Below are 144,179 nucleotides of genomic sequence, written 5' to 3' on the forward strand. Positions count from 1 at the left end.
TGTACATTCTGTGCATTGTACATTCGCGCATATAGACGGGCATCTGCAAGTGCAGCAACAGTCTAGACAATGCACCCAATGAGAGTGAGAGATAAACAGAGCCATCGGCCAATTAGCTGCTATTATGGAAGCTGTGCCATGTTGTGTTGGGGCGCACTCGCACACAAACACACACAACTTCAGGGCGTGTACTCCATCATCTGTATAATTAAGGTGCTTTTCTCCTGAATATTTTAGTTAAATGTCTTTGCAACAGTGCAGCAACAGACCTGACTGTCTTCCCAGTGAGGAATGCTGCCCTCAGAGTAAAACCATTGGAAAGTATACAGACATGTACACAGGCACAATAATAATGCAGTGACTGATAGAACTTTAACCCAGAAAACATGTGTTGACACTTAACATCAAATAATATTTCTGTCACATTTGCGCATTTTATTGTCGATCATTCAAATGTCTTAACTATCTACGTTAGTGTGTGCGCGTGGATGGGGGGTTGCCGGGTCACGACTTCAGTCCTAGAGCAGATGGGGCAGAAATCGTATCCAAGACAATGCTGGCCGAGAGAACAGCAGACGGAGTGAGATGGGAGTTAAGACTCTGTCCTTCAAAGATTGATGAGAGTTGATTTCATGACAGACATGTATTTGTTTTAGGACAGAACTGCCTCCCAAAAAACAAAATTGCTTCCAGTCACTTTAGCTAATTATCTCAGACAGGCCATGACTCTTATGTTGCAACATCATGAAATTAGTTTATTATTACAGCAAAATTAGTGATCAAGTATTCTGCTTCCAACTATTGTTTTTTTTTTTTTTCCCCCTCTATAAAGTAATATTTTTTTAAATTTCAATATCCACATTTACTGCTGATTTCAATTTTAGCTCAGTTGGACACAAGACCCTGTTTTTTTATGTAAAGAATTCAGTAATAAGTGAAAACAGATTAGTTATGGATTCATACTCATAAAACCTAAAGCACATGGACCATGCGGTTTTAATGATTTACAAGCAACTATATGTTTCCAATTTTTACTCTCCACAAACCAGTTGTGTGTGTGTTTGTGTGTGTGCGAGAGAGAGAGAGAGAGAGAGAGAGAAAGAGGGAGAACGGGTGAAAGAGCTTCTGTCAGCTTGTTTGCATTTTTGTGTGTCTCCTTGCGACAAAACCTCAATGCCATCAAGGAGACCAAATGTTGTTTCCTCCCTCTCTAATTACCAGCTCTTATGGTTTAGCCTTGTTTAGTTGTCCTACACTAAATGAACCCTTATGTCAGAATGTTTTGTTTCGGGCAAATCTCAGTTGAAGTTCTTCGCTGGCTAAGTATGTTCCCAGGTAGGATCTGACTTTGTGTTCTTTCTTTTCAGAGGAAACATTATCCCGCTTCACAAGAGCTATCTTGAAGTTGACACATTAAAGTTGACTTGTTTGTATTCACTGTTTGAAACTACTTCATGTTATCAGCTATGGCTAGTTCCCAACAGAAGTGAGTTATTACTATAAAATATTAGGCAGATTACTCTTAAAAGGCAAGCATGTTGGCTCATGGTGTAACACTTTTTTTTTTAAATGATTTCTTGTCATCATCATTCACTTGCAAGATATTTCCTGGTGGAATGCTGCAACTCAATATCATGTTTCAATCTTTTTAAATTTTCTTCCTATCTGCACTGATTATAAAAACTCCTCAAAAGTTTTCATATGGATTTGTTTTGCTTTAGCATTACTGATAGGACCAGTGCAGTACAGCTGCACGGATAAATTCAGTTTTCTTATGGGTTTTCTCTTTAGGTCAGTCTTTCCCAGAGAAGAATCCCCATGGTGTTTGTAATTTTGCTGGCTATATAGTTTAAAGTGGTTGTTTTGCAAGAGCAGCAACCCCGGAAATTACATCTACTGTATATGCAACTAAACAGCCAGTATGCTTTCATGGTAATGTAATTGCAACAAGATAAAAATTCCAAATAACATAATATATTGACAGTTATTTTTGAAGCTGCAAATATGTTTCATTAACATTGTCATTGACAATGTCTTTATTTCCAGAAAAATATCAGATTTCCCAAACAGGACCACAAACAGGACTCTCCATGTGAACCCTGCCTTCTGGGGTCAGAGTTGTGCGCCCGTCACCCGCCCCACCAAGCCTTTTGACAACAATACAGTAAAATTATAGATGTGATGATTCAATCGTTCATTCAAGAAGAAGAAGAAAAAAAGAATGCTAACCAGCCGACAATTATGTTGCAGCCAGCTATAATTCAGAAAACAATAGCTGTAAATGAAAGTAATTTGTAGGCGACAGGGTTGAGTAACTGTGGCCACCCTGAATGAACAGACAAACACTGTAAGAATAATCAGTGTCCAGAGTTTGCTGGTGACTTCTGCATTTGCGACACAAAAACTTTACCGTGATGGATTTACTTTAAGAATGTTGTTTTGGTTTGAGACACAGTATTACATTATTACAGAAGTCTCCAGTAAGATATTAAATAAATAAAAAAATAAAAAGAATACATGGATTGGTACGTGTTCAGCTCATCTGAGCATATAAAAGCTTATCAGAAATGGACAGAAACCAGTTCTTTCTTTCTTTTGCTGTTTTGGCATTTTTATTATGTAACCGAACTAAAATCTGGAAAACCAAAACTAAGCTACTTATTAACAATGGATTCTGCTGGAAACAGTTCACCTTTTCTTTAGCGTTATTTTAAATGTACTGATGAAGTAATATACTGTTGCATTGCTACTTTTATTTGAGAAAGAAAACTCTGTTGGCTTTCCAGCGCTGGGGTTTGCTCTGTTAAGTTGTTATTTTTCTCAGAGAATAACACAATCATCTTCTTATGTTGCTGTCACTCACACAGACACATGAGTGACCATAGATTTGACCAATGTTCATGCCATGGCAGCAGCGAGCCTGTGAAAAATCATTTAGGACCACAAATCACGAGAAACCAAAGATTAACTGAATAGCGTACTGATCGGTGCAGCCACTAAATGTCCAGGTTTTATTGAGAGGGAAAGTCTGTTCCTTAAACAATGGGTAACAATTGTGTTTTTTTTCTATCCTTTCCTTTCCAAATTTATATATGAAAAAAAGCCCATGACAAAAAACCCCAAGAATCTACTGCCAGCATGCTTTATGCTTTTTATCCCTGCCAGCCCCTTCCCACTGAACTGTAACAGTATGATGATGGCTGGCTGCAGACAGAGAGTTTGCTGAAGGAGGCCCAGCTATGTCTCATTCTGTTATGGCTGGCCAGTCATTCCTATCAGAGCCATCTCTCTAAGGGTGAGAGGGAGGATTTGCCACATAAACCATAACCCAATTAATCACTGGTGCAAATACGGGAAATAGAGGGGCACTTGTAAACAGACGCACTCAACTGAACATTCTTTATAAGATAAGAAAGGACGCCGGTTGTGTGCGATGCTGGAGTCACCATCCATTTCCAACACATAGTGGGTCCTCAGCTCGACATCACAGACTTTCCCTGACTGTTTAAAACGTGCAGGAATCACGTCTTTCACTGATTTGGAATTAAGTCATTCTGTCTTTACTTGCTGCTTTCAAAGGACCCAAATATTTATTGCATGCTCATTTGATTGAAGCTAACACATCATTAAATATGATTTGAACTATTAGTACTATTATAAAAATGATTATTATTACTGCAAAAAGATTATTGCAATAATTATCATTATGCAATGATATAATCGTACTTTAAATAAGAAAAAATGACTAATCAATTGCAATTCCCTCCTGTTTGAGAACCCCTTCTAGAGCTTTAAGAAAAGAGAACGATGAGGGAAAGGGTGAAGAACTGTGGCGCTGGCAATGGTAAGAAAGCGTCCGTGGTATGATGTTTGGTGTGGGGGGATAGTGTTACATGCCAGCAGCCCGCTGGCTTCTCCTCCTTCTGTACGCTGTGAGTATGGAGGAATGTGCCGCCTAAGAACCACAGGGAGGAAGAGGGTACTGACAGCAAGCAGTAAACACAGTCAGCCTATCTGTTTGTTTGCGCGTTACCGTGTAAGAAGGCCAGATCTTGGCAGCTTCAAAGCTTTCCCCCCAAACAACATCTGTTCTGTGAGTTCAGGGCTCTATACTAGCCTTGTCAAGGCACACGATGACTTTACAATTGCGGCTCTTAAATCAATATTTTCCTCCGTCTCATACAGGATTGTTCCACTGGCCAGGGTTCAAGATGGACAAGCTCTCATTGAGATGAGAGAAGAAAAAACGTTGGAGTGGATGGATGGGAGGAACCCATCGCATTCTTCCAATTCACCACAATCAGAAACAGATTCTCTGCAATTAGTTTGAACTAACTTCCAGGTTTATTGACTAAAAACATTGTGACAGTGCCTCTCAGACAACCAAATGAAAACAATTACTACTGATCGTGTTTAACTGTCAGCATGAAGTTCCTCCAAATGCCACACTATTATCATTGTCACTCATACTGAAAATGCTTGTGATCTTCATTTTTATAACTATACCTTATAATTTGTTGAATAATAACAATCAAAGTTTGAATGTTTGTCTCAAGTATGTTCATCATTGTGTCCATGCTCATAATTATAACATATGAGAAAATAAAGGAACATTTTCAGTTGGAACTAAACCTTGTAAACGTACGAGCCCGGAACGACCGTCCTTCGAATTGATTGTTAGCTGTGGGGCGTCCCGTATTAATCTCTCTCGGTGTGTAATAAGTGAATTAGTGGGATGTAGAAGATGATGTATGACAAAGGCTGGCATGTCTAAAACCTGCTGTAAATCCACATGCCACAGTCACTTAATAATGTAGCCAGAGACCTCCTGGCATCATTCTTCACCGTATCCATTGACAACCCGAAACCCATAAATCTCTCAGAGTTGGCCGGCTGTTAAGGTATTTGTTCTAAAATATGTGCGTTAAATGCACTGTAAAAAGTCGCCAATTAATTTTAAAGGACCTTTGAACACGCGGCCTGCTACTCAACACACTGGGCATGACGGATGATTTAAAAAATGTCCTGAAAATGCAGTCATGTGTTAAATAGTCATTTTCCGTAATGCTGATTTTCTTCCCATAATGCTTGTACACATATATTTAGGAGTATTTTCCACTGTGTCATCACGGTTTCTTTAAATGTCCATTCGGTGGCAGCTTAACATTAACATTAGTTAAACTGGATGCCTGTCGCTTTGCATCGCTATCTCAGTTATTAAAATCTGCTCTGCGAATTACAGTTTTAAGTTCTTATTTGATTTTAGGTCGATAATTGATTTGGAAGTGTGCCCTGCGAGGAATCTCTCCAATCTCCAAGTGAGACATTGTGCTACGGCTAACATCCAGAAACGGATCATTTAAATTCAGGACCTGCTTCCCCAAATCCGAGAGGAGCTATTGTTGGCCTCGGTGTGTGCTGTCTCCTTTAACTTTTCCCATACATCACATGCCTTCCTAACCTCCCAGCCTCCAACCCCCCACCACAACAGCTGGCGTCTCAGCGAGGGCCCTGACGTTACACTGCCACCCCAGCCTTTCAGTGTACATCAAGTATTGTGGTGTCAGGGGCCCCTAATAGCCTCCGCCGACGAAAAAAAAAAAAAAAAATGCACACAGTAGAAGCAAACACGAGCACGTCATGTGTCCTTCAACACAGTGAGGAATAAAACTTTGTCCTTCAGTGGGTGATTACTGTAACACGGAGAACAGTATAAACAAAGATGTAGATTGTTTTCGTGCAAGTAGACCACTGGATGTGCTAAAGGTAAGTACTTAGATGAACAATATGTTTAAGTGTGCTTCAAAATAAAAAAATAGAAACTGCCACAGTAATATGAAGAAGAAAAAAGAAAATCATGAACGCCTTATTTTTTCCTGTGTGGCTATCAACAAAGGTGTTGCTCTTAAAATCTTCGCTTCCCTTGTGTTTTATCAGAGCCCAGTATGAAAAACATCACAAGATATTGTTAGCTGTTCCAAATTCAAAGCCAGGACTAAGGCACTAATGGTTGGTCTGCCGTTGAAATCAGTTCCAAAAATCCCAAACCCGCACAATCACAGGACTTTCCTCTCTCCTTTGCTAAAAATATCAAGTTCCTATTGGTGATTCAAGGGGTTTGTTTAAACAGAAATCCACACTGGCTTTTAAGTAGCCTTGGTCTGACTTGAAATCAGAACGGTAATTGGGTCAAATAAAACTCCAGAATGGCACTTTGAAAGAAACGGCAGGTATTCTTTAAGTTATCAAACTACATAACTAATATTGTGCTAAGATTTTGAGGGTATAGAAATCTGATGGCATAGAAAAAAAACTGATCTGATGGACGTGACTGGATTTTAACTGTAGCAAGTCATAGAATATGCCCCGAGACACAATTCTAATGCTTCCCTTTGTCACGGCTCTCCATTTCAGAGATTCGCATTGCATTTTTGAATCCACTCAGATTGTGCAATGCATAGCTGAATTTGTCAAGCACGTCAAAAACAAACCGTTCCTGGTACGCAGATTCCAAACTGACCTGTGATGAACTTGAGAACTGTGTATTTCTGCCTGTCAGACTCTGTAGGACCCAGCGGAAAACTGCTCCAACCGGAGGGAGACGGAGCAAGAGAGAGGGAGAAAGCTGAGTGGAGAGAAGACGTTCCCAGATCAGTCAGTGGCTTCATGGAGTTATGTACCTCTGATCCGCCGCCATGGATTGCAATCCGCGATCACTCCTTTTCATTTTACTTCTTTTATTGTCCTGCGCTGTCCCCGCGTTCCCCATCATCTACCCTCCTAACGAAGGTAAGGGAACTCTCAAGCCTCGGACATGTGTGTTTATGCGAGTGCGTGCGCGCTTGTGTGTGCGTGTGTGTGCATGAATGGTGCGCTACGGCACACATCTCGTCCAGTGCTGTGCGCTCGCCACAGACTACTTGCTGTCCAATTTATCTGATAATAACAATAACGAGATGATCCCAAAGCGAGTGAAGGTGACGCCGGGCATCACAGAGAACCCGGATCAGATCACTTACATGCAATAATCCGACCATAAACTTGAAGATAGAGCCAAACAAGCCAGACAGTGTAGCCCAAATTCGGGGATTTTTCGCCAATGGGGGTTGATATTTGTTTTAATGGGGATGAATGAACTGAGCGATGTCGAGACTGCTGCTCCCAAAGCGCCCATGTGGAGTTTATAACGCGGAGAAGAGATTTGAAGAAACTCCGGCGTCTGTGTTTGTGTGAGAGGTTCATGTCTGGCTGTTTTATCCAAGAATCCATTTGGGGTAGACGCCCCAGTTACTGAGTGACTGTAAGCCGAACTCGATTTAAAGGCAATAAATAGAAGATGAGCACATTCGAGTAGTGCGTAAAAACGCGTGCGGCTGTTTTTTTTTTTTTTTATGGTTCTGACCTGAATAAAGTCCTGCAGGCTACTGCGGGCTCTCGTAAACTGACATCTTAAAAACAGGTCCTGTAATGACTGCGTTTAAATGTATATTTAAATTCGATCTCAGATTCAAAGAGCTGCAGAAGCCCGTCGCGTCTTTCCCGTGAAAGTTCCAGTCACTTCGTAAACGACTATAAGCGCGTGGCTTATATTTTAGAACACGACAGACCCGTCCACTTTCTCTTCGAAACATTGAACTCGAGTTGTCGTAAAGAAGAAAAATAAAACAAAACAGGAGCTTGATTAACTTTGTCAAATGTTGAAATACACTGGCACTATAAACACTTGGATTATTTGTTGCGGGGAGGAGAGAAAAGACAAACGCGTGCTAAGATGCGGAGTCCCGGCCGTAACCGTTAACACTCCACAAAAAAAGGGGACGCAAAACACATTTGAGTGTCGGACATGGCAGAGTTCAATGTACATCGCGTCACAAATGGATAAGAAGCAAACTCATTCCCCGTAAATCTACACGAAGGCTAAAATCCACGCTGTGCTCGCACTAATCTATCACTGAGAGGTGATCCGACGCGAACTGTAACCTCGCTCCAACACAGAGGTCTCACTTTAGATCAGGGGTTTAATCCTAATATCGTCAAATGAACTGATTTAGTGTTGATGAGCCTTCATTAGGTGGAATCTGCTGAGTAATTAAATGTCCAGCGTGTGCTCAAAACCACGCTCTTTATCTTCCTGCCGTCCGTTTAGACGACTGCAAGAAAGTGAGACTAAGGATGAGTTTGGAAAGTTTTGGTCAGGGAGTTTATGTGCAGCTCCAAACGATCAGGCCTAACTGGTTGAATAATTCCAACTTTTTATAGATCATGAACTTAATGAATGAAATGATCGATGTCCAGACCACTGGCACCTGCGTTACTCTCGTCTCCTAAATTACACTGGATTTCCTCCTTATCTGATTTTTTTTTTTTTTTCGTTTTTTAGATGTTTCTTTTTCTTCAGTTTTGAATATAAGATGATCATTTCATAAAAGAAAATATAACCTTCTTTGCAGTTTTGTGCTCGTGTGCTCAACTCAAGTCAGACAAATATCTCTGGGTAGCTGTTAATACAGTGCAAGAGGCCAGTAGGTTGAAATTTCTGGTGCTTATAGGAACACGGGTGGAATTCCGTGACCAAACCAGATAAAAAGTAACGGAGTCACAGTCCTTGGGCCTACTGTAAATCGGCGTTTTTCTCCCACTCAACAACTGCTAAGTAATAGCCAAGATTGAAGCAGTTGATAGATATATAACACCGATAGACAGCGTGCGTTGGGCTCGGCGATGAAAAAGAAACAAAACCACAAAAAAATAAACATCAACTTAACAAAAATATACAGTAGTCTACTGTTAAGAGTGTGTTTATGTGTGTGTGAGCGTGAGACTGAAAGAGAGGGAGAGAGAGAGAGAGAGAGACGCGCACACAAACAGAGAGAGAGAGAGAGAGAGTTTAATGGAGAAATGAGAGAGAGAGAGAAAGGGACTCAGTTGGTGTGTGCGGCTCTTAATACGAGCAAAGTCAGATAGATAAATCCACTCGCCGGTTTACAAGTTAGTTGGGACAGGAAAAGTGCCAAGTGTCAATACAAAGAACAAATCAGGTAATTAAATTCACCTTTCCGAGTCATAAATCTGCCAGAGTGTGTCAGTATCGAGCTGCTCCCTCTCTACATGATATAGAAAGTCATGCAGCAAAGATATGGATCAAAAAAGAGGATAAAAGACGCTTTGAATTAGTGGAGCGCTGCTTCTTTCGTCTGGGTTAAACGTTAAACAGAGCCCGAGCGAATGCACAGTGATTGTGTACAGTCGGTGCGGGCTGTAGCCTCCACCTTCTGAAAGAACTTACATGAAAGTCTCAGCTTTTCAGTAGGTTAACACAGCCTGTGTGATCCATGCGTAAAACCAAACAATTTTTTTTATTTTTTATTTTTTTATTTGGTGACTGATAAACTTATTGGTGTGTAAAAGCCACAAGGCAAGTAGTGTAGCCATTTTAAATATATTCATGTCCACACAGACAAACCACAAAACATTGCCCTTAAAGTCAGGGTTCATATGACCAAAGGATAAGTAAAACTACACTGGCTTTTGAGTATTTATTTCTGTATCATTGTTATAATAGTTTTATTATTGTTATTATTATTGGCTGTCAAGCTGCTGGTGACCGAATCTACCATATAACGCGGAGTAACGCGGAGTCGAATATGAGAACAAAGTTTTTTTTCCCCCTTTTTTAAATAAATTAGAAAATCGATGACTATAAAAGGATCGTATGTAAATTCGTTGACCTATTACTATTAAAGCTGACAGTAAATTAGGAAATTAGTCAGTGGCCAACTTACAGATGAACTTTTAACAGTCTTGATGGGAAAAGAAATGAATTAGTTGCATAACTATGGAAGATAAATGACGGAGGAAGTCGGGATTTATTTGTCTTTAGTATTCCACATCGACATGTTGCCCCAAGAAGCTTTTTATTTTTATATTTGCCTTTTTTTTTTAAATTATATTTTCATTAGATCCTAATGACTTTGCTTACAACTTCTAAGGGAAAGTTTGGTGAGAAAGCCTGATGAATAATATTCAAAGTTTCGGATTCAGACGTGAAATATCTGATATTGTCTTTTTTCCTCCAAATTTTATATATGTATAAAAATAAATAAATAAATGAGAAAATTGCTTTGCTGTAGTTCAGCGTGTCCTCTTAGCTGGTGTAACGTTGGCCCGCTGCGGGACGTCAGGAGGCCTCGGGTATTTTTAGCTGGCGGTAGGGAGGCTTGGCCCGGAGAGCCCGGCGCAGCAGTCCCGCCGGGACGCATGAGCGTGTGTGAGCGATGGTACTTTTTTCAGTGGTGTTGGAAATGAGCGGGCGAACAGAATAAACCCATCCTCTCCACATAGCTTGGAGGCCTATATTTACATGCGCGTTGGCCAAAAACGCTGACCTAATCATGGGGATCTGGATCCTCGATTTCACCGGCATGTGTTCTAACGATTCAGGTGAAACGATTTTTATTTCCGTGTCTGTGCGCGAGTAGGGTTTATGTGTGGAGATATATGGTTATAGCCTATGTATGTGTGCAGGAGTGGTGGATGCCTTTATGTGAGGGAATCTGAATGTAAGGGACGTTTAAGGTGTACAGTAGGTGTAAGAGGAAGAAGGAAAGAAAAGGGAAGAAAGAAAGAAAGAAAGAAAGAAAGAAAGAAAGAAAGAAAGGAATGGGGGCAGAGGGGTTGGGCAAGCAGCAGCAACATCAGACAGAGCGACTCTGTTCTTGAATAATTCATAATGGGAGGTGAACACTTCACCCTTTAACACAGACACAAGTCGCCTTGCTTTGCCTGCAGTGCGGCCTGCCAACCTTCACATGCACAGAGCCAGGCTGCAAAGACAAAGCCACATCCACTTTTTTAGATAATTATATCTCTATTCTATTCTATTCTATTCTATTCTAGAGTTTGGATGGACTCTGATCAAGCCCTTGGCCCCAAAATTTTGATTCTATTTGACTCTGAGGATTAACTATCCATGCATATCCGGCTGGGAAGTGGTTGGTGCAAGATGAATTAAAATCTGTGCCGTGCACTCATTACATTGTTAGCTTGGATGTTAAATTCCAAAATCACAGTGGTCATAATAAGTGCTCTGCATATGTAATCTGCCCCAGTTGTCCTCATATGATGTAGTGACACTGGGTCACAGAGAAAAAGAAAAACAGATATCCTCCATTTGTCAGGGTTAGTTTCCGCGCGTGGTGTTTGACGGGTGGTTTAGCTTCACGTATCGACTCACCTGTTTCTACCTCTGTGATGTTTTTGCACCGTCCCGAACAGCCTGGCTGAGTTTGCTTTTAATACTCGTGGTTCCCGTTCAGAGGCGCTCCCCGACGGGGCAGGAGCTATATGCTTGGCTGACGCTAGCTTGCTAACAGAGTGCGAGGGAGTTGGAGTAGGAAAGACGAAGCAAACGTTGGTGTGTGTGCTCTTGTTTTGTGCCTGCTTGGTTGCGCATGTGCGGCAGTAGGTGCACGTTTTGGGGAATCGTCTGAAACAGAGGAGTGCGTGGATACAGTGGAAGGGGGCATGCGCAAATGCGTGTGTGCAGCATTTTGCCACCTCTTTTCTGCGTTCATTCCTCCTGTTTCTTGGATGAGGATGCAAATTTGTGGTGTGATCTTTTCCCTCCCCTGTTCTTTATGACAGTCAGAGTGTTTGTGCATTGTGTTTGCAAGTGTACGTGTGTTTGTGTGCACGTGTGGGTGCTGATTTCTGCAGCCAAGTGCAGCTGGAGGCTTTTTCTTTTTTTTTTTTTTCCTCCTGCGATATGAGAGCTGTCTAATTTTCTGCTCTCAAATTCCCTCGCTCGGCTCAATTTGAGTGGTGGGCTCGGCTCGTTGAGAAATGTAAATTGGAAGCAATGGCCCTGGATCCTGAGCCGCTATTATCTGACATGAACAGATAGCTTCATTAGACTCTAATAGGAATGTGTCTACTGCCACTCAGCTGGCTGAGTGGTTTAGCACGGCTAACGTTCAGGTGAGCCTCAATTTAGTAGTTTGTGAGCCTAGAATTTGATAATAAGTCTCCATGTGCGAGTCTTCCAGTTTTTTTTTTTTCTTTTTTTTGCTGATATTTAACAGACTTGCCTGGAGAAAATGAGGATCCCCATCTGAACCTTTACTCTGGTGTGAAACAACAATTAGCGCGCAGACCCGCAAAATCACTTCCCTCTGCACATTTACTTCATGCTGCTGGTGAGGGGGGCGGAATTGTGTTTGACTTTAAAAGCTCTCACTGTGCCACAGCAGTCCTTTGTGACCCACAAATATTTTCATTGACTTGAGATGTGTACACGCTTGCTTACTGGAGCTTTGAGGAGAACGCAGGGAGAATGTATTCCTCATATTTTCATAGTGAATCGAGTCACAGCTGCAGGGCCTAGCTGCACTGCTGCTTCACTTGTGTGTGTGTGTGTGTGTGTGCGCTCGTGCGGGTAAGCCCGTGCGTGAGTGTACGCTTGATTGTGCGGGTATAGCCGTGGACTGCTTGTGCTTTCGGCAGGACGAGGACAAAGAAGATGAGTCAGTTTTGCTGGAACAGTGGACCTTAATAGCGCTTTATATATCAAACGTTATCGGTCATTTGCTTTTTCGTGCAGGTCACTTAGTGTGCTTCAGTGTAATCATACAATATCACAAGCTAAAGGCTTTGGAATAAAAGCTTTTTGTTAAAAAAAAAAATAAAACTGAAACATATGGCTCAATATGTGTGCGGATAACGGTCACGTGCATCATGGTTGTATCACCATTTATCACACTTCAGCCCACTGGAGTTTTATCTGTTTATTTTCTCTTCACACTACACCAGCTTCTCATTCACAGCTAGGCATCGCATTTTTTCACAGTTTGAGAAACATAATAATAATAATAATAAAAATTCATTTAAAAATGTAATTAATTTAGATAATGAACACTGCCAACTTAGCTCCAGGGATTTTATCGGCGCTATATTTATCATATCTCAGCTCGAAGTCAAGAGCTGTAGTAGCGATCGTCCTGTTCTTGTGTTACGAAACAGAATTTGTGGCGAACGGCGCATTGCAGTTTGACTAACGAAGTGGGGCATTCATTGGGCGTAAAGCTGCCTCCACGTTCCTGACTCTGTGTTTCATGACCCATGAAACACGGAAAACTTTTATCTATTTGTGCGTAAGGAAGATACTGTATGTCAGAGTCAAATTAAAACTAAAATATCCATGTGTGGTTAAGCCACCCGCCCTTTCCATCGTCTATGTTTACGTGGATGACACTTCAACCGGACTGCGTCATAAAAGATTCCAACGTAACCTCTAAATAAAATGATCCGATAAGGTTACTAAGAAGCACCAAAGAATTATTTTACCCCAGCTTTATTGACAACATTGAATTCATTCAATATGACTAAGACCGGCCGATGTTTTCAGCGCCACGGCACATTGATTCTGGCTTAATTTATCTTTGCAAACGCTTGTTTGAACAACCTGGCCGTGCTTCTGCCCCTCCTGGAAACCTGTCTCGTCACCCGATGTTTACCCCACATGGGGCAAACATCCACACAAAGAATGTGTTTGTTCCACTCAGGGAGAAATGAGTGGGTCGAGCGTTTGTGTGCTCAATAGGTGGCTGATATTCTCAGTTGGATGGGTTATTATGAGCTTTAGGCTATCGCTTTCAATCTGATTGTTATTTCCTTCGGATTGGGTCACATCAGACCAGTCTCTTCTTATTCAGATGGTCACATGAGACACTTAAATTTTGATAGGACAAATATTCTGAATGTAAGTGGAATACTAGGGTCCATGTAAACACAGCAACTGTCTTCTTACTGTTGGTTGGTGAAGTTGGGCAATAAATGTGCTATCAACAGCACTCTCTGTGACATAAAAAAATATTTTCTACTGTCCTACTGACGTAGCTACTATGCTGGTACCGTAACGTTTTCTATATGAAACTTGTTTTTTTCAAGCAAAAACCTCATTGCACCATCACGCCAACGGAGCTTCTTGTCTTCTTTGTCCTCTGTCATATTCCCTCTATTAGTCATGGATTTCCCCTCCCGGCTGCTTGATGTCTGTTTGAAAAGAATGGATTCCTGGCAGGACACACACATAAAATTGTATTTCCATTCATTATAAATGGATTTATAGTTTGGTTTCAGTGTGGCCAATTTAATTTCTGACCAACCGCTGAAACTGGTGATTGCATTTGAATTTCGATTCGACGCAGTTTTGCTTTACCTGGGCGCAGTCCGATCTCCACGGGTGTATGTGCGGCAAGGTAGAAACGGGCCTCAGACGGGTCAAAAGCATTAGTCTTCAAACAGAGACATGTCTTGTTGTGGTTTTTGAAATGTCGGCTGCACTCGGGTTCGGTGCCTCTTCGGGATATTTCCGCTGCTTGCCCAGCCAGCTCCTGCTTTGATGCCCTCCAAAGAAAGAAAAGAAAGCCGACTTTCGCTGCAAACATGGAGTATATGGAGTGTGTGTACGTGCATGCGTGTGTGCGTATGTGTGTGTGGCAGCTGAGTAAACAGAGTCGCGATCAGTGCTCGAGGTTGGTGATCCCTCCTGTGGGATTAGATAAAGGCTAATTGGGGCTAACAAGGACTAGACACTCATATGTTGTCTTTGTTTTCCTCTCTCTTTCTCTTCCTCACCACAGTCAACCTGTTAGACTCTAAAGCAAGCCAAGGGGAGCTGGGATGGATTTCCTACCCATCGCATGGGGTGAGTACCTTTAATCTCTATATTTACCCACATCATGCCTGAATATGCTTATATATACATATAGGAGGCAGATCCACTAACATGAATAGAATGTGGGCTTCGGCCATGAAATCAGGATTGTCAAACTCCTGTGGTCCTCACTATGCCATGTTGAACGCCTGAGCCAAGAGCAGATTAACCCACTTTTTTTTTTAAGGCGTTTTTTTTTTTTTTTTTTCATTCTTTGTGTCGCAGGTTAAAGGTTAAGCGTCCGGAGCTTGCCATATGGTCAAGCAAGATGCTTAAGGGGAAATGTCCTGCATGTACTGTATGTGTGGGTGTTTGTGTATTTAAATGTGTGCGTGTGTGTTTAAAGAAAGATTAAGGCATTAAAGGATTTTAGTTTGTGTGCACAAAAGCATCCGCAATCGTGATAAGCTTACGGTCTTTTTTAGCAAATATCACATCAACAACAGAGGCGGTGTTTTCGCTGCTGCTGCATGTAAACTTTGGAACTGCACTGCAGACATTTCACTTGTTAATCCATTTGTTGCACCACTTCATTCCCGTCTGTCGCAGCATTTTAATACAGCAACTAGTGAATGTTCTTCATCATGGCATTTTTAAACGGGAGATGGTTAAGTCTCTGTTCAGAGACTGCAGCCTTTCGGTAATTGCGAAAATCTTTTGCAAATAATTTAAAAGGTGTGTTTTTTGCCTTTTCAATAGATGTGGGAATAGTACAGTAAAAAAAAAAAAAAAAACTAAGACAAAGCAAAAAAAATAAAAACGACGTTGCAGCACTTTTGGAAAAAATCTCTGCAGCCTCATCTATCAGTCTCTCTCTACCCCCTGATCCCTCCAGTGGGCTCTCGCTCAGCGTTTATTTGTCTAACTAGTTAGACTACTGTGCCTCGGGGTTGGCCCTCTGTTTCACACACACACACAGAAAGAGACATACACACACAGACACACACACTTCCTCGTTTTTCCTTTATTAAGTGTTAGAATTACTCCTTGGCAGTGGCTTAAGGTAATCCAGTCATTTGTTCCATGGAGCTGCCAAACCTTGTTTCCCTCGGTCATATACAGCGCTGGCACCGTCAGAACGCTCAAGAGTTTCTTCATGAGGTTGGACCACAATGAAAAAAAAAAAAAATGACCAAAAGGAAAAACTGCAGCCTGCTTAAAATGCATTTAGTCCAAAGACAATTGCAGGCTATGCAACAATTGCGTGACCAATTGAAGGACGAGATTGATGTTGTGCTGATAGAAGTAATTCAAGTGTGAGCAACTTGGAAAAATTTGTGCGCCGATACTGAGCGCTTTATCCAGCAGTGGATGTTGGAATGTGCGACGGGGGTTATGCAGTTTGCGCAGCAATGTCTGTCTTATTTCAAGTCATTTCCTTTGAAGACGTTCAGACGAGAAGCTGTTTATGCAGTTCATGAAAACGCTGCAGGAGTGGGAGCCAATGTCATTCTTAAATGAGAATGACTCCACGGAGAAAGGGGAGGGAACGGGGAAGGATCAAAAAGAGGGAGGGAGATAGAGGCGGGGGGGTGAACACAGAGAGAGGGGAGGACAGGAAAGAATGAGAGAGAGAAAGACACACAGAGAGAGATATTGCTGATGATCAAGTCCTCAAGGTGAATCATCTGTAATTACTCACGTCATCCACTGACTGCGCTCCGATAAGCAGCGTGCCCTGAGAGACTGCTGCTCACAAATGATTTCTCATAATGTGGCAGTGGCACTGAGCCCTCTCTCTCTCTCTCTCTCACACACACACAGACACGCATAGACAAACACTCATTCACATTGATGGAGAGGCCGTGGCTATTGGCCCGCCGAGACACAACGTGCTCCGGTCAGAACAAATTAAGAGCTTAGCCTCCCCTGGATGTTCACTCCGGAGCCTCCGACTGGACTGTTGAGTGTGTGCCTGTGTGTTTGAGTGGGTGTGATCCAGATATACTTTTATCTGTCTGGGAGGCAGACTGATTGCTTAGCAGTGTCCAGGGGGCTTAGCCCATCACTAAAGAGTGTTGAAGATTACATTCTTGCATGCTTTGAAAGCATTCTTCAGCAACAAACCAACACCCCAGACACTGGCTGCGAATACAAAATAGAATTAATGGTTACATACAAACTGAAGCCCATTCTTCATACTAACAGGGAATACGACAGCGCTGCTACTCCAGCCTGGAACTTTGCACTGACTGAAAAGTTTCTGCCTTAATAAAGACAAGTTTAAACCATATTTTGCTGTAAAATAGATGCTTCCCTGTCTTCCCAGTCAACATTAAAACATAAAAATGGGATTTTGTTATTGTTTGTGCAGTAAAATATCTTCTTTTTACATGTTTAGGCTCTATAGTACTTTGGCAGTCAAGGATGGTATTAACTAAACTTTTGTATTACACTGCCAATGCTTGAGATCTTTAGAAAATAGCTTTGGAGAATAGATATGGAATATTTTACTAAAAACACATTCACATTTCAGCTCTCCAGTCTGGAAGAAGGAGAAACAGGGGGTGGCAGACATGACGTTTTTATATTCCACACTTCAGTCAGCCTGCTGTCTTTCTTGCCCTTAAAGTACAGACCCTTGTTTCATCTTCTTTAGTCACCCAAAGGCTTTTAAAGCCCCCTCCTGTGTACTGTGTCCACCCCATCTGCGAAATCAGCCTGACCGGCATAAACCGCTCCCCCTTCTCCCCCAGAAAGAGCGAGAGTACAGGGAAAAGCCCGTCCATAAACAAGGATTAGCAGGGTAAAGCAAGGGACTAGAGATGAGGAAGTGGAGGTATAAAACGTGTTCCAGCTACATTCCTCTCGGTAAGACCAGCTAATGCAAACACGTACGGCTGACAACACGTAGCGGCGTATATTCAAATTTGAATGAAATACAAACTATGAAAAGTGGTCCAAGGAAAAAAAAAACATTAGAATTACAGACCTCACATCCTCCTTCTCCGGTGCGGTTTAAATATACACACAATCAGAAAGCTGAAGAGTTCCCAGCATCTTTTGGAGATTGCTGTCGGTGTGTCCTTGAGCAAACCATAAACAAGGATTAGCCGGGGCAAAGCTCGGAGGAAGGAGGAAGAAGAGGAGGCATGAAGTATGCATTCGGGTTTTCCTTTGGTAACACCGGCCGATGAAATGTCCTCTAACTGATACGCTGCAGTTGTCGAGCCGGTGACCCAGCCGACCTCTGCGGATCCCAAAACGTAAGCTGGCTCTGCATTTGCTGCGGACGCGCCGGCTCTCAAATCCCCTCTCCAGCTGTAGAGATGCAACGGACATTTGGAAATGCACAGCATGTCGGTTTTGTTTTTGTGTTTCCTCTTTTAGCTTTTGTGATCAAATAGCCAGTTTTGGAACATAAAATAATAAATGGAAAATTGAATTAAAAAATGTAAACAGAAAATGATCTCAACTGATTCATACACTCAACATAAAGGAGCATGGATTTTATTAAAATGAAGTAACAACAAAAACAACTTTTGTCATGACTTTGCTTTACTAAATTAAAATTTAATTCTGTTTTTTTCAGCACTATAAAATATAGAGCATGATCGATCTTTCCAAAAACTCAAGTGCTCCAAATGCATTGTTACCCTATCCTGGTCCATATACTGGTCCATTAACTACCATTGACCTGAATGCCTTTGAAGTGGGTGAACTGGTGTGCTGACTCGGTGACTCTGAGACGTGCCTGTTGCCGTAGTTATGTCTTGAGCAGATCGAGTTACCACACTTCATTTTACTGTCCCGTTAGCTGCTTCACCTACAGCACAGATCAGAGAAACCAGGGGCAAGATCACACCAAACTGTGCCCCAGCTGTGACCATCAGGGGTCGTGGTCAGAGGTCACAAGGACTGGTGTAGGGTCCTGGTGTTGTTATATATCAATTAGAGGGCAAAGGGAGGGGAGTTGGGCCCCCCTGGAGAGAAACAAGGGGGTGGCTGCTCAGTTTAGACCTTTATTTATCCTGGTTGACACACAGCTCCACACATTCTCAGGGGGAGCTGCCTCTTCTGGTGGCAGAACTGGTGGATAAACAAAAACAGCATAAAACAAAACCAAAAAAAAAAAAAAAAAGTACATTCGCTACACTGGTATAGTGACTACTCACAGCAAGATATTTCTAGGTTCAGTCATGTGTAGAGTGTGCATGCTCTTCCTTTGCCTGGGTGGGTTTTCTCTCTGTGCTAGACTGTCCAGGGTGCACTTTGCCTTTCGCCGTAGCTGGCATTGGCTCCAGACCACCCGCAGTGGTGCCCACACTTTTTTGGCTTGCGATCTACTTTTACAATGACCAAGTCAAAATGATCTACCTACGTTTAAAAATGATATACAGTGTATATATACAGTATATGTATATACACCAATCAGGCATAACATTATGGTAAATAACACTCCTAAGTAAATAACACTGACCATCTTGTACATACGATGTTCTGCTGAGAACCTTTTGGACCTGGCAATAGTGTGGCTGTTACTTAGACATGTAGCACCCACCTAGACCAGACCAGGGACCTCCACCCCATAGCAATGACACTCCTTGATAACAGCAGCCATCCCCAGCAGGATGCAGCCTGACACAGACACACAGTTTAGGAACAACTCAAAAAAAAACATGAAGAACAGCACAAGGTGTTGACCTGGCCTCCAAATTCACTAGATCCCAAACTGATCAAGTATCTGTGGGATGATCCACAGAGGCCCCTCCCCTCAACCCATAGGACCCAAAGGTCCCCACTAACAGCACTCACAGGACAACTTCAGAAGGCCCATGTCGATTCTCTTGTACGTCAACCAAGTGTCAAATGCCGTTGTGAGGACAGACAATAGACTAACATCTAAAACATTTTTTTATCTTCTGGCACTACCTTGGCGACTTATCAGTCGAACAACGTACTGGGCGCCCAATGTACTATATGTGTTTACTCTACCAAAACCTTAATCGAAATGCATTGTTTTTGACATGTTGCAAAGTGGTTCTGCCCGCCGTGAAGCATCAAATCTGACAGAAATATAGCAGAGGACAATGAGCCCCCACAATTTTTTGACAACACTGAATTCATTCAAGAGAAGAAGATGACCAAGACAGGTTACTTTTAACGTCACTGCACACATCACTTCTGGCGTCGTCCTTCTTCATCATCGACACTACTTTGAACAACTTGTTGTTTTGCTACTGCCTTTTCTGTCCCTCTTGGAAGCTCGCCACATAACCTGATGTACCGTATATTACATGTAGATGAAAGGTGCAGAAAGAAGGTATTTACATCAGCAACAGGGAACCATTGACATCAAGCATTCTCAACATGACTGAAAATTCCTTCCAGTATGGGCATTTTGTTCCAGTTCAGGTAAATAGTTGAGGTAGTTTTTATTCAGATTGAGCTAATATTGAGCAAAATATTATTGGTGGAATACCATGTAAACACGCTATCTCTTTTAGCTAATGTGAGTTTAAAGATGGCTAATGATGCTCCTCACTCTCACTTCCTTCTTGTCTGAAGGACGCAGAAACAAGCTTTAGATGACTAATGAAGGGAAGTGATTCAGGGTTGGAGGAGTTCATATTTATGATGTAATGTTTAGGAATGCTGATGGGGGAGGTTGGGCTTTATCTCTCTCGCTTACTTTGGCTGAAACTTCCTCAAGTTTAGTCACCTTCGTTGTGTTTGCGTTTGCCAAAGATTTCCAAAGACGGCTTACAGCGAAAGCAGACAACCATCACTCACAGTTGCTTTAGATTCAGCCCAGGTTGCATCATGTTGGTGGACGTGAAAGTACATAAAGGAATTAAACCTCAAGCCTCTAGCTCACACGGACATCTGCAGAGTGAGACTAAATAGTGTGCACAGACACATTCGCAAACACAACAAAAAAGCAATAAAGAGTGCTTTCTTTCTTAAATATTGACTGCTCTATGCATTGCTGTTTATTGAGACCAACATATAGAGCCATGTACTAACTTCATGGTTCTATGCGCATATTTAAACCTTTTTTGTTAGTTTTTTTAATCAGCTTTTAGTCACAATGCAAATACGTGTAGTTTTATTTATACATATAGCAGGTAATACGTCTGCAATGATTGCATTTGCATGAAAAGTCTTAAATTCCTGGTTGTACAGCTTTTAAATCTGGCAGAAAGACACTCTTTAACTATGACAGAAACATATACATACTCCCTATATCAAGCTGGGTCCTAGTAGCATGCTTTCATCTCATTATCTTCAAGTACATTGTCTTATCAGACGCAGTGTCAACACGATCACTTATCATTGTGGCAGATCCTGTCCTCCCGTTGCTTTCTGTTGACTCAAAGCCTATCAGCAAACATTTTTGCACGTCATCACATCATTTTTATATACATATTTAAACTCGGGTGGGTGGGTGGGTGAACTCTTATAGTTTAGCTTCACATCACTATATTTAGCCCCGACCCGATTCTGCAGACATTTCCTTGTTATTGTTAGACCAACGGCGAGCTTGAACTACGCCCTGATAAATGAGGTGGCGCCAAAGAAAACATGACGGGGGAGACTAAACACCAATGGAATCACTCCCCTCAGTTTTCCTTTCACTTTATCTCTTCCTTTTACTTTTTTTTTTTATCTCTGTCACTTTTTCTTATCTTTTATTTTCCTCTTCCTCATTCTCTCTCTCTCTCTCTCTCTCTTTGGGGGTTTTCATTAACTTTACTTTGAGATGAAAAGAAAGTGGCCATCCTTCAGCCTGAGAGCTCCTTGAACACCAGACTCTCAAAGATACGCGTCACACCCACATGCCCACACACAAAACCATGAAATAGAGAACCGACACCTTCATAGCTCGCCATTAATTTCTGCGTTCGGGCTGAAGGCACCTGCTGTGTTTGCCCTCTGTTAGACTATAAACACTTCACTTGAGCCTTATGTGAATGTATATGTGTGTGTGTGTGTGTGTGTGTGTGTTTTCCATTGATGGCCGTGTGTTGGGAGGGCTAATTTAGTTTCCAGTTTCAAGAAAGTATTTTCTTTGCATAATTCTGTCTCTGTAGAAAGCACTCATTCAGGCACACGCCCACAGAACAAAAAAACAAAACAAACAAAAAAAACAGACAAAGCATCCATTTGCACATTTGCGCCCATCCGTTCTAATGACTGTCATTTTAACCACTATGAGCCCACTCTTTCAGGTGTTTATCCATTCTTCATCGCTCTGATTCACTGTTGATTTGCCGGGACAGCAACGCCAAAGAGCATGATCAATGAGTCTTCCCGCTGTGTTGAATTCAAAAGGAATGACCCCGCTCTCTTTTTTTCTCCTCTCCCCTCTCTTTGCTTTCTCCCAGTGGAGGGAAAATGTAAGATAGACACGAACGTTCCTGGTATACACTCACATCTGTCTTTACGTCGTAGCTTCTTTCGTTTCATAGTGGATTCAGCACGTTTCCTTTAGTAGCAGTAGTACTGTGATGCAAATAACCAAGACTGCAGCTTGAAAGTCCTCACTTTTAGAGAAAAAAACATGTTAGTGCAAGGGTGGGAAAAAAAACGCTACCAGATTTTTGTTAATATGTAACATCAATTAAGCAGCTTCGCACAAGTTTAGAAAGATTGAAAAGGGGGTAATCGCACTTCATGGTTTTTACTCAGAGATGTTTTCACAGCCTCCTAATCTAGAAAATTTGGCTAAGGCAGCAAGTTTGCTTTTAATTAATTGGAGTCATTTCCAAGAGATCTGGTAGTGTGATTTTTCACCCTTAAGTGTTTATTAGATGCTTAGTTTTCAGCAAGAGTGAATCTGGATCTAAATAATTCATCTGTAAATGCTTACAGGGTGGAGATAACTTTATGTTTTTCTCTGCTATCTTCCCCTCCTCTCCTCTTATTCCTCCTTCCCTGACTCCAAATACCTACTTTCTCACGGCTTCCTCTTCAACTTTCCTGCAATCTTTTCGCTCCCCTTGAACTTTTTACTTAATCTTTTCTATCACTTTCCTTATATCTATGCTTCTCCTGCCATCTCTTTCTTTGCATTCCTCTGTTATTTCTCTCTTTCTTTAATCTTTCCCCTTTCTTCCTGTATTTCCTATGCCTGTTGTCTGTGGCTCTTTCTTGTCTCCCTCTGTTTCTCCTTTCGACCTCTCCTTCTCTCCATCTTTTCCAGTGGGAGGAGATCAGTGGGGTGGATGAGCACTACACCCCCATCAGGACCTTTCAGGTCTGCAATGTGATGGAGTACAGCCAGAACAACTGGCTTCGCACCAACTGGATCCCTCGCCAGTCAGCCCAGAAGATCTATGTGGAGCTGAAGTTCACCCTCAGGGACTGCAACTCCATCCCACTGGTCCTGGGCACCTGCAAAGAGACCTTCAACCTCCTCTACCAGGAGACAGACGACGACCAGGGCACCCACTTCAGAGAGCATCAGTTCTCCAAGATTGACACTATCGCCGCTGATGAGAGTTTTACCCAAACAGACCTTGGTGATCGCATCCTCAAGCTCAATACTGAGGTACGCGAGGTGGGTCCCATGACCAAGAAGGGCTTCTACCTGGCGTTCCAGGATGTGGGTGCCTGCGTAGCTTTAGTTTCAGTGAGGGTGTACTTTAAAAAGTGCCCACACACTGTGAGGAATCTGGCCTCCTTCCCTGACACTGTGCCCATGGACTCCCAGTCGCTGGTGGAGGTCAAAGGCTCGTGCGTCAACCACTCCAAAGAGGAGGAGCCTCCACGAATGTACTGTAGCACAGAAGGAGAGTGGCTTGTGCCTATTGGGAAGTGTCTATGTAACCCAGGATACGAGGAGAGAAGCAGCACCTGTCAAAGTAAGTCTTCTTTATTTCTCAACAGTCCCCTCACAGTTGCTTTATAATACACTGATTGCATGCATCTACTTTTCTTAGTACGTATTTATGTCTTATGTCTCCCCTTCACCTATGCCATTTTGGAACCTGTGGCCCAAACTGATTTCCAAGGCTGCAAAAGGAAACTGATGTGAAGACTCTCACAGTTCATATCTGTCAACCCTGATGCTTTAAAGTCAGATGCCCAGTTTATGTGTGATGTGTTATCCAGGTCTTTGAACTACTGGGTGCAGCTTATAGTGGTAATCTTCTCTGTGACACATCATTAGCTACATGTTGATCTTAACCAGGGTAGCTAGGATGGGACTGATAACACAGAAGAAAGGAGAGGGCTGGAGTGGATGGTGAATAATGGAATAGTTGCGGTGATCGTAGTGGGTGCTGGTGAAGACATGAGCGGGTCATCATTTGAGTTGGTTGCAAAAAGTCATACATTATCTCACCGCAAACTTTGCCTTTCATTTGCCGACTATCGTGACTGCTCTTGCTGTCTGCAGCATTGTCATCACACATGTTTTGCAGGAGACTGGTTTTCATTGTTGGTAATTGGTGATTGGAAAGAATGAAAATGTCAGAATGATTGCAGGCACTAGATGATTTTCTGGCTGCTGGTGTACTGACCTGTGCCAGATTATGTACTGACATACTGCACTCTGAAACATCCCACACCACAGTGTTTTGCCAGAGACGAAGACAGCTTGTGCATTTGTAATTTTCCTTTGATCGTCCTTGTTCCTCCTCACATCATTTAACCTAAATAACTCAGTAAATAAGAACCGTATGGCAGCTTTATATATTCAAAAAAATATTTGCTATTTCACAACAGCATGTGTTTAACATTTTTTTTAACCATGTCTTTCTTAATATTAAGTGCACATAGCATTTGTACACTGAAAAGACATGATTACAACACTTAAAACTGAATTTCCTGTGGTTTATTTCTGCGGCTTCTACGACAGCTTCCATCAATTACATTTCATACGTTTCTTTTGCATCCTTACAGCAGCTCCATTGCAGTGTCCCGACATTATTTGTGAGGAAACAAATATAGACACGTTGAAGTGATGGGTCCCCAAATGACTGAAAATTAAAGGGTCATCCTCTGTGTCTGCGTATGCTGCAAATTGAAGCATACTGCCTGTAGTCTGAGTCAAAGTATTATTTTCAGCTAGATTAGATAAGCGCTACGGCTCTCTAGGGAATCTCCTGACTGGAAGTAGCCCCCCTGGTTGGTGCCCTGGCTCCGGTTGTGGATCAACCTCTGATGGCGAAAAGCTGACCTGACGTCGTCCCTCATTTAAAAAACTGACTGGAATAAAAAGAAAATATAAATATACACCGATCAGGCATATCATGGAGAAGGAAATAATACCGACCCTTTTGTGACAATGCAATGTTCTATTGGGAAACGTTTGGACCTGGCATTCGTGTGGATGTTACTTTGACAGGTTCCACCCACCTAGACAGGACCAGACACCCCCACCCCATATAAATGACACTCCTTGATGGTTTAGGAACAACTCAAAAAAACATGAAAAACAGCACAAAGTGACCTGGCTTCTCAATTCCCTCGATCCCACACTGATCAAGTATCTGTGGGATGATCCACAGAGACCCATCCCCTCAACACATAGCCCCCAAAGCCCCCCACTAACAACATTCTATTGCCAGACACCACATGACCCCCTCAGAAGGCCCATGTCCATTCTCTGATAACTCAGAACTGTTTTGGAGGCACAAGGGAGACCTACACATTATTAGGAAGCAAAACAAGCAAAGAAGAATACTGACTTAAATTAGATGGGAAAGTAGGAGAAAGTATAGGAATTTATTCAAAGGTAAATCAATACAGCAGTTGACAAAAATATCAATTTATATTTCATAAATTAATTAATTCCTACTTTAAAAAAAAATATATATATAGTTTTTAAGCATTTAATGTCATAGAACTTTATTCACTGAAATGTTGATTTATTTATTTATTTAATTTGGTTTTGATTGTGCCCGTCTCTGGTCCTTAATGGGAATATGGCCTGCAACACTGAATGTGAATAGATGTAATACTGTAATATACAGTTCACTCACTGTATGATTTGCTGGTCCCTGTGCAGTTCTGTTTGATCATGCTTAAGAAAGCTGCTGAGTGAAAAATGAGAGCAAAGTTCCAGCTGCATGTGCCATAAAACCTCACTTTCTCTTTGTTGTGGAAAGTTTCCGCGGCCCAAGTCGTTCTATAAGCGTTCTTCAACTCTCGTTTTCAGCTCGCTCCTCTCAGCTCCAAAGAAGCCCGTTGTGTATTTGAAAGCAGTTACCTCTGCACTGCGGCTGTCCCGAAACGACTTTATAGTTAAAACGGTTAAAACTTTCTTTGCCGTCCTCGGTTATTGCACTTTGTGCCAAATGTTCCCATGTTCATCATCAACTTTCTCCTCACCGGAGCCGTGCCCACTGTTAATTAAAGATCAAAGTCAGAGTCCCAGGTCAAGCCCCTGTGGTCAGGGGCAAGGGGAAGCTCTTTTCTTCTGGGGCTGTGGACTCCAGATGAGTCTGTCTCACTGTCCAGATGCGAGCAGAACCATAGTCAGAGCTGTCGGATGGAAACCTTATGTAGAATGAAAACAAAATAACCACAAAAACAAGGAGCAGAATGAGATCAGTCAGCTGATTCAAAACTTATTTCTGGTCCGTGTCATGTGTATTTAAACGTTGTGTTTAGACCTGAAAAGAGGTGTTGAACTCCTTGAAAGTCTCCTTGAATTGCTCTTAGCTTGAATTGACATGCCATTTGACAAACTTTTCCCAAGTGATATTAACAAAATAATGGGAAAGATAATTTTTTTTTTTTTACATTTATGTAATACATTTGGAATGTGTGTGTCTGCCCCTTTGACATTCTCCCCAAACTGGAAAGAACAAAAGGTGTCATTACAAGAATGGGGCATTATGCCGACAAATGGCAGAACCCTGTCTCCCTCTTACCACCCTCCTTTCACTTCCTGCCTCTCTGTGAATTGTGTGAATGTTTGGATGTATTTGACAATCTCTTATTAGTTTCAGAGTGGCCTAATGGACTCTAATAAGGTCTTATGTTACTCCGGAGTGGGACAGCTGCACCAACAGGCCCCCGCAGCCCCCGCGTGCAGCCGTCGGGGGCCCCACCGTACAGCTCGCTCTCCAGGCCCTCTGTGTTAACAGATAGATGGCTGAGCGGGGTTAGGTCACCGTACAGACAGATAGCAAAGAAGATGAAAACATATTTACAGTGCTGCAGCCAGCTAAAACAGGAAGAAACAGATGTCGAAAACATGGGTTCTCACGTATTTACATGTCACAGACCTTCAAACAGACACCCAAAACTTCATACCGTGAGCCTATATAAGGAGTCTGGCTGCTGTTGATTTATTGTGAAATGGGCTGTGGATAGATGAGAAGGAGAGAGAGGGGAAAAAAAGACACATTGTGTGGATATTTTTCAGCGGATTCGACAATATCCACATAAAACTTTTACAAAACTCTCCAGTGACTCCTCGGTGACCTGGGAAATCGCTCACCGTATTGCAGTTTCCGTCAAATAAACAAATATATTATTAGTATGCTATGACAACAGAGGAACAATCAAGTGATTAAACATGCTGACTGGCAGCAGCAGCGAGGCTGATTTAAGAATGTGATGACGTCCATGTTTGGACTGAGGGCCGCTCATTCGGCTGTTAGCTCAGATGAGTCGGATGAGGATGGAACACCGCCTCTGAATATTTCATGCTTTGTTTCTTTTGACAAGATGCCTCGGCGCAACTTCCTCCGCTCACCTAGGTCTCCGTTCTAATTGAGCGAGAGGGGAAGAGTGAGAGAGGAAGCGAGAGCAGTTGCCTTTGTTTATGCAGACTCCGAAGTGTGTTTAAGGGCTTTAAAAGAGTACTCTTGAGTATTAGACTGTCATTATCTTCCTGGGCTGTGTGTGTGTGCGTCTGCATGCGTGTTTGTGCGTAGCCGGCGAGGATGTTTTCTCAGTGGCGCCTTCAGAAGAACACATGAATTCTGTCTGGCTTGGAACGTCCTGTGCGAGTCGGAGTTATGCGAGTGTGTGTGCATGATGTGTGTGACTGACTGCGGCCCGCCATTGCGTCGAACATATTTCTGTGTTTCTGCACCCATATCAGAAGATGTCATCTGATTTTGTCATGGCAAAAGTCGGTGAGCTGACGTGGAGTTTTTTAAAAAATCGCACAAGGGGAATGGCCGTGTCAGTCATCGTCTGGATTACAGTATGTTTTGTGAGCAGCCTTCGGCCTTTCCACGGAGAATGTGAGGCCAGATCTAATCTCGCTAAGTCCGTCTTTCATCTGTCATTAGAACAGACCGGAGCAGGTGAACCAGCTCCTATCTACCATCGGTGTGAAATTCCTGCAACCCTAATTTGATCCTAAAACAGCAAACGGAGGCCGAATGTGCGCGCGTGCTTGTGTGTGTGCGTGAGCTTTGTGCGTGTGCGTTGCAAACGCAAGCAGCTGTTCCGCTCTACGTCGAGACCCAGGTTTACATTCTTGCAGGATTTGCCAAGACACACAACCCCGAAACTTGCCAGCACCCTAATGCTTATTACGATCACACAATCATAAATCTGTATACAAATACGCGGCGTCGCACATGTGCGAGACCTTCAGGCGTCATTTATGATATATTTATATAAGCCATAAGCAGAGGAAGAAATAAAAAAACAGTTTTAGAAAGAAGATAAGTTTTGTCAAGATTTATTGTAGATACATGTTCTGCAGTTATTTGTATTTGATGACTGCGGCAATCTCGGCATTTAAAAAAAAAAAAAAAAGTTTTTTTTCTTTTGTTGACGGACTTCCTTTGCTTCCCTTCTCCCTTGCTGCTCACCCCAGTGGCTGATGGACTTGGCTGCCGGTTCAAAGCCCTCCGTCCATCTCATGTCGAATGTTTTACATCACTCTCCACTCTCTCGCTTAAGTGATTTAGCCGCTGCCCTCATGTGCGCGGCCTGGCTTTCAAGCAGACTCACATGATGCATCTTTCACTGACATTGTCACGCAAGCCTGCATCAGCTCGGCCGATAAATTGCCTAAGCTTAGCTCGAAATGAGTCGGCATTTTATTTTACCGTGTAACCACTCCGATCGGCAATTTTGTACACCATGCAGTGAAGCAAATGTTTCCCTGTAATGTCATTGGGGTTGCTGGTATTGCCGGTCAGCTGAGTCTCTATTACTGAGCAGTCTGGTCAGACCAGAACCAAATGCCAGTAAATGCTGGACTTGTGTTCTGCAAGGAAGGGGATCAGAGTACTCTAATGGAACTCCAGCTGCTCTGTTTGTGACAGATTTGGTTTGTGAACTGTTCAAATATAACCCAGTAATCTAAAGTTTTTAAGCGTATAGCGTAGATTTTTTGCCTAATGCCTCACTTACGAGCGGATCGAATTTCGGCTCTAATCACTTAACAAAAGGAAAATATGTTCAGCATCACCGCCGTACTCTTTCAGGTATGCTTACTATTTTTCTTGTGGTTTTCGTGCCCCATACTGTTTTCCGTACAGTGTTTTTTTGTGTATTTTTTCTGCCAGACTGTTGAGTTGAGCGCTGTGAATTCATGGAACTCTTGGCTCTCCTCTGGTCCCTTGGAAGGGCTGTGTTTGTTTGTGTTGGCCATTATATAACTGCCCGGCTCTCACAAGAGCATGTCAGCTCTACACACACACACACACACACGAACAAACGCTTTGAAATGCACACTCTCATAGCATCACATCTCCCCTCAATTGCGCTGGCTGTAACGACTATTTCTAATCCAGTAACAGGCTAATGTATTGCACATCATTCCCTCTTTTGTGTTGTCCAAAATGTGTTGGCATACTGTACATGTGCTGTGCATCTGTGTGTTTTAGCTCTTATGCATCCAGTTCGCTGAGTCCTCTGACACGCTGCTCCCTCTTCAAGCAGCACCCTGCCGCACATTGTACGCTGTAGCATCATGCGCTCAGAAAGGAAGCAGCACAGCCGAGCACAGTGCAACCAATATCCTGCCATTATTGGGCATTTTGTTCCTCGTTGAAGGGCAACCCCAGCCTCCATGGCTCAGAGTGGAGGTCACTCATATACTCCCAGCTCACACATTTTCAGGACCAATCCGGGGAATCACATCAGTTAAATCTGCCCTGTGTGGAAGTGTGTGTGTGTTTGAGTGAATTGAGCATTATACTATAAGTGGCTCTGTTCTAACACTGGTGTTCCATTGCATCAGCCCTCTCCTCTCTTGTCGGTTTAGCTTAGCGCCGAGCCTTTTTTTTTTTTTTCCTGTTGCAACCTTTTGGCTGTGTGCTGCCTGGCATTTAGCCCTTTTGGAGCTGAAAAGGAGAGGAGAGGCTGGAAGAAAGGACAAGGCTTGGATTGAGTGCTCCAGTGAGAAAGGTCTTGAATCGCGATGTTAACAGCATAACAGCATCGAGCAGAAATTGCTAGATGTAAAACTACACCCGACTTCTTTTCTCCCTGAAATCACAGCCGTATCTGCTAATGCCAATAAAATGGGAGGAAACGCAAAGTATGGCACCGTAGGAGCCGAGCACTCACGCTGGAGAAGGGGATCACATATTTATTTCTTTATTATACATATATTTTTTCATTTCCCATGAACTTTATACAGCATGCTTCAAGTTTTATTGAATCTTGCTCTGTTACTATTTTTTATTGACTTGTAAACAGCTCAGTTGTGGCTGAACTTGGAACAAAAGGGAACGTGCCTCCTCATAAACGTATGCATGCATTCATTTAATAATTACAGTATATACAGTATTTAGAATGGATTACTATGTTTAGAGATGCCTGCTATTTTAAGCTTGTGCGCTTTTCTCCCCTTTCAGTTGTTTCCATTGCTGCCCACACTACTGCTAGACTGTATGATGATCTCCATAACCTTGATGTGCAAAAAACAAAACAAAAAAAAAAGGGCAAATTAAATCATGCCAAGCATCCTGCAGCAACTATACTAACTCTCACTCGACAACAGAGTAGCTAGGAGGAATACGCTATGTGTCTGCAGGGAGGGAGACCGAATGCACAGAATTGCTAACTATGCAAAGAAACAGTGATTGCGTATACTGTAATGTTTATTTACACGTGCATAGAGAGAGATACAAGCACAAGTGGGGAAAGAGTGGGGAAGAGAGAAAGTGCACATTCATATGCTCATCCATTGCTGCACGCGCTTCCCGAAATATCGAATGAACATATGTCTGCGTCTGCATCCCTCTTAAATCACTGTCTACTTCTTCATCTCGGTGTGCACTCATATAGTATATTGATGCTTTGCCTGTCTCTCTGTGTGTGTGTGTGTGCGTGTGTGTGTGTTTCTGGCATGCGAAAGGCAAGGAAGCTGCAGCCAAGGATGCAGGAAAAGGTTTGTTCATTCTGGGTATTATTGCCTGTTTGCTTTTCTTTTTATGGGCCTTCCATTGGAGGCTGGGGGTGACGGGTAAGCCTGTCACCTCGGGGCCCTGGTGCTGCTGGGACTTCAAAGCTGTTGGTAACCACAGGCTCAGGAATTCAACTTAGCACACACGCATACAAATGTACACAAATGCACACGCACGCACGCGCACACTCACACAACTGTGCCTACTACAGAAATGGAGGACTAGATAGATGGGGTGTTTATTTGATGGAGAGGCCCCTGCCAGTCGAGAAAACCCCTTCACAGTGGTAAGTCTTTGTGTGTTCGAATGTGTGTGTGTGCGCATGTATGTATGCCTGCATGTATCAAATGCACACAGGCATGCAGATCTATGTATGCGTGCTATAAAACAAAGAAAAAATAATTGTATCGGTAGGTGTAAATACTTGCGAGCGTACATATAAGTGTACTTCTGTGCGTTTTCACACATACAGCTAACGAGTGTGGCTTAACACTGTCGCGTGATAATTGTGGCATAACTGCCATATTTGTTGTGTGTGTACATTCATGCGAGAATGTGTGTCAGCGCATAGACAAGGACAGAAGGAGGGACACCCCGGGATGTGTCCCGTTCAACAGACAAAGTGAATGTTTGGATACACAAAGGGGTGTGGAACATGGGAGGCACTCCATCATTTCTGATAGATGAGCGAGAGAGGGGCGGTGGGGGGGGGGAGGTGGGTGTACCCCCCCGCTGATATGAGGCGCTATCAGTTCTGCATTCTGTGTTTTTTTGTCTCTTCTAATTGTTTTCCCTTGAATGTATCTTTTAAAATGTTCTGCTGAGTTGGCCAAAAAGAAATATGTTTCACAACTATTTGAAGACACAAAGGTGTGTCACTAGGATAAATACAATAGAGTAGAGCCAGTCATATCCTCTCAATAGGCCTAATCATAACACCATTACTGCCCATACTGGGACTATTCCTATAATCAAAGGATATTTACTGTTAGATTATGTCACATTCTGAATCAAAATCAGCGATAAGGAGCCCTCTTAAGATAAATCTTGTGCAGCGTCTGCTGTCCTTGGTGCTGAAGATATGCTGGCGCCCTCAGCTGTAACCTCAGACACATCTAGGGGCTGCGCCTGTCAAGTGTCTCACTTATCTAAACATGCACCATAGACATGTATTGTACTGTGACACAGTAAGTAGTTGTCAGAAGCATCATCTCATTGTACAGCTGAGATGCGTTTAGTGAAGAGAGGCCTCTCGGTGTCATTCCGGTTAGAAAAGCCCAAGCGTTGCCGCATAAGTGTCTGTCTTCGCGCAGCTGTCTTATCTTTGCTCTGCTGCTGCGTCACAGATGTCACCGTAACCGTAACATTTTAACAAACAGTGCGCTTCTTTAATGACAGCCCAGAACAGCAGCATGAGCTGTAACACTTCTGCGAATAAGGGCACAGCATGGAAGTCTAGTGGTAATTCTGTAGTGTGGTCTCAGGCATTTCAAGTCATGGCAGTTATCATTGATGTAGTGACATGTTAATACTGCTGTTTTTATTTGTCAAAGAACTCTCAAAGCCACTGATGTATTCATTCTCTGCTTTGATGCTCTGTTCTAATGGTAAATTATGTGAAACATCTGCACAACACAATAAGTCACTGGCAAACAGCATGCTGGAGTATCAGCTTGAGTCCAGGAGGAGCATAAGATAACAGCATGTCAACTGGCTGTAGTTTTAAAACAGATTATACTGCATTTGAAGTCTGATGCTTGGTTTATAGTCCTGCAACTTGCCTATGCCACAGCGGGTTAAGCCGTCGAAACCATTTATACCTGTGCACTGATGTGTCTGTATTGTTCTGTTTTTATGCCACTAAAACGCTAGGCAGCGACTGGCCAGCTGTGCTGAGTTTCACACAATGGCGAGTGGAAGTGAGCGGCTCATATTGGAGTTGAATTTAATAAATGTGATTCAACAGTTAGTTTCACTCAAATCTCTGCAGCACAGAAGACAGAGAAGACATTTGAGTAGATGGTTTGTAGAAGAGGAGGCTGAACAAGAGACAAGAGCTTGGTCCTTGTCCGGCTGCTGAGACACCTGAACAGGGAAATGCATTTTACACCACTGACAGCCATTACGTTCTGTAGTGCTGTGCACATCAGGTTAGAGTGTATAGGGCATATTTTCGAGGAGGTGCACATCAGATCACATCAGATTTTGCTCAGGGTCTGTGCTATAGGTACGGTTTGATGGGTTACTACAAACCAAGCTTAACTTGCAGCGCTGGGGCAGTGCACTGGTGTCTGTTTCCACAGCTCTCTATCTACAGAGAGTGCAGATTCAACCAATGAAGAGGCTACGAAGTTGCACTTAGATCACAGTCCTCCATCAAGCCAACAGCAGGTCACCCCTGGGTGATGACACTATGCTGTTTGGTTGAAAGGCTGCCTTTAAGCTGAATGGGAATGACCACAGCAGAAGCGTGAAGCCTGCGTTTCTAAGCAGTGCTTGTGACTGCTGATGCAGCAGGTCTGCCAGTATCAATGCTCTCCGACGTCGATCCATATTAAAACACGGTTTCACTATAAATAAGTTCTTTATCCAGTCTATTCTGCGGCAAGGGCAAAGCCCAAATGCCTCAAACATGACAAATAGTACCCTGCATTTGCACATGTGCCACATATTTTTCGGCGCTGCCAAGTGGCAGCATACAAATACAGCACTTTGTGTCTGCAAGGCTATTCGCAGCACCAGTGCATTATCGTGCCAGAGCCTCAAAGCAGCCCAGAGAGAGGATGAACTTTGTAATATTTGTATTGGTTAAAGACAGTCCATACTTAAATACTATATCAAATAACACTGACTACAAACCTGTAAAAGTCGTATTTATTACTTTGGATTTCCCCGTGGTTTTTGCTCACAAGCTCCATTTTACCCACACAACATTCCCTTCCCTCATTTCTCTTTCTGGCTCTCTCTCTTACACACAGAGGCGCACCAATCAGTTCCTAACTGATCCTTGGTTCGCCCTTGCTTGGTTTGTATTTTTTTTAATCTGTTTATTTCCTTGTAAACTGTGTTTGCTCGTGTTGTTGACCTTGCTAACATAACCTTGGTGTTAACATTGTTTGTGTCTGCCGTCATAATCAGGTGTGCTGGAAGTGAGGCATCAGCGCTCCTCTGGGCTCTATATGTGCTTATGTGTGTGAGGGAGAGTGAGAGAGAGAGAGAGAGAGAGAGAGAAGTAGGGAATGGGAACATGACATGAGTGTGAGTGGCATGCCTGTCAATATATACGGGTCATTAGTAAACCAGAAATGAGCAGAAGAGAGGAGAGGAAGACAAAGCGCTTACCGCAGCTGGAACTGCTTCTTACTGACGCACACACACAAATATGAACACTTCACTAGTGCAGTGATTCTTTTTTTGTCAATCCTTTACTAAATCAACATTTTCAATAATGTTACACATTCAAATTTCCTTCTGTCTACAGACATAGATTAAGACATCCCTTTTCATTCATTTTTCACATTAATTTAAGGTTTTTTAACTAAAACATGCTGAAGTGGATCGAGGGGAATCTGGTTAGGGGTCTGTTTTAAATCCTTTTTGAGAACTGGAATGAAAGACTGTGGAAAGACATATCTTGACTTTCCAGGTCCAAATTCTATTGTACTGCTTCTAATGACTCCGCTAGCAAATGCTGAAGGAAACTTGGTAGAAGGTCTGTTACAAACTATAGCGTTGGCCTTTATACTGTCAGCAAATGTGTAATAAGACATATGTTGACTTTAGGAGTGAGAGATATGTTCTTCCATTCTGATGTCATGTTTTTTCCCAGAATCTGCTACATAGTTTAGATTTATTTAAGTTTTCTATACACATGTGGATGAAATGGATAGTGTGAGGTTCCTTCGGCCATTCATAGCAAAGATAGTCCCAAAAGGTATGTGAGGTACAGCTCATTTTTTGTTTAGACACTCAAATATGGGGGGGGGGGGGCATTTCTTTTAATGATTTCTAGTCTGTCTCATTGTTCAGCGAAAAAAGAAAACTTGCACTAAAAGCAGCTTGTTTGCATGATTGTAAACCAAGTAAAGATGTCACATGCCACAAGGCAGAACTACCAACGTGTGAGGCACCTATGTCAGCTGAAAAGATTTTATTTCTGTCTGTTGGCCGGCAGACATTTGGACATTCCTGAGAACAAAAACGTGGATTTTCCATGAATAGTGCAGAACCTTACCTTCTTTAACTGCCAAGTAAACCAGTAAGTGGACTCCACTGACTCATTGCTAAGACACACACACACTCCTCGTGTGCATGCACACAAAGCAACCAGGGGAAAATGTATTTCTCAGCTTGTGCCCTTGCTCAAGCCACTGATGTCCCAGACAGACCTGTCTTTCTGAAATGATGCATAGACTCAGACTCCATGCATCCTTGATTCTTCCTACTCCAGCAGTTGATCGAGAAGCAGCAAAAGGTCTCTGCACTCATTTATTGCCTACTCCAGCCATCCCCATCCAGCCGCACGAAGCCGAGTGGTGACATTTTACCTTCATCAGTGGCGGTTAACTTAGAAACGGTGTCAGATGGAACGACATGCCCTCTGGTGTGTCAAAATGTGTGTGCGTTTGCGTGTGAATGCGTAGACCTGCGAGAGAGGAGTGGATCATTTGCGTGGGAGAACTGTACCGCTGTTGTGTATGCATATGAGCATGTCGGCCTGTGTGTGCTGATTAAAGGCAGTCAGGCCTCAGCGATCAGGCCTTTAGCTGTCCCTGCACTCCGAATGCCAAACACAAGTGAGCATTCCCAGTGCAGCCAAGCGCGGAGACTGCAACGGTAGACCACACTGGACAGCCTTAAAGGCCCACAGCTGTGTGCATATGTGTGTGCCTTTTGGGAAAATTATTCACATTGAATAGACGATTTAGTTTTTCTTTTATCTTGACGATCGATTTTCAGCATATAAACGAAACCCTACTGACTTTGTGAAAAAAATTGCGTATAACTTCAAGTTTCTTCACTATTATTGTCCAGTTCTTGGGTCCTACTGTCACAAGTAAAGCAATTATTTTGAATGTGGAAAAAACAAAACCTCAGTTTGGACATTCATTCATTCATTCATTCATCTTCTGTAACCGTTTGTCCTGTGATAACCGTGTTATTTAGATACAGCATAGCTCATGAATCCCAGTATTACAGATTACCCACATCTTCTAAGTCCCTTAAGATGTCTTTAATATGTACCAACAAGTGTTTGCACAGCCAAAACTGTTGAATGCTACGTCCCTTATTCTGTGCGTCCTGTGTTATGGAGGCCTGCATTAAGTGTCACTTAGACCACGACAAAGAATCCAACCTTTAAAGGTTGAGGGATACTGTGGAGATGAGCGCTGACCTTTCTCGCAAATTACACACACAGACACACAAATATGCACGGGAGGTTAGGAGCGGCGAGGAGATGAGCGGAGCAAAATGGCAGACAGCAGTGTCCAACAAGATTACTGTACTCATCATCCACATATTCCCCTCCTCCGCCGATTCATTTCCCTCCACCTCTGTCTGTTCAAACGGATGGCACCAGACATTTGTCAAGGTGAAGGTAGCTCGGCCCACGCCTGGCGATACAACCAACCAATTTTTCCATTTCTTCCGCTCGGCTAGTCTCATGCTATTAAGTGTTCAATTTCAGCACCTGGAGGCGATGCCAAAGTGCAAAGCCTGGAGGAATGTTAGAGAAATCTCCCTGATTAATGCAAGCCCCCACCTCCATCACTGACTGTTTCTCCCGGCGTTCTCAGCTGTCTTTGTATTGCTGCTGATGCAAACATCTAAACTGATGTGTGGTTTTGCAATACGCGCGCGTCAGTTTCTGTTCTGCATGCCTGATTTAATGCTTTTCATTGAATCATGACTTCAAGCGGGTTTCTTTAAACTAGATTACAACCGCATAAAGCACAGCACAATGTAAGAAAGATCAAAATTAACTCTGAATTTGTTTAGACTATACAAGAAAACGTCACTTATACAACACTAGATTTTACTTTCATTTGCATGTTTCCAATCAACAGGCCTCATGTGGCACTGATTCCTCTGCGTATCCTGAGATGGGATGGCGACGGCAGCCAAGGGCAAGTGAAGTGTATGGTATTGATGAGACCCCACCTCTAATGAGCTTCAGCCAATTAATCCATCGATTTACATGTAAATGGCTCCTCAAAGGTTACTGGCTGTGGCTGCCATCTGCATGTACTTATCATGCTAATGTTGCGCTGAGTGACACGTACACCCTCAACACGCATGCAGAAATTTAGGGGTTGAGAGACGCAACGCGTGAGAGAGAGAGACGGGACTGCTTGATCGTTGATGGATTGCGCTGCATCCCATTATCAGCCAAATAAGGTGTTAATTACAATGCCATACATCAACCTCGGGTGCAAACACCTTTTAATTATGAGGCAAGCATGTTTCGTCTGTCAATCTCCCCCACGTCTCTGCGCATAAGTGCGTTGGGACATATTTTTTTAATGTGTTTTTCTTCTCACTTTAATACTGTTATCTACTTTCAATCATATGTTCTATCGATTCTAATATAATAAAAAATGGATTTGAAACTACCCTGGACAGGTCTCCAGTCTATCGCAGGGCTAACACAGAGAGACGGACAACCATTCACACTCACACCTCGGGCTAATTTAGATTCAACCAATTACTCTAATGAGCGTGTCCTCGGACAGTGAAAGGAAGCCGGAGTACCTGGAGAGAACCGATTCAGACACAGGGAGAACATGCAAACTCCACACAGAAAGGCCCCAGTCGATTCTAGAAGTCAGTTTACATTAGTCCAGGATGTAGCAATAATGGCGTGATTTGGATCCAATGTGGAGCTGAGCACTCTGTGAATTCCATATACATTTTTAGTTTCTCCTTCTTATGTGAGGATGCTGCAGTACAAAACTGCTAATTCTGGTTTGCAAAAAAGAAAAAGGCTCACTGAAGTCTTTCACCTAAACAATGCGTTATTGCAGAGTTCTGCTATCAGCCAGCTCACTGACTGAGGTTCAGTGTTAATTACCAGTGTGCTCAGCTTAACTGAGATACCCAGTAAATTGTCCCCAGGTGGGGAAAGAATAGGCTCTATCTTCATTTCTCATAACTGCAGTTGAGCTAATTATGATGAGTGTGTGTGTGTGTGTTTTTGTCACCTATGTGTGTTTATGGCCACTTGAGAGCTTTCTATACGTGTTTTGTGCGCGTGTGACTTGCTCATTTTGTCATGTTTGTGTGCATGTTTATGCGTGTGCACATGGGCGTGATGCTTCAAAGAGCTGCCTGTGTGTGCATGTGTGAGTATGTTTGTACGTTCAAGCATGGCGAGACTGCAGTTGGCACGCGCTAAAACATGCAACTTCCAAAGCCAACAGTTCTGTTAAGTGAGATGTGTTGTGCTATAACGATGCCATCTATCACTCCTTTCATCTCTTCATTCCTTTATCCCCCTCACTCCTCCATCACTGTCTCTGTGGCCTCATTAATTTAGCCTGGACTATTTATGGGCCTATGAAAACAATAAGGGAAAAAGGAGAAAGAGTTTTACAGGCACGAAAGATATTTGTAGTGCATGGGAAATATGAGGAAGCAAGCTGAATTAGAGAGAACATACTAAATTACTTTCAGTTAATTGCACTTGACCCATAGCATCTGGTTAACATTGGAGAATGCTTTCAAATACAGTGTGCTGTATGTGTCCTGACATACACTGCCTGGCCAAAAAAAAAGTTGCCACCAAAGAAAAAGGTCACACACTCTAATATTTCGTTGGACCTCCTTTAGCTTTGATCACAGCACGCATTCGCTGTGGCATTGTTTCGATAAGCTTCAGCAATGTCACAAGATTTATTTCCATCCAGTGTTGCATTCATTTTTCACCAAGATCTTGTATTGATGATGGGAGAGTCTGACCACTGCACAAAGTCTTCTCCATCACATCCCAAAGATTCTCAATGGGGTTAAGGTCTGGACTCTGTGGTGGCCAATCCACGTGTGAAAATGATGTCTCCCTGACCAACTGCAGCAACCCCAGATCATAGCACTGCCCCCACAGGCTTGTACAGTAGACACTAGGCATGATGGGTGCATCACTTCATCTACCTCTCTTCTTACCCTGATGCCCCCATCACTCTGAAACAGGGGAAATCTGGACTCATCAGACCACATGAACTTCTTCCATTGTAAATTGAAGCCTTTTTTTTCCAGTTAGCCTCACTGATTAGTGGTTTTCTTAAGGTTACACAGCTGCTCAGTCCCAATCCCTTGAGTTCCCTTCACATTTTACGTGTGGGAATACTCTTACTTTCACTGTTAAACATAGCCCTGAGTACTGCTGTTGTTTTTCTTCGATTTGATTTCACCAAACATTTAAGTGATCATGATCAATCAGGATTTTTTTCCGACCGCTTTTCTTCCTCGAAGACGATGGTTCCCCACTCTCCTTCCAGTTTTTAATAATGCGTTGGACAGTGCTTAATCCAATTTTAGTAGTTTCTACAATCTCATTAGATGTTTTCTCTGCTTGATGCATTCCAATGATTTGACTCTTCTCAAACAGACTAACATTTTTTCCACGACCACAGGATGTGTCTTTAGACATGGTTGTTTAAGAAATGAGAAGCTAATCATTGCATCAGTTGGGGTTAAATAACTTGTTGCCAGATGAAAGATAATCACCCATGCAGTATTTATCCAATAGGAGGCTCGTAACTATTTGCTTAGTTTAATCGACATGGCGACTTTTTTTTGGCCATACAGTGTATAACAACATGAAAACAGTATATCCATATACAATGGCACAATTTTCGATGAGAATGCATTGCTTTAAATATTGCTTGTACTGTAAACGGTTATATGAATTTGAATAGGTAATAGATCAGTTGATGGTGGCGAGTATTTGGAGAGATGGATGGTAGTGGAAGGATGGAAGGTCCTAAATCCTCAAATTACTGTATGCACTACATTCAAATGTGTTGCAGGTATGAAGCAAATATAATCTGTTACACTCAAACACACCTTCAGCTAAAGTTGATCTCTCAATTTGCTGTCTCTTTTTTCACCTCCTGTTTCATCAAAACAGCATGTGTCAACTTTTTGTGTTTCAAGTTCCTCTCTCATTCAAATAGAAAAGCAAAGGGGTTGATCTTCCCAACTGAACTGTCATCAGCAAAAATAGACAAAAGGTTGATACTTTGCCTCTTGACAGTGAATACCTGAAATTATCTGAACATTACACCATGTTGAGTTTCCACTGCATATGTGGTTCTGATTGCGTGAACACACTGCTAGTTTTTTTGTAGCTCAACTGTTAATTGACAGCTGACTACTGTGACAATAGCAAGAAGGCTTTCACTGGAAGGAATCCAGTATGATCAGAGTTGGAGCTGCAGTGATGGAATATAATCATGGTCGACATTGCAATGTCACTCAAGTGCTTGGTGACAACCTCAGTGGAGGGGTTTGGAATGGCCACTGATTGTATATTTAACCTGGCAACATGTGAAGAAAACACATATGATTGAAAAAGTTGAAGGCAGTTCAACTTTCATGTTGCGTCTGACATGTAATGACGAGTGTCAGAAGCACGTTGCTTCCTATCACTGACTTCCACTGAAATTGTGTTATAGTTTGTCACACTCTCACTGCTGGTGTGAGCACACCATTACAGTCATCTGTCTCCACAACCTCTCACCTATTGGACTATCCTTCCTAGCACTTTAGGTTCAAGGAGTTTAGACTTAAACACTCTGTCAGCTGGGGAGCTACAGGGACCTGTAGTCACTGACATTGAAGTGTAACACACACTATAGACCAGTCTATGTGGCCTTGTAACATGCTCCTTGGCCCCTTTGAGGCTTTAAACGTGGGGGCCACAGAGGTTGCATGGCGCTCAAGGTCTCCTTGAATGGGAGGCCACTCACACATGGTGTTGTCAAACGCAGTGGAAGGCTGGCATTGTGTGTTTCAGCAGTAGAGGACGAAGGAAACAAAGAGAGTATGAGGTAAATATGGTGAGCTGTTTTGCATCAAAGAGGTGTGATGCACTGTGTCTTTGGGGAGACTCACTCAGAACAATACTACCAACTATCAACTATCTAACATGAAAGCATGGACAGGCGTACATGCACATGCTTCATGGACCTAAGAGATGTTCTGTAAAGATTGTGAACTCCATGCCGCTTTCACATGTTTGCGTTCATGTAACCGTGTCACGTTCTGCATCTGCCTTCAATGTCAACTCTTCACCAGGTTTCCTTACAATGATGGACTGCTCCGGGTAACTGTTATTGGGGGAGAGTGGGGGTTATCACCCTTCTGCAAGAGTGAAATACCATGTGTTCGCCCAGCGGGAGAACATTCCTGCTGGCCCCATGATTTCCTCTGGTCATTCATGCAGTCCTCATCCCCACTGTAATGGCATTGTCCTGGGGCTCAGCTGCCCCACCAGGCCCCCCACGCTTCAGCCTTTGGCCTCCCTGACAGCACTGCCCTTCAGTTGCCTGTCAACCGCACCGAGTCTGCGGTGGCTGATGGGAGAGTGGGAGGGAATCGGGAGAATGAGGCCAGGGATGGGGGTATTGCTGTTTTCCGGTCATTTGAAAGTCATGGTGAAAATATTTAAAAAATGTTGTTTACCTACTTTATTTTCACATTAAATATTACCTGTCTTTGAATTTCTTCAAATTAAGTGTGTGAACTGAAATAAAAATAAAAAATAAAAATGCTGGCGGAGAAAAACACTCTAACTTGCCTTTAACAATGAAACGGTTGAATTATTTAACTGTGTGTGCTCAACAGAAACTTGCCAGCATTCTCTTTACACCTGGAGAGGTTTGGCACAAACAGCACCTGGCGCCGGGAGCTGCGGTATATTTCTGCCTCAGCTTAACATGGAAGTTTCTATAGTAAGTTGGAAGCCACATTACAAAACAGAACCTTCAAATATTTGCGGAGCCAAATGAGGACACATCTTCTGTTATTACTTTATGTCGTCGTATGATAGAGATACGAGGACAAGGCTGCCCGGGCCGAGCCGAAGAACGCAGTGGATCGCAGTGCATCTGCTGCATTGGCGATGTGAATGTATGGAATGAAAGCAATGGAGGAGGAACGGCATCTGCCACTATTTATGAATTCAACAAAGAGTACGCGACACACATCTCTTCCCAAAGCTTCTCTTTCTCTCTGCATTCTGTGTGTGTAAAAAGGGCTGTTCATCATTATTCAAGGACGGAGCTGATTAAAGGTGATTAAGCCCTGCCCATCCATCACTCTCGCCTTTCAGCTTGTCACTGGCCCCAGTATTAAGGGGGGACACCACAGTATGCATGCGAGTGTGTGTGTGTGTCTGTGTGTGTGGGAGACAGGGAATGAAAAACTGTCCATCCAGCGATGTGTTTTTCCAAATATTCGCTATTACGCTAATTGCAAATAATTCCTCAAATAGAAAGTAACAATATACTCGGATCCTTAATAACGTTGCTTAATCCTGGAATAATACACAAAGGCATTTAAATTGGAGTTCCAACTTAAATGGGCCGTGGCAGCTCATTCTTTACAAGACTCTTTAGCAACCCCATGATGAATGTCCACATTCTCCCCTGACGGATGACGACAGCGAGAGCCTTTATTGCTCTTGCCATTCCTCATAACAACAAGCTAAAGTAATGCTAACCAGTGTTTTCTAAAGGAAGGGAAATTTTCTCAACAAGAAGTAATTAATTGATTGGTTTCTCTGGGGTCCGCTTGTTATGGACAGGTTTGTATAGATTGTGTGAAAATGCTTCCAGAACTCACATAAACTTAACAGCTTGTCATTATATTCCATTATGTTCAGTAGTTTTGCTTAATTCGATTGTTAAAAGCACTAATATTTGACATTCTTTCTCTTCTCAGGGTAGGTAAAGCTTCAGAAACGGTGTTCAGACTTTAAGATGGGGTTTCACTGCAGAGTGTTGAGCTAAGGTTCACTAGTTGTGGTCTGGGAGGAAGCTGACACAGATTGGCCAGGCCAAAACCGTCCTGACAATGTGAATCTGCTTTGGTTCCTACAGTCCAAAGAAGTGCTTTCTTTGATTTGTATGCATGGGAGCAACATATATTTTGTGTGTGTATGTACATGTAGGTGGTCTGGAAGCCTCACATTTAAGTCTGTTTGTATTTCTTGCCTTAGTCAGGAACTAAACGCTCAGTCAGTATGTCTAATTCTGATGGTAGTACCCAGCCTCACGTCCTTATTCAAGAATCACAAGATTCAAGAATCATAACAACAAAACAAGTCAAGGTGTGAGGCAGACAATTCTGAATGTGTGGCTTCAGTTTAGGCACAACGCAGATTTGTATACGCAAGCATGTAAGGCTGAGAGCAGCACTGCGTTCACACAGAGCAGCAATTCGGGCGAGAGTTGTAAGCATCGCTTTGAGAGGACGAGTAGAATCTGGTTATTTAACTTTTGTTCCCTCACTGCAGTGAGCCGGAGCTGCACAGACTCCAACTAACATTAGCTCTGCGGGGTGCCACACAAGGAATACGTGGAGGAGTGCTGAAGCTGCACTCCTCCGCTCCGCCATCAAGCATCCTCTTCTCTGCGCACCTAGGGCGCAAAGTCGCAGAGATGAAAGTTTAGAAAATCACGACTGAGTCGGTCCTGAGCAAAGGTGAAGCGCAGCGGTGATGGAGTTTTTGCATCTGTCAGGGATCTCAATTCTAAGATCATTTGCATTGTCATCGACAGCTCTTTTATTTTGCACACACTAATACTTTGTCACACATTTCTGCATTGCAGATTAACCTTGTCATTCCTTTATATAATGCAAAACAATTCAAATAATTGCATTCTAATATAATAACGAAAAGCTGAAACACAATAAAACCCCAATAAGCTATGGCACTATGTTGTTTAGTGGATCTGCATTCACCAGCGGTGCTTTAAACCTGCCTGTTGTCACAGCTAGATTACAACTATGACAGTGTAACTTTTATTTATCTTATAACTAACTGCTAAATCCTCTTAAATAATCTTCATACATATATTTCCTCTTTGTAGTCGTTGTGCTTTATCTCATTTTGTTTCTGATGGGGTGTTTCTCTAATGGATCTCCAGAGCATTTTCTAGTTGTGTGTGATTTGTGTGTGTTAGTGTTTCTAAGATTAGTTCAGGGACTCTCATGTGAACACTATCTATGCACGTGCCATCCGCGATGACTCATTACTCCACACATGCTATGCACACAATGTGTTGTTTACACACCCAGCAGGATTCTGTGACTGCTCCCGCAAACGAATATGTCGCGCGCTTTATTTTATTGAGACATATGTGCGCTCATATGGATTCGATGGAACTTGAAACGGGTCATAGTCATATTTGTGTGAAATGCAAATGTTACAAGCTGCAAAGATATGGTTGTGCTCGTTAATTTTTAGCGCGATTTGTTGTTTGCGCACCTTATGTGTGCAGCAGCTGGGGGGTGATGGGAGAACGAGAGGAGGAGCCAGAGGAGAGTCGGGGTAAGGCGAGAGTCTTGATGTGTATTTGGATCGTGCCAGGATGTCTGGCCCTGTCTGTGGTTCACCTGCGCTGGTCTGTCACAGACATACACACACACACGCACACACGCAGACACACATTTACAATTACCTTGACAGGAATAAGAACACACATTCATTCAGTAAGGCGCACCATACATACATACATACATGCATCCTCTATTTCTGTGTGTTACCAAAATCACAAGATGCTGATTTACAGAGGGGTTTTACTCTTTTTTCTCTCTATGACCCAGTAACCGTTACCCCTGGGTTTATCCCTCCCTCTCTCTTTCTGTCTCTCTCCCTCGCTCTCAGCAGTAACACATGGCTGGACACCCGTGGTGAGGTGTGTCATTTGAGGAGTGATTTAGTGCTGTTCTGCCCCAACCACTGCTGAGACACCTGCCCCAGGAATCCTACTGCACACACACATTTATGTGGATGCACACAGATGCATGCACATGATGGACACGTACTTGCAGAGCAGATCTGCTCTACCATAACTTCCTAACACACTAGGCCCCTATAGCCCGAGGAGACCCCATTTTGCTGATTCCGCAAAGCGTTGCATAGTAGCCCTCAGTGGATCATGAACTAAGGCATTCAGTTATGGATTCCTGAATTCTCACTAGCTACTTAATCCTTTACAGAAGGATCTGGGACTGGAGGCTGTCCCAGCACTGGTTTCCAATGAGGGGGGATACCTTTAACAGTTTACCACTACCAATAAGTTGAAGATATATGATATATGAATATTGACCAGGACGACAGCTCCAGCAGCTTTTCTAAAACAATAACACAATATAACATAACTGATTTGTGTAAAATGTGCAAATTTAATTTCAATTCAGTTCAGTTTACCAGAAGAAACTAGAAGATCAAATTTGGACACGTTAAGGTTGTTGAAGTCACCCGTTGACATCCACATCTATAACTTTATTCAAATTCTTCATTTTTTTCCTTTTTTCACGGCATTAAAGAAGAAGAAAATCAGGTTTGGAGCAACTCTAGGGAACCGAACAAAGCCTCTAATGCAATAGAGCTCATTTGGATCCACAAGTGAAACCGGCCGCAACATCGCCAAGAAGCTGTGAATGTGGTTATTATTTTGTGATATGAAACCCTGATCAAATCGCCTCTCATCATATCCCCCGCGGCATGCAGAAGAATCCTATTAGCCACCTCAGGCCAGAGCTACACAAATACATTCTGACCTTCCCTCCTCTGTCAGAGATTCATGTTCGGTTGTTCACCTTCAAGGTGACAACCAATGACATGCATGTGAAATATTTGGTCTGGTGTGATTTAGCAGCATAAAATGCTGTGGGCCTATTGACGTATGGAAACTTTACCATACCTTTGCTGTTTTAATTTGTTTGTTCTATACCATTCCATCTGAATATTCTGAACATCCACAACACTGTTTTCTGTTGACTTGATTTCGTATGCCCCAACACACCACAAGGCTTTATACAATAGAAAGTTTGTGTTGTTTCCCATTACAACCAGATGCCATCCAGATGTTGGAATGCCAAATTACAGAATACCAGCGTTGCCGCTGTTGGTTTTCAGAGTGAAACATTTATAATTCACAAAATGCTCAAGGAAGAATGTCAACAATAAGCATTGTAGGGAAAAATACTTACATTTAAAAAATGTTACCTGCTGTAATGACTCAGTGATGTTAGGTAAACTATCTAAATCCACCATATGTATTTATTTGTTGAAATACATGTTTCTGTTTTCAGTACTTTCCGACATCCATTCTTCATTCTTGGTTGTGCATATCCCAGTGAGACTAACACAGTGGGCAGTATGGTAGCCTGAATGTCATGTTGTCTGAAGTGATTTGAGCCCGGGGGGCTGTTTAGCATATGGCAGCAGCTACGTGTCTGTCAGCATATGCACATAGAGGTGTCTGTTTATTCCTGTAATATTGTGTTTGTGTGCATGCGTGTATCCTTCAGCTGTCCTCAGGTGCTTTAGCAGTGAAGTAGTCTTTACATGAATTCACCCAGACCTCAGCACGCACGGTAGCATCTCCCCAACTGAGGCTCAATGTCAACCATCATATAGATAAAGATTTTAAACTGGCGTCAAGTGTAGTATTCGTAGGAGATTAAGTTCTTAAATGTAAGGTCTTCAACATGTCTACAACAGTGAAGAACCTTTGAAATGACATTTATATCATAAGTAAAACAAGTAAATACGTATTTTGGTGTTTCCAGTATAAAATGACTTAGACTATAGACTTTATTTTACTGCCACTGACAAATGTCAAAGCAGGAAAAACACAGGTGTAAATAACTCGGTGTATTTCATTTAGGTGTGTTAAATTCAGGGTTTGGTACTGTACAAACTTGCTGGATAGGCTTACTGAGCTACTTAATGGAGCAGAGCCATCATTAATGATAGTAGTCCCTCCTGTGCTTAGGATAATTCAATATGTCTGCCAAGAATAAAGGTCTGTTGACTTTGAACCCGTACACTCCACCGACTCGAATGGTTCGTCTGGCGTGGTGACATGAAACAGAGCCTCCTCAGTTGAAAAAGCGGTCCAATGAGCACCATGGGAGGAATAATGATTATCCAATAAGCACCACGGGCAGGATTAATGCCAATGTCAATGTAAAGATTTGCGTCTGAACCAAAAAGATGCATTAACAGGGGTCACTGATATAGACTATGTAGGCACTGCTATTGTTCTCACTTTGCTCCACTCTAATAACCCCGACAAACCCAGCGGGATTGTGTCTGTATCAGCTTAATCTGATGTTAGATTTAGGTGGATCTGTTGGTCTGTAATTGGTTTGGGAAAACGGATTCCCCTCACCCACGGAAATCAGTTCGAAAGGCAATGTCAAACCGGTGATGAAAACCAGTTGAAAGTCTGAAATCAGACAAAACAATGAATACAATATCTTCAGTTTTTAATGCATGTATTTAAACATGCAACAACATAATGCGACAACATAATTATTGAACAACCTGATGTCAATTTCTTTGTTTAGGTCTTGTCGACAGAGCACATTGAGCGAAATGGGTCACCATCATTGTGTGTGGGTGTGTTTGCATGTGTGTGCGTCTAGCAGCATGGTAGATGACCTATTTTCTCTTAAAGTCGAGAGCATGTCCTCTCAGGCACTGGTCAATAAAACTGTCCTGGTGTCGCTTGCCTCTGATGAAGGGTGACCACAAAAAACCCTGCACGCAATTGGAATTTATTTCATCTTAAAAAATGTAGAAGAGCTTGTCCTTTCTTTCCTATTCCAACATTTTTGTCCTTTATTCCATGTCTCTCATGCCCTCATTTACCTTTTTATTCATGTTCTACTATCATTTTATGGTTGTAACATTTCGCATTTACTGACACCAGTAATGTCAGTAACATGAATTTTCCCTGTAACAAATAATAATACTCTTTGTCTACTGATAAAAAAATCTATTGTTCCATCATAAACTACTTCCTTTTCCCAAAACTCTCCACAGAAAACTAACTAAGCATTGTATATTTAATAATCAAAGAAACTGTGGACATTTGACTCGATGTGAGTTTTGATTTTCAACGACAGCATGTTCTTTAACAATACATGGTTAAATGTCCTACTAACTGTTGGGAAATCAAAGTAAAGTATGGACATCTGTTTGAGTTCCACATCAATTTTCCCATATCTGCATGCAAATGGCATGTGGTTGCCACCGGCTACTGCTGGCACACATGTTGTTATGGTACAATAGTGCGGGCGGCTAAATCACCAAGATGACGACAGTTAGTGTCTTTGTGTGAATGCGTGCTCGGTGTACATGGCTGGTTATCTGTGTTGTTAAGAGGAACACAATAGTCCCGCGAAGGATGAGTGGAAGCAAATGGGTTCAAATTCTGGTTGAGTTGTTTGCTGTGTTTCCAGGGACTGTAAGTGGAATGTGCATATGTGTGTGTGTTAGTGTGTTTGCGAAAGTGAGAGGGCAGGAAAAGGTCAGTGTCCTGTTCAAACATAGTGACTGCATCCACAGAGATAAACACGCACGTTAGTGAAAATGTGTCAGTGCTGTGTATTGTGGATTAAAGTAAATAGATGTTGGTGTGTGCATAGTTGGTTTTTGGTGTGTGGGAAAGCTGCGGCGCTATATGCTCAACTTTTTGATTGCGCCTACTCTCTTTCTCTCAGAGTAAAGTGATTCTTGTATAACTTGAACAGATGTGGAAAAAGAACCGGTGAATTTATTTGTGGAAAGTATTTATGTTAATGGGAAAGTTTCATCTCCTCACATTTATATCATTAACATTTCCTCAGTGTGTGTGTGTGCGTGTGTGTCGGCCGGTCGTCCTGGATTTCCTTTCTGACCTTGCTAATCTCTGGAGTGTGGAGTGCGTAGAAAACAGTTATTGCATCCTTGATGGATACAGCAGGGAGTCGATCCACGCCTCTGCCTGTGTGGGGTTTGTGGAGTACTTGCCCTGTTTTGTCCCAGTTTATTGTCCTTCTCAGCAGCTTCACACAGACACACACGCAGACATACGCATTTCAGTTTAATGAAAGTGCTATTCTTTTCCCTCATCTGTTTATTTAGGTTTAAGGACTGACACGGCAGGTGGTATTCTTCCATGATGCCATAATCCAAACTAATATATTAAAATGTACAAATGCATTATTCAAAGTGACTTTTGTAAATGAGCGTGATGGTCCCGCAAATGTGAGATTTAGAAGTGTCCATGACCTTCAATGTTTTCCTTAGATTTAAAGGGTCTGACTGCAGCGCCTCAGTAAACCGTGTATTCTAACGGGCATCTGCTGATTTGATTCTCCCTATTTCCCACTGAACTGAAAAGGGCTTTTGTGAATATGAAAGGGAGAGAGAGGAAATGAGAAGACTTCGTTCTCCCTCCCTCCCCTTCACGAATATTTGAAGGCCAACATTTGCAAATACAGTGCCGTTATCACGCTGCTTGTTTTATGATTACATAACCGTAATCACTAAAATAATCATCATTCACAAACTGCGGGTGAACTAGTTTTGTGAAACATATTGAGAAAGATGTTTAGTTATGCTATTGTTGTATATCTAAAGCTAAAAGACGTGCAGTGTTTGCTTTGTTACCAAGATAATGTTCTCATTTGGTTTTATCCATTTTTCCTTTTTGCTTTCCAGTCCCACAATATCAGAAATACGGAGCGTCCCACGTCCTTCCTCCTCTCCTCCTCCTCTCTTTCACCGCATCCCGTCCTCCTCCTCTGCCTCCCTTTATCTTCCTCCACTTCCTTTTGTCCTCCTCTTACCCTTCTCATCAGGCTGCTTTATTATGCAAATCAGTGTTGGATCAGATCACTTAATTAGGCTTTACAGGGCCAATTTGTGTGCGCGGTCGCACACACGTGCACAAAACACACTTGGAACACACACTCATGGTCACTTTCACACATAGAGGAGGAAAAAAAAAACTGCTAATCTGCTGGTGGTTGTGAGGTATAGCGCTCGGACTCGCAGGCGAACACACAAGCAGAGCATCCAGGCAGCAGAAGCAGTTTGTACAGATAAACAGACGTGAATAGCCGGGTCTCTCCAGGTCATTAGCCTGTAGTTAGCATCACATAGTTCAATCTGGGGCTCTGCTGCTCGCCTTGTGAAGTCAACTGCTTCATCTCTGTCGCCACTGAAAACTTATGTGGTCGCGGTGATGATAAAACGGAACACTTGAGCACTCCGTGAAAGTTTTCCTTTGACGGAGCTCGCTTCGTAACGCAATTAAATAAAACAAGGAGCTTGAAATGTTTCAAATCACAGGACCAGATTACATTTTTATCCATGTCAGTGTAGACTGTGCTTTATTTAATGCAAGTGAAAACTGAAAATCTCCATAGGCATGTAGTATTATTATTATCATTTGAAACAGCAGGAAAGAAATTCAACAGGCGTTTACACGTTCGGTTGCCGACGATGAGCTCATTCTGTGAAAGTGAGATTACATACGTTTCTCACCTTTATCTGCAGAGTGACTAGATGGATTGAAGCTAGAACTCAAGATGTCACTGTGCAATTTAAAATATAAAACACACACACACACGAAAGAAACTCTACTGCTGAACTTGCAGCTATTTATATCTCACTTATGCTGTGCCAGCGCATGACTGAAACGACCACACAGTAAAATAATCAGCCCTTTGTTACGTTTTGATGAGCCTTAGTTGCTCTTATCACATTTGCCAAAACGAAATTACTTTAAAGGTTTAGTTTGAGTGGTTAATGAATGCTGGCTCTCGGGGTTCTGAGCAGTTGCAGATGTATAGAATAATTTCTCAGGCTGGCAGGGACAAGCATGTTGGTTCACCGCTACTGACACATGAACAAACTCCAATATGTCCCCAGCATGATTACCATAGCAAATGGCACAGCAATTACAAAGAGAGATAGAATGCGTAGCAATTTGCCCCCAAGACGCGACGTGTCACTTCTGATGATTGGTTTCATTTGTATTTCTGACAAAAATGAATTCCTTTTATTGGGTTACGGTCATATTAGCTTAAATAAATTGATCGTAATTGGGCATAATGGATGTCTGTGTCGCTTTGTGTGTGTAATCGTCATGAATTACTCAGATTCACAATGCGGCTTTCTCTGTTGGTGATCGGCGTCCTTGTTATTGCGTTTATTTCTGGTTCCAGGTTTTGGGAGGTTTAAAAATATCAGTGTTTATCACATAAACTGTCCCCTGATTTTCCTAAGACAAGATTATTTTCTATACCTTTGATAATGTATGATGATGATGTATTTTCATGTGTTTTTCCTCATTTGTCAATGATGTTTTTATAAAGGAACATAATTATTAGGCACAGAACATGTCCCACCGAAGTATACCACGGTTTCATAAAAAAAAAAAAAAAGACTTTGACCTTTTTAAGATTCTGTAACTTGTTACAGTTTGGCCCACAGGGGGATTTCATGGCAGGGGGCGAGATGTTTACTGTTGCCATGTTTCCAGTAACATTACAAGGACCTCCGGATAAGACTGCAAGCCAAATGCCTAAGCTGTCAAAATAAATAACTTTTCCATTTCAAAGAGGGCTTTTCCAATTAAGGGAAGTAGGCTGGAGCAACAGAAAGAGAAGGGAAAGCCACAGAAAAGAACTGGAGGAAGAGGGAGGTGGAGACGGACGGACGGAGATGGAAGGGGAGGAGAGTGGGGAGTGAAAGTCTCTGCAATCTTGCCGGAGTTAAAAAGAAAGGAGGCGTGGGTGGTATGGAAACAGGAAATCAATTGTTGGGTCAGTACCTTGCTTTGGCTTTGCTTGCAGCTACACGGAGCCTTGAAGTGTGTGAGGGAGGGAAGGCGAGAGGGATCGAGGCCAAGACTGAAGCTTTCGGATTAGGTGGATAGAAAGCCGTGGGTCAAGGACAGACCTACTCTCCCTGTTTCCCTGCGTGACACCAATCAATTAACAAGTAATGAGCGAGGTCAGTGGGCCAAGAGGGCCGGAGTCATGTGAGAAGTAACATGCTAATGCGGAATGATGCGTAATCGCGTTTTGCTGATGATTACAGGATATTCCAATAAAAGCTTTTGCACGCTTCAAATGAGCTTCTAATTCTTCAGGGAAGAGGGATTCTAAGTGTGCTGCCATTTCTTCTCTGCTAGCTGTTAGTGAGCTTTAGCAGCCATCCACTGACAGACTCCAGGTTCCATCTGAAAATCGTTAATTGGAGATTTCCTAACACCACGGTAGCAGAGTGGGTGCCAGAAAGTATTTCAGGTTAAGGAAGAAGATAACAGACCTAGACACTGCACTTTCCGTGTTATGCATAAAATTACAAAATACGTTCGATTTAGGTTAGGTCGCCACCGTCATGTTGCAAAAAAGAAGGACTTCACGTGACGACGAGACCCTCCAGCAGTCATGTTAATTATTGATGAGGGTGTCCTATGACCTAGACTATTGATTGAGCAAATTGCAGCCCCAGTCGTTTTACAACCACCATATCATGTGGCCGCTGCAGCTGTACACGCACGCATTTGTGTGTGTGTGTGTGTGTGAGACGGCTGTTTTAAAAGTGAATGCAGAGATTGTGTTACACCTGCCATTATGTAGAAAGTAGCGAGAGGTTGTGTTATACCCTTGTGAGCGTGTGAATATTTGAAAGAACTTCAACTTGAGTGCGTGCGCGCGTGTGTAGAAGCAGCGATCCCCTCCTTACATCTTGTTCCTGCTGCTGCTATTGATTTGAAAATAAATAAAAGATGATTCATGGGGAGAAACCTTCATAAATTTGTTCTCAGTTTTTGTCAAGAGGGTAATACTTTGGTGAAAAGTGTGTATCTCTCTGTAAACATAACCATCGCCTAACCCTAAGCCAAGTCTCCACCCTGACATTAAATCATTTTATTTTATGAAGACGTCCTTTTTCGACTTTACAGCATGAGTAATACCCACGCGCACAGCTTTTAATTAATCACACGTACTCTGACATCTGAAGAGGTGCTGTGTTTCCTCTCCACGGGCACACACACACACACACACACAATGCTACGCATGATATCATACCATCCACTCCTGCCCCTGCACACACCGCTGCTGAATGTCAGCGCAACACATCTCGGTTCTCCTCTAGATGAGGAGTTAACCTGTGAGCCGAATCTGATTTTGCCATCAGCCGCTTTCGGAGCCGCCTTTTTTAGTCTGGCAGACACACGGGGAGGAAACGGGACCTTTATTATCCTTTTCCAGCAGTTATAAAAATATTTTTAGGGTTGTGGTCAAGAAAATACAACATATCGCTATACTGTCATGTGAAAACCTCGTGCTGTAAGTGCAGCTTTGGTTATTAATTTTTTTACGTCGAAGGTTTACGGGGCCACGTCTGTGCCTGATAAGTTTCGCGGCTGTGTTGCGCACTGAAGTTTCTCCTTATGCGTTTTACTCTTACGTGGAAATTAGGCTGTTTTTCTTATATTTGTGAGGTGTTGACTTGCCAGATATAGTCATTCAAGTGTAATAAGATGTTAAGTTCAGCAATTGTACAGGCAATGCTTTAAGGACATTGCTTTTATGTATGTCTTCTCTTTTTTTGAGAGCCTAATCTATTAAAAAAAAGTATTTCCAGCCTGATTTTTCTCACTAACTCAATTAATCTTGCTTATTGTAGTATCATTGTAGTCAGTCACATCAATTCCTGCTACCATAAATATGCTCAAATGTTGTTTTATCCACAGCTGAAAAAAATCCCAGCAGATGTGAGTAATCCTTGCTAAAAACTACATTTCCCAGTTGTTTAATGAGCTACTAAAATATTATTTGTTGTTTTAAAGTCTCCGTTCGAATTATATAGAATTATATGAATATATGGTTTTGTCTTCAGAAGAAAATGAAGGGCTTGGCTTGAGAGCTACAGACAGACTTTGGAAGTCTGGACTTTAAAGCAGACAACTGCACACTTTTAGATATTTTGATCGCTCTCATCCGACAAGACTGTTCTGACAAAGCAAAAGGTTGTTTATGGCTGGGGGGATCGGGCGAAGGCCCAGTATGCCACCGGTTTGAGATGAATTCCTTTCAACTTTTGCCTGTTTATCCACAATTTGCTTTTACGCATTCCTGGCAACCCAGCGGTTACCTTGCTATTTCTGTTAGCTGATTGGCTGGGGCTGCTGGCTGTCAGGTCTAATTTCCTGGCATGCCCTCCAATCGGGGTGGTCTGTTTTTTTTTTGTTTTTTTTGCACATCAGCGAGCGTTGTGCTTGCTGTTCCGTCAGTGGGATCGTACTGGGCTGTTTAAAGCCACTTCACATTCTATTATGTGTGTGCGCGCGTGCACACACACGCATGCACACTGCAGAGGGGAGTCAGTGGAGTATTTAGTGCAGCATTGGGACCTTGGTGTGGCAGTGTCAGTGATGGATATGGCAGTAGTATCAGCACTGTTGGCTTTTGCAGAAGTGTGTTGTCCACCACTGGGATCTGTCAGACCTGTTCTGCTGAGCCCACACATTCTGCTGGCTTGCTCCTATTGCTGCTAGCCATTTCTTTAATCTAGTGCGTGTGTGTGTGTGTGTGTGTGTGCGTGCATGTGAGTGTGTGATCGTGACAGAGGGAGAGCTTGTTTGTCTGTGCACAAAAGTGTCGTATTACTGTGAAAATTGCATGTTAGCATTTTAATAAAAATGATGTCTCGTCCAATCAGTGTCACCCACAACTTGTTTAGCGGACATGATTCGGTTTAAGGAGTTTGGTTACTTACTTGTTCTACAATTAAAAAAAAAAAAAGCAGCATGCTTGTGTGTGGGAAGCCTTTCATTTGAAGCGAAATATTCCTACCACATAGTTTACCCACTTGGATTTAAATACTGTTTCAGATACTCAGACACTTAGAACCAAAATAGGCATTTGAAGATATTGAATTTCTGCCACGTCTCCTTAAATACTGCAGGAATTCTTTAATCCTTCGTGTTATTTGAATTCCCAGTTCCAGCAAGAGTGCTCGCAAATACAGCATTCTTGATGTTAAACCCTAAATGGGCCTGACCCTCAGTGAGAGATGCTTAAATGCATTTTATTCCATCATTGAGTTCAGATAAGATGGCAGGAGTTCCAATCTGTACAGGAGAAGAAAGGAGCAGCGAATTTAAAGCTCAGAGGAACTAAATAGGTAAAAAAAAAAAAAAAAAAGGAAAGAAAACTATTTGAGAAAGTCCTTTTTATCCCGATTCCATCCCCTTGATCTTCCTTCCTACACACACACATATACTGTACTTTCACATCCAGCACGCTTTGCATAGGTGTAGTGTCACCCCACTTGCACAGATTGCAACAGTTTTGTGTTGAATAGGAGTTAAAAGAGCTGCTGAGTGCACATTTACTACCAGCGATATGTAAAGAGAACATCCCTTTTATCTGAGGGGACAATTTGCATTATTCATGCCTTCTGAGCACCGAAGAGAGAAGGAAATAGAGACAAAGACATTTCAGAGAATTATTGTTTTCTACCTGCAGTCAATGGGTTCTTGTTGCATTAACAGCAGATTTACATTCAGTCTTCTTCCCACAGTTGCGCTGTGAGAGAGACAGAGAGACAGAGAGAGGGAGTGGGCACTAAATACTCGCAATCTTTCATTTCTCACTTGCTATTGTAGGTGCCCTGAAGAGGAACGCGGCCATTATAGATCTGTGGATGTGCTGGCTCAGCATGATGCTCATGTAGCTGTCTGTGTTCTTTTGTTTCCAGCTTGCAGGGCCGGCTTCTACAAATCTACCCTCGGGAACATGGCGTGTTCCAAGTGTCCTCCCCATAGTTTCTCTCACCACGAGGGGTCGCTCCACTGTGGCTGTGAGAAGAACTACTTCCGCGCTGATGGAGACCCCGCCTCTATGGCCTGCACCCGTAAGTGTGTGTTTATGTATGTTTATTGTGCTTTTCTGACATGATGCAGGTTCCATCATGTGTTTTGTGATTCTCTAAAGCCCTGTCCACATATACTGTAAGCGATCTGCTCATTGCCCCTCAGTTTGTAACTGAGAACTAGTCACTAGTGGACATGTGTACACAACCATGTGAACAACCATGTGTATATTTCCCAAGCCAAATGTTTCAGGCTTCAACGAACCCATCTGTAGTTGCGTCGTTACGTTGTATACTCACAGTATCATTAATTCCTGAAATGCGGCCTCAGGCATCACACCGTTGGAGACAGCTATGCTCTTTTTCATTTTGATGTGGTTTAAGTGATAGAAACCAAAGCTGTGAAGGTTGTTTCCTTGTGGTAACCATTTTAGGAACTCAATGTTGGTGCCATGGCCATAGCAATATAAAGTATGCAAACTTTGGACTTGTTCAGATGCATACTTTGAATTGGAACAGTACTTAGGAACCGAGTGATGACTTTTCATAAGTCCACAAGAACACAGCCCACCGTACCGTTCGCTCCCAAACACGTCGCTTCATAGTTGAAATTAGTTCATCTTGGTACCTGCGCATTTTGCATTGCCAGAGCTAACTTTGTTAAGTGTTTTCAGATGCTTTTTGTACTAAAATACTATGTTTGTCCATACAAAACCTCCAACCTCCTAGAGCACAACATCATTGCATCTAGATGTATCACAGTTGGCGCCGGTTCTAATATAAACAGCGATAGGTTGGATTCCCACACTTAACAGAGTGGAAGATTGCTCTAATAACATGCAATTTCCAAATTCACTGCTAAAAATAATGAAGCTGTGGATATAATGAGTTAACGTCCCTCATTTATTTAAAGGTCAAGGAAGCCTGGGCCGCCCATGAACTTTTTACCACCTTTCCGCTCTCCGTATGATTCTCTTCTGTCTCCAACTGATGCAAATGGATTGCAGATGCCTCCTGCAAGCATTCCAAAATGCTTTCCCACTAAAACTATAAATCACTGCATTCCCTGATGTCAGATTATGGATACATCCGTTAGGGGCTAGGAAGAAAAAAGAAAAAAACCCACACTGCGGAGAACAGTAGAAAATATAAATCAACGCCCACAGCCATAGACAGAATCCTAATTAGAAAGACAGGCACGAAAGGTCCCTGTTGTGATTATCTCAACTTCATCTTGTCAACTACGCAAATTTCACCTCACTGGGACAGATTGAGCGATGCAAGAGCTGAAAATGAATAGATAAGTTGTCGTGAAGATAATGATCATGATTATCTCAGGAGAGGCAGTTGACTGTTAGCGCTGTGACAGAGGTTGTTTCAAGTTTGCCGGAGAAATTTGAAAATCTCAAAGGGCAGAGGGAAAATTAGAATATTAAACATGTAAAAACGTTCAGCGTCATCTTCATCTTCTGTAACCGCTTGTCCTGTGAAGGTTCGCTAGGGAGGCTGGAGCCTATCCCAGCTGTCATCGGGCGAGAGGCGTGGTACACCCTGGACAGGACACCAGTCTATCACAGGGCTAACACAGAGAGACAGACAACCATTCACACTAACATGCACACCTACGGCCAATGTAGAATCCCTAATGAACCTAAGGAGCATGTCTTTGGACAGTGGGAGGAAGTCGGAGTAAAAACGTTCAATAGTACTGTATTTTCTGCTGGGTCCAGCAGTAGGAATTTCTGCATCAGCTGTTTAATGGGAACAATTTATTCAATTTTACCAATGCATTAAAGTGTTCCCGCACGTCCCATAACATCACTTTCATATTAGCATAAATGAACAAAATGTGCTGCTCGTCTGCCTAAAATCAAAGTGAACGGGATGGAAATCACCTTCTCCAGAAGGTTGGAACTGGAACTGTACTTGAAGCTACATAGATTAGTCAATACATATGCTTTTTCATGAGGGACTGGAGATTAGATACATATGCAGTAGAGTGCAAAACGTTTAGGCACAAAAAGGAATGAATATGCGCTGGCAGGAAGCTTGATCCGGGAATCTTGGAGAACAGTTCTTTTGTGAATATATGCTGTTGTTTTTTTAGGACTCTGATTGTTTGGTGTGGGTCGTTGCCATTCGGCGAAATGTTTGAGGGATGATCAGACTCCTTCCTGAGGGTGTTGTATGATTAAACCTAAACATCAAATGTGTTTGAAATGCTTGCACTGTAATGCACATCCTTGGATCTCACACATCTCACACGTCTGTTTCACATGATGAGCTCGACTTGTATTTATTGTTATGACATTTGGAATTAGTTTTAGATCGCCTGCATGTGCAGATCGTAGCTGATGTGAATTACAGGTCCAAAGCTTCGGTGTGGTCAGTGGAGTTATTAACTGAACATTATCATCGGAGTGGGTTTTAGTTTCCTTAACTGGTTTATAAATCATATTCTCACCATTCAGAGATTTAAAAGTTATGGGTGGCTATTTTCTCGTCACTGCAACCTTGTTGTTTTTGGATTTGTTAAATTTCAGAGTCGTGTTGGGTTTCCTATCCGTCATACATGCCTTGAAAGGTTAGAGTTGTGAGAGTTGCAGACACCCTGATGTCATTACCTGATCCCCTTTATGGCTACGCCCTTTTTAGCTTATTTTTCTTCTCTGCCAAAAACTCATCCAACGCTGCACAATGCAGATTACCGAGACAGGAGCCACGCATAGTTTGAGAGTGAGGTAAATTTGTCAAGCGAACTAAACAAAGCATTTTATTTCAAGAAACAACCCAGTGAGCTCATTTCAATCCCTTTCCTCCAACCGTCTGCTCAATTTCCCAGCTGAGTTATTTGGCAGTTTTGTTTTGTCCTCCATGTAATTAGTCCTAACTATTATATAACAATCTGGAAATCTGTTTGCAATAAGCCGTTTTTTTAAATTTTATATTTCAGTCTGTTTGACAGATACCCCCTTCTTTTTTTTTTTTTGAGAACCAGACCCCAGTGCATTCACATTACGCACATTAACTCATCCCTGAGGTTACCAAAATTAAATTAGAAATAAACAAAGACTTGTGTACTCAATGCATAGCACTCACAAGAGCAATTTGCTTAAATGCAAATGTCAATGTATAGCTCTAGTTTCACAAGTAGTAGACTCCAATAAACTGACAAAATTCACCTGAAAGTATTTAACTTCCTGGAAAAAATCCAAAAACATTTACGGGTTTATTAAGCAGAAAAACATTTCTAGTTCCTCTCAAAAAAATAAATGTTTTTTCTTCCCTTTTAAAAATTGCCCCTTGGTTTACATATTATCACCACTTGTGCTGCAATAACATTCTGTCTTGAAAAAAATACGTAACTCAAGAGGGCCTTTAATTCTTTAAATTCATCTTACTGTTGATTGATGTTGATTCGTCTCCTCTCCTGCTGCTCTACTTAACCCTTTTTAAAAAATGTTGTCTCAGCAAACTCTTTCTCATGTAAATCCAAAGACCTCCTACATCTCCCATCATCTCCTTCTCTTCTATGTCCACCAGGACCTCCTACAGCTCCCCGGAACGTGATTTCTTCCATAAACGAGACCTCGGTCATCCTGGACTGGAGCTGGCCGGAGGACACCGGAGGACGCAGGGATATCGCCTTCACCGTCCTCTGCAAACGCTGCCGGGGTGCCCCCGCTAACGGCAGCAACAGCGGGACCCAGCGCTGTGAGCCGTGCCGGAGCAACGTGCGCTTCCTGCCGAGGGCCACGGGCCTCCAGAACACCACGGTGACGGTGGCCGACCTGCTGGCCCACACCAACTACACGTTTGAGATTGAGGCGCAGAACGGCGTGTCGTCGCTGGCACCCAAGATGAGGCAGTACGCCGCCGTCACCATCACTACCAACCAAGCTGGTGAGACGTTACAGCAAGACAGATGAGCGCATGCACTAAAATAATCAGGAAGACACACAAACATTTTGCATTTTGAACTACATAATATTTAAACAACTACTAGCAAGGGCAATTTTGATGAATAGTAGCAAGTTGAAGGTGAAGGGATCCCCATAACAACTGGCTCATTGAAGTAAACGCCTGGAACCCATGTCCCAAAATCATTGTGGCTACGGTGATTGCGAAATCAAGTGTTCTCAAAAAAAACCCACAAAAGATAAAAAATAGTTTACTCTTTAAAGTAAATTTGATGCGGTAACATTAATCATTAAGTTCATCCAGCTGAAAACTGTAGACTACATTAAGCATAGATTTTTATGAATGTTTCCCTCTGTTATTTTGCAACGCTTCGTGATTAATGTATTTCTACCATCTTTCGTAACTTACAGAGAGTGATTCTGCGTCCTTCATTTAAAATATATCCATCTCTCTCTCTTCACTGAGGGCCACCTCTTTACTTCAAATGGAGAGAAACAAGTGCAACGTGTATCTCTAATGTATGACGAAGTAGGGGCAACCACTGGCCTAAGGGTTAAGATGACGCAGCCGCGAACAGAAATGACTCCGCTTTGAATGTGGCTCCAGAAAATGACATCTCTCGTGCCCTTATTCCTCACCAGTTTTGCATTCTAATAGAGCCCTAAAACATTCAAAAACAGCTTCAAAAAAGCTAAAAAAAGAACATTGTCAAAGGGTCTCTAGACTGTTAATCATCAACAGCTGTACTGTCTGGCAGGGAATTCCAGGCATATCCTCACTGAGTCGTTCGTATATTGAAATCACACATGGTGATGAGTCACATTGTCATCTCAAATAAATCCCCCTGAAATTCACTGACTGGTTCTTATGATAGAAATCTAGAAATAAAACCAGTTTGGTCGTCTTTGTTTTCGGTTTAGCCGAGGAAAAGTAGAACACGTGAAAAATGTGCACTCTCTTTCCCCTTCTCCATGTAAATAGCCATATCATATAATACGCTGGCCTATGGTTTACACGGCCTAAACATATGCACTGGAACCATCAGCCCCGGACATTTACAAGACGATCCCAGGCCGCTATTCTCTTGTTTAACGGCCGGGATCAGATGTCTTCCCCCTTTGCAAAAAAAATAAAAAATAAAATTCTCCTCCTTTTAACAGACTCTCTTAATATGAGGATGGGCTCCTAAAACTCCCATTAATCTTTTTTATGAAAAATATGTCTCCACACATCCATTCCTGAGAAGAATAAGAAGGCAAAGGGAAGTAGTTCTGTGAATTCCAAGGGTAAAATAAATCCAGCTACAGCAGAATGTGCCAAACCTCAGAAATCCCTGACTCTAGCAAGGAATGCGCAAAGGTCTCACTCTAGTTCATCAATATATATATTTTTTTACTTTTCCCACTCCATTATCCCTTCTCAGTTTGCCTTTGTATTTGGTGATGGTTTTGTACCGACAGAAACCGTTGTTTCTTTTCTTTTGTGCGTCGTTGCATTCACAAGCTCTTTCCTTCTACCTGCTCCTTCCCCAGCCCAACACGCAACCAGGCGTTCCCCTCATATTTATGTCTTTTCTCCGTTTCTCTGCGCGACGTTTCTCTTCCAAACCTTGAAGGGTGATTTAGCACTCGGAAGGTTGTTTTTGACCACGGTGAACAGATGGGAGTTTCTCTCGTAAGTCATCACACAGCAAGGTCAGGCTCCGTCACGTCGATGATGATAGGCAGATGGCAAGAGCTGCAAATAAATTAAACTGAGCGGTCAGGGCAGGTATATCTTGAAGATTAATGAAGGCAGAATTGTTGCGCTTTGTTTTGATATGAATGCATAAGTAGGATCTCTGCGTCCTCACTTCATTTCAGAAATGTAAGAGATGACAGTTTACTATTGCTGCATAGGTTGATTTTGCAGAGCGTCATTAAAACAAGATAACAATCATTCAGGGTGTTTGGTTTTTCTGAAGTCAGGAAAGATGTCAGTTTGATATCTGATAATAATAATAATAAACTATAATTTAAATTTTAAAGATGTGCTACAAACATTGTGGCAGCCCATAAGAGGAACCTCCCACCTGCAACAGCTAGTGGGAGGAAGAAGATGGAAGACCGAGCTAAACTTGGCTTTCTTTATTTGAAATCTTCTGCCAATTCAAATTTACTTTACTATTCACGTGTGGACTAGAATTCTGATGACTGTGTTCCTTTGTCAGTTCCACAAAAATAGTACGTTTAACAGTAGAAGTGCTGGAGTGTTTTCAGTATCCTGCAGCACCTGTTGATTTACATCGCTGCACAGAGAGACATGAAGTTTTCTAGGAGAAAAAAGACTCAAGGGTAAACACACTCCGACAGCGAATACATAGTGTAAAGATAAGTGCATTCAATCATACTTATGTAAACCTTCTAAATAATAAAAAAAAAAAGCAACTTGTCAGAGTTCTTAATATGCAAATGTGACAGGTTGTTTGTACGCGCATCACACATGCAGACAGATGACTGCTGAGTCTACTCTGTGTTGTCACAGTTGGGGTTTATTAGAAGTGACAAGGGACAGACATGACCTCTTTTAAGTGACAAAACTGGGATGAGTTGTCAATACAGATTTTGTGTGTGTTTGTGTGTTTACATACGTGCACATGCCTCGTAACTGGGGATAAGTAAGGACACAAGTAATTTATTGTTATAAGGATAAAGAACAGAGGGATTTTTTTTTTTTAAAAGAAGCATGCACTATAGAAGACAATCCAAATGAAAAAGGCAAAGCTGTTTGGCTAAGCTTTAGAGTCTTCTGTCAGTGAGTATAATAATCTGTGTGTGGTTAGTTGGGAGGTTGTCGCTGCAATCTGAATACATATCAGATTTGAAGAGGGTTTATGAACATTAAGAGGCCTGCGTGTGCTCAGAATATTGAAAACTATCTTAACGATCACCAGAAAGGATGGATCACACACATGCACGTGGAAATTCACGCACGAAAAAACCCAGACCTAAACACTGTACCCATCACCCTCCGCATAAACGCTCAGGGCCCTCTCCGTCTCTCTCTCTCTTAACAAATATCTAAGCTTGCAGCTGCACACTCTCCATCAGCCCTGAGAGTTTACAAGGATTAGGTATGTCAGTGCACTGGCCCCACCCGTCTATACACTTTCTCTCAAATACACACACACATATAGATGCCAAAGCTGTTAAAAGCTGGATTAAGTGTTTCCCTGGGAAGGAGCGGTGTGTCCTGGCGGTGCTGTCAAGGTGCTGTCAGATAGCGCTCCTCCCCTCACCTCCATCGCCCTCCACTTGTTGTCATAACTATGCTAACAACTGTGATCCACAAATAGTCCAACGTGAAGTTGAACTTGGCCAGCTCGGTTTGGATACATGCTCGGGGGAAAACCGGCTTATTGGCATGATGATACGGTTGATGGAGACATTTATACCGAGAGAAAGTGAAGGAGATGTTTCACATTCTCGTTTGTCATCTGTTTTAAGCCATCCAACACCATCAATTTTCATTGGTACTACTACCAATGATCTTCTGTCTCTTCCAATAGTCTTACTAGATGCGTTCCAACAGCTGCATCATGTCCATCAAATCAGGTCTTAATGACACAGAAGACCAGTTTTAAGACCATTACAGGCCTGTTGTGCTGTATCAGTTTTGCAGTTATGCCTCAGACAGAAACAGAAAGTGACAGGAAATTAAGTGCTCGGTGAAAGACACGACGAGAAATATAGAAAGCGAAGCACGGAGAAGGAAACGGAGGAGGAGAGGAACTCGAAACTGCCTCTGAGCGACCCAGACACAGTAAATCATTACCACCATAAACCACAGAGCCAATAAAAAGCGCAGCCTCACCCCACTATCAGAACCAGAGGGAGAGGAGGAGAGGAGAAGCAGGGGGTATAGAAACAGATTCTCCCCATCTGGATTCATTACGGGAGAAAAAATAACTTCCCGCGGAAATACACACTGGAGTGTGTGTACACACACTCAGACGCATTCTGCAGCCATATAATCACAATCAAGACAGGCTTGAACATTTCAAAGACAAACATGTTTTTTCCTGTGGTCTAATAAAATTAAAAGTCGATGCCTCAGATGCTGAGCTGGCCCCGGAGCTGCCTGGCAATTAGAGAGCAGTAAAAAAGGGAAATGAGAAAGGGAGTGAAGAGAGGGAGAGACGCAGAATTAGGGAGGGGTGCAGGGCCTGATAGAAGGAGAGATGTGCTGAATTACTAGATTAGGACCATGTGAACTCCCTGAGGCAAGGCGACGCATGGGTGAAGGATTGGCAAGGAAGATTGGCCAGAGAGAAAGCACCAAACCAAAAGGCGTGGGGATGGCAGGGAGGAAGCAGGAAATAGAAGGTCTTCTTGGGTTTCAAATAGAAGATTGTCTAGTTTTTCTAAAATTCAGAGGAACTGCATTGAATGCTGAAGGACAAACTGAAAATTTCTTTCTTTCATGTTTATTTGTCTGTATTTAGCTGGAAACTAACATCTTTGCTTCAGAGACAACTTTTTAGAACCACAGACATATTTGTCTCTGAGCACTGTGTCAGCATTTAATGTATTTGGGGATTTGTGTGTGTGTGTGTTTGTATTAGTGCACATTGTCCTGTTCCACTCACAACCCAGGGCAACAGTCTACAATGCAGCCCCACCATGCAGCAAACCGAATTAGGCTAACAGGAACTATAGACAATTGCCAGGATTCAACACCGGGGACTGAACTTCCACTGAACCTTACTGTAAAGGGACTGACTCTATCCCTCTCTCTCCTTCACTCTCTTTGTCTGTCTGTGTCTCCTGTCTAGCTCCGTCTCCGGTAGCTGTGATCAAAAAGGAGAAGACATCCCGAAACAGCGTCTCCCTGTCCTGGCAAGAGCCAGAAAGACCCAACGGTATCATCCTCGACTATGAGATCAAATACTACGAAAAGGTTGGTGAAGAATATATCACTCTGAGAGTTTTACCTTATTTATCTTGCTCACGTTAAGCTTTGGAATAATTCAACATTTTGAGGAAGAACAACCCTTTTAGAGTACTGCGGGACATAGACGCCGTAGCGTACGCACATAGCCTACGCACGTAGCCTACGCACATATCCTACGCTGTTGCAAGCCATTTATACTTGCGCTCATCAGTTTGGCTCGCTCTGTAAAAATGCCACCCAAATACTAGTTGGCGCTGTGTCTTTTTTGCCAGTCAGGTTAATTCTTGCTTCTACTTCCTGCTTCACTTTCCACTTCCTGCTCTACTTCCTGCTGTCACTTTCTTCATGCTTCATTTTAAAAATTTTGGCAAAACTTTCGCTAAAATTTTGCCGAAGACAAGTCATATGAATGTTTGTAGCTCCTCAGTTAACCATTCCTCGACGTGTTCCATCTTTATTGATCCAAAACAATCTGAAAATTGGGGAGATGGGGAATCAGGCAGAAATACTAAAGAGAAAACACGCTACTACCAAGCAGACCAATCATAGCTCTTGCGGTCCACGTAGTTACATTTCTGGGGAGGTGCATGTCAGCTACAGTGTCAGGGTTTGCGTATGCTCTGTGCTGTCACTGTAGCTTCGGCGTCAAATTGACGCAGAAGCATAAACCACTTATTAGTCGAGAGGATGGACACCACTCCCTATCAATGTAATAAATCTGAGGTCATAACTGTGACATAAACTAAGCATTTAATTAGTGAGCTTTAGAGTCGATGGGTGGTTATTTTCAGGCCGCTGTTGTGTCAGCCATAAGTGTATTAAAGAGAAATGGATGGCACACTTCCAACTTCTGGGGCCCATACAACTACCACCTTTTGGGGCCTATACAGCATGCCCACAAGAGCCTTTCTCTTGCAGACAATTTAGAGAATGCACATCCAAGATTGTGTCTGGCCAAGCCAAGTGAATTCCTGTTGGCTCCATGCACATATGGATAGGACAAAATAATCTAATCATACAACCTAACCCTATACTTTCCAAACGGTATTAGATTTAATGGATACAATTCAGATAATTCTGTTATTTTTCTGGTAGTTCTGAGGTTCAGAAAAATCAATCCCCTGCGTAAGAGCCAGTCACTTTCTGATCTCCCAGTGAGTGTTGTGTGTCGCCGGTTGTTGCAATACAAAGAGTGGCCGGTACTGCACAATGGACTCATTGGACAACGCGGGGGGTTTAGATTTTCCCCTTTTTGTCTGTCTTTGAACTAAGCCAAGCCAATTTCAGCAACGTTTACCAAATAGATGAGAGCGCTGTAAATCTTTTCATCAAACCCTTTGCAAGAAAGTTTTGCGAGGAATTTCAAATTAAGCTCGGACTGTTTTCCGTGTGGTAGTCGTGTGTAACCGTGTCACGCTGTAACAGTCTATCAGTCTATCATCGCTTATACTTCTTTTTCCACAAAATCACCATTTAAGAATGTCTATGCGCTGCACAAGTGCCTTGACCCCACCAGATAATGTCAGGAGCGTGCTTATTATAGAAATACAATATGATTACATGCGCTTTAAATCCAGTCTTGATATAAGACAAATTACACTAAACATAAAGTTTCCAAATGTATTCTTGCTATGTGTATCACAACAAACAGTATAAAACCTGTTTTCTGTATGTACGTGTGTTACAGAACAAACATTCTGGATAAAAGGAATAAAACCGGTGTTTTCCATGATCTCTGTTATAGCAAACCCTCTCTTCTTATTGCCATTACTCCTCTCCTCCTTCCCTTATTTTACCTCTCGTCTCCTGTTTCCATCTATCCCTTCTATCTCTCTTGCTGTCCTCCTCTCCACTCTGCTCCTTAATGGAGACAAGTTTTATGGCAGACAGTAAATGCATCTGTGGGGTCCCTCATTCCTCTGTGAGGGAAATTAGTGCGGAACGAATTACACTGGCTTTCAGCACCGATGCTGCGCTATGGCTGACATTTGATGGTGAAATTAGCCGTGGATGCAAGTTTAATCACTCTGGCAGATTCAGTGCGTACGTACGTGTGTGTGAGCGTATATGTGCGCGTCCCGGGGTCGGCTTGCTTGAATGCCAACAGCGGCCCCTAATCTCTTGATTAGTAGGCTGACAGAAGCTCTCTAAACTCTGGTCTCAGTGCAGCCATCCTTACCTAAGATGTTAAAACAAGGCCGGAAAACGGTGAGAGGAAAAGTTAATGAGTGATACTGGGTCAGGGCTCAGTGTGGGTCTAGTTCTCAGCTGTGGTTTTCCAGTCACACACTCATGCTCACTCATCACAAAAACATAACAATTAAAAAAGGGCTGGGACAATAGAGGGTTGGACTTAAAATACGTACGAAACCTTTGTGTCTTATAAAAAGCTTGCATCATGATGATCTTCTGGGATTTTCCCATTGAAAAGGAATTACTGTTGACACACAAACCAAGTTCCCAGAGGATTCTCCTTAACAGCCATACATAACCCAGGATTTTAAACCCCCGACAAAAGGCTTTTCCATGCAGAAGAGCAAACTTGGACAAGCAGAGGAGACCCCCATAACAATGTGGGATAGGGGCCTCTTGGTGTGGCAGGCGGAGGGACGCCGAGGGCATCTAGCATGCCAAGGATGAAGGCCACCGGAGGACAAACACTGGAGCCCAAATTCCACTCACCAAGACCACACCGTGACTCACTTATGAGACAGAAAGAGGCTTTTAGAGACACATCCAAAACACGCACAGACATAATTGCATACGCACATAAACAGGATGGTGACACGGAACACAAAAACAGACCGACGGAGATTAAAAGAGAGAGCTTTTACCAAGGAAGCGATGTTCAGATTTGCAACATTAGCCAGGCTTAGTGCTTTTCTGTGGTTTCCCCCGTCTGTATTTACACAAGTTTAAAACCGACATCCACAGCCTAGACTCCTGTAATCCAATAACAATTCAATGATGACTTCAGCCTAGCTTCTCTGGCTGTACAATTTTACATTTCACCCCTGTAACATCACTCAAAGCAAAAATACTCATATTGTCCTCAATGGGCCGATATATATTTTGGAGAAGGAGCGTTTCGCCAACAGGAAACATTGTACAATCACAGCAACGCTTTTGTTGCAGAATTTCAAACACAAACACCGTTTTGTTTAAGAAGCAGGGCAATGAAAAGGGCCGTTAAAAAGGTGAGATATTTCTTTGGTAAATTTTAAATAAACAAGGACGGTTCCTCTGGGAGCTTAGTGTGAGGCAGAACAAAAATGTTATTTGTCACAAGTCATTTAGGCTCATAATGTGCCACGATAAATCCTATGTCGTTTTAAGTAATGCACCAATTTTGTGCAACATTTCCTGCCAACTGATGAAAACATAGACTTTAAAATCATCCATGTGGACCCAGTACGTCATTTCGCTTTAGTGAGCAAACACATAAACTATGTGGGGAAACTAAGCTGTTGAATGATGCGACTGCTGTTTCTTAATTAATGTTATATATACTGCATATATCTCATGTATCTCACATATACAACAAAGGTTAAAATAAAGTAACAATATTGTGTAGTTTTTTGCTTCCTTTTTCTAATAGGAAGCGGGACATTTTTGGATAGAACTCTAACCAAAGTCACATGTTATAAAATAAAGAAACACAAAGAATGATCAGACTCCCATTGTTAGGTTTTTAACTTACGTAAAATAAATAAAATCAACTGAAACTTGTGACTGCTTTGAACTGATGAAATGACATTCCCTACTTAGTGTACTGATACTATAATGGTTAAGCTAAAAGTGGTGAAGCTAACATATATATATACAGCACTTAAATATTGTGACATTCTAAAGAACGTGATCAGATATGTTCTAGGTTTCGATAGAAATGCACTCACTAGACAGTTCATTTGGTACAATAGGGAAAAGACATGCATTCTGATTTAACAGTCCTGCACTAAATCTTAGCTTCATGAAGGTTATGGTATTCAGCGTTTGTTTTGAACTGAGCGAGCTGTTGAGTCTACTGTGTTTTCATTTTTGAGGCTGTGGTTTGTAGTATTATCGAATTGCATTGTGTTGTACCCACGCATGTTTCTTTTATTTTGACAACCCCATTTTAGTCAGTGGGCTAGGCTAAATATCTTATTTCAACATAAACATTACAATAGTCATCAAGTGGGATTTAGTGTCAGGCTGTTACATTGGAATGCGTTCATTTTCACCAATGTTTTGTCAAGTAAATGTGCTACCAGGGGTAATCCATTATTCTCATTGTATATTAATTAAATAAATACTTCACTGATCCAGTTAAGAATTTTGACCGGGAAAATAGACGGAATTCTATCATTAACTGACATTTAATGTTATAAAGTTATATTACTGCAAACTGTGAAAAGGACCATGGTATATAGCTGGCACGGCTCACACCTAGACTCATTATTTTTAATTAACCACACCTAACGAGTCTTTTGCCTCTGGCTTTGCCCACATTGCTCTCATCAGCACTTACTGCACCACCGTGTTGCACAGTCGTGAAACCAGAGGCCAGAGTGTCCAAAGCGGCTGCTCACTTCCAATCCCGCGCATGGGAACAGTTTATAAAGGTTCGGTGATATTCTTGGGAGTTCCTGACCAGAACGCTTCCCAGAAGAAGCGCGTTGTCTCATCTCCTGGAAATCCCAGGGTAGCTGCACGATCTTCCTGACGCTTTAACCGGCTAAAGGGCGCTCCGCAGCCGATAAGGCAACTCCAAGTGCACTTTGTGAAAATAAAATTTGTGGGAATACACTTTGCAGATTGTTTTTGCATGTTTTATCACTGTGATCTAAAGAGCTGAGGGAGAGCTTCAAATCCGCTTTAATTTAAGCTGTTTATTTAGTCTTAGACTAAAAAGGAATGCTGGCTAAAGCGCTGTATTCGAAAGACTTCTGCTGTACGTCTCCTTTTTTGGGGCCTGTGCGCGTTTGCATCTATGACTCTGCGAGTATGTGCGTGTTATACAAGCTATAATCTGCTGCAGCTTTGTTTACATTATCAAAGCAGAGCGCTGCACAGAGGCCATATTAAATTCTAACAGTGTTCTGGTGACACACACAAACACATGCACACACATCCATAAGTGGATAGTCTGCAGTCACACAGCTTGTCAGGCTGCAGTAAGCCTACAAGAGAGGTGTGGGACCTGAGTGTCTTTCTCTGTGTGTGCATCTATATATACAGTATATATAATGTATACACACACACACACATGCACACAAAGGTGCTTGTCCTACACCTGTGTGTGATTTTCAGGGGATCATGCTGTCTTGAGCAGTGAACAGTGACAAGCTGCAAGAGATTTATAGTTGAGATGAAGAGTTGTCCCACTGCAGGTCTGGTGTATCAGTTACCCTCTCACACACATACCAGTTTAAAAAGCTTTGTGCACCATAAAACTCTGATCCACTCCATTAATGAGCGTGAAGTTTCTTTTGGACACCCTGTATGCGAGTGTGTGTGCGTGTGTGTGCGTTTAAGTCAATGCCCGTGAGTGAGTACGCCGCAGCCCGTTCAAATGAGCGTCCGTTAATAACTGGGTCTATAAAAAGAGGATTTGACAATGCCTGGACATGGTTTGGCCTTGAATGAGTTTTATGAGCTTGGCCACGTTGCAAAACATGTAGCTCATTTTCAGGATTGCTGAAGTCATCCCTAATAGGTTTTCATTAGGATTTAAGATTGGCCTTGCCCTATTTTCTCTCTGTTTAACAGTTTGTTTAACAGCATACAATTGGGTCATCAATAATGTGATTGAAGTCCAATGTGGGGCATGGATAAGCCTGGCAATTTTCACTTTGGCCTATTCAAATGGGCCTTGAGGCACGGAAAGAGAAACAGGGGATTTTTATATATTTTTTTTCCAATGGATAATTCTTTTGTGTGCATTTGTACAAGTGAAAATCGGTTGTCAATGTTATTTTCTATTTTCGCAGTCCTACAGTTGCATAGTTTGTTCTTTGGAAAAAAAAATAAAAAATCAATTTGATGTAAATTACAGTGCAATATGGGGCTGCTTTCTAGTTTTCCTCTTTTTGATCCGCCCCCCTGCCCTTTATTCTCTTCCCTGCCGTTTTTCTACCTTCCACATCTGGAAACAATGTGCCGAGCGCAGACCTGGTGTGTAAATCCTCCTGTTGCTTTATCAGTGGAGATCAGTAGGAGAGAAGTCATAAAATATAAAGGGCATAATTCATCAGATTGGGAAGAAAGCTGCCAAACTGTCTGGGATGTTTATGCGTATGCATGTGGGCACTGGCATGTGTGTTGAAATGGAAACGTGCATATCCCATACGGTGCCACATTGTGCTAATCGTGTATCCGCATTATGTTACGTAAAAGATTACACAAAGCGAATTGTTTAATCATAAATGCCTCGAAATACTTTGTTCCCTTCTCTGTAACTCTGTCGTCCTTGTCTTGCAGGAGGAGCAGGAAACCAGCTACACCATCCTCCGTGCTAAAGGCTGTAATGTGACCCTGAATGGTTTGAAGTCCAACACCGCCTACCTGCTGCAGATCAGAGCTCGTACAGCTGCTGGATACGGAGCCAGCAGCCCCAGTTTCCAGTTTGAGACCAGTCCTGACTGTAAGCACAGAGTAGAGTCTTTGGCCTTCGACTGACGAACAGATAATAAATGAGTTTATGAAGCCATTGCTGATGAAAACCACACAAGTGTTTGTATTATTTTTTATTATTTTTTGCCTGCTTTTAAAAGAGGAGTGTGTAAGTCCAGGGTTAAGTGTTGCTAGCAGCTGTTTCATGAGCTTTCCAACTCTGTTGAGAACAATAGACTTATTAGGCAGACATTTTGATCTTGATGTTGGAATAGGACAAGAAGGCTGTTGATGGGTTTACCAAAATGAGGTAAACACTGCTCATCAGCTGTTGCTATCTGTCTTTCAGCGGCCTTCTCCATCTCGAGTGAGAGCAGCCAGGTTGTTTTGATTGCCATTTCCTCAGCCGTGGCCATCATCCTGCTCACTGTGCTGCTCTACGTCCTGATTGGCAGGTAGGTCCACCACTCGCTTGGTCTGGATTCTCAGCTTGATTGCTGCCTCCTCCAATTACTCTCTCCTGTCAGTGGTAATACACAGTTGGTTCTATGTGTAATTTTCAAGATGACATATTTACCTCTTTTGCACAACACAATGTGCTATAACGTTTGGTTCAGAAAGCTTCCCTTTATTTCTCCTGCTTAAAACCTTTTGAACACACTGTAAAGTCTGCACGTCGGTGGATTTATAGAAATGTGTGTGTTTGCATGTCTGTGTGTGTGGCTGAAATTGGCAGTCGGAAGTGAGTCTATAAATCCATGGCACATTATAAGACTTACTAATCCTGATTTAATGTAAAAGAGCTTGGATTACACACACACACACACACACACACACACACACACATGCACGCCTTGCTAGCCTCCAGACTGTGTCAATGGGTGAAGTCTTATTGGGACATGTGGCACTACTTCTGATCTTCCTGTGTTTGAACTGGCAGGTTTTGTTGCCGCAGCAAATCCAAACATCCTGATGAGAAAAGACTGCACTTTGGGAATGGCCACTGTAAGTACCAAGACCCGAATCTGTCCTTTCTGCACCTTTGTTATTTTCTCAGAATGCTTCCACACATCTTGACCAACAGTGGTTGATTTTAGAGCGGATGTCTCCGAGCTTGAAGTGGTTTCCCTTTCACTTTGGTTTGTTTGGTCATATGAGAAGACGATAATCAAAATGAGACCATGTTGAGACGGTTTCTGGGTCCGTTTGTAAATCAATCCTGGACGCTTTAGTTATAAAAAGAACACATTTAGACTGTTTATCTAGCCTGCTGCAAGAAGAACACAGATGGAAGAAGTGGCACTCATGTGGTTTCATGCGAGTATCATGCGGTCAGGGTATCGTTCTTGATATGGACCAACACAAAGGGGTGTTTCATTTAACTCACTCTCACTAAGTTCCTTTACGACGTGTTATTTATTTGGCGCTGTCCTACCTTTAACCTTGACCCAGGTGTAAGCCCCAGAACTCCCCAGGCGCCGAACAGCAACCGCCCCGCTACTTCATGAATTGTTGAGATGGGTCAGATGCAGAGCATAAATTTTAGCACGCAGGGACGACTAAAATACAGCTGTATTACTGGAAGGATGGCGTCACATGTTTTTCAAGTCTGTCTTAAAACAGAACATATTTTTTTATTTTTTTTGCTTCGTCCAAGCTAACGCGCGGTTCTGCAAAGTATAAACTCCCTCTTGCAGGGAGACAATTACAAACAAAACAAAAGAAAGAGGTAACCCTATACTTTGTCTGAGCTGCAAGTGTCTTTGTTAGAGAAGAACTGATTTACGGACTTAGAGACACCTCATAAAATGTGTTAGTCTCATAAATCAGCTGCATATTGATCACACATGTGGATCTCGCCATGATATTTCTGATTGAGATTTACTTTCACATAAAAGAGCTCTGCTTGGAGATTTGTCATCTTGTTTCACTGGAGCGAGCTTTGAGAAGTTGATGATTTACCCTATGAACTGACCATATCCTGACCTGCTCATTCAAGAAATTTCTTCACCAAGATTTAATAATAAACTCTCGACTATATCATCTTTAGAATTTGTCTTTTATCCATTCATCGACATATACTTACATACAGTGTGAGGACACTGGGATACACAGTTTTTTTGCACTCTTCATTCACTTCTGTAACTTTCTCTTGCCTCTGCAGTGCGTCTGCCGGGCATCAGGACCTATGTGGACCCACACACATACGAGGACCCGAGCCAGGCCGTGCATGAATTTGCCAAAGAGCTGGATGCCTCCTGCATCGCCATTGATAAAGTCGTCGGAGCAGGTGAGACTGGCCAAAGAGAAATGCTTGACCACACTTTGCTCAACAGCCTTGCAAAAATGAAACTGCATTTAAATTTCTAGCATTGACATAATGACCTTATAGATCCAAATTACCAGTCTAATGGAGTAATCAGGGGAAAAGTTCATCCTTGCTGAACACAGGCAGCCAAAACTCAAAAAAAGTAAAAATAGAAAGTAGATGAGAGGAGCTAGATCTCTTTTCTTCCCTACATTCATATCACAGTTTCTTCCCTGCACTTTTTTTACTCTTTCACGGTCTATTTAAGTGACAGAGACACACTGAGTACACAAGCACACGGAGAAAGAATAAAGTGCTCCTACATATCTACATTTTCATAGCAGCAGGTTAGTTATCCGTGCGTCATACACCGCGCAGCTGGGATTGAGAAAGCATTTAATGCCCCAGCTTGAGGTCTCTTCTTCCCAGTGCTCACCTATGATGGAGGGAATGAGGGTGAAATGAGAAAACCTTCGCTTGGTTCATGTCTACCCTTTCCTGCCTTCATTTTCCTCCCTTCTTTCATTTCTTTCTTTACATTTACTCCTCTCCTCTCCTCGCAGTCACTGATAACTTGAGCAGGAGTGCAGACAGGAGGGTAATGCATTATGATTCATGTCGAGTGCAGTCAGAATAGATGGAGACTAAAGCACACAGCACATAACAGCAGACAGGTCTCCAGAGTCCCACCAGCTCTTCACGTTGTAAAACTGTCAGGATGGCCTGAGAGTCTAATACCTGACTCTACACCGGACTACGCTACGCTCAGTTCTTCCCTAGCTGTTCCCTTCCCCATCCCTGCTGTTCACTTCTGATATGATGAATTTGTGTGAGATATTTTTGTGTTTATTCTGGAACTGATCAGTCCTACAGAGGGGGAGTCCCTCTACATTTCACGTGTCATTTATAAAACCAATTACAAAGATACATTGCAGGCAGCAGTAAAAACATTTCATCTAGCTTAACTTCAGCCTATCACTTGAAACCTGGCACCCTCGCACACAGTGGAGCTCACAGTGAGGAAGGCCATGCAGCGCCTGAAATATATTTTTAATGTGCATAGTGCAAAGTATATTTATTTTAGTGCTTCTCCAGAATGACATAAAGTTCAACACTGTATTGTGTAATAAATCTATTTCATTTGGAAAAGCAACTTGTGTGGGCGAACTGTTTTAGTGACTAGCACAATAGTTTAGAACCATTTATTTAGAGTCGAAAAATCACGGAAACATTTTGAAATCATTATAAGAAAGCTCTTTATGTGCGAACCATAGATTTGCAGATGCACGCGTCACAGGGAGGAAAAGAACAGGGCATTTGTCTTCCTCCTGTTAATCTGTTTTAATCCAAGGAACGGAGAATGCCAGAGGTGAACATTAAAGCTCAAGCCACCATGTAAACATTTTCGTCCATCAGCTTCAGTGCAACATACCACCCATCTGTGTGATTTTTATGAAGCCACATAAGCACTCTAAACAATACACAACATACCTCCTCTTTCTCCATCCCTCGTCTCAACCCCCATCTGTCTTCATTAAACACGTTGAGGGGACTTTGATCTTCTTGCCAATCGGTGATTTTGTGTTAAAAGACATGAAACACATGCTTCACTCTGCTTACATGGGTCAGACTTTAACATCAAAGTGGGATACCTAGTTGTACGTACAACAGGAAAGGAGCGAGTGTCCCTAATCAAGCCTTAATAGGCCGGGATCTTCTTTCTCAGAGTGACCACATGAGAAAGGTGCCTTGGCCGAGATCGTCTGTCCACCGCTGAAGGCCAGAACAACGGAGGAGGAAAGAACAGGCATGCTTTTCGTATTTAGACAGGTTGTAATTATTCAGGCTTAACTTCTTCCAGACCCCAGTGCTTCATGTCCAGGGTCTGACCCTCTCCGATCCAGAGCCGCCATGGGATATGACTGTACGAGATGGAGAAAGAGATCTGGACGCCTTAGCTCTGACGTCACCTCACATGTACACCCTCAGTATGCATGTACATTATGTGTACAGTAACACACACTCACATACAACACATACACACTTCACTCATCTTCTACAGTCCAGCCAAAACCCTGTCACCATAGCAGCCTTTGAAGTGGCCAGCCTTCATACAAACCTTACAGTGCCTTATGAACACATGTATATATGCACTATATGCACCCACACACACGCGCACACACACCCACACACAAGTAGGGACTGAAGTAAACACACATATTCCCTCACCAGCATGGAATGCTAATTGGGCTCTCCCAGAGTGGTTGTTGAGTCATGCTGGGTTTTAATTCAACATAGACACAGAGCTGAAAGGTCCACATATCAGTCTGTTCAGTTAGGAGTTTTGATTTGGATTGTGGATTCAAGCTACGCAAAGATTCTCCAAAACCAACAACTGTATTACCTGATTAATGGGAGTTAATAAATGACAGGCGTAATCATCGGGGGCCTTTTTGATCTGTAGCCTCGTCTGGCTGATTCACTGGCATCTGTGAAAGTCATATACGGTCACACTCTGAACAAAAGTTGAACCCTTCTTCTAAATCAGTACAAGAACTGCTTGTGCAGTACCTCTGCCGCATGCTATGCTCATTAGCAAGCTCTCAGTGCTGAGACCGAACTAGCCGTAGGTTAAGTGACTCCGAACGTCATTTATTAGATGAACTGGAACTGAAACACAGCATCTCTTTCTGTTTGTTGGCTAAGGATGAAACCACATTCTCTGGACAAAGCAGGTGGTTTAGTTAGGCTGGAAGCTTCCCTGATGTAGATCCATGAGCTACAACAACAAATCCTAACAAAGGCAGTCATTTGATATTAATTAGGCTATGTGGAGGTTTTTTGGAAAGGTTCAGGAGGCCTTCACTGCTTGGGTTCACGCTTGTTTTGCCGTATTCTGTGTTCACTGTACATCTGCACCCAGCAGCTGTGCTCTAAGCACACACAACATAATTACACAATTACAAACATTTTGACAATTTTGTAGAGACAAATAAAGACATGGCGATGCATGATATCCTTTGATTAAGTCACTTTTCAAACTCTAGCATGAAATACTAAATGGCCTCCATGCTGTTTCCTGTAAAGTGGTGTTAGCATCAATGATTAACACACAGGTAATTCATATTTAGCCTTTTTAACTTTTTACTTTTTAAGGTTTTTTGTTTGTATGTTTTTTTTTAAATGTCAGCTAGCTAAAGTGATATTTACTTTCACATAAAAGATCTCAATCTTAACCAATATGGAAGTATTTCCATATTGGTTAATATTGCTATTAGATGCCGCAGTGAACAGAAAATAAATGAACTATGAGTGAGATATGCAGGTCCTTTAAGGCTTTGCCTCTTTTCAGATCAGTAATATATTTTGTGAGGTGGAATAAAAGGGATTCCTTCAGTGATCTTATCTATGCAGTTAAACCTTTCATGGCAGTGACCACGTGGCGGTGAATGCTGTTTAGAATGAACAAAACTAAAAGCATGAAAGTTAATGTAAGCAAGCAGTTAGAGGACTGTTCAGTTTTTCATTTGTCCATTATTTGTCCTTTTAGGTGAATTTGGAGAGGTGTGTAGCGGCCGCCTGAAGCTGCCCAGCAAGAAGGAGATCTGTGTGGCCATCAAGACTCTCAAAGGAGGATACACAGACAAACAGAGGCGGGACTTCCTTGCAGAGGCATCGATCATGGGACAGTTTGACCACCCCAACATCATCAGGCTGGAGGGGGTGGTAACACGCAGTAAGTGCATGCTTGACTCGTGACTCAGTGGCACACTGAAGGGAACCAATTGTGAAAATCACTTTTCACTTAAGTTACTGCTGCAAAAGCAACATGCGCTCAGCAAACATCTTTGTTATCTAGTGTGTCTCAGTATTTCATTACTATGTGTTTCTATTCCCTTATGTAGGTGTTATTCCGCCGGTTGTTATTGAATAAAACCAAACAAAAGTGAAATTTACACATTACACTTAACAGAACATTTGCATTCACATTCCATCACAGATCCGACCTCTCCAGAGACTTTTTACCGATTCCGGATTTGGAATTGTCTTTGACAAATGGCTCTAAAGCGGCCGACACTTCTGTGAAAGAGCGAAGGAGTTTTATTGAGTTGCTGTGGTGTAAATCTCTGCAGATCAATGAGCTCTGATCAAAGCCTGTGTCCAAAGCGGGCATAAATCCATAAATCCATATCTTTGACTCGCTTCCCTCTGGGCCTCTTTATAAGACTATCATTAGCACACAGAAGGCCTCTTTAAAAGGGAATGACTGCAGAAAAATGGAAATAATGAGTCTGAACTTTGTCGCCGTAGAAACAGGCCCGGCCTCTATCTCTCCCCGCGGCACATGGCTTGTTAGGCAGTTCTGCCAGTGCGCTTAATCTAAAGAGTAGAATAAAATACCTGGAGAACTTCCCCTCACTTTATTGTCCTTGATTGTCCTCTTTTTTTTTTTTGTCTCATTTGTTCGTCTTTTCCTCAGCTCCCCTTCTCAATGCCCTAATTGCTCCCTTTAATTTATGCCCTTTGAGTTCAGTGGCTTACCAGCATAACCTCTTTTAATCAAGAACAGAATTTCCAAATAAGGGACTCACATGTGCTGTATGTGCAAACAGACAAAACATTTTAACCATATTGTATTAATTTAATCAAAGGTCCTTGTGTTTTGTTTTCATGTGGCATTCTCTTGAGAAAGAAAGAAAGAAAGAAAGAAAGAAAGAAAGAAAGAGAAATCAGCTTACTGACTTCAGATTCATTTAACATTTTGAGTTGCAACTAAAGCCTCAATCTTCTCAGAAGCGACTGTGAGACCTTGCATTGTGGGATTCTTTTCTTTTGTAGAATTGATAGAGGGCACAACGCTTTCAAATCAGGTTACTGCAGCCTGATTTATATCCTTTCGGAGCATTTTTCATCCAGAATTTCATCAATTTCACCAATTTCCAACGGATTTCACCAAAATGTTGGGATAAAAGCCCTGTGAAGTACGATTAAAGTAAAAACAACCGCACAAACTCAGTCACACATTCAGCTTTGTTGCTAGAACCTTTTCATCCAGCCTTGATTGCGGTACATCCTGAAATCAAGAGTGTGCGTCCGTGTTTGTGTGCATCTGCGTGCGTGATCCCTCATCACCGAAACTGTTTGCCCAATACATCTTAAACCACTCCTCCCGCTAATGTCCAGACTGAGAGAAATGATGCAATAACACAGCACTGTGGTTTCATTTGCTGCTATGAGACTAATAGGCAAAGCCCAATATTCAGGGCCGTGCACGTGCGTGTGCGCGTGTACATGACATTTGGAGGGATGCCCTGAACACATGTGCATAAGTTGGAGCAGCATGAGTGCAGGGCATAGTTCTAGGAGGTCCATTTGATATGCTCCCACACACCGACAGGCACCTACGCACACACACACTTGCACTGCTGTAGGGTGATTTATTAAGCTGTTCCTGTTAATTCTTAATAATCCTGAGACTTTCACACCCCATTTACCTTGCTGCTGCTCTTGGCTGATCCACAGGCTGCCTATTTGCAGGAGCGCACACACGTACGCGGGCATGCTCTCCTCTCTCTCAAGCCCATACACACACCCACACTTGCACTCATACGCTCGCACTTGGGTTCCCAGAACAAAGGGGCTCGGGGGCCTTTATCTTTGCTGCCAATGTTGAGAATAGAGAGAAAGAGGGAAGGGAAGAGGGCGGAGGACAGGAGGGAGAACCGCGTGTGTGCGTGTGTGTGTTCCCGTCTGCAGCTATAAAAGCCGCTCACTGGTAAACGGAACAATCCATCACAGCCTTTTAGGGACTGGGTGTGGGTGGAGGGTGTTTAGCAGGATCTGTGACTGTGTTTAATGATGACAGATTTATTTTTTTTTTTTCCTGTAAGTGAAAAATGTTGCGACTTTCGGAGACAATTTGCGCTGTTTAGAGAGTTAAATAGTTAAACTGGCAAAAAGAACAAAAGCCCATGTCATGATGAAAAACCGATGTCAGATGGAAGGAAAACTGAAGCAAAAAATGTTGTGGTATGCGTGATTCACGATAATCACAAACGGGATGATGTAGTTTATTTTTTCATCTCTACATCCCTGATTTAACTTAAGTGCACCATTTTTCTGGACTCATCTACATTAAAGGTGATTATTGGTTATAAATAAATAGAATCAAGCTAAATTGAGTCAGAACTGGACTGACACATGGGGACATTTTAAGTAGAAACTCACACTGGAACATTAGTTCAGATGGGCTTTGATTTAATTAAAGGAATCGAGTTAGCCAACTTCCATCATCATTAATACAAAAAGTAGTTTTTTTTTTCCACTTAGCTTAACGGATTTGTTTCCTTTAAGAACCAGTTTCGTCACCCTCTCCACTCAGCCTGTGTCAGCCCTTAAAAAAGGAGTCCCCGTCTGACCAGATGTGGAGAGGGTTCACTTTATTACATGCGAGAGGGTTAGAGAGGAGGAGGAAGGATGAGGTGATGGGGAAAGAGAGGCAAGGATGACAGAGAAAAGGTAGGTCAGAAATGAAAGTGGGCAGGAGGAGGAGGTGGAGGAGGGGGGAGGAGGGAGGAGGGCACATTAATCAGAATAAAAATGGAGAAGAAGCATACGGCTGGTGGTAAGTCAAGAGTGAAGCAGAGAGAGCGAAGCCATCTGGGACCCAAACAAGTCCCAACACCGACGCTGTTCATTTAACAATGGCTGATTTAAAGGTTTCTTAAAGATTTTTTCTTTTTCTTTTTTTCCCTGTAATAAACCTTGTGTTGGCTGAAGACTGATCAGGTACAGATGATAGCAGGCAGAATGGAGTTACAGCCTGATCTTCCATAGAAATAAAGATGTCACACTTTGACAGCTGACCTGCTGGGACCCTAAAACTATGACTAGAATCATTTCATTCTGCCATGTGTATGTGTATGTGTGTGTGTGTAACCGACAGAAAAGAGAGTGAGTTCAACCTGGTCACTATCAGGACCCCAGGTCACCGCTCTCCCTCTTGACTTCAGTCTCGGAGAATAAATCTAAAATCAATATGATATAGAACTGGTTTTCTGATATTTTCATTGTGCACCAAAATGTCATTGCACTAATTTTGTGAGCGTTAAATCTGATATTATGTGACAATAGACTGAAATCTCTCTGTTGCAGGTAAACCGGTCATGATTGTCACAGAATACATGGAGAATGGATCCCTCGACAGCTTTTTAAGAGTAAGTAACAAAAGAAATACATACCTTTGGAGTCCAGAATGAGTTTGTAAAGCATCACAGGAACCCGGTGTAGTTTTGGGATACTTCATGACTAAGTGACAATTAATAAACACTCCTCAGGGAACTTCTGCCTTCAGTGCCTACACATGTCACTCAACGCTCAACAGCCACAGGCGTTAAAGTGCAGCACTCTGTAATAACATAGACTGAGAAAGTAATGTCTAAGTGGGAATAACATATGCGTTATTTATGCTTTCAGAATGTAGCATCATGCCCCTGTTGGACAGAAACCTTTGAAAACCATAACATTAAGGGACATTAAAAATATAAATGTCTTGCTCAGTTTTGTAAAAAGCTATATTTTAGAAGTCTGAATATTCCCGGTCATCCAGGTCATGGCATATCCAAAAACCAAAGCTGAAACAAGGGAAAGAAGACTTGTTGGGTTTCTTTCTTTTTCCCCCCACTAATCCCAGTATCTTCTTTCCAGTTCCAAATGGGGTTTTTAATAAAACCCAGACTCCCCACCAGTTACTGGATGAGTGGTGAAAATGTCTTCAGGAAACAGGATACAATTTTCTAGAACTGTACTCAGTACTTAGTTAGATTAAAAAGATTATTCACTTAAAATAGTGCAAAGAGTGAAAACTAAATATAGTTTGTTAAATGATTCCTACAAGTTTTAGGGTCATTATTATGACTATAATGAAAGAACCCTCTAATGTGAAGAAAATGTGAAGGAAAGAAACACTAGCTTTTAGTTTCTAATAAATACTGTACCTGGTTGAGTTTAGCAGTTCTGATCATTTTCAGCTGCACTGCAGACAACTTATCAAATGACAAGGTCTTTGAGTTGCTGCTCTTCCAGCCAGGCGTGAATTTGATTCTTGCCATGACTCTGTCTCATAAACAGGGATTGACCTGCCTCACTGAAATTAGCTAAAGCACAGCGGCCAAGCCGCAACACTGGCTCGAAAGCATTTGTACTGCTGCCTGTTTTAGCCCTTTTCCACATGTGCACTGCACTGCATCCAGACATTTCCAGGGTGGTTAGCTGTTGTTTCCTGGTGCAGAGGCCTGCACTTCATCACTGAAAACGTGTCACATGTATCAAGACGTACGCACACACACATGCAGATTCATAGATTATGTAATACATCTTATGTCTGTGTTCAGAATCTGCAAAGCTTTGAAGTGAATAAACCAGGTGGTCTGGCCTCTAATGGCCCCAGCTGAAATGGAAGGTGAGGTGGGCCTGGTTTTCAAAGGAAAACACACGTGTTGTACACTCATCTTGCAAAGGATGTGGTCTTTGACAAACACAGAGAAAGCCTGTGCACGTAAAGAGTAATGTATACTCACACTCACATGCTGAAAAAACAGTGCCAAAAACTACCAAAGATAAATAGATGGATAGATAGACACTTGTAAACCAAATACTCCTGTTTGCCAATGCAAACAGGAAAAAAATAACGTGTTTTGTGTTTTTCTTTGTTAGCACTCTGACCACTAAATGTCCAAGACCAAAACTATTGTCAAATGCCACTACTGTCCTTTTGAATCATATAGTTGTAATGTATTGAAGTTGTGTTATAGGTTCATTTAGCCTAGCCAAAACAAGGGAAAAACTCCCTGAAAACTGTATCTATATGATACTAAAACTGGGAATTCTAGTAACCTAATACATGCATATACATATATATCCATGAACACTTGGGAGGAATCAAAATATCACAGCATACCATGAGAAGTGGATGACTAAATGCAGTGATATATAAAAGAAGAAAATTTCACTTTTATCCTAATTTCCATACATTACTGTGTCTCTGGCTTTGAGATTTCACAGTTGAGTTGAAAATGAGGTACAGAATGTCAAAGGTTTCTTTTAAAGGTTAATGAAAATACTGTGGATACTAATGTAGAAGGCTTTCATTTTATGCAAATTGCCAAAAAGGTCAGACTCCCGTTGTGTTCCATAGAATGTACGTGGCATTAAATCACGTGTGCTTTCCTTCCTTTTATCCCTTATTTCTTCCCGTCTGTCCTTCTTTTAGAAACATGACGCCCAGTTTACAGGAATCCAGCTGGTTGGCATGCTGCGCGGTATCGCCTCGGGCATGAAGTATCTTTCAGACATGGGCTACGTTCACCGAGACCTGGCAGCTCGAAACATCCTGGTCAACAGCAACCTGGTGTGTAAAGTGTCAGATTTTGGCCTGTCCCGAGTGCTGGAGGACGACCCGGAGGCTGCTTACACCACCAGGGTGAGCTGGGACACAACCACAAATTAATGACATCAGTGATAACATGAATAAATATGTTGGACATGGACCAACTTTTGGTTTGAAGTTGATTAAAAACCCAAGTTTATGCAAAGGTAACTGAATACAGCACTAAAATGTGGTGCTTTGCTGTAGTCCTACAATTGGCTACAACATCTTATGGTCTTTTATTTCACTCAAACAAAAATGACCAGAAAAACAAACTGATATTCAGTCTTTTTGGCCTTCATGCATACTGTTGACACCGTTGATACTGTTGACACAAATGGACTCTCCTTGCTCTCACAGTCAGACGCACACACTGTACATATTGCACAACTCTTCCGCTCGCCAAGCATGGCGAGGGGGAATACATAAATAAAAATTATTGTGAAAAGACGCACATAAATCCACACACACCAACTGGAAGGTCACAGGGAGGTCCGTTATGAGTATTATGTACCACAGAGAATTTGTGCGTGGTGGTCACATGCTTTGCCGACCCACCCACCACAACAGCCTCCAATTGGTTTTAGTTTTTATTCTGAAAGTTCGTTTAAAACTTTACGGGATTTGCAATTACCCATTTTCTATTGCACCATATCTCACTTTTAGAAGTTTAATTAAGAAAATGATATATGTCAAGGAGACATTTATGACATTTACATTGCAGTTTGGCCTAAACTTCCTCAATGTTTTTAAGAGTTTCTTGTCTTTTAACCCTTTATCACCTCGAAGTGTCCTCCTGGACTTTTTCCCTTATTTTGATTATAAAGGGTCAGAATATGTGCTGTAAGAGTAACTGCTTTAGCCCAGTTTTCCAGAATACCCAGAACAATAACCTTTCGGGTAGGTGCAAGTGAATTTACCGCAATGACGTCATGTTTGCTGTAAAGTGCAAAAGTCCAGTTTTAAAGGGTTAATGTCTGAACTTAACTTACACATTTGATGGACATATATCTGGCAACAAATTCAGTACGTTGACTGGATTTACTAGTATCATCTACTCTACAGTAGATATTCACGCCACGAAATGACACACATGCAGCAGCCGTCATGTTCTCCAGACACTCATTTGTGCTTTATAGCAGTGCGTGCGTGTGGTCATTTCCAGCATAGGATCGTGTGGTCTAAGCCATGCGTGCAGCCCCTTTAAACAGAGTATAATTGGCTGGCTGAGGATTGCTCGTCAAATAAACAGTCACTGTACCGTTTGCCTTTCTCCCAGAAATACATAATCCAAAATATAAGACAGAATAATAAACTCTGCCATGTTACAGTAACTGACAATGCTTCACACATGCTAGCGGATTCACATCCAGGCCGCACTGGAACGTTCTTTTTTTTTTTCTTTTTTTTTTACTTCCCCCTCGTCTGCACTTTTTCAGGTCATGTGTGTGTGTTTACATGTATGTGCGTCCCGTGGCTAAGTTGATTTCTGCCACTGTAAACTTTAATATTTTTTTGCGCAGCTGCAGGATATCGTATGAGATTGAGATAATATACTTTGTGTTTATGTTCTGTTTCAGTGCACACCTCTGGTCATTTGTTCCACCGTGTGTCCGTCTGTGTGTTTGACTGTCTTATAGGGACACTGTTCCCATCAAGCAGTGTAAGAATGTGAATTTTCGAGGGCAGTATGTGTGGCTGCACAGCACCAGACAAGAGTTCAGTGACTTGGCCAATGTCTCTGTTAGCTTTGGCTGCCACCATCCTCCTTTCCTGAGGGCCATTATCTTCAGAGAATGACGAACGCAGCCACACTCGACACTGACAAGTGATGCCTTAGACTTTGGCTTATGATTTAAAATTAAACACCATTATTTTTGGTAGAATAAGGTCCAGCATCTCTTTATATGACTGGTCTTTTAATCTGTTAATTTGGAAAAGAAACACAACAAAAACATGTATAATTTATTATCAGGATGTCTATAGACAGTCTGGGAAAGCAAATTCAAATTCAAAGTCAGTCAAATGATTCATAAATTCTTACAGTTTTGGATATGCAGCTCGGATCCCCATGCTTCAGTCCAAACCACAAAGCCCACTGAGATATAAGGTTTTTTGACAGCTTATAAAATTCCCTTGCATGGAACATAAATCTGTGACTCGGATCCAGATCACATACCAAATATTACTCATGTCTATCTAGCGTGCAGTAGGCCTCGACACTTTGAAATGCAATTTTCAAAAGCCTTGCTCATGACGATAATCATAACAATCGCGAAAACTGCCTGTGGGTGGATTTTGTCCACCTCATAGCTTTGTGGCAGTTCAAGATCAACGTTACAGGGATCTAGCTCAGATCCAAATAAAGTCTGATCTCCTGATCTCTTGCTCAAGGACATTTGGTATGTGGTCTATGGCTCACAAATCGAACCGCTAACTCTCTAGTTCTCTTTATCTGCGTGCTAGATACAGTCACAAACCGTTACAGGAGTGTAGAGATAAAAATATGTATAGGTCCCGTTGTGAAATGGTCTCTAGTGTAGGGTACAGTTTGTTTGATATCAATGGGTTCATCCACAAAACTTAAGGTAGCCATGCTACATGGTTAGGGCAGATAGTAACATAGTCATAATCAAGAATGTCCGATTAATTGAATGTCAGATTAAGTGATAGACTGAAGAATAACTGATTTCTCTTTTTCTTTCTGTATTTCAGGGAGGTAAGATCCCTATCCGGTGGACAGCTCCAGAGGCTATTGCATACAGGAAGTTCACATCAGCCAGTGATGCCTGGAGTTATGGCATTGTACTCTGGGAAGTGATGTCTTACGGGGAACGGCCATACTGGGAGATGTCCAATCAAGATGTGAGTAGTGCCATTTCACCAGATCAACCTCCTTTGGTAAGGGTGTTATTGCCACACACCTGCAAATGCAAAGCTGTCAGCTATACAAATTTGAGTTTTACTGGTAGGAAGTAAATTATTTAGTTGATTAAGATGTTTAGTTCATGTTCAGGAGGTGAGCAGAAAGAACTGTTGACTAACTTACTTTATGATATGATAGTACAAGAGGCTTACCTCATCAAGTACTATACAAGTTCAGCGTGTGTAATAATGTTACAGTATATTTCCAGAAGGATTTTTGTTCATTTTTACAACTGACAGTTACTAATCCGAACGTATGTTTACCTGTTGTTGAATCCTGTCTGTTCCTACTTACAGGTAATAAAAGCTGTGGACGAGGGTTACCGCCTGCCTCCACCCATGGACTGCCCTGCCACCCTGTACCAGCTGATGTTGGACTGCTGGCAAAAGGAGAGGAACAATCGGCCCAAGTTTGAACAGATCGTCAGTATCCTGGATAAACTCATCCGCAATCCTGGCAGCCTCAAAATCACAGCCAACACCACATCCAGGTATCACAGGGACATTGCACTTTGGACACTGCAGTCTGTTTTCATTTGCTATGGTCTACACTGTGCTCAGACACTAACTATTGAGGATTTCATCTTGGGGATTCCGACCAGATTTACTTTCAGTGAATGGGGTGCAGTGAATCTACGTCATTAACAAATAAACTGGCAACCCATATATAGTTGGGAGAAAGAGCTCACCCTTTGACATGCCTTGGGACCACACAATACAGGAGCTCAGCATAAACACGGCCTTCTTACTTGCTGTATTTGAATGGTGTTGCATGAACATTAGCTCCACTCATTCATTCATTCATTCATCTTCTGCAATCGCTTGTTCCTGTTAAGGGTCGCGGGGTCCGCTGGAGCCGGACAAGAGGCGGGGTACACCCTGGACAGGTCGCCAGTCTATCACAGGGCTGCTCCACTCATTAGAACCTATATTAATCTTAGACACTTAAGTTTATATTTTTTAGCTTTCCCCTTCTTGTGAAGCCTGAAAGCATATTTTTTCTCTACATTTTCTCTCTCTTCTTCCCAAGTTACTTGTCCTCCTTATTTTTTAACCTTCCTTGTAATTCTGTCCTTTGTTGGGAAGACCATTCGCTCCCAGGGGACGTTGGGGAAGCAGGGCAGCCCGTGTAGTGTTGTCACTTCTGGGCAGGGAAGGATACAGGCGCTGGGCCTGCAGCAGACAGCCGTGGTATTATGGAGACGTCAAAGCTCATAACATTGACTAATGATTTCTTAAGAAAGTGAAAATAGGTCCCTTGGAGTTTGCATGTAATTTTCCTGATTGGCTTTTAACACTGGGTGAGCCAAAGCTGGCCGACAGAGGCTGGTGTGGTGATTTATGAGAACTCTGTGTGCATGTGTGTGTGTGTGTGTGTGTGTGTGTGTGTGTGTGTGTGGCAGCGGCGGCAGTTGCACAGCGGGAGCAGCTGCACTCAGCTCACACACCTCGTTTGTCTCAGGGCTGTCTCGGCTGGCTAATGCAGCAACCCCTCCTCCACGAAGCCCAGACCAAGCCCTGGGACCAAAGCAGAGCATCTGGAGACTTGGGGGGAGTGGGACCTGGTCAGAGTTTACTGTCCCTGCATGTGGATGGAGAGAGACTAGGGTCAGTGGGCCAAGGTTAGCTGTCAGAGAATAATTATGGGCCAACCGGAGTCCAGCCTGGGTCGGAGGCCAGTGTCTGCGTGATTTGCTGCCCCGGGTGTCCAAAACTTATGAGATTGCATGAATCCTGTTTTCTGAATCAGTCTCATATTTCTTTGTATTTAGTAAAGGATAATGATTGCTGGAACCAAAGGACTAGACTACAACTTGTAGTCCTTTGAATAGATATGGAAAGGAAACGAGTTAGATGCACGAAAGAACTTAGGAGGATAGAGGAAGAGGATAGCATCTTCCAGAGTGGAAACTAGAGAGAAGACAAATGGTGCAAATACAGTGTACTGAAGAACCAGTCTTCAGTTTAATTATCCAAACACCAATACATGTTGTATTCATTAATGAAAAGGTTAGCTCTTTCAGCTTGCTCAGACCACCTGAGTAGAACTCATTAAAACGTCATCATATCCATCAGACCAGTAGAGGCTGCAGATACCAAAGGCCACATGTCGACATAGAAAGGGTCACTGTTGACCCTATATATCAGTCTAACCTCTCCCAGATACGCCCTGGGAATTGTCCCAGTATCTCAGTGAGAGGTAATTTCTTCCCACACTACCCGCCCCAGCATGTACTTTATCTGTTTGAGCTCCTCTCCCCGTCCACCTCTCTTCCCTTCCCTTGTGAGCACTAAAAACAAGAGGCTATACAGTCGTGGTTATTTAGAGGTCAAAAGAATGAAAGATATAGCAAAAAAAAAAAAAAAAAAAGGGTGGAAGGGAAATGACAGCGAGAAAGGGGGAAGACTTTATTTTCTCTCTGGTGTATTTATACTTCCTTCTGTTCAAGCGGGTGTTTTCTGCATTGCTATAGGCTGCTAAATCCACAAGGGGTTCTAAAAAAACCCTCCGCCGTCGGACAGACGCTTTCTTTTTTCTTTATTTTCCCCTTCGTCACATCTCTCTGTTTCCTCTCTATCATCCTTGTTTCTTGAGTTGCCGTGAGATGTTGCTGAAGATGTAACAACAAAGGAAACAAAGAAAATGATACGGGAGGCGAAACAAGGTCATTTACAGTTTACCTCTCGGCGGAAACGGCGCAGGGGGAAAGGAAAGCAGAATATAGAAGAAGATGAGATCAGAGAAGAGAAAGAAGAAGCGGGGTACGGGGGAAGGAGAGGAGATCAATAATCTTGCAAAAAAAGGAGAATTTATAACTAGACAACCCTGAAGTTTAAGAGATTTTGGATATACTGTATCCAAATCTTTGTCACAACTTGTTTCCCAGTGAAAAGTGAGTTATAACCCTCATAATGCTTTCTTGTCATTTAAAAGTATTCCACATTTCGTAAGAGTTTCCATTATATCTCAGTAAGATTCACATACTTTCTTTTTTTCCTCATACATACCGCCCTCAATTCCGTCCCTCTCTGAGAAACACTCTCTTTCCAGGGGGTCCTGGGGGGCCCTCAGCATTTTGACAGACCTCTGATCTGGCAGGAAAAGACTCAATCATTGCAACAACACCCACTCCACCTCCTCAAGTGCATCTTTTTTCTCCTCCCTTTTTCTTCTTTTCTCCTGTCTCTGTTTGAGATGTCATCTCACTTTTCTTCCCTCAGCGTACCACTTCGCAGCCCTGCTGTGGTGGTTTTGACGTCGCTGCTTAATGGCAGCTTGATGATTTTCTTTCGTAACTTTCTATTGATTGCACTTTGCTTATCTGCATTTAGCTTAACTGATTATTATTTCATTGCTTCATTTGCATCAGCACGGAGCGTACAGAGAACATTTCTAGTATACTGGTGTATTAAGGTACCTCAAAAAAGATTATCAAGTAAACTACAATTACTTTAGCATGCTTTAATATTTAAAAAAAGAAAAAGAAAAAAGAAAGAGAAAAACAGTATCTTCCAGCACTTGCATAGCCAATAAATGATCCCAACATCCTAAGAGGGCTAAGAAAGTGCTAATGCATTTTGCATTTTATTAAATGTATAATTTTACATACATTATTTTTAAGTCCTTTGCTCTTTGAATTATTATATATGTTTTGGGAATATCATCTCCGTCCATGAATATATTATCCCTGAGTAATATTTCCCAAGTCAGGTGGAGGTGGACTTCCTGGTATTCTAATGAGTTTATTTACAATGCTATGAATAGTATTCCCCACAGGAGAAATAGCCTTTTTTTTCCTGTCTTGTCCTGTCCTAGCCCGCTTTCTTCTACTGTATTCCCTTGTGTGCATGTCGTGGCACAGGTGCTTATGTCTGATCTGCGAGACAGGTGTGGTGTGTCCTTATACAGTATAAATATATATATATAAAAAACAAAAGAAAAAAATAGTGCCTTTGCAACCCAGTTCTTTAATGCCACTCACAGATTCAACAGTAAACACTCAGAATGCTCAGATGACAGATCATTGTATCAAGAGCTCCAGTTTGACCTGATGTGGTTTGACCTGGTTTCCCGTTCCCTGCCTTAATGTGATCTGGTTTCACAACAGCTAAGGGGACCGCATTTGTGCAAACCAGCTTCAGCTGTGACATCCAAAATTAGACACTGGCAAAGAACATGAGTTTCTTTACGTCTTTTACAGCTTCGCCACTCTCTGCCTCCAGTATTCCTTGAAATCTTTTCAACCTTTGTCATTCCTCTGCCCCCCCTTTATTGTGATTCAGAGCCGGTCAGAACAATACCTGCAGCCTTTCCTTCACCCTCGTGCCATCGACTGAAGCCCAACGCAGTGCACTTAAATTGATTTGATTCAATTGAAACCATCAAGTCTAATCACAAGTCTAATGTTGCAGTCGTCCACATAGTATAATGTATATACTGTAGGTAATGAAACTAGACAGAAACTGATGCTGATTTGTTAGCAATCGTGTTCCTGAATAGGTATATTAAAGTGTTTTGTGTGACAGTGTGATGCTCTCATTCTATTCAAAACCATTGTGCAAGATTAATGTAACATGCATGAGAGCAGTTTGTGTATACCTGCGTATGGCTCCTCAAATTTTGACAATGGTATTACAGTTTAGATAAATTAATTAATATCTAATAAACACAAAAACAAATCATAACTAACATTTAGCATAGTAGCATATATTATAAATGCAATAAAACTCCACTCCTCCTTTGCATGTGTCAACAACATGTAATCTCTCCCACCAGCAGACTCCATGCAACTATGTAAATACAGTTTATACCTACAGTGGTGTGCATCAAAGTGAAAATATTCAGTTGTAGGATTGTGCATTTATTGTAAATATGTAAAAAAACAGTATAACATCAGAGATAATCTGTAGGTTTTGCATATTTCAGTCTGCATCGGATGCAATCACTGCACATATGACAACAAACAGATGATTGAAAATTAGTTTTGCACAGTGTAACACTGGCTGCATGTCGTGGTCCAATCTGACAAACATGGATAAAGCCTGAGGGATGGCTAGCGTGACAACTGACAGTTGCCCATCTTTCTCTGTACATGCAATGCCCGCTTGCCATTTTACGCTATTGCACTCGCATGAGACATGCTCCTGACTCTGCAACACACACTAAAGAATGTCAATGAGTTTTCTGCACTGCTCAATATAAACAATAATGTAACACTGCCGCTCACATAGCATGTCAGGACCACTGCCTCCATAGTGTCCACCTGGAGGCTGAGTCCCCTAAGGGGAATATATATTTTTATTGCGCCCTATTATTTTCTGTGTTGGCATTATTGTACGCTTCGAGATCAGCCTTGACACCAAATATCAATTCTGTACATATTCTATTTTCACATAGCTGCAGCAGTGTGGAGGCAGTTATATTAATGATGAGCTGAGTGGTGCTTCTGTGCCTGTGTTTCTGAAACGATGCTATGAACTCTCTCTGTGTTTTAGAGGTCTCTCGCCATTACGTACTCATACAGTTGTTTCTCCCTTGACCATTAATGTACTCTGTGCCTCTTTTCTTTCAGGCCGGCCAACTTGTTATTGGACAGGAGCAGTTCAGAGGTCCCCTCGATGGGAACAATGGGTGACTGGATGGATGGAATGAGGACCCTGCCCTGCAAAGAGGCCTTCTCTGGGGTCAGCTACAGCTCCTGTGACACCCTGGCCAAGACCTCCACAGAGTAAGACAACGACACACACAGACACACACAGACACACACAGACACACACATTAAGCTTCTCTGCCTATTCATGCCAGTAGAGTTTACAGGGCTCCAGTACCAGAGGAAAGGGCCCAGGAATTTAAAGACGCTCTTGGTGAAGAACAGACACACAAATACTCTTGTTCTCCGAAAGTGAAGAACACTACAGAGCTATTACTAAAGGTGTCCAGATTAGACTCCTGGTAACTCATAATGACAGGTCTTTAGCCACGCTTTGAATGTTGCAAGTATAACCATAGGGGGAAGGTGAAAAAAAGAAACAGAGTAACAGAAAAGAAAGGGGGAGAGAGAAAGCAGCAGAGCTGGGGAGTTCCAGGAGGGAAAAGGGAATAAGAGAGAAGCTGTTGAGCAAAAGGGTGGGCTTTGAAAGAGAAAGGCATACCAGTCAAGTAGGTGTGCAAAGATATGCCACTCTCAATGTTATGAAAGCAAAGGCCAAGCGGAGATTTGAAAGCCAAATCTAAACAGCCTCAGTTGGAGAGCACACTGCAGGACCCACTGTAGGTTCTGTCTTAGGTGAGTAAGTTGAGGGGTCACAGTGACCACATGATGACCTCCAGACACCTGATGTATGGTCACTTAAGAAGAGCTTCTAATATATATGTTCAACATGTTTACAACACTAAAAGACAGTATGTGTGGAAATACTGGAATGCTTTTCTTCCAAAATACATGTAGCAATCCAAATTATTCATAGTACGTAGTATATTGTATTGTACCTTTTTGTCACATCATAGCTACAAGAGAGATATTACCAGAGACAGGTATATTAGGTTTGACTCTGCTGACAGGACCCTAAAACCAGAGTCATGTACTGGCAATTTGAAAGGAATTATGAATTCCAAGCACTGTAGACGGTACACAATTAAATAATGCTTTTAGTCTCTCAGTCCTTAGTGCAGCTACTTGGGTAAATGAAGTGCATCCAGTTTTACCTTTTTATTTATATCCTCTAGTGTTTCTTTGATTTTTTTTTTCCAGAAATGTCCTCTCTTGTCACTCTCTCCTTGCCCCTCTCTCTTTATTTCCCCCCGGCTCTGTTGGCCTGCTGCTGCCTTAATTGATGTGGAATGTGACAGAGTAAATAATTGGACATTTTTAATCATTGTGATCAAAGCGGCCATTCACCGTGGTGATGGCAGCCGTGGGGGCGATCGGGGAGAGGTGGTCACCGCTACAAGCAGCCGTAACTCAATAACTGCACAAACCAGGCAGTCATTAGCAGCGTGGGGCTTAATATGTTGGGAGGAAGCAGAGGCATTATACATCCATTTAAATAAAGTTGAATTGTGGAGTTGACAGAACTAGTTAGAGGGCAGTGGCTCTTAAAACTACTGTGAAGAAAAGACCGGTTTACTGAGTCTTAACTGAAATGTGTTAGAACGAAGTAACACTTTGTATTGAAGTTGCCATGGGCGTCATAACATGAGCCCATGTGCTTAGTTATTGCTGTAGAGTACTTTCATTTCTTCCAGCAATAATAAATTAGGGTTTTTAATGTTCTCCTTGGTACTCTCCTATTTTATTTTTTCTTGCTGTAGCCGTTGTCTCCTCTCTTAGCAGTTCTTATCAAAATCTACTTTTTCTGTTCTCCAGACCGTTCAATCAATGAATGTGTTTAATCAATGGAAAGTTCTCTCGAGTCAATGTGTTACAAAACACAAAAGCTTACACTGCAGACTGGGTGGAAATCCACATCGGGTACTGGCACAATCTGCACTAACCCCGCACTAAAAAATCCTATTGGGCTACAATGGTTTTTCCATGGTTAAATGCTAAATTGGATCACTGCAGTATTAATCCACTGAAGGCACGGTCTAACTCAGCTAGATGGCTAGCAGCCTTGGCTCAAACTATGCATTGCTCAGTATAGATTGCCTTATTGATTTGTACAGTCTTAATCTAGTCTTTGATATTCAGCACACAGCTTGGCAATGCTCTGACCCCCGAAGAACAGTCATCATACTTGGCTGCAGCATGCTGACTCATCTTCTGGAGTAATTGATTACTGCTTTTTTTCGAGGACAGGATGGACCGACGAGGAAATAAGGCATCATAATCTGAACAGAGTCTTTGTGAAGTTCATTTCAGGCATTTGTTTGAGGAAACTGTAAATTTGACCCAAGCTGCTCTGTGCAGAGGTGCTCTTTCTGTTTGAGAAAAACAGTGTAATGCTCACAGCTTTTTTTCTAGCAACACTTTTAGCAAGAGAGACAATTACTTGTTCACAAGTGCATTTTTCAAGTTGATATGATGGATAAGCTTCTTTGGTTTCTATTCACCAAAAAGCTGTGTAGCAAGTTCAGTTTAATGTCATTTGGTGAGTAAATAATAAGTGATTTAAATGAAGAAAACTTTTAGCTGTTGGTGTGTGATGGTATACACTGATCAGCCACAACATTAAAACCACTGACAGGTGAAGTAAATAACATTGATCATCTTGTGACAATTCAGTGTTCTGCTGGGAAACATTTGGACCTGGCATTCATGTGGATGTTACTTAGACATGTACCACCCACCTAGACCAGACCAGGCACCCCCACCCCATAGCAATGACACTCCTTGATGGCTGCAGCCATCCCCAGCAGGATGCAGCCTGACACAGACACACAAACAAAAATGCTTTAGGAACAACTCAAAAAACAGCACAAGGTGTTGACCTGGCCTCCAAATTCACTAGATCCCAAACTGATCAAGTATCTGTGGGATGATCCTCAGAGGCCCCTCCCCTCAACCCATAGGACCCAAAGGCCCCACAACATTTTTGTTGCCAGACACCACAGGACACCCACAGAAGGGCCATGTCCATTCTCGAGATGAGTCACAACTGTTTTAGAGGCACAAGGGAGACCTACACAATATTAGGAGGGCGGTCATAATGTTATGCCTGATCAGTGTATACTATGTGTGTTCCTGAATGTTGGTTATCTATCCCTCACGTAATTATTGTTGTACTTGTTTATTGTGTTCTTACTGTATTGCTGTCTGTCCCTGAGATGGATTTTGTTCTTTACTGGAGATGAGGAAAAAAAATTAATTCACACTCAGTGCTGCTCTTTGGATAAAGGGAGCTCAGTACAGCAGCAGCCAAGTTTCACCCAGACAGCTTGGAGCTTGAGTTATTTATTAAACCACCAACAACAACCAAAAAGAAGAATCGATAGCTCCTCAGTGGGAACTCTAAAAATGTGAGAAAGAGTTCAATGTAAAGTCATGTCTTCTGGACAGTCAGTGACAATAATGTGACACAACACGTTGTCATTCTCTGTTTTTGACACAGATTATACAGGATTATACAACAACTTTAGACCCAAACACCTTGCTGTTTAGCTAGATCTTACCTACCAATGCCAATGACAAGATTCATAAATTCATAAATTTGGTGTATTCTTTGTCAGTTTTGGTAGATTGGTAGACATTTTATCATTTATATTATCAACATATCTCACTTCTAAAGATGAACATGAATGTTTAAGGTGCAGTCCAAAAATGAAGCCAAACAGTTTAGCCTGATTTATTATCCAGGACGTATATAAACATTGTTGTCATCCAGATGAATGTTTTAATGTTGCCGGGCCTGGCTGTGTCTCAGTAGAGTGGTTCTGACGGAGGTCCACATCACGCCAGCCACTTGCCCAGAATGGGAGCCATCCATGGGGATCACCACTCTCTAACGGCCAGCTCCGCTCCACCCTGCTCAGGCTCTGGATGGTGGGTGGAGGACCGAGACCTTGGCGGTGCCTGAGACCAATAACCTACCTCAGGAACCACTGATGGGCTTCCACTTGTCTGACTTTGAAAGGGATAGTTACTTTTCAGTGACATTGAATAGATATGTTTCCATCAGACTGTAACCAAAGTAAAATGCAACAGGCTCTCAAAACAAAATAAAGGTACTCATTTGGTGCTCACAGTTGCCAAAATATACAAATATTCTCATGCACAAAGTAGAAATATTGCTATATTTCATTTGCCATTTACAGAAGATATTCAGCTGTGTTACTGTAGCATTTCCATGTATTCTGAATATTAAGTTCTAGTGAAGCCTGGCTAATTTGACACCTTAATGTGCACTGCAGGTCAACAGATGGAAACTACTTTAAGGTTTAAACATAGAAAACACATTTTTCTTTATTTTTTTTGTCACTAGAAAGTCAACCGTCCCTTTATACTGTGGCACAGTGTGTAATCTCCCTCCCTGTCAGTTTACTTGATGCTTAAATATTTCTAAATGTCTGCTGTTTTGGCTGCTTTGGCAAACTCGATGTTCCGCTTGCACCTGGAATATTAAAATGCAACGTAATATTTTCTTGCTCTTTGAACAGTGCTAGAATTAATGGCTGAACGTGTTTGTTGTAGTCGCGCCACAATCCTTCCCGCCACACCACTGCTTCTACTAATACAGTACCGTATTTAGGAGATATTTAACATGTGCCGTGAATATCAGCAATGCGCTGTGTGTATTGCTCAGGTTGTATTGTAGTTGTTGGCAATGTATGTTTCACAGATGGCTCAATTAAGATGACTAACTACTTTGTGTATTCCAGGTTTACTCTGCATAACGCACCTAACAACCTAAATAACTTCAAAACAAATGGTCTTTTCTTGATTGCATGTACAGTAACCAGCCTTCTGAGAGGTTGTGAGTGTGTTAATATTTAACAGATGCATTTGAATCGGTGTTCCTGAGCATGCTCCCGTGCTGCTCCGCTCTACATACGTATACCTACCGGGTTAAAGAAATCCAGTTCAGTGCAATGCAGGAAACTAGGTCTTTCTGCCACTGTGGTCCTGGCATGCCATAGTTTCTTCCGCTGACAGGGTCATAATAGCAGCTGTCAGTGTAGCCTGCTGGGAAATGCAGTTCCTTGTGAATGACAGCTGCACTGGAAAGCGAAGGGAGCAGCGCTGGGAGCATGTCATAAAATGTCACGTTGGTGTCGCATTCACCATCTCTAACGTACACTTTCCATTTTCTTTCTCCCCGTCTTCCCCTATGTCTGATTGTGTCTCTCTCTCTCTTTTTTCTCTCTCTCGTTCTCTCTCCCTCTATTTCACAAACCAGGGATCTGAAGAAGGTTGGAGTGACTATTGTAGGACCGCAGAAGAAGATAGTGAGTAGCCTGAAAGCCCTCGATTCCCACACCAAGAACGGCCCAGTGCCTGTTTAAAAAAAAAAGAAAAAGAAAAAAAAAACTGAACCCGACAAACGAAAAACCACCAGAGACCTATCTGTTGGTCTGTGTAGACAGACTGTGGTTGCTAATCGCACTCTAACACAGTGGCTGCGTATCCAAACTGGAAATGGGGGAAAAATATGATATGATTCAAGTGATTTGTTGAAAGATATCCTGAGAGACAAATGGGAATGAGTTCAGTGCAGACCTGCCAGGTAGGAGCAGTTAAACTGGCTGACTCAACCCTCCATCCCTCCATGCCCAAGTTGAGATGCCTTACAGACTAATAGGGGGGGTCAAGAGCAGAGGAATGAGAAGGAGGTAAGAGAGACATGATCAGGAATACACACAAGGACTGTACTGGGATACAGGACTGGAGTAACATAACGCTGGAGCTCTCCCTGATTGTTGCTCACCATGCCCAGCTAGCAGCCTGTGGAACAAAGCAGTGACATGGCTGGCATGCCTTGTGTAGAAGACCACAATGAACAGCATGGAGTGACCCGGATGTGGACCCCTACCGGACAGACGAAGCCTAAGGCGCGAAGTTTTGTTGCAACTACCTACATTTACCGTCCATCCATGAGAGAGCTGAGCTACGGACACACCTAGACGCTAACCGAGCCATTTTACTCTGTAGCTCTAACCTATAGCATTTTCATTCAGTAAACATGTCCCATAAAAGCAATAATGATATAAACAGTCAAGTAGCGTCATTGTACGGAAGCCATCAGTCTATCACGTGTATAATGTACTGAACGCTGTGCTTCGAAGGTACAGGGGCCATAACACGGATCACACAGAATTTTCTTTACGGCGACATCTATGTTCAATGTGCTTATGAACAGATATTGTGCTGTTGTAGTGCTGTTACCCAGTGCCCTATGTGTGAAATCTCAGGATGTATACTTCATTCAGTTTTCTCTAACAATGAAGAAACAGCAGAGAGCATGGAGCAGACTCTGGAGCTGAGGTTGCAGGTCCAGAAAGACGTGCACGAAAAGGGAAAAAGTAAGAAAGAAATGAATAAGAGGGCAACTTAGGGAAGACGAAGCAGCGGCAGTCCTCTGCTTCAGTCGTGGCTGCGTGTGTTTTAAACTACCATTTTGTACTTGAGTTTCTCCTTAAGGGACAACCCCGTCGACCTCCCACAATGCCTGCGTGAGATCAGTTAATGGGTCGAGATCAACACTGTCGATTTGAGTTTGTAGCCCATTTGCTTAGCTTTGAATCCTTAACTTATTAACAAAAGCCATTTCCTTCTTTGGTTGGAAATTTGGTGTTAAAAAAAAATTAAAAAAACAAAAAACAAGTTTGCTATAGTGTAATACTAGCTTTTAACCCACGGATCCTGGTGTATTTGATGCAAAAAGTAGAGTGCCTCCTCTCGTCGTGTTGGATCATGGTGGGATCACCAAGCAAAAAGCTCCGGTTTTGGTTTGATTTCAAGAAAGACTTTTTATTTTGTGTGTTCTCTTCAGGGTGTAGGGTTGATCGGCTATTGCCCTGAACTAACTAGGTTTGAAAGCGCCCTGGGAGAGATGCAGCAGTTCTAATAGATGTTTGCTTTCTGAGATAGTATCCTGGTACATCACATATCAGGACAGGATTTCCTAAAGGCACCTCAGAAGATCTTAGCACACCGAGGTACGGTGCTAACTCTCCTGTTTCGATATTCCCCAGCCAATTCTTCGGTACAACAGTATATTTGAACTGGCACTTTGGTACTTTGTGCTAATGAATGGGTCATATTTAATCAAGAGGATGTGTTTAGGCTTCGTCAAGCACTTAGTACACAGCATTGGAGCACTTTGAATAGAAATGGAATTGCCTTGGCTATAGACGGAGGTGATTTTGGTGCTTTTGGGAAACCCCGGCCTGTTCGTTTGTCCGTCAGCCCTATCTTCTGTTATTTGGTCTACCTGTGGATGCTGCTGTTGCTGCTATGTGATCCAATTAGCATGTACATAATGTAAACCATCATAATAATAGCAACTAGCACTACAGATTCCACTATATGTACATGGCCATCCCTTTTTTTGTACAAATGTTTGTATGTATAAAAGACTGAATACAAATTGTGCAACATTTTTAATTAAAAAAGAGACAAAACTCATCTGTATTATATTTTATCTCGTTTTGAGTTATATTTGTCAGCGTTGTTTTTCTTTTCTACAATAAAAAGGCAATTATTTATTTGTTAACATTACACAGTGCATTTTTGGATTTTTTTTCTTTCTTTTATGGAGCATAGAGTAAATTATGTGTCAGTGTTGTCTGTGGGTTTGTTTTTTTTTTGACTTACTTTATAAACCTGAGACATTTAAGAGAGCAATACTGTTATGAAGCCTATATCCAGATCCCTAATTTTATGTCTCAAGACTGATACGTGTGTCTGTGTGAGAATCTATGTGTGCAAATGTAGATGGCCTTGTCTACTAATGTAAAATGATTTGTAGTGGAAACATTTATATTTTTATAAATAAATATTCGCAAAATATTTTCCAAAAAATGGACGATAACAGACCTGCCCTGTGTTTTTATTTTATTTTATTTTATTTTATCGTGTTGGTAAAGCCGGCAAATGATGTTGGCTTTACTGCAAGCAAATTTCCTCACACTTAGGGGGTTGTTTATAGCCAAGACAATCTCCGTCATCAACATCAACAGAAGGATTAGCTAATGCAATATATAGTAAAGGTAAGTAAAATCCGAATTATACATGTATAAGATAATGTTTTGTTTTTTTTAAAAAAAAAAAAAAAACTTTTTAGTCAAACAAATTCATAGATTGCTATGTTGATTTCCTAAAATATATCTAAAGTTTACAAAGTAAAAAAAATATCTTTTATTTATTTTCAATTTTCATTTAGAAAGTAACAATAATTGAATAAAATGTATACTTTTAAGTAAAATCTGAATTATACATATATAAGATAATCTTTTTTTAATAAACTGTCACTTAAAATGTTTTTAAAGATTGCTATGTTGATTTCCTAAACTATATCTAAAGTTTACAAATTAGAAAAGTATCTTAATATTCATTTTCAATTTTCATCTAGAAAATAAAAATAGAATAAAATGTATACTTTTAAGTAAAATCAGAATTATACATATATAAAATAATATTTTTTTTTTAAATAAAATGTCACTTAAACAAAAAAAAAAATAACAGATTGCTATGCTGATTTCCAAAAGTAACATTTTATTTTATTAAAATAAATAATTATGCACAGACAAATGGAAAATTAAAATCTATATTCGATCAAATAATTAAAAATAAATATTTGTGTTTTCAATTTTGGCCTGGACATAATACGTTGCTCTCCTTTCTTTGATGACTACTCATGAACTGATAAATGTGTGCGCACTATATTTTAACCGTTGTTGTTACAATAACCATTCTTAACCCGTGCACAGCTGGAAATGAAAAAATAACTTAAAATGTTGCTATTCAACATAAACTATTTTTTTCTTATGCCCAATATTACCATTATGTCCAGTAAAGAATGTCTTCATACGCATCTATTTGTCTACCTTGCCATACTGGGAAGTACAAACCTCCACAAACCTCCCACTTCTGCTAACAAGCTTCCACTTTAAACACCTCTGCCTCTGTTTCTAATCCTTCCCACCCTGCTCTTTGCTTCTCCTCGGCCACATCCAATAAAGCACTTTGCTTCCGATCATCCGTGGTTAAAGTTGATTTGTTGTGTGGCTTTCATACGGAAGGTCTGCGCTTTCTCTTTTTTCGCTGACTGGGAGGAGATGGGATGTGTCAGAGAGGGGAAAGAATGATGGTCGCTCTGGTCGATGTTGAAAGGCTGACAGTATCCAGATGTTCCCAGGCAGATGAGCACAGAGAGAAAACAGGACCTTGCTGCTCAAGTCAGGAAACAATGAACACAGTATGCTTGACAACACCACCAATGTTGCCTTGTTTTTGTCGATAAAACCTCTGTGGTTCTGAAAGCGTCGGGGTGATGGGAAAAACACAGGCAAGGGCGGAAGTTGGGGAGGCGCGGAGAGTGAAAGTCGGGGGATGATGAAGCAATATAGCGGAGGCCAGAAAGCAGGTGTGCTGGAAGTGAGATGCACGTGACAGTTCTGTCCAAGCTGATAAGAACTTATTGAACAATAATGCAGGAGAAGAATACCCGGCAACATTCATCATCCTTCTTGGCAGCGCGCTGCTGAAAAGCACTCCCCTAATGCAGACGCAGAAAGCATGGTTCTGCCTGGAGAGTAATGGTAATGAGAAAACAAAGTCATGATGTGTAAAATGAATTTCCCCCTTTGAACGGGGGTAACACAAAATCATCAAAAATACAGCTCTGCAGTAAGACAGTGGTCCTTTTTTTTTTTCCTCCAGATTTTTGTCAAGCGTCACTGTTTCTGTGTCTCCTCAGACATCACAGAGCCATCACTAACAGGGTGGTGCCACTGCTTTTTAAATTGGGTTTTATTTGAGTGAATAATGTGCTCTCTTCACGGGCCAAACTTGAGACGTAAAGCGTCCATTCATGCCAAGTTAATTTAATCTGCAAGCATTTTCAGCTGACTTGAGGCCCACGTTTATAATTGAGCGCATGTGGAGTTTGTGTAGTCACTTAAAAGCCGACTATATTAATGTGGAGAAAGAGCAGGACAGGCGCCCACGTCCCATCCTCCCCATGTAGAGATGTATCCTCCCTTTGAAACATATTCTTTGGCCTCCCCTCTTTTTCCTTTTGGTTCAGTGAGAACTGACCTCCAGCTGTGTGCAGCTGCTTTACAGGGCCCGACGCCATGTTGCAAACCAAATAATGCTCCGTTTGGCTACCCCTCCAGCCTACTGCGAGGATTTCATCCCTGCAAGCTCACTTCCTGGGTTCAGAGTTCACTGATAAAGGACCGGGATGTCATGTGTTAATTATCTCATGTTTCGCACCATGTTTATCTGTCTGCAGCAGCCGATTGTGGAAGAATTACAGCTTCCAGTGTTGTGCCGAATGTGCAGGAACACACACAAAGCGGTGTAGGGGTTGACACGAATAAGATCTCATATGTACACATGTACACTGCAGGGAGCACTAAGCTGTCACAATACTGTTCGCGCCGCACACGTACCAGCGCACACATTCAGAGACAGGGGGATGCTGGTCGTCGGCTTTGTAATGTCTGTGTTCTCTGCGGAATCTGCACGCATCCTGACTCTTCAATCATTTTATTACCAAAGTAACACGCGGTGTTATCATCACAGCGCACGCTCACACACGGGTCCCACGACTACAGTGCTCAGACTGCTTCTGTCACTTTAACAAATGACGCCATCACAAAGGGAAGGGAGGCTATCACCACGGCCTCCTCACCAGCGGTGGTACAGCGGAGAGACAGCGACCAAATATTTGTCTTTTCAAGTGGAAAGCGCATGTGGCTGTGCATTTTGATCAACCTGTACTATAAGTAAAACCGCTCACAGTGAGCTTCGTCAGGAGTGATGAACTCGCAAAAAGACATCAGTTTAAAATCTCTCATGGGAGTATTCATGGTAACAGTATTAATATATCATTTTGCTCTGTCCCTCGTGTTTCTCTCTAAGAGTTGGCGGGGATATTTTTAAATGTTTTTTTGATTGGTTTTCCAACAGTATGGTCTGTGTGGGCACATACATCTCACAGAGGTGCTCGAGGTGTTTTGAGTGTACACAAGATTGGCGTCTTCAGACTTGGGCCCAATTGGATTGCATCCCATGCCATCTAATTAAGGCCTTATGATTACAGTATTTACCCAAAGTTGTTTTGGCTTCAGCCTTTGGGATGACTAATGCCGGGCTGGCAAATCCCGACGCTGAGAATCCCTGGTGTGCCTCACGTCTTCAACCCACACCACATCCTAACAATAGATTGGTAAGATCTGAGGCTCATGCAGTCAACTTGCATCTTTATAGATCCTGGCTCTTTAATTCAACGGGATATTGTGAGGTCGAGTGTTAAAATGTTCTGGGATACTGTCTCAAAATAACAATGAGAAGCACTGGTATAGTAAACACGGCCTGCTAACAATCGGCACACATAATGTTCTCACTGTGAGAATGTCTAATGCCAATGTCAGCATTAAATCCTACAGCCTCTCCCGCCTACGACTCTTTGTCTTGTTTAGTTACTGTTTGGGTTACTGATGTATTACATCTCGGAAGTTTCACACTTACTGTCCAGACCAGAAGTACAATTGGTTTGCATGTGGACTGAAACATCTGATGGTATTTCATGATTTTACAGACTACTAATACATCTGATTGCAACGTGTGTTTACCTCAAAGAACTTCAACCACGACATAAAAACCTGCGTAATATCATCCACGTCCCCTTTGGTGCTTCCAAAACTGCTACATACCACACTCAGGACCTCTGGAGGTGTCCCGTGGTGTCTGGCACCAACAAGATCCTTTGGGCCTTGTGCGACGGCACTGGGCCTCTGCGAATCGGCCTTGTTCGGCACATCCCGCTATTGTTTGATTGGACTGGGATCTGGGGGGTTTCAAGCGCTGAGCAACTCCTGAGTATTTCTTTTTGTTTTCTTTTACTGTGCGGTGGGGTGCACTACCTTGCCAGAGGAGGCCGCCGCCACCGAGGAGTGCCACTGATGTTGTCGTTCGACATATTTTAGGTGGCTGGTACATGTCAAAGTGACGTCCACATGAACGCCCGCAACTAAGGTTTCCCAGTTAAACATGGCGTTGCAACAAGATGATCAATGTTATCTGCTTCACGTTTCAGTGCTCGCAACGATGGGGGATTTTAGAAGTTGTGTAATTTGCCACAAATGCTAAAAAAAAAAGAAAAAAAAGTCTACTCTGGATCGCAGCCCAGGAGACTTTGGAGGAAAATCAGAGTGAGTGGAATAATGAACCTGAGGAGGAGGTGTTATTACCACTCCCTATAGAGTGTCTGCTGTTGAACACCGCTGTCTATACCAGGAAGAATTGATTTTCCATGAAAGCTGAGTGATGTGGAGGGACTGCTGGCCCTCTGATGTCAGCACTCTGTCATCCCTCTCTTTCTATCTCTTTACATCATCTGTGTCACTCCCTGTTCCCCCTTATTATTAGCCTTCTTTTCTGTTTTTCTCCCCCACTTTCTCCTCAGTCCACTGTCTTTTCCTCGCTCTTCACCTATCAGCCCTCTGTCCTCGCGTTTCCCCTGTGCTCCTCTTTCACCTTCGCGCGTCGTCTTCTCTCCTTTACTTTTCCAGCCAGCTCTGCCTCACTGGCATCACACGGTTATGAACGCACGAACCAGTCTGAGGTAATAACATCGCTCTTTCTGTCGCGGGCAGGATGACAACACGATAACATCACGAGGCTCAGTAAGGGCCCTATTTCCACTGCTGTCACATTCTTTGCATCATTCACATAATTTCACGCAGTTGAGTGTGATAGCCTTTATTTGGAACAACATGGCTTTTGTTTAGTCGCGCTGAGCTCTTACAGATTTTTGCCAGAGGGTTTCATCCCATGTTAAATGAATTATTCAATATGGGAATCTAAAAAAAAAACTTCTTCTTTATAGTCTAAGCCAATCAAACAAACATAAATACAAAGAGGCCTCTTCTGTGTGAACTGACACGTGTAATGACACTAAGATGTCAGTTAGTTATTGATTAGAGTTATTGATATGTCATTTGTCTCGGGAAGTTTGTAATATTGATATACTGTGTCACATACAGTGATCAGGCATAACATTATGACCTAACATTGTGTAAGTCTCCCTTGTGCCTCCAAAATGGGGATGTCTGCTGCCATCAAGGAGTGTCATTGCTATGAAGTGGGGGTGCCTGGTCTGGTCTAGGTGGTTGGTACATGTCTAAGTAACATCCACATGAATGCCAGGTCCAAAAGTTTCCCAGCAGAACATTGAATTTTTACAAGATGGTCAATATTATTTACTTCACCTGTCAGTGCCACTGCACAAAATAGGTTATTATATCATAGGTTATGTTCTTGGGAGCAATCACTCTGTCACAGAATCATTTATATTCACAGCTGTAGTCATCACTGAACCCATGTTATCACAAAACTACAGTAACAGGTGGGTTGAACACTTCCCTGTTACTACTCCTACTATATCTGTACAATGTGACTCAGGATGACTGATAAATTATTTGATTTCAAACACATTAAGTAATTATGACGGCTGCCGAATAATTTTCTGACCTAGCGCATTTATCAACTTAGCATGCTCTCACATTTACACGCTTAGTCCATCACTCCTGGAGTGTAGGGACCCCCTGTAACAGTGTGACTTTGCATCCAAGAAAACATAGGCCTTCACCTTAACTGCAGACCTCATCAATTTGGTTTCCTTGGAAGCCAGAAACTCGGGGTGTTTCCACTGCTTCAGCGCTTTCGTCTCTTTGCTGGTGTTGCCACTACGTCCTTGTGGACCTCCTTGGGTGATAAGCCCTTGAGCGCGACGTGGTCCATTTTCTGCAACAGCGCTGACCTGAACCCGGAACGCGAAACTGAAATACAACAAAAGTTATTCCTTTCAAACCCACTGCATGATCACTCAGGGTTGAACTGCATGTGCAGGTGCTGAAAGCTGTATAACTCATCTTCTTCTATCTTATCAATAACGTCTGTTATAAAGGCAAACATGTCAACATGGCACATAATTTAGTTTTGTTATTTCTTTGAAAGTTAGGATTTCCCATGATGCACACACACACCTTCACAGAAACTCATGGGAGCTATCTATTCTTTGTGTCTTTCATTCTATCCATTCCCCCGTCTTTCCATCAATATATTAAAGCCATACATCACCGGGATCAAACCCAGTGTGTGAGAGGCAGCGACGGGCTGATTTAGTGCTGAATTTCCTCTGTGTCTACGAGTTTTATGAGCGGGGTCGAAGGCCACGGATACGAGGGAAACGCTTCAGACGAGGTCCCTCTTTGACTACTGGTATTTCTGCCACTTTTCGTGCCTCCTCGCGCAGATTGACCTCAGTGAATTGCAAGGCCACATGTTAATGCCACTATCGACTTAAGCAGCTGAGCTCCAGAAGATGCCTCGGCCAGCGCGTCGCCAGCTGCTACAGCGGTTAAAGAACGGCCGCATGTATATATATATATCCTCAAGTGGGTCGCCATTTGGTTGCAACATTACTACCAAATGCACAATAACTCAACACCATGGAAAGAGCCAGGGCTTTGCAACAAATAACTCAAATGTTGAGCATGTGCTATTGAGGATTCATAAAGAAAAAGTGCCTTTCAGGACATGTCAAGATAGTGAGATCATTCTATTGAATTTTAATATTTTAAGAGTATGGCATGGTGAATGCATTTCCTCACTGACATCAATGCAATTTCATCTTTAATATGACACACATACATTGCATAAAACGTATAATTGTGTTTCCCTACAACCGACAATGTAAAGACAAAAACGGCAAGTATAGTACAGCATATGGAAATCCTACTTTTTTTTTAATGTTGCAAATGGAGCTGGTGTGTTTATCCAGTTTAGAAGGCCATATGCCAGGACCTCTGATCTAACCAATGAACACAACACAGATCTGCGCTTGCAAACATAAATATAGAGCACCGGGCAACTGAGACATAACACAGTGAAAACAACAAATGACACAAGGCAGTGCACTGCTGAGACCATACAGCCTGCATGCATGGATGCTTCCACATAGTGCATAAAAGCAAGATTTCTATCTCTGTCACATTCGCTGTCTCTCTTTCTCTCCCTTCCCACTTCTCCTCTTTCCTTTTGTGTGTTTCCATGTCAGCCGAGGAGACATGACAAGTTCTTTCCGGCCCTTCCCCGAAGTAAGCCAGCTTACCACAGGCCGTCGGTCAGCCAGCCAACCAGTCAGTCAGTCAGTCATACCGCGCTTGTCCTGCAGGAATGTGGAGGAAGCGTCCAGCCCTGGGTTAGCGCTTTCAATCGTCAGTCTTTTCATTTGCAATGTGATCATAGTGAAGATGAAAATGTGGAAAAGCACGGGCAAGTCAAATGGCCACGGTAAGGGCATTCTGTTGAAAAGCCATAAATGTTACAAGGTTCACATATGTGTAATCTGTTTATACAGCCAGGATGTAGAATTTGATGCTTGTTCCATTTTGAAAATGGATCCATTTACAGTCAAACTTATCCAGAGTTGATGCCATGAAACTAGTTGATGACTGACTTGCAGGAGGCTGTGTCACAGGGCTCCGCTGTGATGTTTCTCCCTTGTTCCCTTTCATGTACACACATAAGGAAAGCTAAGCTATTTATTTTCGTGTTAATTCCGCCTGACATTTACAATTACCACTGTGTTTGGTTGCAGCCAGGCCTGCTTTAATAGGGCTGTTGACTGTCAAACTTGGTTAGGTCTCCTTAGATCTCAGCCCTCCTTTCATGGGGACCTTATTGTTTGTGTGAGTGGGTGTACGGAAGAGGGACGTATGCGTGTGGAAATATTTGCTCACACGTCAATGTGAGCAAGTGCGAGCAAAGCACGCGTGGGACATTTTCGTGGAGCTTTTTGTTATTATTATTTTAAGTCTGTAACAGCACGCGCACCTGCACATATGTAGAAAGACATTTACAGGCCCGGCGAGGACCGGCGAACGGCCGGATGGAGCTTATTGCTTCAAAAATGATAAAACCTTCCCACTTCCGATGATTGTCGCAAGAGGGGAAAAGGCATTAACAAGCCGGGCAGCATCGGCTGGGTTTTCATGCTCGCTGATTCTGACTTCCTCTCCAGTTACAGCCGCCCATACAGTTCAGGGAAGTGGCTGCAGTAATGCACTAATGACAAGAACAGTTAGCAGGGGACAGATAGACAGACAGACAGACAGACTCGCGGGGACTGTCAGACATGTTGATATTGATTTGGTAAGATGATACTTTGTCCTAATGGAGGCATTATGATGTTAATACATCATTATAGCAGGCCACAGGAGGAACAACCCTAACATTTAGGGGCAATAAAAACCTTTTTGCTCTATTGATCAAATGTCTGCATACTTGTATACTTATATATGCATGTAGTTCGCATTTTATATGTATTATCTGTCATTTATATTTTCATCTAAGGGTTTAAATTCCAGAAATATAAAGCACACAGTCTAAAAACTGTGTTTTTTTAATTATTCTGAGGTATCAGTGAACAAGAGACAGAAAAAATGGCTTAGTTATGAGCAAAAGCATACATGCAAGACCAATGTTAGATGTTGACAAAATCTCAGATTTCATTTTAGAGTGCTCCATGGCAAACTGAAATGGGCCAAACTGGCAGATGGGAGACAGACAGACTCGCACACACTCAGGGCACCTTGCCTACTTTCCCTTATAACAGAGGTATGGCTATCAAAGCCCTTGTAATGATGTGATGGTCCGCTAGCGCCTCAGCCTCTCTGGATGGAAAATATGAGGAGAGATCCCAGTAAAGGTCCAGTCTGATCAAATGCAAGCCGCACAAATGCCTTCCCACCTCCCTCCCCCCGTCTCCCCTCTGCAAGGGAAGGTGGCGAGATCATGAACGAATATTTTCATTGTATTAAGAAGCTTCATTCGGAAACCCTAGTCCTCATCAGGCGTGTAAGCTCTACAAGCAAAATACCTACAGGGATGATCTCTTCATCCTACTTGGAAATTCCTTCTTCCTTCCTCAGTCCTCAGTCCTGGTCCACAGGATACACACTGTTCCCAAACTGACATCATACGACGGAAGAATACTGTCAGTGGGTGAGGAATGTGGCTGAAGGTGGCCCAGTATGAGTTAAGGTCAAGGACATTTGGTTGTCATTAAGGCTGGGCCCTGCACTCTGAGCTGCAAAGAGGATATACAGTCTGAGTGTTTTGATCTCTCCTACGGGTCACTGGATAAATCTGAAGAGTGTCAAAACAGAGAACTAGAAAAAAAAAAGATACATAAAAGCATCTTCTGCTACAGATTTAATAAATGTTGGAGGAATTAAAGTTTTGTTTATGCCTTGAAGAATTTTTTTTTTTTTTCACAATACGACATATTTGAAAGAACATTTGACTCTCAAGCTGAACGTTTTCAATTTTAAAAGTTATAAAACACATAAAGTTGGGACCATCTGGTTTTTATACATTTAGAAAACAACATCTTAAGTTGGGATTTTTGTTGGGTCCCTAATAAATTATGATCTTCAGACTAAGTTATTTATTTATTTTTTGGTTTTCTTTTTGTAACACTGTTTATTCTCACGTTCACACACAATATTTACAAAAGAAATTTTATTTTTTGTGGCAATGTATATTTTCTCACACTACGTTAAATTATATATTTTGGTTTGTATAGTTTTGAACAATCGATGCTTTAACAAATGAAGTTTTCTTTCTGTTTTAGCCTTATTTGAATATAGTAGACAAGTAGACATGTAACAGCAAGACATACACTACCCATGCTCAAAACCAGGGAGTCCTACATCACATCTTGTCGCACTTCACAGTATGATTTTGATTATCTAAACAGAACTTCTCCCAGGAAATCGGACCTGGGCCTTTATTTAAACTTCGCATATTTCGGACCGTTTCAGTCATCTCACCTCTGCCGGGCTTGGAAATCTCATCTGACAGACTCAATCCCTATCTGGGTGAGATCAGAAAGCCGTCATCACGGCCCGAGACCATCTGTTTACACCGAGACGGGCCGCAGAGCTCTGAGTAAGGGTTACCCAACACCGCCAGACGACGCAGCTGACTCCCAGCGCCGAAGCAGACCTTGTGGAGCGGGCGGCCGCGGCTCTGCAGAGTTCTGATCGTGGATGTAGTCTAAACAATACAAAACAAGCGGGGTGCTGTGGAGGCAACAGTTACGACGAAGCTGATGAGCTGACTAAGCTCACATGCTGAGCTGCTTCTCCGGGTCAGCACGTTCTTTATCCTTTGCTTTCTGTGGTGAATATGATGCAGTTTGGTCAAATATCCACTGCTAATGTTTTACAGTGTTCAGTTTACAGTAATCAGTAGTAGTGCAGTAAATTAATACATTTCAATAAAAATACTGGTTAAGTAGTAATTACATTGTAAATGGTAATAATTAACATTTAGTTTTATAACAGTTCATCATCCAACATTTAATATCAATAGAAGAAGAACATTTTGTAGACTAGTGTTAGCGTGGCCTTGGGTTCCCTTGTAAATGGAAACAAGTGTAAGTATACAAGTGTAGTTTTAGTAGTGTATCGTGTGTGCATGTGTGTAACTACAGAGGTGTCATTTGGTTTGGTTGCATTTTGCACAGAAGGCATTCTTGCGGGGCGGTGTGTGTGGAACACCCAAAAAGGAAAACTCTTACAGATGTCATACTGCTGAATTGTGTTCAACTCAGCTGGAAATATCGCCGCAGTCATACATTTATGTCCCGCGGAAAGAGTTATCGTTCTCTTTGTTGTAGACTCTCAACCAAAGGTGCTACAGGAAATTCTGGAAATCAAGTTAAGTCGCAAAGACAGATGTTCTCGGAGAATACCGTCGGAGCGCAGCCGAGTTTTTATTCGTTTCATTTTCGTAGATTTGCTCTCCCAGCGTGCCTCTCTGCTACAGGCTCTGAGATGATTTTTACAAACTTTAACTTTGCATATTTTAGCTGCATTTATGAATTGCTCATTTCAAGCATATTACCAGAAAAGATGGTCTGTGTATGTGATTTTCTCAGATGAAATTATGTAATAATATGACACATACTGTATTTGTGTGTTCTGCCATACTCTTTAATTATTGAGAAAAATAATCAAATAATTATTGTTTTTTTAACAACTCTTATTATTACCCAGAATGTGTCCATGCATTACAGATAAAGAGACAAATATTTAAATGTATTAAAGAGAGGCAAAAAAAAAAAACTCATAAATGACTGAATGAACTGTTGATTTAATAGTTTCCACATATTTCCACCCAAATATACTACAGCGGTTTTACATGCACTTGTGTGAGAAATTTATAAGGGTGTAATGTGTGGTGGCATATAACCAGGAAGATGTTGAACCTCAACAGTAAAATCAAAAACCAAAAGTAAGTGCATTTCAAAAAACAAAAAACACAGTAACACGTCTCAAACTTCCAAGTCAGGGACAAAATACTCACATTTCACTTGCTTTTTGTTTTGTTGTTTTGTGTTTTTGGCTCACCTCACAAAAAGTGTTTTGGCTCAAATCCTTCCTCAGAGCGTTGCGTTGCTTCAGCTCTGTTCATGATGGAAGTTTATGATCACGAGGGGGGAAAGAATGAAAGAAGAAAAGCTATCTATATAGTAATATAACAAGTCTACTCACAACAAATAAATACATATTAGTTACTTTCTCACAATCCACATGTTGACAATGGCAAAAATAAAAAATATTGATAAATAAGTTTATGTTCCGACAAAGGTTTTGTCTGGATTTGTTTTTGTCCATTTTTATTCCCAGCATACCTTTCTGCAACAGGCTCAGCCCGATAACTTTATTTAGTCTGTTTTTTTTGTGTCCCTTAATCAGAGAAACCACTCACTGGATTTGTCTTGTCACCGAAATGTACTTAAAAAGGCTGCGTTTGAGACCGCATTTTTATTTTCATGCACTGAAATCCACAGCAGAAGCAACGACAGCACCACACTTTACAAGCAAGTGATTCATCCAGGCACAGTAAAAGCTGATTCCAATGCAACGGCGTGCTTCGAAAATAAACCCTCACAACAAGTCGGCCACAAATGTGTGAGTTCACACCTAATTTCCCCATTCAGTTACTTCTTTACAGCTTCTTACAGCTGGTTGTGTATTGACATCTGTGCAACATCTCCTGGTTCAATCAGGGCAGCACAGATCTGTCGTCCCTCATTTCTGTTCTCATCATCTAAAAGTCTCACATGTCACTAAGTGAATGAAACGACATAACACACATGATGTACTGCAGAAGCAGCTTGTCTGAATATAAAACCTTATAATAAATAAATTTCTAGTGGGTCAGCCAACAACAACAGACATTAGCAAGCAATTGTCTCATTCTCCAGCTACATTATTCCCATATACTGTGTAATTCCCCCTTTGGCGTAATTGCATGTAAAAGCCATTATCATCTGGGTCCATGCTAATCATATTTTGAGGCCGGGCTCTGGGGTAATTGTTGAACTTTCTGTCAATGTGTGGAGATAGAAATGCAATCCTGGCACTGGCATCGCTGCAGCTGCTTCCCCTTTCTGGACTGAACCCCTAAACCACTACAGATTGCTTTTCATTCAGCCCCGTAGCGGACAATGGAGCTGATTTAAGTTCTTTTAGATGACTTGGAGTTTTGCTCTTGTTACCGTACCTTGAGAGTTGGCACCTCACTCCTCGGGATGAAAGATTGAGTCCAGCGCAGCTCAGCCACAGTGGAAAGACAGAGAGAGAGAGAGAGAGAGAGAGAGAGCAAGAGAAACGCCAGCAGAGGCTGGATGAAGGGGAGAGAGAAAGAACAAAGGGAGGGGAAAGTGGGATGGAGAGCTTCATGTTGACGGCGTATGCAGAGACAGCTGTCTCAGAGCAACTCGCACTTTGGAAACACTTGCAGACTCATCAGTCAAAAGAGCCGCACCTGCACTGTGTGAGAGAGATGTACGCGTGCAATCATGTGTCAGTGTGCGTGGGCACTTTTATGTGTAGGGTAGATTACATTTTTGGAAACACTGAGCTGAGTGTATTTACATTTCTTTATGCTCGGTTTACATCTGTTGCACGAGGATTACTACGCTTTAAATTTCCTCTCACTCTGCATAAACACATTGTTTCCAGAATGCGTTCACCGCTCGAGTGACTGATACAGACTGACATACTGATGGCCCACACAAACAATGGGATATTTGACTAGACCAGACTACAATATCATGCAGTGATTCAGTGTTTTACTGTGTCCCTAGGCAAGTTAAAAAGTTAAAGGTTATAAAATGGCAGCAATGACATAAAATATAGTTCATATCAATAATAAATTTGGATATTAGTTTGGAAATGGCTGTTTGCTTGTTTTGGCATAATAACCAGCGAGTGGACAGCAACTCAAATTGAAATGTTCTCTAACAGCCTCGGTAGAACGTTCCACGACGCGCTAATGCATACATACAAAGTGTGAACAAATACATTCATAACCACTAAGACTCATTCATCACAGTGAAAGGCGGTAATGATTCTGGCGTCACATTTGCTCCGGAAAATATATCGCTCCTAATTACTATGCCATCAAGCCGATTCAGCCTCGTGGTATATCATACATTACGTGGGCTTGAATCACAATCAGAGGGTTTGTGCTTCCTCGATTTCTCTGCTACTGGAAGAAAAGAAAAAAGGGGGGATATCCTTAGGTGGTTATACAAATACGTCAATCACTCACATTTGCAGCGTAACACATTTGGATGTTTAATAGATACAATTATTGTCATGGTTTGCCCCCCCAACGCATTAGAGACATGCCTTAAAATAACTTTTTTTTTATCTTTAACTCAGCGATTAACAAAGTGCTCAGTATGCTTCTATTGCATATGAAAGGACAGACTTTTGATGGAGCAATTGCATCTTGCACCCTCACGTAACACTGATTATGTGGGGGTATTATCAAGGTTGGATCCTAAGCTATTTAGAAAAATATAGCCAAGAAAATACAGATTTAAAATAGATTTTTGAAATATTTTGTGATTCGCAAACATTGCCATTTTTATTATATTTGCAATAGAAGCGGTGCCTGCAGTGCGGTGTAATATAAGTTACTGGCAACTCCTAATTTACTTCTGGTGTACTTCCTTGCTTTCTATTTCTTACTGTACAGCAGTCTTCAACAACAAGAGGCAATCATTTCCCCCAGGTATTTATGCCTTCTTCTGACAAACCTAATGTTAAACAAAAATAATATTTCTATTGTAAAATGTTTGAGGCACCCTGCTGCCAATTTAAATGGTTCTATTATTATTTTTGCGGTTGCAGTTTTTAGTTTTGCTTTAGCTGTTAATTATGCATCTTTATACCGACTCTTTTATATATTCTTCTTAAGAAGGGACACTCTCCCCTAATGTTGCCACCATGTCCTTATAGACCTCCTTGAATAATCAGACAAGAAACCAAACAACTGTGCGATTTTTCCAGACAGTGTTAACTTGCAATTTTCAGTTATCCGAACTTGAAATACCACACAAGTTATTAACTTCAAATTAAGGAGTTGCACGTGCATGTAACAAGAGTCGCATGACATATGTCCTTGTAGCTTAGGCCACAAACTTATCAATCACCCTAATAGTATATGGTATCATTTCAGTACTAAATTATTTTTCAGCCATTCTGCTTGAAGTCAGGGAGCTGCTAACCAGCTGCTGTGGCTTGTCTGGTTCCCCTCGGAGTAGCTGTCTTAAGTCTGACACTGACCTGGGGGGGTAGCGGTGCAAGTGCTTGCAGTGGTGTTGTTATACACCAACATTAAACTGGAAGCATAATGTGGTAATTTAAATAGAATTCAGATGACAAAATGTAGCTGTCGCAGTAGTGAATATGGCATGAGTTAATGTAACTTCCTACATATTCACACAAGCTGCCAGCGCATCGTGCAGAGAAGTAATGACGGGAACAAAGAGTCTTAGTCATGAACGTTTTCAGATCTGCCAAATCTACGGTTAGTCATTGCTATATTAGGCAACTTAACCTCCAGTCTAGAACATTATATGACAGCAAAAACTCAAACTCAATCGAAGCCGGAAAAAATCTTTACTGTGGCCGTGGTAGCAGTCACAAAAATCACAACAACATCCTGTACTCCTTTTTACAGAGTCATACAGAGGCCAATTTGGAAGCGTATAAAAGAAAGTTTATATCACATGAACTCTGCAATCTGCTCCTGATAAAGCAGATTATCCAGCTTTCAATTAATACCAGAGTTGAACTGCAAACCACTGAGCAATGAAGGGACTAATTCCTTAAACAGCACGAGGCTTTGTGCGTGAGTGCGTGTGTGAGTGAAAGTCAAAGAGTTCACTGAAACTAGGTCTTTCTGCTTGCATGTTTTGATACTGTGAGCTTGTAGAAAAGTCAGAATGTCTTGAATACAGACCCCCAAGGTCAGCACACTCATAAGGAAGCACTCACACACACTGAGACCCTGAAATCAAAGCCTGATCATCACCCGCCTCCCTGAAGCTTCCACGGCAGCAGTTACACAGCAGTCATTGTCTGATGAAAAGCAGGATAAAGTGTGGTTAACTGATGAATGCCACGATCGCAGTGGCATTCGTCAGAGTTGTGTCACAGCATCTTTCCAACCAGTTATTGCCAAGCACATCACTCAAAGAAGCCGGACTGAAATGGAAATGGCGTGATTAATGACATCAAAGTGAACACGTCGTCTGTTCACACCCCTTTTACAAAATGGAGCCCCTTCAGATGAATGGAAACGAGGAGGATGTGAAAGGAGCTGGAAATAAAAACTGCTAATTTTCTCAGGCAGAGAATCCTTGAGCAGGACCAAAGTACTGGAGGTACAGTATGTAGAGTGCTTCCTATCCCTGTTAAATTCCAAACTTCAGGCTTATTGTTACAGTTACACAAAGGGTCATCATCTGTGACACATATTTATTGTAAACCTACAGACACTTCTTCAAGTAATAGACATATTCAAAGTTAACCTTCTATGGCTTCATGTTGGGCAGCATGAACTGTCCTCTTTGCTCACATGAAAGAATAGAGTGCTGGATTACTGGCCCGTATGGACCCAGTGTTAATGTTTAATGCGTGCCTTAGGGCTGAGCATGCTTATTACTGATTGGCCGAAGCAACTGTTGCATTTCAGAAGGTCTGGTGTACGGATGGAGCTGTTTATACTGTACTTCTTAGTGTAAACTGTATAACTATTACAGACCGTGGTGGCTGATGCGGCTGGCATGATGTCTGCTCCTCTAATGTGTGAAGATCTGGCCGGCTGGAGTTTCTTCGGGTATTTGCTGATTCATTATTGATGTTGAAGGGCTGCAGTTGCGTGTTGGAAGCCGCAGTTGTTGCGCATTTGACAAGCTTATGTGGCAAATGTGTGACGATGTTGTGAAGGGGAAGTTTGCAGCATACGTTGAGCGTCACAAACACCATACTCCACAAGGGGATATGTAGAGCGTACTTTTTAAGCGTTTATTGCAAAATACAATATGTTTAAAAAAAAAAAACTGACTCGACAAACACATTTATGTGTGCAAGTATTGTGTAAATGTGTGTCTACTGAAACACATATACATAGACTGAAAAGGGCTACACAAAGATGGAGAGAAAATAAACTTTCAAAAATCAATGCACTGGTTTCCACAGTCCTCAACAATAAACACTCACAAGCAGACAAATGCACTGAAAACAGATGGAGGTTTTCACATGTTCTGTGATATGGTTGGAATCTTGTCGTTGGTGCCAAAGTGTGGTGCAAAATGGTGTACAATGAAAACAGCACTCAAGATGTGCTTCAGGCTGCCAGCAGTTCCACTGGCATGCAAGGACACAATTTCTACCAGGAATGAATGTGGGGGGAAAAAAGCCCTCTTACTTTTCAAATTCATATCATTGTTCCCTTCGTGTTTCTTCTGATTTTCATCTCTCAGATCCCTGTGTTTCTTTGTCTCCCAGTACCGTATGAATAAAGATCCAAGTTAAAGCAACTATGCCAAATTTTTGTCTCCTCCTTCGGGAAGTGAGAGTAATACCCAAGCACAAAATAGTAAACAAACTGTGTTGAGTTATAGCATATACCTATAGTTTATAGTTCTACTGCCCCTTCTCCTTTTTCATCTTTCTCTTAATAAAAAAGCTATAGCAATCTGAGTTTGCTTTCACCCTTAAGTCTTTTAAACTGTGTTTTCTCTGAATATTTTCTTATCTGAAGTGCCAGGAGCTTCCATTCGTTATTATCTCATTCGTAATGACCCAAAGAGACAGTGAATTCATAGAACCCAAGTTACATTTGTAACCCTATAAAAAAAACTTGACTGGGTTCTGTGTGTAGTTTGCATGTTCTCCCTGTGTCTACGTGGGTTCTCTCCGGGTACTCCGGCTTCCTCCCACTAGGTTAGGTTAATTGATTGTAAATTGGCTGTAGGTGTGAGTGTGAGTGTTTGTCTGTCACTCTCCCAGCTTTAACAAAATGTTGATATTTTCATTTGAGGCACCTTCATTTATTATATGGCACCTCAGATCAGTAAACGTTAAAGGTCATGGAGCTTACTTCGTTTTGCGTCGGTTGTGGGAGCTGTCTACAGCCTGAAAGAGAAGCCTGCACCTCTTTGTACATTTTTGTCTTCCTACTTTGTACTAAATGTGGTAACTATTTGGCAGAAGAGCTCATGTGGGCGAACACCTATTTCTAATTTAAAGGCATAACACACACAAAAAAACCTGGTTAAGAAATCATTTCAGACTGTATCATCAGACTGTAGGTTTGATAGGTGGCCATGAAATATTTGAAAACGACAGCCACTGTTTTTAGCTTTAATTTTCAAACTGTGGACTCCAACATGGTCAGGTTTCACAATGATGAAATGCACTAGCCACCTTGTGCCTTCAGACCACAACAAATAACAAGGTTTTAAATGGTGAAGTGGCAGAGAAATGGCATCTGAGGAGAATAAGACCTGGTATCGATTTCAGTTTAAGGCTGTGTGTACACGTTGGTGTTTGAGTGAATAAGTACTCATAAATTTGGGCAATATTTCATTTAGTATGTGTTTGTCATTTTATATAAATAGTGTACATCACATTTAGAAACGGACCTCATAGGAGAGTGTTTATGTGGTCCGTGAGGTTTTCCTCTCCTAGGGAAAAAAAGCAAAGCATAAGTGGAATAAAATTGATGATGTTTGTTTGAGTAAAGCCTTAAACACGAGGAAAACCGAAAACATGTCATGCACTCAGCTGTCTGTTTAGGGGGAGCTGTCATTAGGTGATCGGACATTGTTTCTAAACATGTCAGACGCAGCTTGTGTTTGTTATAGGGTAAATCCGTGTGATTCGGACCCTCGGCTAAATTAATGACTGCCATATGATTAATAGGGGCGATACATGAAGGACCACCATGATGGAGACATTGAAAGCAGCATAGAAGCCTTATTAAGTACATTTATGAAGAATTTTTAGTCATTTTTGTTGACAGGAAAATTATACAAAGAAGTTCTGTATTAGGCCAGAAGTAGCTGGGCAGATCCATTTCTTTTAGTATTACTGTAAACTGTGTATTCCCAGGCTTTACAGATTAACTGATCTTAAACTTTTTATTTGCCTATTGCTCATGCCTAAATAGTTTGGATATGCTAACAGTATTTTTTTTATATATATATATATATATTGCTGAAAATGTGCAATATGTTTAACTGAAGTGTATTTGCATATTTATCTATAGCCTATTTGTAAATAAACAATGAACATATACTGTACTGTATAGTACCATAAAAGTAGGGTTATCTACTGAAATAATTATTTCAAGTAAAATAACAGTGAAATTATTTTTGCTATTACCAAAAAATATTTAAATTCTAGTTATCTGATGGATGCGGGCTTAAACTGTAGTCTTGTGGATGTAATTCCAGGTGTTGTTCAAAAGTATATGAAACGTTTTGGAATTGTAACCGCTTTTTACACTGGGATTCAAATGTAATTGGACTAACGAGTCTAATGATAAATAAATTGTCTTTTCTTTGTCGAAAGACCTTTGGAGACAATTGCTGCCTCAAGTCTGGAACCAATGGACGTCGCCAAAGAATGGCTCTCCTCCTTTATGACGCTTTGCCAGGTCTTCGCTGCAACTGTCTACAGCTGTTTGTGCATGGGTCTTTCTGCCTTAAGTTTTGTTTTCAGCAAATTAAATGCATGCTCGATTAACTTTGCTTCATTGAGTTGAATCTGAGTTGACAATATTTCCTTATACGCTCCTGGCTTCTGTCTTCTGTCACATCATCAACACTAGTGCCACTGGAAGCCATGCATACCCATGCCATCACACTGCTTCCACCTTGTTTTATAGATGATGTTTGCTTCATATCAGGAACTGTTCCACACCTTCTCCATACGCTCTGGTACAGCTTGATCTCAGTCCTATCTGTCCAAAGGATGCTGTTCCAGAATTAGAAAAGCACAGTTCTTTGGCAACAGGAATTGACACAATATGGTCACTGCCACGTCAGACATACAGATACAGTACAAATACTTGAGAGTAGAATTTCTAGTTTGTATTCAGACAATAAAATCTGGGTTCATCACATGAACAATTGATCTTCTGTGTTTCAGTATCTTTCATAACTCATACTCTTCAAAAAAGCAGAATTGAATGCATCGCAATCCTACTACCACATGTGGCCACAGAGGGCGCTGATGCCGCTGCACAACAAGTTACATTGTGTCGCTTCAAATAGTAGAGGGGAAAATGGAGGCCATTCAGTCACAGAGAAGTAAGTTAAGCATTCTGTACAATGTTGTACGCCATTTTGTATCTGTGATAAATTAAGATATATATAAACTGTATATATAATCACAGTCTAGTTGGTTCCTCACAGGGAGGTGTTGTATAGTTTTATGACCTGAGGGACAACAAAATCCTCAACCTGTCCGTGGTGCAGGACAGAGACAGCAGCCTGTCACTGAACGAGCTTCTCTGCCTGACTATGGTTTCATGTAGAGGGTGGTGGACATAACTAACATAACTATTTTAATGTGACTGATACCTTGCATGGTCACGTCATTGTTTTTTTATTTTGTCCTCTTGGAGATCTTTGGATCTGTGGATCTCTTGTTTTGTTTATCTTGTGCAAGTCATTAAACTGGATATACCGAGTATTTTACACATAACGCAGGTGGGTAGAGATAAGAATAGTGGGCTAGAGGACGTCCAATTACCCAGCCATTAACATAATATAACAAAACGATTTTAAAATCTTGTATACATACGCTCTGCAGCTTCCATTTTCACAAACCAGTAAGTGAATGTGTGCAGTGGCACATTCTTGAGGTTCTGCGCTTTGCATCTAAAAATATAATGGCAGATGGATGATGCTAATTGGCTCTCTGAAAATCTAAAAGCAATCCGATGATGGAGGGGACAACACATGGTTCTGTCGGTGCACAATGTGTTTAATCTCCTCTGCCAGATAAACAAACACACACGCGATTAAAACTGCGCTCTGATAATGTACACGAGGAATACAGGATGTCAAGCTAATCCATGAAAATGGGTTTTTATCTAAATCCACAACTCCCTCTATCTGTCCTCTGGTGTATTAATGTCGACAGGGTTTATCTGTGTAAAAGTCCAACCTGCCACAAACATGTTGAAGATAGTGCCGTGGCATATATCTTCTTGTACTTTTAATTTCTGCCAGCATACCTCAGCTGGATTTAAACACATTAAAAGGGCTTTTTAAATAAATATGGGCTGTTTGTATCAGAGTTTGTGAGAAAAAGGCATTCTTATTTTGTAGTTTGCATATACTGTATTTGTATTTTATTGAGTGAGAACAAACAAAAAAACTCTCCATCTGATTAAAAGGTAAAACAATACAAAAATATATATATATAATATATTTGTTAGAGAAAATATTGCATTTATTTAATGCTGTATCCAAGATTCAACTTCAGTTTGTTCAGCATTTATCATTCCTACCATGTTAGTTTAGGTTTCTCAACGAGCTATGGTCTAAGAAAAGTATTTTGAGCAACTCGACAACATACATGGTGCAAAGTTAGGATTTATTTGTACATTTTTACCGCCAGCGATTCCTCTTTGTTGTTGACCCTGACCTCTGACCCGTCTTTAAAAAGGGGTTAAGAGAAAAGTAAGTTCTCTGCAGAGTCCAATAAAGCATCTTGTAGGCTCTTTCCTTCTTTTTCAAGCCTGCCTTCGGAGCAGAATTTTTATTAAATGCTTGTTATTGTAAGTTATTGTGCTTTCAAGATTTCCAGACTACAGCCAACCACAATGTGCAGCCGCTGGCACTATAGGAATATTGTCGCATCCGCCAAGAAACTTGTCTGACGAACAAAAAGAGTAAACCCTCTAAAAACCACCTTTCTGAATATCTAAAATACTTTAATCCTAGATAAAATAACAATAGTAGAACCATAAAACTGGGGAATGTGATCAACTGAACCAGAAGCTGCCTCCCTCACATCCCCTGCCTGTCTAAGTTGATGGAGCAGCAAACACAGACATAATTCCGTTGCAACACACTTCTCAGATTTCTACATGTTTCCCACATGTCCTTTGACACTGCTCTTCAGATCCAGAACGCTCCATCACTAAATCACCACTAACCTTGGGGTACAAGCTCAGTTCATGGGATAGTGAAGCAACGCGAGGCCCTGCTGAACTCTCTGATCCTCCACCGTCCCGTGTATCGGTAAATCAGTCCGCTGGTGCTTTCCCAAGGCTGTTCTGACGCTGAAGGTCAGGGACAGGGAGGATGTGACCTGTGAGGTCACAGGCCGGGAGAGAAAGTAGCTCAGGGTCCTGCATCCCACTGAGAGAAATGGAGAGAGCAAGGAAAATGAGTGATGGAGGTCTGATATATAGAAGGAAAACAGGCAGGCAGGGGTTGAGTGTTGGATAAAGAAATGAACTTGTGAGAACGTCACTCTGCTGTATCTGGTATGAAGAGATGAAAACACAGATACACTCACATATGTTGGTGGTCCAAGAGTGCAGCATTAGGACAGACAAACCAAGCAATATCTAGGGGCCCTGTTTGAAAAAAGGGGACTTCCAGATGACAACTATTTGGCATGTTAACCCCCATATTCCTATGAAGCCTACTGTGTTTCAACAATACAAGTTCATCTCTCAATAGAATGTATTATTCAGAGTATTGCTTTTACTTCCTGCAGCTCATAGTTTAGTCAAAAATAATCATATTACAGAACCTTAGGATTTATCCAGTTTCCTGCACTGAGAACAATACTTTAACATGACAATGCCTACCGAAAACTGTTAAATGTTCAGGTTACATGATGGCACCCAATTATTCAGCTGAGGCCATTTAACTGCACCTTTTATACCCTGTGATTGAATCTCTCCGCTCCCACGAATGAACCATTGATCAGCAATGACTACCGTCCTGAGGAAGCGCCCTCACAGACACAACAGCTCACTGGGAGAAATGAAAAGCATCAAGCGGTTTTACAATAGCACAGACAGCTACTTCCAACACAAGGCAAAGAATAAAGATCTGCAAAGTAAAAACAAGTTGAGGTTTTCACACCAAGAACGAACTGTAAAAAGAGAAAGGCTTCCTTTCTTGGTTAAGCCGTTTAATTTGGGAGTGAATCCTAATTAGGCTTCAGGTTATGCAAACACAGTGGCTGTTAACAGTTTTGGCTAGCAAAAAGAAACCTTAATACAAAGCAGTGTTGTTTTTAGCCATATGTTCCCGGTGCGGCTCTAGGGACGGGAAAGCACTGGCTGATGTTTTGAGTGAACGACTATTTGATGGATTGCCAACATGTTAATTCTTCCAGGACTAATCTGCCATGGCTGTACTTTTTGTCCAGTGCCAGTTCTAATGTTAGCATGCTAACGCCGACTAACTAAAATGATCAAGCATCCTTTTTTGCTTGAATGTTTGCATTTTGACAGTAGCATTCAAATTTAAGTATAAGTGTGCAGACTACAGCCTTCATATTTAGAGTAATTACCACTTTATTAGGCTTACCTGTGCAATTACACACAGTCTACAGCATTCCAATATATGTATAAGAAGAGCTATTTTGTATAGCTTCGTATATTCAAGCTTTGCTCCATGGTAATTTACGAAAAAGCAGGGTTGTATTCTTTATAGAGGTACGGGCTTTAATGCTCGTAATGATCACTATTGTCAGACAGTCTTAGATAAAATAAAAGTATCGGACGGCTCAGATGTATCTAATAAACTAGTAACAAGATGGTCTTGGTTGTATGAAAGCTGAACGCTAACTCTGACTGAAAATAGAACAAAGACACACATACACACAAACCCCACATAGCCCATAGCGAGCCACTTCTGGCCTAGGAGGGAGGTGAAAATAGTATTTTCTGCTCATCTGAGGCTTCATTCAAGGTTAGCCAAGTGAGAAAGAGCTTACCACACAATGTGTTATAGCTCCAACTCACAGTTATGTGTCTCTCAGAAAGGTGGAATATCGACTCCTTTACCTCTCTTTGTTTTTCTTGGGGTTTTTGATGGCCTGTGGTGGGGGGGGGGGGTTCCTTCGGTTTGAGGTGCAGGGTATTCGGTGTGTGTAAACGCCGTTAGTGGAGCATAGTGTGATAATTAAATCAATTTCAATGGGATGTACACAGCCTCTGGTCGGCCGGTTTCTGAAACCTCCAGGTTGTTTCAGAAATATATATGTTCCCATAACAGTTTTTGAAAACAAATACTGAAGTAAAAGTGTTATACACAGGTAAATGTTTGCAAAAACAATTTATATATCCAACTTTCAAAGCTGCAGTTCATTAATGAAAGCAATCCACAGTCAAGACGACTGAAAATCAAACTTCCATCGCAGCATATGAAACAAATAAATGAATAGCGAGAGACTGATGCTTTTCTGTACAGTCCTGCAAAGCTTTTTTTTTTTATCCGTAAATACTGAATAGAAATGGGGGGAGGAGAGCATTACTGAAAGGTCACAAACCCTTTGCGATTGATTGAAAGGTACAAAAGCGTGAGAATAATATGATTCTCTGTTTGAACCTGGGAAAATTGATGCCCTGTGTGTGTTATGGAATACACTACAGCTGAGGAGATTAGCACTGTGAAATCACACAATTGAGCGGAATCAGACAGATATTGAAGGGTGAGCTACTGAACATGTGGTTTGGCAATTGGTTAATTAGAGTTAGACATAGATGCTGGCCGCTTATACTGGACATTTTTGTAACTTATTTAAAAGCAATCTATCAGCACAGGGATATTTAGACAATGGATATGATGCAGTTTGAAGAAATAAATGCCCCTGTGGTTACTCTTTAACCTGGATTATTTAGTAATATACAGTTAATGAGTTTTGTTGTTGTTGTTTTAACTTCTTAAAGTCTAATGAAATTGTGATTCAGAGCTTTGCCACCAGTAAGTACTGTATTCGTTTTGGTGGTTAAGGAAACTGATCTTCGTAAACTGTGTCAATTCAGTAGTAGAGCAATATTTCCAAACAGACAGCTCAAATGAGTGATCCCATCAATATCCGTGTTCCCTCATCAGCAGTTTTGTATTACCTTTCCGGGGCAGTGTGTAGGTGAATGTGTCCGTGTGTGTGTGTTCGACTTTCTGTACACCAGATGGCCCCTGTAGGGAGCGAGGTGTGTATGTGCCCATCTTCTGTCGTCCCCCAGGACCCATAAAGCATGTAGAACAAACAGGCTAATTAGTTCTCGACACACATGTGCGCACACACACACACACACTCACACTTTCTGTTCCATTCATAGTAACCAGTGTCTTAAGTAAATCACACAACTGTATGCTGATATATTTCCAATTGCTGTTTTTAAAAGCTGTGTTAAAGGGGAACTACAGTTTTTTTACAACCTGGACCTTATTTCTGGCATTAAATATAATTGTTTACTCACCCATATAGCTTTTGTGTCATTTGTAGTCATTTGGGAGATATTTAGATCAGTGTATATCCATATAGTGGGAGTGACTGGGGCACCGAAACACAGCCTCTAAATAACGCATTATCTGCCACGAAACTCATTTCACCAATATTTTGTTATCGTACGCTAGTGCTATTCCCCGTTGAGTCTGGAGTTACCTGTTATAATCATCCGAGGTCTGTAGGTCAATCTACAGACCCCGGATGATTATAACCTGACATACTGACATACTGACATAACCCTGGATGATGTCTTCTGACCTGGATGATGTCATCTCTGAGCGCCGCGCACACCTGCGACAGTCAACTTGTTTATCTATAATTTGCTACTGCTATTTTTTTGCAACATGGCTTAATACTTTTCCGATTGTGAGGTTGTGGACGAACCACAGCAGTAGCAAGTTACAGGTAAACAAGCCGACCATCGTGATTGCTCGGAGATGACATCATTTCATATATATACAAAATATTGGTGAAATGAACGAGTTTTCGCGGCAGGTAATGCGTTATTTAGAGGCTGCGTTTCGGTGCCCCAGTCACTCCCACTATATGGATATACGCAGATCTAAATATCTCCCGAACGACTACAAATGACACAAAAGTTATATGGGTGAGTAAATGATCGTATTTTATGCCTGAAATAAGGTCCAGGTTGTAAAAAGCAGTAGTTCCCCTCTAAATCAGTAATACATGGTGGTGAAGCACTATTCAAGGGTGTAATATATTAAGTATTTAAGGAGATTTTTTTGCCCTTTCTCTATAAATCTATGTGTATATGTTTTATGACAGGGAATCATACATTATACTTTCCAGCTCCATACTTCCTTAATTACCTAACTAAATGTAAGGCAAGGCGGGTGACCTGGCATACTCCTCCAACACATTACTGGAAGAGTCAAATGCATTTATTATGTGTCCCAATACATCACACAAGACACACTAACTTTAAGACCTTTAGATGGTTAGAGCATCTATAAGAGCAGAGGTGCTAATTAAGATCCATCTACAGTAGATTAGACAGCATAAATAACAGAGGACCGATAAGGATAGATGAGGCGTTAGACATAATGTAATGTTGTATGTGTTCTCTCCCATTGCTGTGACAAATACTAGGGCCAACAGATATGATCCATCAGATCTACAAAGGGCTCACGGGAGCTTTGCTTGCTCAAGCACACCCTGGATTATTCAAACACGTCAGGCTGAGACACCAAGGCCAGACAGCTGACAAGTTAGAGAAGCTGGCCAGCGTTTGCTTGTTGTTGATTGTACATCACACGAGCTGCATTTTGTGCCCCCGCGTCAGTGGCCCATATCATGTCCTCGGCGTCCGCCTGTTTCCGTATTTGTGTGGATGGATTAAATTTAATCCCATCCCCGTCAACAAAAGAGACAAGTTGTTGTTTCTAGTTTTCACTTCAGTGCAAGGGGAAGTAAACACGAGGATTTGGACAGTTTTGAATGAGTAAACTGTTAAAAGAGAAACGAGTGCCAATAAAAGAGAAGATGTGTGTTCACGCTGTGTTTGTGTGTCTGCGTTGAGCTTTTCTTTAGGGGCTCCATTGTTAAGCCACTGTCATGCACCCCCAGTCATTAGATAGAAAGTAGTCTCTGGTGAGATGGTGGCTACCTCTGCCTCGATTTGACTTTTCTGTCATGTATGTAGCATCCATGCGTTTGTGTGTGGGAACACAGAGGTGTGTGTGTGTGCGTGTTTTCCACATGGCTTGTTGAGATGAATGTGCATTTGTCAGTGATGGATTTCCTAAATCTGTGGAGCACTGGTGTCCTTGAACTTCAAGGTCTGCCATATGCCGCCCCGGACAGAGCCAAGGGAGATGTGCGTATAAATGTGTGTGCAGCTCTGGGTGTGTGTTTAGTGGATAGGGTAACACCTTCAGGCAGTAGTCTCGGCCCAGCACGGTGTCCGCTTGATGCTGTCTGTTTCTCTGAGGTCGTCAGGTCACTCAGGGAAGCCTGTAATATTGTAGTGGTCAGATCGATAGGAGGTGTTGATTTATCGCACTGTTTGGAACATTTTTCATAATTAGATTTCTTTTACTAAACCAAGCACTGTTTGTAATATATACATGTAAATCATGGGATTTCTCAAATACATTTCTTGTATCTTCGGTTCTTCTATTCTGGGAGGCAGTGAATGCATTTCTCATAAAGTGGAATATAAGTAATACATGTGTGGTTGAATATACAGACTTGTTTGAATAAGAAAACATCTGAAGTGATATCGTAACAAACTTGCACTAGAGTGAGATTGCCTCTTATCTGTTAAACAATACTGAATTACATTTTCATTTTTCCTCCTGGCTTGTACAGTCTTAAAACGAATGGACCCTCGTAGTGATAAGACATTCGTTGTGGCTCTTACCCGCCCCCCCGTCTGCTCTGTCTGAAGTGTTTACAGTTTTTACTTTCATGGTAAGTGAATAGTGAAAAAAAACAGACCCCCTCTTTGCAAAGCCAACTTCGTCCTGTAATTACAGCAAGGATGAAAGGACTCTTGGAGAGGTACCCATATCCAGTTTCCTCAGGAGATGGATGATAATGTAAGTTATCATCCAAACACTAGGTGGATTTTGGAGGGCCGGAGAGACATTATTTGGGTGAAAGGAAGTGGGTGTAATACAATAAAATCTTACAAAAAATAATTTCAATTATAAAACTAAATCAGTCAGTAGGAATGACAAGGATATGACTCTCTTCTGGCTTACAACACTTGTGTTTATTAGAGCATGTCTAGAGCCAAATAAATAGCTGCTAGGTTCTGTTTCCTACCACTGTTCCAAAGCATTTACAAAATATTATTTCAATTATAGATTAGTGTCAGTTTAAATAGATATTTACAGGTTTATTTCCACGGTATGAAACTTTTGTGGTCTCGATACCAACCACAGAAAATGAATGGCTGAACTGATGTCGTCCCTTCAAAATGATTGGTGGAGATTGGTTTGTGTTCATACTTAGTTTTTTTGTGTTGCAACTGACAGAAATAAAGAAATAAACATAATTTTCATAGATGTCAGTATATTCTTGTCTGCTTGAACATGTACTGGACTGGAATCTACATCTATGGTTTAACATAAACTTTATCTGAGCCGGGAAATTATGCTGCCGATCCACACAATCACAGGGAGAAAATTCATAATTCGGCACGATTGAGAGAGAAATTTCATACTGTACATTTAATTGCAGTCTATCTCTACTAGTTATAGCGATCATAAATTTGTCAGCCAACATCACCTGACTACGTCACAGGAAGGAGATGAAAATATCAGATAAAAGACATTTTAGCTACGCTCACTGAGTGATTTTGTTTTGCTTTTCCGCAAATTCAGTGAACTCACTTTTAGTCATTGTTTTGCACTTCGGCGAATCAGACTGCATCGCTGGTGAGTGTTTGTGTTACGTACAGGCAACCTGCCAAAAGGCCGAGTGCGAAGTAGGGAGTGTGGAAACAGCAGGTTTATTGTTTGTATAGAGCATAATTCAATTACTTGTCCTCTTCTGTTTTAAGTCATGAATAATTGCATTGCACAGTGTGTCTTTGTGTGTGAGTGTTTGTCTACAGATATAAATTACCAACAGACTGTAAGGGCTAATGGACCACAGCCAGTGAAGACAGTGTTTAATATGTCCGCAAGCTGCAGCAATGTGCTAAACTAAATGATGAAACTTTTTTTACTCTTGCTGCCACCCATCGCAGCCTGAAGTATGTTGCTTAGGAAAAGTAAAAACTGAGTTAGCCCCTAAGTACTGTGTTATGCTGGCTTGGTAGTTAGTCAGTTCCATGGATGGTTTCCCCATCGGGGCAATCAGGCTCCACCCCACCAAAGGGAGAAATGGATTTTTTTCTACCACATTAAACCAGGGTTTGGCTGGCTGTCAGTAACTTTCATTACTGTAGACCATCCATGTCCCGGGCAGAACAGTGGCGTAGTGGTTAGCGAGAAGGTTCCAGGTTCGAATCCATGAGCCGGCTGGGCCTTTCTGTGTGGAGTTTGCATGTTCTTCCCGTGTCTACGTGGGTTCTCTCCGGGTACTCCAGCTTCCTCCCAATGTCCAAAGACATGCTCGTCAGGTTCATTGGTGATTCTAAATTGGCCGTAGGTGTGAGTGTGAGTGTGAATGGTTGTCTGTGTCTCTGTGTTAGCCCTGGTCAGACCCAGTGTATGATTTATCTTCCATAGATTGTGCTGATTGTAATAGTAAATACACCTGTATTATTTAGTTTAGATTGCTTTTAGCAGCTTTGTCATGCTAGTTATTAGCACCGGCCAATACCTCAGAAACAGCTGACCAAGTCACTGCAATAGTCCAGACACTGCTTTGATGTTGTTTTGATATTGGAAAGACAATAAAAAATGCTTTTTAAGATTGTTGTATAAGCCAGTGAGGTGGGCCATAGCACTTTTGCGAAATGTGGAAGCGCTGTTGCAGCCCTAGTTATTACCATCTCGCAGTTGAGTGCCCTGGGATTTGTGAAATTATGTTTTCTTCTGTGCTTCCAGTATCATCTGTATCAATGTATTTGCATCACATTTACCATTGTTTTTGTTTTATATACATCATTTAATCTTTACATTTTTCCTTTGGCCAGAAGACAGTTACGCTGGGAGATAGCAAGTTAATCACAAGCCCAACTGGCTGTATACTATTTCCGAAAGTGGAAAAGCTATTGAAATGAGGTGACGTGGTTTTATACTTTTGGACATATTTATCTTTTCTTTAGTCTTTACGATCAGGCAGAATTTTTATCTTATTATAAGTTATTTTTTTTCTATTAACCCTGGAATTATTGCTTGGAAGAGTTATAATTACAGGGGTTTCAAAAGAGTATTTGAATGTAAATGACAGCCATGAATTTAAAACCGTTGCATGTGCAAAGTCACATTAGAAGACAAGACCACAGGAAATCTCGTTAACGGCGATAGGAGTTGAGAATCGCTGATGGAAGATGTGAAGTTGAATGGGGTTTTGCTAATTAAATAGCGGCATTATAATTCCCTCTCTGTGGCATTCTCTCCCGCTCGCTCTCCTCTCGTCTCTCATACTTTCTCACACACACACACACACAATGGCACAAAGCTGTGTGTGCAGCAGAGCAGGAGGTCTCAGAGGCCTAATCTCGGAGCTAGCAAGGTACAGCCATAAAACTGACAGGCCAACTAATTATCCCCAAAATTACAACGTCTTAATGTTTGCGCTCACAGGAATGTTCAATAGGTCTGTGTGCCTGTGTGCCTGTGTGTGTGTTGGGGGGTGGGGGGTAAATGTGCGTGTTTGTGTATATGCGTTTGTGTGTGTGGAGGTGTGCGTGTGTGAGTGTTTATTATGCAGACAGATGGAGGTGGTCTACTGCATGCAGAGCAGAGAGGACAGATGTGTGTTGCAGCTCTAGCTCTTTGTTCGGGTTCTGCAGTGCTCACCCAACTCACTCTACAAAACACAGAAGCAAAGAAGTTTGGGAAATTTCTTTGGTTACTAATTTGTATAATCAAAAAAACTATTTTTAAATGTTTGAAACGTACTGTATTTTTCCTCCAGTGTTTCAGAGCATAAATTTGCTTTGCATCCCTCTCAGCGTGAGTCCTGGCCTTCCTCTCCTTCCTTTTCATCTTGGTCTTTTGGTGCATGGTGTGAGCCCTGTGTAATCTTTTGACTCTGTTCTTGTCTCACATCCCCGTCTAACGTTGCTGTTCCGTGATCAGGTGACTGACATGGGAGTCTCATCAGTTTATTCTGTTTGGATGCATTTCTGATCAGACAAAGAATGAAGCCAATACCTTCACTGAAGATTCTCAGCCATGCAGGCCTTATATTCAGGGTTATAAGTGAACGCAGATAATGTTAATGTGAACCACTTCGTGTGGCTCTTACACCGTTTATGATGTGTATTGTGTATTCTTGTATAGCAAGAAAGAAAGAAAGAAAGAAAGAAAGAAAACAAATCAGGGGTCACACGCTGCTTCCATCACTGTCAGCGGTAAGCCGGAGGTAAATGTAATCCTTAGGTTTCTATGACGGAAGATAGGCATCGTGATAAGAACTGTGCAAATACCATCATCGATTCACATGTCTGCTCCAGCTCCAATACCATGTCGGAAAGCAGACGCAAGGATTACAAAAGGAACAAGAAGGGATTTACCCCGATCTCATTCTGCTCCTGACAAATACCACAATGACATGTCAAGCGACCGTATTACTGAAGGTACGGTTAGAATAATTACAGCGTCGACACATCTCTGGTGTAAAAGTCACTATTGTTATTGAGGACAGACATCCTGAGATACTGATAATAAAAGATGGACTTAAGTAAAAATCTGTAAGACCTGCACCACTGATGACGAGTCTCATATCTGCCCAACTGTAGCTTTAACAGATTTTCATAAGGCTTTGGAATAGGGGCTCAAAAAAGGACATTTCTTGGGTTCAGTGTGTTTCTGCGCACATCAAACACACACACACAGAAGCAGCAGGTATGATTCACACTGTTTTACTAATGCCTCAAGGTCATTAACTCCGTGCCTGATTAGTTAGGTAAAAAGAAGGAAAGAAGAAACGAAAGCAAAAGGCAGGGATAGTTCATCGAGGTATATGAATACTGCATGAGAGCTATGGAACAAAAGGTTTCAGGGCAAACTTATTTTTGAAAGTCCAATTCACTCTCAAGTATTCCTTTTTTCTTTAAAGTACTGCACACAAAGACAAACTTTTTTCTCACTGTCAAGAAAATCTGACTCTAGTAATTTTAGAAGAAAAGATGAGAGTGGAGAATGGAGATGGAAACACTGATGAATGGGGATTGGCAAGAGATAGGGAGGGAGATATAGAGAGGGAAGAAGGATGGACATCTGGGTCACGGTGATGGAACGCCAGATTGATTTGGAACGAGTTTGAGGAGCTAGTACAGGTCAAAGTCACCATCTATATTACTGTCCCAGACTATTCATCTCATCTACTGTTAAACTACCACATCTTTTCGCTGGAGAAAAGAACAGAAGAGATGCCAAGACGAGAGAGAAACAGATTTACAATTATAAGGAGAAAGTTGAGAAGGGGTGCCAAAGGTGAAGGGCGTGCAATATTGCAGACAGTCGATATTTCATGAATGTTGTACTCATGGAGAGACAAAACCCAAATATAAACTGAGGAAAATAAAATGTTATTGCGAACTGAGGACTGGTAAAGAGTTCCTTGGCTTTAGAGATATGTTAATGAATCATTAGGTAATGGTTTGCTAAAGTTTTTTGTCAAGTTGCCAATACGTGAATGTGTTTGCAAAGTTTATTTTTCCCCTTCAGAATATTAAATAACCTCTTCAGCCTTGAGTAAAGACACAACATGTTTATTTCAATAAGCAAACATCATAACTAAAAAATGAGGGGAAAATCGGGGAAATGCCAAAAACTGCAGTTGCTCAACTGACCCCTTAGGGTTGTCTCCAAAAACGAGTCAGTCTCCAGACACCACAACTTGACTGCAGAAATAAACAGGTTTACAGCTTGTTTAAAAAAAAAATTAAATTAAAAAAAACAAAAAAAAACGATTTTGGTCACTGTATCTAATTTTCACATTAAAGACAACTGTACTGTATTTTTATATATTTCACTCATTTCAGTTGTGGTATGCAATTATGCATCATTTATTTTCCATTTTACATCTGTAAAATATGGCACATTGCATTTGTAGAAAGCGGTGTACACGCAGACATGATTTATTTTGTTCCATTGTGACATTTTTAAGGACACAATGCAAATTTATAGTGGATAAAATTACGCACAACCGTACCACAGCGAACGTAGGCACTGTAATTAACTGGGAAGGGATTTTTGCCATTGTTACAATTCATTTTGTCACAAACATTTATTTTTGTCACAACCAACAACATTGGACACTTATGTTTGCTTGCATGTCACCACCCAGGTTGCCCGAACCTTAAATATACATAATGAGCATTAATAAGATGCTAATTTACTGATGCCTGTAGACAGTGGTGAAGTCATCTATATTAATGTGTTTAGTTAGCATTAGTTTTTGTGGTCCTGAAGCACTACATTAAATGCCAGTTGTAAAAAAAGCAAGGGTAGCATTGCAGCCTATCATCACTCATCTTGCCTTCCTTCACAGTGAGGTCAGAAATTAAAGTCATACACAGAAATACAACCCTTGCGAGAGACAGGGATTCGGTGGATTACACGAGGCCACTTGGTCTGCAAACATTACACATGTGGTCATCTATCTCTTCAGGTCAACTGACAGGAGAGAAAAAAAAATCCAAAATACATTTGCAGGTTACCGCAGAGTAGTAAGAGACTGGATGGCAACAAGTATAGACAGAGAGAAGAAGAATGTGTCTGTATTGGCTGTATAAACAGCAGGAAAACTACCAGGCATAGATGGAATCACAGATGGAACGTACTGATGAATGGATAGGCATCATGAGAGACAGCAGCAAAAAGATGGATCCAAGGTCAACATCAAATGTACTCAGTGTCTGTACTTAAAGCACAACAACAGCAGGTGTTTCTGAAGTGCTGCTCCAGTAGATGCTGCACTGTCCTCGGATACCGGGGACACATAAAAAAAGATGAGAGAGAAGAAAGGAAAAATGCAAGAAGTGGACTGGCTGCCTGATCTATTAATCCATTCTTGTGTTTCTCACAATCATTTAACGTTGTTTCGTCCAAACATTTTATTTTTAATATTAATATGATGTACTTATTTCCTGTCCAATATCCACACCAGAGCCTGTGTCGCATGTCTCTCCCTCCACTCGATCACTGACAAAGGTCTGTATGAGCTAGTCCCGACGCCGTGTGGGTGAAGTAAATTAGTGTGGGAGCAGGTGGTCAGATGCCAAGCTGAGAATGATGTGTTGCAGGTGTGCAACAGCATTTCCTGTCACCATCATCACATTTATGATATGATATGGCACTGTCATGTGTTAAAACATCGTATTGGCCATGAGAGGGGCCAAGTGAAGTGTAAGAAATAGCGTGCGAAAAAGGGGAATTACACTTTATTTCCCGGTGGGATAAAGGAGTGACGTAAACCTGAAGGCATTATCCACAGGTGGACTCACATGTAAAGTAGTTTGCTTTGTCTAGTAACCATGGTCTCATGCATGCTGCTTAAAATTAACATCCCCCCTCTTCATATTCTGTGAATGACGCATGAAAATATGTCAGGCGCTGGCGCTTCCATCTAAATGTGATTTACAGCTGCTCTGATCAATAATTTGATTTTAAAAGTGTAATGGGAAAGAATTATTCCTTTCTTTCAAATCACTGTTTAGGTTTTACATCCCAGAATGGAGGGTTTGGTTTGGTTTAGTATCGGTTTTCACTAAATCAACCAGAAGACAGACACATTTACTGACTGGCTGGTCATTTTGTAAGTAAAGCACAAGACCCATTTCCGACAAAGTGGGGCAGACCAGAAACCGAGATAAAAAGAGAGAGAGTAAAGAGTGAATGCTGATTTTGGTCCAGACTGACCAAACACAACATTCAAATGCAATTGAATGAAATCAAATTCACATTAATATTTTTGGACTACTGAAAATGTCAAAAGCCAATTGGTTGCCAACATTCAGAGTTTGTTCAGCTGCATCCAAGTAGCCAAAAACAATACGAATGCTGCTTGAGGGGAAAACTAAGAAAATTATTCTTGATTACAAAGTATGAAGCTCATGGCCTGTTTCGAAATGTCTGGGAATGAGAAGCATTTTCATGAAAACAAACCTCAGCAGAGACAACTTTGAAAGTGGGATATATAAGCAGGCTTTGACTTCAATGGAAAATAGTTGCTAGTAGAAGAGAGTTAATTAAATTAAACATGCTGGGTATAAAAACCAAATATCCCCACACAAGGCTGCATCTTTGGCCTATTAATTTGGCTTTGTAACAGACGCCTGTCTCCGAAACATTTGACTAATTTGACCAATTTAAAATGATGCATGGAAGTGATGAATTAAATTAAACAAAAAAAAAGACTGCAGGTAAAGGTGATTTATCGACAGAACAAAAGTCAATTAAACCCGCTACTAAGTTGAACAACTAGGCAGGGGAAGGGAGAAGTAAGGAGGAATACAGTATATAGTGTATGACAATGTATTTTTCCCCAAGACGTTGACCAATAGAAGTACAGAGTGAAAAGGATGACAAAATAAAGACTTTTGTCTTTGCATGAATCGATGGATTCATAGTTTTTTAAGCCTGTTCAAACCATTTGAAAGCACTTAATTAAGTTATTATAACTTAAGTTAGGGAACTAGACCACACCCCATATCATATCATATATTTCCCGCGCTTACTTATATAAGCGTGTCCTAACCCTCTCTCTCACTCTCACTGTTTGCCTCAGTTCTCACCCCTCACCTGCCCTATCACTTTTATTATTATTTCTTGTCTTGTCTCTTCCACCTCTTTCTACAGGAACCAGGGGACAAGGATCTGAAATTTGCTGAGATGGGACCTTACCATGAGTCTCAGTCCCTGGGTTCCTCTACCATCATCCGTCTATACATTCCGCCCCCTTCAGTTCTTCCCCTTGAACCCTTTTCATCCCTTCCCCTTGATTTTTTTTATCATGTCCCCTTGACCCCTTTCATCCCATATCCTCAGCCCCATTTCATCCCACACTCTCAACCCCTTTTCATCCCATACCCTTCAATTCTTCTCATCCCTCCACCCATTTATCTCACAACCTGTCTACCAATGAAGTAATTTGCATCAGTTTGAAGGCATGGTAAAAATACTTTTCAGTCACATCAATGCAGACTACAAAGAAGTTTTTATTTTGCTCTGGTTGTTTTTTCATCGTAGGAGAGGTTCAGACAAGACACAATGTACTGTTGTAAGTATATGTGTCACACACATATTTCCTGTTGCAAGCACAGTCATTTTGGGTTGCCATCAACTTCCCCAGCGATTATGCATCCACCAGCCAGCATCATGTGCAACTTGCTTGCCGCAGCCAGACTTTCAGATGTATACAGTAACTAGTCTGTCACCTGTTAAATCATATAATTTATCCCAGATTGAATTATTGTTTCAGTCCACCTCTGGCCACAGCACATTAGCATTTAGACATAGACAGATGATCCACGCATGATTTTTTTTTTTTAAGGAATATGTTGTATTTACCCTAATACAAGCTCTTCCCTGATGTTAAGGCTCCCAGGAGTGCATTTTCAGGTGACAGTAATAATCATATTAGCATACAGGGTGGATTGATTGCTACATGCCTCATACCAACACATCAGACACCTAGGCACACACAAACACAAGCCCATTTGGATCGTTTCCCATTCACAGAGTGGATTAATGGCTTTTGGCTCACACTCTTTGTGTGTATATGTGCGTGCTCCCTGAGTCATGCCTCTTTCCATATGGCTGTGCATGCATGCAAAATGCAAACAGCTCTCTCTGTGTGATATATGGATCGAGGATGATAATCCTGGGTTATGAATGAGAAGCACAGAGAGTAATTTATCGTGTTTTCTTTGTATACCCTAAGTGCATTTTCCTCTCCAACACGATTCAAACCAGACGAATGACCGAGTGTCCCTCTCAGTCTCCCTGCCTCTCTCCAGCAGAGATCTTCTTACCCATCACTTCTCACTCTGGGCCTATACAAAAAAACTATTTGTCATATACATTTGGGAGAATGGATCAAGTTGTGCTGGAATGATGATTCAACACTGGAGGTTTTAAATGGTTGACATGTTGAATCTATTATTGCTACATATATATTTCATAAATGCACCATGTATAGATTATACAGTATACCTCAATGAACAAGTATGTGTATCTGCGAGAATATCCGGGATGTATAGGGGTCATAGGACCATGTCGGTAACATGGACCTTAGGGAGTGTGGTCATTGGATTGATTGAGAGCTATAGCTAAGGTATGGAGTAGTATATGTCAGGATCTATGTTTCTTGTTGGATTTGTCTGTCTCTGTTTCTCACTGGAGGTTGGTCTGGAGCTGGGCGGAGCTGGAGCAACTTGCATACACACCTGCAAACACACCTGCAAACAATGGAGCCTCATCAGCCATCTACTCACCTTGTCCATATAATCCTGGTTCAGTCCTCCACTCGTCGCCAGATCGTCTGCTTACCATAGTGGTACAGTGCAGTGGCTTATGTCTCTAGCTATTTACTCTAGTGCTGCATTACTTATTTTTGTTTCCTTGTCTTCAGCTCCCGGACCCATCAACTCACCAGTTCCGTCGTTATCTCCTGGGAATCCTCACCAGCTCCACCAGTCTGCCAGCCTTCCTCCCTGCACCTCTTCCCCTGCTCTCCCTGGATACCCCACAGCCTGGTTCTGATCCACCTGCCTCCTGTTTTCTACAATAAACCGGTTTTATCACCACAACCACTGGCCTTGGGTTTGTGTCTGAGAATAAGAGTCCAAATCATATTGGCAGGCGTGACAGTATAAGTCATGTATAGATCAAACTTCTGCCATAGTGTACAATGTATTTATGAGAAAATTTTAACAAATCCAGTTGCCTTTAGCTTTGTTTTTTGGCTACACTTTGACCTGGATGACTGAGCGTCTTCACTCTTTATGATCTGAACCTTTCTCAAGGTGGACATAAATTGTATAGTCAACCATTCTTCATTCATTATTTCAAATTCTTCCAAACATAATCCTGCCAAAAAATAAAATTTACATTTGTACAAGTAGCTCAAAGTCGCATTTTATTTTGATGAGTGCATGTGAAGCTTGAGTAGGTAGATTGGATGTAATCAGAGGGAGGAATAGTATTCACAAAATATGGGAAACTTCAGTGATATCCTAATGCTTATTGATGATAGGATTCATACAAAAAATAAAACTTATTGTACATTTAGAGTACAATAAATCTAAATATAATTGAGACTGAATCAGAGATGGCTTACTGGCTATAGATGATATCCCACATTTAATCCAGGGCTGATATTTCAATCTAACCGCGAGTCTTTGAATTCATTTATTCCACTGGCCTCAGATACATTGTTGAAAGCTGTGGAAGCGGCTGCACCTGCCGTGCGTTTGTGAGCCTCATGAAACACATTTGGCTGTCTTTGACTTGACTTGAATTGATTTGCCGTGACATCTGGATGCAATATGAGCTTCCAAACACATGCTAGTCAATACGCCCAGATAGTCATGCATGGACAAGCACGCATGAATGCATGTACACGGACTGTTACTGGTCACACGGCTAAAACAACTATCTTTCTTTCTCAGACACACATGCATTTGTGCTTCCTATCTTGTAAGGGACCTACCAACAGCTCCACTCGCCATTATGAGGCACCATTTCTTTGTGTTTATGTCAATATCAACTAAATCAAATCCTGTCATTTGTACAGTTTTAAAATCCCTCTGCAAACCCCTCACTTTTTAAAGATGACCTCACTTCAGAAAACTGTCTCCACTCCTTTTGTCTAAATCTCAAACGGGTTCTCACAAAAAACACAAACACGCACACATGCACACACAGAAACCTGTGCTATTCAATCCTCGCCGTCCTGTTTTAATTTATGGCAAAGGAGGCAGCTCCAGACATTGGTTCCAATTCACCGTCCCCCGCCTCACCACTCAGCTCCCACCGGCGTCTCATCATCCATCAGAGGGGGCTGGAGCTGAAGACGACACCCAACCGGGGCATAGCATGACACCGCGGCTGTGTTTCCTGTCAAACACACCTCCGAGATCTCTTTCTAACACCACTGCATTTCTGTGCCTCATCGCTTAGCTCTCAGGCTTGTTCTCTTGAGCCTCTTTGTCATTTGGCCCCCGCTTTCTTCTGAGACTTCCCTCATGTTAGCTCGGCGTCTCTCTCGTTCTGTTATTGTTGTAATCCCAAACAGTCCGGTTAGCATGACAAAACGCAGCAGAGCACGTTTTAGCACACGTCTAATTTTTCATGCAGAATCTAGATCAACGTATCTGAGCAGGCATTTGGTAAAGACGCAAAGCAGTGATGCATTATGACTATTTTTAGAGAATCGCTTTGACTTAAACCTCAGCAGCTGCCACATCCTTGAAGGGGTATAATGATATCAACAAGACATGCTCCAATCAGAAGACAACCAACCTCTATGTTACTGACTCCATCGTCCACATGAAGCAGGCCTCACATGCTTTCTTTTTTTGTGGTAAACGGATACTTGTGCAAGTATCTGCTCCAGACCGCAGCCAGACTTTCTGTAAAGCTACCTGCAACTTTAGAATTTGCAACATACATCAGACAATTTAGATTCCCAATTTAGACGTTTCCACATAATGATGTGGTGTGGGGTAATTTTAACCAAGCTGATCATTCTCTTTATTAGCAGTTCCCCAAACTTTCTGACAACACGATATATAATTAAAAAAAATAAATAAAATGATTCATATTGTTGATCACTGCATAAAGCTGTAGTAAAACCATTTGCCTATATCTTCTTATCTTCTTCCTACTAATAGTCTCCAGTTGACGATAACTGGGAGAGCACTCAGTTAAGCAAATTTGTTTATCACCTGAGGCCTTGATACACATTTGAAGAATCCAAGCACAACTATATCACGTAATTAAAAAAAGTGAGTGCTGAATAAATGAAACCAGATGTACTGTATTTATATTACTGGGTTAAAATTTGCTTCTTTAATTATAGCAGTACACACTCACTTGTCAGATCATTAGATACAGTGAATGCAGTGAACGGTATAGTGAATGTATTCTAACGTAACAGTCCTGCACTAAATATTAGCTTCATGAAGGTTATGATACGCTCTTGTGTGTAATCCAATACGCTTTATTCGTACTGCAAACTACACCCTCTAATATGATCATACTGTTGAATGACCAAACTAAATATTAGATTTAGTGCTGGACTGTTATATCTGAATGCATTATTTTATATTGTGTTGCCAGAATTGTATTTAGTTTGATTTCATTTAATTTTATACGTTTCTTAAAAAACTACAGATCTATTTAGAATGTTTAAATAGCGCATGTCTCATCAGTAAATGTATGAACTCAATCTTTACCACTTAGAACACTTTTAACATTTACAAAGAATAAAGTCATCTTCATCAGAGGGACACAGTAATCTTCCATGTTGTCTTCCTTCTCCAAATCACTATCAACCTCCTCATCTTGGAAGAACAGATCAGAGGGCCTGTTTCAAACTAAACCTTGCTCCCATGATGTCCCATGAATAGCCTCAATGTACAAAAAGTTGTAGCACATGTACTAAAGTATAGCATTTATTTAAATGTTAAAATTTTTGCGTATTTTGTGTCACAAATTTCAGGCTAAAAGAATGACATTTACATTATTTTTACTGCTGTCAAATGCCAAAACGGGTCAAAGTTGAATATAAGAGTTCCTTTTAATATGTGTTCATGGGTGTGTGACTCTTGTCCGTGTTATTATGATGATAATGATGTACGACGTGAACTTTTTCAGCTTTCCATACGGCAGATGGCTCGATACTGCGCTTGCTCAGGGTTTCCTGCATTCTCAGCTGTTCAATACTCAAAAGCTGAATGGAAACCATCTTTTCTTACCCAAGACAAACACACACACACACACACACACACATGTGCACACGCGCAAAAGACACAGAGTCCAATTTGATTACCTCCTTCTCCTTCCTTTGATCACAGACCTAATGTTAAATGAAATCCGCAATAAGAGTGGAGAGGGGATCTGAGACGTAGGCGTGTGTAAAAGTGTGTTAAGAAGCTTCCAGCGTTTTGTAGCGCACGGACAGAGGCATATCACCATTCATTTATTTTAATTGCGCTCCACCTGCTATGATAATCAGGACTTAAATAGAGAAATTTCCATTTTCAATTAAAAACTGCAGCGCGTGTGCGTGGGAAAGAGGCCCACCTTATTATGAAATGGAATAAAATATTCTTCTCCCTTGCTTTTCTGCATTTTCTTCTCCGCAGCGTGATCCGGAACGTCAAAAACAATGATTGAATTCCTTGCGTAATGGGAAAGTCGTATTAGGTTCGTGTTCGCGTTATTTGATTTTGTGCTCAACCCTAAATCACAGAGGTCATATTTTGATTGGATTCTTTTAATGGAAATAAATTAAATGTTCAAACTGTTAAGTCATTTATCATTTGCATAGCCCAATTAAGAGTGATTCATTATTTTCGAAGACTTGCCCAGTTTGCCTGTTTCTTGCGAACTGAAAACTTAAACGTAACTGGACAAGAAACCTGAGGAGCAGGAGGGACCACAAGCCCCAGAAATAGTGTCTCTGGGAAGTTCAGATTTTTCCATTCATATTCTGTGATTAAAACCTTGCAGTTTTAACCTGTCCTCACGATAGCATTGCAAAATAAAGAGTAATTGCAGTATTATGGTTATCATGATTGCATGCTTTTACAAATATTGCGTGGAACAATCCCCTAAACGTATTAATTATCTTGATCGAGCTGAGAAAAAATAAAAAATAATAAATTCTAAACACTGCACAGACTGAAACATTAACAGAACACATCCTCTGTTTGCCTTTTTGGCTCTTTTGTTTTAGTTCCAGTTGTTTGGCAATGGCCCAACGTCAGCACCACCAGACATCCTTCCCTGCTCAGCTTATCAGCCTTCGTTTGATGCATGTAGCTGAGTGTTTTGTTGGGTTTTTTTTTGGGGGGGGGGGGGTGCACACCAGCTCCTCCGAGGGCCTCCATGAGCTGCCATAACCTCTCCCCTGCTTTCCTAAATATAGTTGTTCACATGGCTCCTTGCGGAAGAACGAAGGGAACGGAGATATTTCTGCTGCAGACAGACAGGGAGCTAAACCATACACTGCTGTTTTTTGATATATAGGATCATGGAGTTTTGTAAGATCAATCATAATCTCTGGCTACTTGAAATGTCCCCGGGTAGACATGGAGGTCGGTGTGATTGTGTTTGTGTGTGGCCTCTCTCTCCCTACAGAGATCATTAGCAGTGGAGAGCCTCTTGGTCAATACGGCTCCTCAGAGCACTGTGCTATCCCTCGCTCTCTCCCTGGCTGTGGAAAAGAAACTAATTCACAGGGCTCACAAATGTGTTAGACAATAAGTGTACCACAATACCCAGGAAACTAAGATCACTTGAGGGCCTTCGGGGGGTGAATTGAGGTGGTTTTACACCTTCAGATGTGGTTTTCCTGCTCGCGGCGGTGTGAAAGTTCAAATAAGCAGTCGGCTGAAGGGTTAGAGGCAGGCAATCTGCAGACGGGCCGCGCGAATGAAATGTGAAAGCTGATACCAACACTTGAGATTGTAATGATTCAGTTTTATCCTAAACAGCACTGAGAATCCTTTGAAGCACGGCTGGAGCTGGATACAGACCATCGTAGGAATAGTTAGTTCTCCTAGATTTAAGTTTGAAGAATTTTCAAGTCATGGCTTCTGAACTTTTAAAAACATTTACTGGAGATTTTATTAAATCACGGGTACAGTTCGAATCTACCTTTTTTTGGCAGCAACTACTTTTTTTAATCAAATCTTCAAAATAACACACAAATAATCAACAGAGTAACATGTCCCTTGATTGGGCATTGTAGTGGGCAGCGTAATCAATCACGGACACAATGTCGCTGTGATGTAAAAGGTCACTAATTTCCAAAACATGTATTAATCCACAACTGGAAATAGCTTCTAACGGGTACGGTTTTCACTACTGTTTAAGTTTGAGTTAAAATCTGACATGTCCAGTTTTTTTTTTTTTTTTCCTTTTTCTTTTTGTGTGACCTTTTCTTGCAACACAAGACTTCAAGACATACAGATGAGTAGTACTGAGAGGTGGACTAACAACTAACAGTGTTTTTCTGTGGGATTTCACCTATAATAATAACTCAAATAATATTTTAAATGCCATATATTTTAATATAAAATGCAAATGTAATGTGCAAATACTGATATGTTTTTTTACGAGAAACGTACATTGTATTGCCAACAGAAGAAATAAAATGTGTCTATTTCTTGAATTATCATGCATTCAGTTTGTTCAAAGCCCATGCACACACACACAGGCATGCACACCCCCACATACACACACACAAAAATTGTACCCTTATTTGTGTTTTCCATGTGACACATCTTGTTTCTTTCTCTTTCAGTCTCTGCGTCTGCTTTATATGTGACAACGAGGAGGTTTTAAGGCATATATGTGAAGTGAAAGTACAACACAGATCCACAGAGCAAAAGGACAGATACAGAGACAAGGAGGGCATGGTAATGACTATATCCATCACTGTGACACACACCGGCACTCTTCATGGATCAGAGGCTTTAAGTGCTGAGCTACGGTGGGTTCAACAATAATACACAAACCAATACCAACCAGGGAGCTGATTTATTATGGAGCTGATTTTCCCTCCGCTTGTAGGAACATAACCTTGAACGTGTTGACAGTGTGTGTGTGTGTGTGTGTGGTAATGAAATCTAAGGCATTTCCTTACACAACGATTCGGATGAATGAGACAATACTGACGTCTGACTGCCTTCACTTTCTCTTAACTAGACTCTGCAAACACGCTACGACGTGTGCTATCTTGACAAGTTACAAAAAGTGTAGCAAATAGCTCAAAGTCAGGTGTAACAAATGAACTGAATTACTTCCTCCATCAAGATAAATACACATTTACTCCAGACTGAAATCTTATTTAAAAGATTTTCTGTCAGTAACTCTCTCGCACCCATGTCTTAAAAAAAAAAAAAAAAAAAAAATCAAATGAGAAGGAAGGGAAATTTCCAAGATACAGCATTTTTGTGTGTCCTTGAAATGTTCCATCATAAAAGATCAAGCAAACCAGCGCCACCATATCAAAGGTTTCCTGAGTCATAACTGAGTCACATAATGTTTTTCCTACTGCCCAGACACATAAAACCTCATTATCTCTGAAAAATAAATGATTCCCATGGGAAAGTTAAAAAAAACAACAACAACAAACAAAACATATATATAGCTCCACTGTTACCGGTGGGTGTTTCATGACTGATTAATTTGTACCTCATCCGGAGGATAATCCTGCAATGTTTTGTGGAACAACCATGGACCGTATATAAAGATATAAAGAGTGGTTTTGAAGCACAATGTGGTAAACCCGGCTGTTGCCATCTTAGCAGCGCCTGACAAAAAGTAACTGCTGTTGAAAAAGTGCAAAAGGATGGAGCGTAAGTGAAACTGAGGACGGTGGGTGGAGGCTTGGCAGATAGCAAGCAACTTAAGAGGGTACCCACCTATCATTTAAAGCAACTAAGCACGTAATTATGCATATGTTTAAGCATTGCGATTATAAGGATGAGTTATATAAAAATTCTGCACCTGAACAGTTGCCATGAGTAGAGGAATTAGCTACAGAGACCAGTCTCTAAACATTTAATTTTCTTCTAAAGTTGGGCATTTTAACAAGGAGGTCTATCGACACTGACTCACTTTTGGAGCCGCCATCAAGTGGCCATTCAAGGAACTGCAGTATTTGGCTTCGTTTCCAGCATGTCCGGACAATGAAACTTTTTTTTTTTACTTTTTTTTATTGCTTTCTTGTTGTTTGTGATTTTGCTTTCCTACCAGCATTTGTATTTATTGTAGATTATACATTTAGTGCAAGTGAAAAA

General features: G+C 41.7%; 1 protein-coding gene across 3 annotated transcripts; it reads left to right on the top strand.

The window, feature by feature from the left end:
- The first annotated feature begins 5,653 nt into the window (after positions 1-5,653).
- On the top strand, positions 5,654-99,452 carry epha3 (eph receptor A3). Of its 3 annotated transcripts, none has more exons than XM_084545047.1 (18): positions 5,654-6,789; positions 14,640-14,704; positions 22,860-23,520; positions 55,784-55,939; positions 59,441-59,800; positions 64,632-64,756; positions 71,213-71,375; positions 71,694-71,799; positions 72,285-72,349; positions 73,509-73,634; positions 77,203-77,388; positions 80,808-80,869; positions 82,924-83,133; positions 85,795-85,944; positions 86,302-86,495; positions 91,578-91,733; positions 95,368-95,486; positions 96,841-99,452. In XM_084545047.1, the coding sequence occupies exons 1-17, from the start codon at positions 6,696-6,698 to the stop codon at positions 95,447-95,449; spliced, it is 2,961 nt and encodes a 986-aa protein (XP_084401173.1). In that variant the 5' UTR covers positions 5,654-6,695; the 3' UTR covers positions 95,450-95,486; positions 96,841-99,452. The 3 variants fall into 3 exon arrangements, with proteins under 3 accessions (XP_084401173.1, XP_084401174.1, XP_084401175.1); XM_084545048.1 differs by having other exon boundaries at positions 95,371-95,486; XM_084545049.1 differs by lacking the exon at positions 95,368-95,486.
- Positions 99,453-144,179: the final 44,727 nt, after the last annotated feature.

This window comes from Chelon labrosus (genome assembly GCF_963514085.1).
Source record: "Chelon labrosus genome assembly, chromosome: 5".
Lineage (NCBI taxonomy): Eukaryota > Metazoa > Chordata > Actinopteri > Mugiliformes > Mugilidae > Chelon > Chelon labrosus.

What these genes read in the sequence shown, in the direction of transcription:
- epha3 (XM_084545049.1), top strand. Translation starts at nt 6,696, where the DNA reads ATGGATTGCAATCCGCGATCACTCCTTTTCATTTTACTTCTTTTATTG. An exon ending in CATCTACCCTCCTAACGAAG is followed by an intron (nt 6,790 to 14,639) that starts GTAAGGGAACTC and finishes TCCTCACCACAG; the next exon opens with TCAACCTGTTAGACTCTAAA. An exon ending in TTTCCTACCCATCGCATGGG is followed by an intron (nt 14,705 to 22,859) that starts GTGAGTACCTTT and finishes CATCTTTTCCAG; the next exon opens with TGGGAGGAGATCAGTGGGGT.